The sequence below is a fragment of the Myotis yumanensis genome, unplaced genomic scaffold, assembly GCF_028538775.1.
Source record: "Myotis yumanensis isolate MYYU_CA2020_CCGP unplaced genomic scaffold, mMyoYum1.0.hap1 SCAF_13, whole genome shotgun sequence".
In the NCBI taxonomy this organism is placed as follows: domain Eukaryota; kingdom Metazoa; phylum Chordata; class Mammalia; order Chiroptera; family Vespertilionidae; genus Myotis; species Myotis yumanensis.
The window spans coordinates 26,520,158-26,642,985 of record NW_027223764.1 but is presented as its reverse complement, the minus strand read 5'-3'; the positions used below and the strand labels follow the sequence as shown (position 1 = coordinate 26,642,985).

At 42.3% G+C, this 122,828-nt stretch overlaps 2 protein-coding genes across 4 annotated transcripts; one reads left to right on the top strand and one right to left on the bottom strand.

The window, feature by feature from the left end:
- The first annotated feature begins 23,651 nt into the window (after positions 1 to 23,651).
- STAMBPL1 (STAM binding protein like 1) lies at positions 23,652 to 69,008 on the top strand. 3 transcript variants are annotated; one of them, XM_070432746.1, is made up of 11 exons: positions 23,652 to 24,021; positions 43,837 to 43,919; positions 46,649 to 46,866; positions 49,284 to 49,359; positions 52,772 to 52,867; positions 55,136 to 55,493; positions 56,556 to 56,680; positions 59,088 to 59,225; positions 63,334 to 63,446; positions 64,377 to 64,476; positions 67,199 to 69,008. In XM_070432746.1, the coding sequence occupies exons 2-11, from the start codon at positions 43,890 to 43,892 to the stop codon at positions 67,253 to 67,255; spliced, it is 1,311 nt and encodes a 436-aa protein (XP_070288847.1). In that variant the 5' UTR covers positions 23,652 to 24,021; positions 43,837 to 43,889; the 3' UTR covers positions 67,256 to 69,008. The 3 variants fall into 3 exon arrangements, with proteins under 3 accessions (XP_070288847.1, XP_070288846.1, XP_070288848.1); XM_070432745.1 differs by having other exon boundaries at positions 43,833 to 43,919; XM_070432747.1 differs by lacking the exon at positions 23,652 to 24,021 and adding an exon at positions 26,092 to 26,180.
- Positions 69,009 to 74,004: 4,996 nt separating this feature from the next.
- ACTA2 (actin alpha 2, smooth muscle) lies at positions 74,005 to 89,842 on the bottom strand. The gene is made up of 9 exons (XM_070432744.1): positions 89,741 to 89,842; positions 86,258 to 86,411; positions 84,572 to 84,700; positions 81,955 to 82,065; positions 80,404 to 80,488; positions 79,884 to 80,045; positions 78,291 to 78,482; positions 76,851 to 77,032; positions 74,005 to 74,296 (listed from the first exon to the last, which is right to left on the bottom strand). The coding sequence occupies exons 2-9, from the start codon at positions 86,384 to 86,386 to the stop codon at positions 74,153 to 74,155; spliced, it is 1,134 nt and encodes a 377-aa protein (XP_070288845.1). The 5' UTR covers positions 86,387 to 86,411; positions 89,741 to 89,842; the 3' UTR covers positions 74,005 to 74,152.
- Between the last annotated feature and the right edge of the window lie 32,986 nt (positions 89,843 to 122,828).

Sequence of the window (122,828 nt, the reverse complement as noted above, 5' to 3'; positions counted from 1 at the left end):
TTGCTCTTTATTGGTGAATTTAAAACATAACAGTGGGAATTTTAAGTGCAGGAAGAGGAAAAAAAAACAAGTTGCCCAAATCGTCAGTTATTGAACTCGGACAAGATCCTTAAACATCGGAGCCTCAGTGAGGTGAGGCAGGCTGGCTCTTTATCTGGTTATGTGGCTGGCGATGTGATTATTCCAGATGGCCACCTCTGAAGTAAATGTCCCTTTGAAGTGAAGCCTCGGCAATCAAAGCTTAAGTCAGGTACTTGCATTCTGAAAAAGAAAAAGAAAGAGAAAGAGAAAAAGAAAAAGAAGAACTTTCAGGGCTTACACTGCCCACACCTGCTTCCTTGGTTCCTCTTTTAACACACTACAAATCTCCCTCTTGCCCAAACTTACCCCTCGGGAAGAGCTCTTCGCTGCTTGTGAAATATTGTACTCCCCAACTCATGGATTGCTTTCCCTTAAATAAAGGACATCAAATTCATTACTAAGTAGTTTTATTTTTATCACTTGACAGCTAGTATCTTTCCGGTTTAAACACACACTTCTACATTTTGTTCTGTGATGCTACACCAGTCGTCTGTAAGCTAGATCTCCCCTCACCCCCCCAACTGGCCTCTTGTTAGGGTCTCCCATTAGGAAGCACTCAAGGGAGACCTCAAGGCTGAGGCCTGAGAAAGAAACCTACTCATTTCCACATGTGTGCTGATCCTATCAGCATAAGCTTAGACTCCAGAAGCAGCAATTGGTTTGCTTTTGTTTTTGTTTTCCCACACTACGGGAACCAGCCTAATCATATCCTTCAGAGGCACTGTCAGCAGCTGTCTCCTTCCCACAATGCAACTTGATGCAAACCCTCCGTTGACCTCCTGAAGTAGCAGCAAGCAGACAGCGGCCCCCTTCAAGGCCTGGGTCCCAAGAATTTCAGGGTCCTTCCTCAAGCGCTTAGATTCTGATAACCCCAACGTCTGCTCTGTGTTCCCCAGTCCCAGAGGTGGCAGCTGCTCCAGCAATTCTCCCTATTCCCTTGGTTTTCCCTCTTTGTCTATTCAGCCCTTCAGTAGCCACTTAACCAATTCCTTAAATTAAATTCTTTGTGAAAGTAACTAGTACAAAAAAAAATACCTAGTATGGTTTTTGTTACTGGACCCTGACTGAGATAATACTCCAGAGATGTTTAGAAGCTACAAATAGCAGGAATTCTCAATCGGATATAAGATATGTGGGAAATGGCAAATGAGGGATAACACACATGTGGGATATTTGGTGGATTTTTGATAGCTTTGTCAACCAAAATTAATTTTAAGCTGTAATAAAGAATAAAAGTATATATTTGAGCAAAAAGAGCTACAGCCAGGGAGACACAAATTCAGGCAACAGCATAAATTGTGTCCCACCGACAAAAGAGAAGTCAACTTTTATAGAGAATTTTTCCATCTACAGTTCCCATTTTAGTCCATTTTATATTAATGAGATTTTTAAATTGTACAGTTTTGGTAGGTCTGAATAGTACCATTCTGGTGGTCAGCATAGTTGCAAACGATGGTATAATATGCATAATTCTGAGTGGATAGGGTAGATCTTGGTCCATTGGTTGAAAGATGAAACCAGGGCTTCACCGCAGTGGTTGACTGCAGGGTAAATAAGTGGGCATAGTTGGGGAAGCCGAGAGTTCAGCCCGAGGTTCATCCCTGTATACAGAGCATGTGAGGAATCATTGTCAGCAAATGGCTGCTAGCCTCTTATTATTCATACAGTTTGGGCCTTTGGTTTACCATGAGAGTCCATTTCAGCAGGTAAACTCCTTGTCAGGGTTCACATCGAATGACTCTTTTTTCCTGGGGTCCACACCGTGCACCGAAATGCAGAACACTGGAAGAGAAGTGGGACTAGGAGAGGGCTGATGAGAGATTATCTGTTCCGGTCTGCATCAGTTATGTTAGGGACACATCTGTAACACAACTAAGTGGAGATATCCAACAGGAAGTTTGTTATATGGTTCTGGAATTTTAAAGTAAAAGTTGTTCTAGAAATAAAGATTTTGAGAGTCGTTAGCATATAGACCAGTAGTCTTTAATGTAAAAAACATGAGGCAGTTTAGATCCCTTATTAAAGTTTTCTATTTTCTTCTACAACCTGTATCAATTTCTTTTGTTTTTACTGATTAAAGAGAAGAAAGGAGAGGGGGAGAGATAGAAACATCAATGTGAGAGAGAATCATTGATCCACTGCCTCCTGCACAACCCACACTGGGGATCAAGCCTACAAACCAGACATATGCCCTGACCGGGAATCAAACAGTGACCTCCTGGTTCATAGGTCAGTGCTCAACCACTGAGCCACACTGGCTGGGCTTGTATCAACTTCTTTTTTTAATATATATTTTTAAATATATTTTAATTGATTTCAGAGAGGAAGGGAGGAGGAGTGGGAGAGGGAAACATCAATGATGAGAGAGAAACATTGATCGGCTGCCACCTGCATGCCCCTTACTGGGAATGGAGCCCACAATCCAGCCATGTGCCCTTGACTGGAATTGAACCCAGGACGCTTCAGTCCGCAGGCCTATGCTCTATCCATTGAGCCAAACCAGCCAGGGCTGTATCAACTTCTTGATTGCATAAGGTTATTACTTCTTTAAATAACACAAGGACTTCTCTTTTCATTTTATATCTTTAATTGCTATCTCATCCAATAAGTACTTTGGCTAATCAGAATATTTGTGTTTCTGAGTTTTATACATTGGAGTCCTATTGTCTCTCTTTCTGTAACTCTCTGGTATGTGAATTCTTATATCATTTGTTCACTTAAAATTAAGCTCATCATTCAGAGGTTAAATTGCAATCATAATTATTATATCTTGTATTAATATAGAATGTTTATTCTCAAGACATAAAATATCTTGTCAAATTTAAATGAATTTTGAATTTCTAGTAAATAAGACATTTATGGTAATGGAGGGGGAAATGGGGTCAGCCAACCCTTAAAATTAATATATATATATATATATATTGGTGGCACTGTAAGTTTAAATTTAAAATAGGTCATTTAATTGTTTAGCACTTATGCAACACTTAATTCCATAGTGTGTTCTATTTCTGTGTCATCCTTTATGTACTTGCAGAATTAGTTATCATGCTGCTTTAATGAAAACACAGGGGACACTAAATATCATGCTCACAGTCTCATAGTCATTGAAATGCTATGAGTTATGTTTTCTAATTTTTGAGATACTTTATCGTATCTGAAGCAAGGGAGTTTATTTATATTTCTTAGTAAAAACAGAAACGATAACTAGGAAGTAGCTATATTTACTGACAAGTCCTGTTACATTGGGTGACTGTTTCGAATAGAGCCACCTACTTCTGCAAATTGCCCACTGTCTCTTCTCTCCAGTGACTCAGGGATCTGCTGGGTGACTTACCTTGTGAGCCTCTTTCGATTTTGCAATAAAACCAGTTTCACAGTGTGAGACAAGCTACATCTTCAGAGTATGTTTACTACTCTGACCTAGGACACAGGATGCCATCAATTTTACACCTTGAACTACAATTTTCTTTTACTCCTGGTGCCTTTAAAGGTTAAAGAGAGATGATTTATGTCTCCTTTCTTGTGGGGCTTAAATGTTTATTGCATTACATTTCACTCCAAACCTATGAAATACAGTCTCGAGTTCGTATATAGTCTCAAGGTTTTGTTTGTTTGCTTTGTTCTATTTTATAATGAAGATTTTTTTGGTGGTGTTTGTTTATTTTTTATTTAAGGTGTTGTTAAGTTCACAGCTGTTAGTCTTTGGATGGCCAGATTCCAATACTTCCTCTTTAGAAATTGATTAACTTTTCCAGTTTTTGGTAATGCCTAGACCTTTTCAGCCAACCAATCATCATAGAATAAGGCAGGGTCCAAGGTCATAGTACCATATACCACTCTAGCAAATCAAAACATTCCTTCTTTTTTTGTATCAATCTCCACTCCACCAAAACAAATGAACAGAACTATTTACTGACCTGAAATAAAACATTCCATCATGTTGATGTTTTAAAATCGCTTTGAGAGCAGTAAGAGTGGCAGCATCTAAAAGTCTTAAAAACCATAAACCATAAGCTACATTCATAACCAACCATTTTAAAAGGCACTTAGCACTCTAACTTATGGAGTTTTCTTCCATGTTCTTGGCTTCCTTTCCCCATCCCCATTTGATATTTCTTCCTCTCACAATTATGTGATGAGTCAGCTGTGTGATGCAGTATTTTAAAAGACTAATGAAACTGTGACACATAGGAATTCTACATGATTTTTAGAGTCTAAGAAACATCACACAGTCAAAGTATAAGTGGTTTGAGCCTATTTTAAAAGGTTTTGAACAAACCCAACATTGATCAAATTCCCCGGGTTTTCACCTTCCTTGGGATATACCACAACCCCTGAGGTCTGGCTTACAGTAATCACTCAATGCATTGTAGCTATTCTTGTCATTAGCATCATCTTTGTCATCAATATATAATGTGCCTACTAAAGACTTGGGAGCTGGCTAAAATGTAAATTCCCCTCAAGCACATCAGAGGTAACAAATCAGAACCTCTAGGTGAGTACCTGGGAATATGAATTTTAATCAGCATTCCAGATGAGTCTGAAGCTGGGGTTCAGGGGTCAATTTGAGAGAAGGTGATTTTCTATCTGATTCAGAAGCTTGAAGAGGAAATAGTAGAGTGATGCCTATAGCATTCTCTCCAGATTTAAATGCACATTTGCACTTATGTTTAAATGTGTTTGATTTGAGGCTTTAAAATTTCTTCACATAAAATTAATGAATGTCCTGCTGGTAGGGTTTCATGGTTGAGCATCAACCCATGCACCCAAGAGGTCGCCAGTTTGATTCCTGGCCAGACCACATGCCTGGTATTCAGGCTCCATCCTCAGCAGGGAGTGTACAAGAAGCAGCCAAAAGATGTCTCTCTCATCAATCTTTCTCTCTCTATCCCTTTCCCTTCCTCTTTCTCTAAAACCAATTAAAAACACATATTTAAGCCCTAACCGGTTTGGCTCAGTGGATAGAGCGTTGGCCTGTGAACTGAAAGGTCCCAGGTTCGATTCCGGTCAAGGGCATGTACCTTGGTTGTGGGCACATCCCCAGTAGGAGGCGTGCAGGAGGCAGCTGATCGATGTTTCTCTCTCATCGATGTTTCTAACTCTCTATCCCTCTCTGTAAAAATATATTTTTTAAAAAACACATATTTAAAATTATCTGAAGCAGTATAGTGAATCATGCTACTTACCATAGTGCCTCTGCTCTCTCAACAGCTACACCCATTTCTCAATGGGCATTTGGGGGGTTAAGGCTGCTTGCTCATTTCTATTCCAGGCATAAAGCCTAAAAAAAGCCTTTATGGTAAATAACTCATGAAATAAGAATAGGTTCATGCATGTGTCTGCATTTCTGGTACCAGAATTTTAAGCCACTAAATTCCCTGGACACTAGATCTTTCTTCCTTGACCATCAATATTTTGTTGTTTTCCTTATTAATTGTATTCTCAATGAAGATAATATCACTTCCCATCTCTCAGCTCCCCAATCTCCCCACCCACCCCTGCTCCACACCCCTGCCCTCCCAAAGACAAAATTGCTGCTCAGAGGGAGAATAAAACTTTACAATTTTTATGACTATGGTACAGATACAAATACAGAACATATGCAGTATATCTGTGGCATTAAAATTTCATGGAGGAGGGGCAATTGGGGGGGAAAAAGTCTACAAAGTTTCCTTAAGGAGAGACAATGAAAAAGTTGTTCAACCTTGATTTTCTATTTTTTTAAAAATTCAGAAAATAGAGAAGAAACAAATTTCCAAAAACTCTTGCCACACACACGTAGCATTATCAAGCCCATAGTGCTTATTGTGTCAAAGCCCTTATCAAACCAACTCAAAAAGAGTAGAAGTTTTTCCTAGAAATAAATGATAGAGATTTATTCAAGGTTTTTGGAGTTTGCAAATTGGGAACACAGCTAGGCAAAAAAACCCAGCAGTGCTTCAAAAAAAGAAAGAAAAACTAAAAGTTCTTACAGTAAAAAGTACATTTTTAAGAAGTGTCAGTCCTGCACTCAGTCCTAGGATTGGTCCAGGAGGGTTATCAGTCAGCTGTCAGGTGGACAGGATGATGGATGCCAGGTGGTCCAGAAGATGGGTGCTAGAGGGTCAGGCCAGGTCCTGGCGGTCTGAATTATGGCTATCAGGTAGATGTCTACATGAGTCTTTCAGGAAGTAATCAGGTGAGTGTTTGGGGGATAATTAGAGGGTAACCCGGAGGACTGGAATGTTCAAAAAAGGCTTAAGTTCCCAGGCTAGTTAGAATAAGAATGGAGTTTTTCCGTATGCCCCAACTTTCATAATGTTAATATTAGCAGCTTGGTTAAAATGACTCCATTTTACATATCCCATATCTTCACTCTTTCCTCACCCTTTACATGTATTAATTTTAATGTGATATGGCTAACAATCCTATGACTTAATAGATTTAACAGATGAGGAAGCTGAGGCACGTGACAGTAAATAACTTGCTTAGGGTAGCGCAGCTTTGGGTAGAGGAACACACTGACCCTGAATGTTCCTTCCAGCTTCCGATTCTCTGATTCCTTAGGCCAAGAGCTGGGTTATTTATGGGGTGTAGTCAGGACATTAAATGTGGGGTCAAATATGCTTGTTTGAGTGGCTGGGGATAACACATTTGCATCAAGGCCCTGGTGATCAAGAGATCCAGGAAGACATGTGGACTGCCCTTTTGATGAATCTCATCTCCTTCCAACTCTATTCATCTCTGCTTTCAACAGCTCTTATTGCATCCTAGTGTTGGTGGAGCCTCATCAATGACATGCAGTTAGTGTGAGGATGGAATGAGCCATCTCTTGTCAGTGGTACAGCATAGAGAGTAAGAGCACATGCTCTGGACTCAGAGTTGGATCTACTTGCTATAAAAACTTGGACAAGTTACTTTCATTTACTAATTCAGTCAATATAAATTGAGTGCCTACTATGTGCAAGGCACTATTTTAAATGCTAAGAATACACCAGCAAATAAGACTGACAATGTTTCTGGCCTCATGGCATTTATATACTATGCCTCCATTTTCCTTACCTAATAAAATGGAGATTTTAACAGTTCATAGCTCAGAGGACTGTTCTAGGATTAAATATAGTATCACATCCTATCTGATAAAAGACAAAAAGGGTAATTGATTGTACCTTCGCTACGCTTCCCATTGGCTAATCAGCGTGATATGCAAATTAACCACCAACAAAGATGGTGGCTAATTTGCATATGGAGGCGCCAAGCGATGGAGCGAAGCTGGCTGGCCCTGGGCAGGAGCAGCGAGCGAAGGCCGGCATGGTGAGCGAAGAGCAAAGAGGGAAGCCCGCCGCGCCGGCCCCTCCCTGTGAAGAGCGAAGGCCTGGGTTCCGGGCGCCGGAGGAAAACTGGTGCCAGCATCCAGGGGAAGGGGCCCCGAGGGGCCCCAGACTGCGAGAGGGCACAGGCCGGGTTGAGGGACCCACCTGAGTGCACAAATTTTTGTGCACTGGGCCTCTAGTCCTATATAATAAAAGCCCAATATGCAAATCAACTGAATGGCGGAACAACCAGTCACTATGACGCGCACTAACCACCGGGGGGCAGACGCTCAATGCAGGAGCTTCCCCCTGGTGGTCAGTGCACTCACTAAGGAGCAGCAAGCCGAGCGGTAAGGAGCAGCGAGCAGGTGGGCCTAAGACTCGAGGGGTCCTGAACTGTGAGAGGGCGCAGGCCGGGCTGAGGGACTCTCTCCCCCCAGTGCATAAAATTTCATGCACCAGACCTCTAGTATATAAATAACAGCCCAGTATAAAAACTCAATAAATATTACCTATCATTGATAATACTATTCAACCTAGTCTTCTTAGAAATATGCCAAAGGAACTTGTAATTGTCTTGCTTGACTTACCTTATTTGAATATATTTTATAGTAGCCATTTCAATAGAAAAATATTAAAAATGAAATTCAATATTTTCCAATATTATGTTTAAACTATTAAATAGAAAACAGAAACAATAGCAAAATTTTCCATATTTATCTGTGACTATTTTATATCTCCAAGAAGAAGATAAGAAAAAAGTGCTATTTTTTCAACTGTCATCACCCATACTTTAATATCTCAGAAACTGTAAAATAGAGAAAATGCAGAACCATTCCTTAAGGAAATTTATCATGTGGCCAACTTAGTGAGTTGCATCCCCCATGCATGACCTTTTAAAGTTGGTTTGAAACTAACCTTGACTTTTAGTTTATAATTCTGACCATTAGTGGACCATATTCAGGAATTTTGGAGGTGACTCAGGAAGAGATCAAGTGTGGGAGAAAGAAAGAGCTATCAGATAAAGAAGGTGGTGACTTAGCTGGTGCTAAGAAATATGACACTTTCCAATACATACATTCAGCCCATAAACTCAGTTAACCACACAAAAAGATTGATGATTTAAAAAGGAAGATTACACATCATTAAAAGCTTGAAGTTTAACCTCAATGTAGGGGAGTATAAACTGGCATGCCCACTCTGGAAAACTGAAAGTTTTCTACCAAAATTTTACATATGATTATCCTATGACCAAGAAATACTACTCTTAGGTATAAGCTGAATCAAAATGTAAATACTAAAGACATACAAAAATGTTCAAGCAGTATTATCTGTCAATAGACAAGAGTTGGACCCGACCCAAATTCCATCAACTGTAGAATGGATAAATTTAATGTATTAACATAATGCAATACTGCACAACAATAAAAATGAGCAACTATTATTATCTTCAAAAATATGAATAAATTGTACAAACTATGTTGAGCAAAGAAGTCTTTAAAATTCCATTTTTATAAAGTTCCAAAGAGAAAACTAATATACTTTATGATGTTAGAATCAGAGTAGTGGTAACCATTGGGTAAGAGAAGGAGATAGTAATTGGGAGTGCACTTGAGAGAGTTCCTGGTTATTGGCAATGTTGTATTTCTTGACCTGGGTTACAATTTCACAGTCATATTCACTTTAGGATAATTACCTGAGTTATGATTGAACATATGCCTACATGTATGCTACTCTTAAAAGTAACACACACACACACACACACACACACACACACACACAGGTCAAGGCTCCTACAAGATGAATGGACTTAAGCCTCTAACAAATATAATTTTTTAGGATCCCCTCTCCCACAGTTGCTTCTTCGGTCCCACCATCTCACCATTTTAGAGAATCTTCTCATTGTTAGTTTTGCTCTTTTCATGGTTACCCCGGGTGGTGGTAACTGAGTCCTACCTATGCCTATTGCAGGCCTTGGACACCTAGCATAGGCCTCATCCCAGCCCTAAATCATCTGTGGCCCTATAGGAAACCATCTTGCTTGAGAAATATGATTTTTAAAAATCTGGAATCTGGCAATATCTTTTTTTCCTGGAAGAATTCTGGTGTACTCTGACTTGCCCTCCTATCATCAGGCCATAGACACACACAACAACAACAACAACACACAGCAAAATAAAATAAAACCCCAGCTCATCCAATGTAGTTAGAAGAAAGCGGAAGTGTAATTACACTTAGAGTGCCATCTGCTGTATTTTTTTGCCAAGTGCCTTGAACACCTCTGCTAAGAGCCATATAATTTAAAACCTTTCTCTGAGGCATATTATAGACCTCTTTCTTTGGATTTAACCTTTAACAGAGTCCTAAGAATTCCTCATAGGTATCAATTTGAGAAATATAGACTAACTACTGTTGTAGTGGGCATTTGTCTATGTTTTTGCCTGTGGTCCTGAACAAGCTATGTTTGGTGACTTCCCCACTATAGAAACTGTGGAAAAACAAATATTGGATTGCCCAGATTCCTTTTCACTTCAGACATGGGCACATGAAAGAGGGTCTACCAGTTAGGAGCATCTGTCACCTGAGCTTACAATTGGAGACTCAGAAGAGAAAAAACTGAGACTGCCAGTTCCATTCTAATGACTTGTGTCCTGTTTCTACGGACAACAATGGGAACTGTTCTAGAAGCAAGGTATAAAAACTGAGGGTCTGAGATTTCACCCTACTTGCAAGCTAACAAGTTCACCTCCCACAGTTTCATGGATGCAGGTAGAAGACACTAGACCCTTGGGTGAAAGACAAAAAACTCTGCTACTCATGGCACATCAAGCTGCATGACATCAGTGTGTGCACCAGTTCCCTTTGTCCCTAATTCTCATAGGACAGTGCAGATGGGCCCAGGTAGCAGCCTAAACAAACAATGGTTGTGTTACAGGAGAGGAACTTTTCATGGCCTGCTGGTAGAAGGGCAAGTCAGGGCACACCAGAATTCTTCCAGGAAGAGAGGAAGGGTGTTGCCAGATTCCAGTTTTTTCTATCGTATTTGTCTGGATTCTTTATAATGGCAATAAGCATATCTGCCCTTAACTCTAGAGGGAAATGCTATCTCTATCTCCCAAGGCTTCTGCTCTGAAAATATTCTTGAAAGATAGTCTGGAGCAAAGCCTGTCAATGCTTCTGCTTGCAAGGCATGCAGAAATGCAAGATGTCAGTGGAGAACTGTCTCCTAACACAGCATTCAATGACCAGCATTGATTGGAATTGGAGCCATTACTTGCAGTGACTTAAAGGCTCCATGGTGCCAGTAGTGTCTTCACCAGCCCAGTTCTGCAGTGTTATTTCCAGCATTGGCCCTGGCTGCATTGTCTCTAAACCGAATTCTTTGACCCATCTGGAGTTACTGAGCTCTGGTCCATATTTTCTGTGTGGTTCTTCTCACTGACACCTATCAACCCTGACTGACACACTAAAGATAAGTGAGGATTCACCTCCCACAATTTCATGGATGTGGGAAGAGTTTCATTTTCCAGTGAAGAGTAGAATGAAATGCCTATAGGTACCCACTCCTTGTCCTTTATTTTGGTTGGTTCATTTAGTCTCTTAGATGTTGGGTACATCATCTGCCTTCTCAACCACCTAAGCCAGGTGCAAGATCACTTCTGGGTTCAGTCATAAAGAAAAAGAATCTGTGTCACCCAAGGTCCTATGCTGGAGGTAAAAGTGTTGGATCCCTGACCTGCAAGTTGCTAGAGCCCTGAAGATTTTGTCTTAATCTGATATTCAAACAAACAAACAAACAAACAAAAATACCCACAAAACAAACCAAATAAACAAGAACAATTGTTTCATGAGGACCATTGATTAATTTAACCATTTGTTGGTCGCTTACTCCAGAACCACGCTTCCTAGGGTGGGGTTTCACAGTTCTGGCAAGATAGAATTTTTGTTCACTGATTGCTGGATAATGACATGACTTTTAATGCTTCTTGGTTAGCATACACTTTCATTGCTGAGAATCATTTTAAAAAATGTTATTTTTGAAGAATTGCTCGCAAACAGGTCACAATTTACCATTACTATTTTAGACGTCTGGACATTGAGGCTTAGAAAGGTTTAGTAACTTATCTAAAGACAAAGAGCTTGCAAGTGATGGAAACAGGATTCTTGTAGCACCTACGTCAGTGGAAGGCATTTAAATGTCATCTAAATCTGTTAAGATGACATAGTTGGAAAAAAATTATATTGTAGGAATATATTTAAAGATATGGGAAAATGTTCACCATACAATAGAAAAAGAGGATGATTATTAAGAGCATGTGTACTCTAACACTAATTTGGTAAAATAAACATTAGAGTGACATATAAAGAGTGTGTGTGGTTGTGTTTGAATATGTAGATGAATCTAAGAGCAAATATTTCAGAGCATTGGTTCTTTCCATGTCTAAGATCATAAATGATTTTTATTTTCCTTTTGAAATCTCTATTTTAGAAATATTCTGGTTTTATACTAATAAGGAAATAGTTGGCTGTTTTCCCAAAAAAGTTGGTTGGGTAATTGGTTAAAGGGTATATATTAGGGTTCTCCTGAAAAACAGAGCAAGTAGGGTAAATACAGATATATATATATAGATAGATATAGATATAGATAATGAGAGAGTTTAGCTCACATGAATATGGAGGCTGAGAAGTCCCATGATCTGCCATCTGCAAGCTGGAGGCCCTGGAAACCTGAAGTGTAGATGCAGTCTAAGCCTAAAGGCCAAAGGGCCAGGAGGGCTTATGTTTGAAGGCAGGATAAGATGGGTGTCCTAGTTTAAGCAGAGAGCAAATTCTTCCTTCTTCCACCATTTTGTTCTATTCAACCCTCAACAACTTGGATGATGCCCACTTACAGTTGTGAGGGTGATCTTTACTTAGTCTACCAATGCAAATGCTAATCTCTTCCAGAAATGTCTTCATGGACATGTGGACATAATGTTTCACCAATTACCCGGGCACCCCTTAGCCCAGTCAACCTGACACATAAAATTAAGCATCACAAATGATAACTTACAAAGCCTGCAGTGAGAGGGCAAGACTGTTTGTATCATTATGAAGAGGGTGGTGTACAAAGCAGATGTGGATACCAACTGTTTCTAAGCCAAGCCTCAGGGTCTCATCCAAAATTTATCTCAGATTTTCTCATCGGAAGTCTCACCTGAGGGCCTATAGCTTTTATAAAACGTTCAGATCTGTCTCCTAAAACAAAGGCTTTAACCTGCATCCCCCACCCTCACCCTGCAGCATCAGATATTATGTCTACCCTTTCATGACAGATTTTTTTGCAGTGAACAGGTAGACCAAAAACAAACAAACAAAAACCCCAAAACAACAACATATTGGGCAAAAACCTATTTTAACACCTTATGCCCAGATGATTGCTTCGGGTCCCCTCCTCTCTAAATTGTCTTGAATGCAGTGGTATGATTTTCCTTTCAAATAATGTGTTAGTAAGAGGTGAGGTGTATCAATTTTATAACTTTAAAAAAATTATTATATAAATTATAGACATTTTTTCAGAAAAATTGAGAAAAATACTACAATTAGAAAAAATACCAAATTTGAAGAAACTAAAAAAAATCATGCATAAATCCATCCCCCTCATCCAAGCACTACCAGAATTCAGATCATTCTCTAGGCACTGATAGAATGTCAGAGTAAGTTATTCCTATTGCAACAGCTTCCTTAGGCCAAGTCAATCTAGATTTTAATCAAGCTAAATCAGATCTTAATGAGACACCTGCTGTCACATGAATTTTGTCTCCTTAGCCTAGCCTGCATTGCAAATGTCTCTTTTTGGCTCTGGTGTCAGGGCTGGAAGAGTAACCAAATGCTTACAAATGCACACCATTTCCTAGGTTAGTTAGCTTGGATATTTACATGCTAAGTGGCCTGTAAGTACATAGACAGACCCTGCTGCCTCCCTCCCCCTACTTCAACCCCACCTCCCGACACATAGAGCTTCTTTATTACTATGTGGCTAATGAACTCTCAGGATAGCTCAGGAATCTCTCTCCATCGTACTGGGCCCTTCTGATTGACCTGCTAATGGGGAATTCACTTTCACCACGAATGGTAATGATGACTATTGACTACCCCCATCATGCTAAGCACTTTAGTATACCAACTCAATAAATATTTATGAACTCACTTTGAAGTGTTATTATCCCTGTTTTATAGATGAGAAAACTAAAATTCTGAGAAGTTAATTTATTGCCTCAAAGGTCACACAGCTGCAAAGTGGCAGAACTAAGATTCAAACCCAGGTCTTGCTGATTCCAAAGCCCATTCTCTTAACTGTTGTAGTAAACAGCCTCACTTTCTGCAGACATGGCTCATGCTCATGGTTCTAATGATAGAAGGAGAGAAGAAAACACTGGACCAAAATAGTGTACACGGTCATCCGCTGAAATCTTACCTCCCTAAAGATCCACCTTGTAACCTAAACATCAATACTCTGGGGTCACAATTGCTGCTTGGTTGAGTATAGATGTCTGTTAAATTATTATAGTTGGAACATAGCTCTTGTCTCCCAGAAGTCCCTCTACCTGATGTGATTTCAAATAAAAGAACTTCATTTTGGGATGCATACCATACATTTTTGACTCTGTACTTTTCTTTTCACCATTTTCCTCTTCCTCAGATGACTGGTGGTGACAAGAACACATGTTCATATATTTCTCGGTCTTCCACTCTGTTCTTGGACTTGAGGAGATAGTAGTAAGAGACAGGGAGAGGCTTCTTGCTAATTCCTAGTCTCTCTTTCTTTGTAGGGAATCTGACAATGTGAGAATAGGTCATTGGGAAGACTCTAGGAGGCTGTGTAGATATACATAATAAAGAGAAAAGGCTTGGAGTAGAAGAGGAACACAAAAACCTTGGCGTAGCTGCAACTTATAAAATACTAAAAATAAGGGAGAAAAAATGAACATTGCGAAACAATTCCTTTGGCATCTTTGTGACACACGGCCATGTTTTAAATCGCTATCTAAAGTCTGGATACCTAATGACTATTTCTTTGAAAGCAAAAGTGTGCTAAGAAAGAGTTACAGGATAGCAGAACATGATTCAAGTTTGGTCCTCTTCCTTCTGAAAATGAATCTTCACACTTGCGTTATTGAGCCCATCCTGTCCTGTGTCCTTCAGGATTTTACTCTCTTCATGATCTCTTCCCATATTCCACAGTCCTCCATCTCATTCTTTCTACCAGGTCCTTCCCTCTGCTTCCCTTCATAGAGGAAGAAACTCTTAGACCTTATGACACCCTGATTGCCAATCTAGTACTTGCTTTCCTATGGGATAACTGTCCCATTCCTTTCCCAACACCCACTCCATTCCCTGTCACCTGGGTATGTGCCCACTCCATGACCAGTGATTATAAATGGTAAAATCAACCTATCTTATTTTAAACTTTTTCTTGCCATCTCTGTAGCATGTGGCCCTGTTCATCATCCTTCCTTCTGGAGATCTACTCTTCCCCAAGGTTCAGGCCTGTGGTACCTTCTCACCGTGCTGTATCACCCCATTTTCTCCCAGGACCTATCTCATTGGATTGTGTGGACTAAGTGCGAAGATGCAGGCAAACTACTCAGCACAGGTCCTGGCATAGGTAGGAGTCAATAAAGCTTAGCAGTTTTATAATTAATATTACCCACACTCAGTCACACCTGGCTCACCTAACCTCTGAGATCGTTCTTTCCTGGTTTCTCTTTCTTCTGCTATCCCAGTACATGAGGACATTTGTTGAGGTACAAACTTTGGTGCTCAGGCCTTCCCCATTCACTGTCCTTGAAACTTTCATCCATTCTCTAGGTTTTACTTATAACAGCTCAATAGATGATTCCCAAATCTATACCACAAGGTTAATTTCTTGAGATTACTAGTCATTCCCACTTGGCTATTCTACATTCATATGAAATACATCACCATCTTATTATAGCCCATATTATATATTTGCACTTTTTTCATTTCTAGTAATAATAACACCACTTTTTTTGTAGCCCAGGCTAAAAAACCTCCATGCACCCCTTCCTGTCCTAGACATAGTGCTAGATGCTTTATAGATATGATCTCATTTAATCTTCATAAGAGTTCTATTGTATTTACTCATAAGGAACTGAGGCTTAGAGAAATTTATCAACTTGCTTTTGAAGTCCAATCTGTCCAACTAAAAGTACCCACTTTTTGTTCCCTGCTATTTACTACCCAACTTTCACAAATTCACTTATGCCTTTATAATATGTACCAGAGGCCCATGTGTTTCTATGTGGCATTAGAGTTTCACTTTAATTATGACCCTTATTGTCAAGTGTGTTGCAGATTTGCAGTATTCTCCCCTCCATTCCTTTCTGTGCCCAACTTCTAGAAACACAATCCTTCATCCTTTGGCCTCAATATGGCCTTCCTGTTTTATCAGGTTGTTAAGAGAACCAACAGACATTATGCCCAGGAAAGTATTACCTACTCAGTAAAGGCAGATCAATAAAGAACAGCTGGTGGCAAGCTAGCAAGTTTCCTGACTGTATTGGAACAGATTCAGTGACTTTCACTACGACTTCCCAGATCTCAATTTCTTCTTCTCTGAAGTAAAGAGGTTGGACTAAATGATATCTGTGGTACCTTCTGATTCTAAAACTTGAAGACTCTGATTGTTCAAAATGTACCCCATTTTCCACCTCAAGTAATGGTAAAGATTCTTCTAATTAAACACACACACACACGCACGCACGCGCTGTTAAGTCAGAGTTCAGAGAAAGGCAATGTCAACAACCGCTTAAAATATCCCCCTTCTCTGTTTGTAGGGGAGGGGGACTCTTTGTGTTTATTTGAGTCTCTGAAAACATTAGTAATGTATTAATGCAGAGTGATCTATAATGGCAAAATTCGTTATTTAATTGGAGAAACTGAATAAATCAATATGTACAATGACAGATTCATGGTTATTTTGTTCCTTGGAATACAAAGAATCTGTTGTTTCCAAGAGACTTGTATGAAACTATGGTTTCCTTCAAGGTCTATTTTGTACCTATTTTTGAATTGCAAATAACTAGCTATGGATTGAATTGGGTCCCCTCCCATACCATAAATTCAAATGTTGACCTCTAATACTCATTGTGACTCTTTGTGAAGACAGGACTTTGAGGAGTAATTGAGGTTAAATTATAACCTCTTCCTTATAAGAAGAGGAAGCGAGAGGTATCTTTTTCCTTCCCTCTACCTCATAGGAGTACGCAGTGAGAAGGTGGGCGTCTGCAAGTCAGGAAGAAAGCTCTCACCAGGCACGGAATCAGCCATCACCTTGATTGTGGACTTCCAGTCTCCAGAATTATGAGTAAAAATTCTGCTGTTTAAGCCACCAGTCCATGGTGTTCTTTCATGGCAGCCTGAGCAGACTAAGATATAAGTGTTATCACATTATGAGCCTCCAGCAGCACATGCTTAAATATATAGAGAGAGACCTGCTATTTTTACTATTTGTCCTTGAAAAAGGTCATGTCTTTGCTTATACAGCCATAGATAAATGTAAGAGTTGTATTTTAAGAGAGTATAATTCACTCCAGGAAAAACCTCAGTGTGCACATTTTTTTCTATAAACAGACAACAGATTCTTTTTCTGCTGACCAAAGAAATTTTAAATTGTAATAACCAATATAATGCCATCTTGTGTGTTTTGTGCTTTGTCTTTTACAAGAAAGCTGCCCAAACCTCCTGAATAGCTGTTAAAGAATATCTAAAGCCTACAGAAGAAGGATTTCTATTGCTTGAAGCAGCCTCAGGGGAAACTTGACTGACACAGGATCTGTTTTGACAATGAAGGTCAGACCCTGTTCTACCACCTCCCTCCCACTGGCCCTTCACTTTTCTGTCCTTCCAAACACATCCTTTGTATCTGTAAATAAGCTACAAAAAAAGTCTTTAGAGAAAAATCTGACACCCCAAACACTACAGGCATACCTTGGAGATAGTGCAGTTCAGTTCTAGACCACCGCAATAAATTGCATATCACAATAAAGCCAGTCACACAGATTGTGTGGTTTCTCAGCCCATGCAAAAGTTATGTTTGCACTATATATAGTCTATTAAGTGTGCACTGGCATTATGTCTATAAAAACCATGTACATACCTTAATTAAAAAGACTTTCTTGATTAAGAATGCTAACCATCATCTGAGCCTTCAGTGAGTCATGATCTTTTGCAGGTAGAGGGTCTTGCCTTGATGTTGATGAAAATGCAATGCCTGCAAAGCACAAGAAAATGAGAAATACCAGTATTTATATGTGTTCCACACTTACCAGCTAAGGTCTTATGTACTTAAGTCCAAGGGGTCAAATAATATCCGCTGAAGAGAGAATTTACGTTTGCATCAAATGTCTGCCTGGATATTGAAATGTTCCATAGTAGTAAATTTTATATCTGCAAAGCACATAATAGTTTTCAAAATGCTTGCACTCTCATTAGCTCCATAACTACCGTAAGAATGATCTAGTAGAACCATGGTCGGCAAACTGCGGCTCAAGAGCCACAAGCAGCTCTTTGGCCCCTTGAGTTTGGCTCTTCCTAAGCCTTAGGAGTACCCTAATTAGGTTAATAACAATGTACCTACCTATATAGTTTAAGTTTAAAAAATTTGGCTCTCAAAAGAAATTTCAATCGTTGTACTGTTGATATTTGGCTCTGTTGACTAATGAGTTTGCCGACCACTGATCTAGAGCCATTATTCACATTTTCAGTGGAAAAACTAGGCTCAAGGGAAAGAGGCCCAGGCCAGATTCTAAATGGTAGGAGAGGACAAGTTTCAAGGAATTCTGAAACCTCAAGTGTACTGCCTATGGGGACATAATGGACATAAAATTCCCAAGCCCAAAGTCACTACCAGGAAGAGAGCACCAAAACATCTTGGGCTCCTCCACCTTCTCAGAGAGTCAAACATGCCTGCAGTTTCCATTTTAGAAGCAGTTGCTTCCTGCACTTAGTGACCTGAGCAAGTTGCTATAGTTACGATGAATTTCCTCCCATGAAAAATAGGTTATTCAGAGCGCGTTAGCTCCTTAATAGCATAGACCAGTGGTTTTCAAATATTTTGGCCTCAGGATTTCTTTACATTCTTAATAATGATCATAAACACTATAGAGGACTCTAGGGTGCTTTTGTTTATATAGGGTACATCTATTCGTTTTTACTATATCTGTTAAATAAGATAGAAGTTTAAAAATATTTTGTTAATTTATTTAAAATAACAAGCCAATTATATTGTATTATATTTTATTACAATGAAACTATATTTTCCAAAACCAAACAAAAATTGGCATTGTTTTTTTATTTTTACAAATATCTACCACATCTGCCTTAAAAGATGTCTGGATTCTCACGTCTGTGTCTGCATTCCAGCTGTGGCGCAATCACATACGGAGCTCTGGAAAACTCCCTGAGAGAATGAGGGTAAAAAAGTCAAATAAGGGACTTGCGTTTTTATGAAAATAGTTTTGATCTTGCAGTCTGTTTGAAAACCTTTGGTATAAACAATAACAAAACCCAGAATTTTAAGAATACATGTTTTTGAGAATTTGACTTCTGAGATAGATGATTTTAAGTACATAATAATTAGTCAATAGAATCAATTGGGTATCAATTCTTGTCTTTCTCTTGACTTTCAAGATAATCCAGAGCCAGAAAATTCTAACTCTGTGAAACAGAGAACAAGACCTCCAGCACATCTGGTCTCAGAAGGGACCCCCAGCGAGGGCGGCTATTACTCCACGGAACACCATTCTATGTGCAAATGCCAACCAACTATAGGAGCACATGGATGTAATTTTGGTTTCCTGATTAATATAAAACCACTCTGCATATTTGCTCTTTGTGCTGTCAGTTCCAACAAATACGATTCAACTAGGATGTGGACAGATTGACATATTAGAGACTATTTCAAATACTTGGACTTTTGGGTGACTCAGAGAGAGTGGTAATCCTCCATTTGATGGCTAATCAGGATCAAAAAGGAACCTCTTTGTCTTGAACACCAACACCCTTGGGCTCCTCCACCTTCTCAGAACAGATCTATTTCTGATGTTGTGAGGCAGGAAACAACCTGAGTGCTGGTTCCACGTTACTCATCCAGTGAGAAGAGTATTAATGCTTTGCCACTTGACACAGTTGGGAAATACTCAAATGCAGCATTACTTAATAAAGCAATTCAGAATGTGAATTGCTGACCTTATCTATGCCATAAACTAAGCAAATGACAGGGAAGTCACAGTCCCTTAACTCACCAGTCAACTTTGTGAAATAGTGTGACCTCCCTTCCTTCCTTTATTCTTTCCTCCAATATTTATTATGCACCTGTTATGAATGAGGCACTGCGATACACACAACTTCAAATTATTTGGCTAACAATTCTGTTTATTTTAAATTATTACATATTATTGTTTCTAAATAAGAGGAAAGCATGCCCATTAAGGAAAATTATAATAAAATATAAAGAAGGCAGATATAATTCCCCATAACTAATTTCTTTGGGGTAATTTTATTTTTTTATTTTTTAAATATATTTTATTGACTTTTTACAGAGAAGAAGGGAGAGAGACAGAGAGCCAGAAACATCGATGAGAGAGAAACATCAATCAGCTGCCTCCTGCACATCTCCCACTGGGGATGTGCCCGCAACCCAGGCACATGCCCCTGACCGGAATCGAACCCGGGACCCTCCAGTCCACAGGCCGACGCTCTATCCAACTGAGCCAAACCGGTTTCGGCACTTTGGGGTAATTTTAATAAACTCGCTTATGTTTGTTTCACATTGTATAATAAGCAGCTTTAATTTTATTTAAAACTAATCATAAACATAATTATAATGTCCAAAGTTGCTGATAAGTATCTCAATGAAGTAATCTTGTGTCTCATTACAGATTTCTATAGGAGAAATTGCTTCCTGGGAGTGGAATTACTTGGGGAAAAGAATTGTGTACATTTTACAGCTTCTGTTAACATACTGACAGATACATGCCCTGCAGTGTATCAAAATTACACCACCAGATGAGGGGACTCATTTCATTGTGAGGGCCAGCAGAGCTTGCCACCGCAAAATATGCCTTTTGGAATGTTGATTATTTTAAGTTGGTTATTCTTAAGAAACAAAAGATTTAAAAAAAATGTTTGACATCCCCCCGACCCCCACTAAAATAATTCAGATAGAAAACCTGCTTCGGGAAGGGAACGTTAGCATACTCACCTTAGCATCTACAAAGTAAGTGTGGTGGATGGTGAGAAGCTAAGCAAAGTCTGTCTACTAGATTCCCGTCTGTACCCCATTGTTTTTGGGTGGCCTGGCAAGAATGGTTTAACACATGTTGGCTCTTTCTCATCCACCTGTGAGTTGCCTACTTTCCCTTTGAAGTCCCAGATCCCTGTCTCCCTCTTCTTAATCCAGAATGGCATCCAAGCCTCAGCTGGCCAATGTGTCCTCAGATGCCATATCCTTAGGGAACCTCTGAATGTACATCAAAACAAATGTGGTCATTTTCTCCTGCTTATCTGTTTTATGTTAATTGGATTACTAATCCAGCCAGAAGGATTTAGAAAAAAAATATATTTTTCCTACTCCTCAGCTTCATCCTCACCAGCATTGAGCGAAATGCTTATTTATATGCAATCTTTGCTAATAAGCTTGGTAAGAACAAAAATCCTATCTTTAAAAATATTGTATTTGGGGTAAGTATTGAAATAGAATTTATCTTTTCTTTAGAGAGAGAGGAAAGAGAAAGAGAGAGAGAAACATTGATGTGAGAGAGACTTAGGTCCTTTGCCCATTTTTTCCCTATACTTATTGGGGTTTAATTTCTTTTCTTTTTAAATTTAATTTATTGGGGTGACATTGGTTTGCAAAAATAGAGGTTTCAAGTGTACAGCTCAATAAAACATCTTCTGCAGCCGGCATTGTGTGCCCATCACCCTAAGCAAAGTCTCTTTCTGTGCCATTTTCCCCTCCTTGACCCACCTCAGCCCCCTTTCCCTCTGACTATCACCACACTTTTGTTTGTGTCTATGTGTTGTGTATCTATGCAGGCATGTGTTATGTATATATGTTCTTTCATCCAGTCCCCTAACCCCCTCCTCTCTGACGGGTGTCAGTGTCTTCCACGTATCCATGTCTCTGTTTCTATTTTGTTCATTAAGTTCTATTTTGTTCACTAAGTTCCACATATAAGTGAGATCATATGGTGTTTGTCTTTCTCTGACTGGCTTATTTTGATTATTGTTTTTGTGTTGAGTTGTATGAGTTCTTTATAAATTTTGGATATTAACCCCTTATCAGATGTATCATTGGTGAATATCTTTTCCATTCTGTAGGTTGTCCTTTTGTATGTTAATAGTTTCCTTTGCTGTGCAAACACTTTTTAGTTTGATGTAGTCCCATCTGTCTATTTTTATTTTGTTTCCCTTGCCCACGTTTCCCTTCCTTCTATATAGCGAAGAGAAATGTCAGAGATTTTACTGCCTATGTTTTCTTCTAGGAGTTTTATGGTTTTGAGTCTTAGATTTTATCCATTTTGAGTTTATTCTTGTATATGATGTAAGAAGGTGGTCTAGTTTCATTTCTTGCATGTATATTTCCAATTTTTTCAACACCATTTGTTGAATAGACTTTTTTTTAGCCCATTATATGTTCTTGCTCCTGTCAAATATTGATTGCCCATAAAGATATGGGTTTATTTCTGGGCTCTTTATTCTGAACCATTGATCTATATGTCTGTTTCCATGCCAATACCATAAAAAAGCAGCTTGACTACAGTGACTCCATCTTCTTTCTTCACTCTGGTCTTCAGATTCTAGGCAGCAAGACCATGATCAGTTACCACTACAAATATTTATGTGGAATTCTTTTGTTTCATAATACTTTTTAGGAATCTGGGCAATTGTGACTGTAGGTTATGAGATTTTATAGTTCAGATCTGCAAACACAAATGTCTACCATAGCCTCAAATGCCAGTGGAGGTGGGGCATATAGCAGTGGTAGGGGCTGTGGAAAACGGAAATGCATCTTTCCAGTGTGAAGAGGGCACCTATTACTTGGCTCTGGCTGATGGTTGCTAGAACCTTCCATGGACCACAGGTTGCCAGTTCTTCCAACTTTTTAGAACATACCAATAGTCTGAATTTTTGTGAAATTTTCTGATTTAAAAATTTGGAACCAAAATCAAAATTAGAAAAACAACGACACCATTGCTTCTTAAAAACCAAGACTGCAGGCTGCCTCCAAGAGTCAAACCTCTTTATTTTAAAAACCAATGCAGGAAGGTAAGGCCTAAAAAGTTGAAATGCCTGAGGCTAAACAGGTCAGTCAGTGATGGAGCCAGAGCTAGATGTTTGGTCTCCAAGGGAAAATTAGATGAGGAAAAACGCATCCCACTTCCCCCCTCTCTGCCTCTGCCTTTGCTTTTCTCACTTGCAAGTTACCTCCCAACCAAACTCAGGAAAGGCAGAAAAGTGCCTGCTTCATCCAGCAGCAGCAGCGTTTGTAAAACATTTATAAATTAATAGAATCTTTCTAGCCAATAAAAGTAGCTTTTGGTGTCAGATCAGATTTTAAATCTTAACTTCTGTGTCTCCGTCATGGAAAAAATAAGTACCACTTATATGGGCTATGGAGAGGATGAAGTAAGATTTCAATGTTTGCAGTGTCGGGCACAATACCAGGACCATACTAAAGACCCTGCACTTGATAATTGTAATAATATCCGGATGATGTCATAATAGTTTGCATTACCCATGGGGACAAAGTGGGGGTGGGGTGGGGAAGAGGATAAAGTATTTCATGGTGGGGGCAGGTTATGGATAAATCTCAAGATGGAATTCCTAATAGGAGGTATAGGTGGGATTTTCTTATAAAACCCCATTTTTGCCTGACTCCAGTGGAGTTCATGATCAAATCCATCTGCATCACGGTGTGTACACTGCAGTCTTAAAAGGCACCCATTCCTGTCCACTTTGGCTAAATGAATGGTGGAAAAAGTGAGAGTCCAGGTGGTTCTGGGCCAAGAAGGGGACTTGCTGGGTTTCAGATGAGAAAGTCGCACCCTTTCGTTTTACTCTCACTTTAGGGCAACCGCAGCGACCTGCCTCCACCTGCGAGCTTTTTCTGCAGAATGCGGGAGGCCGCAGTCGCGGAAGAGGGGGCGGGGCAGAGGCGGAGGCGGCACCCAGGGGCCGGGGCAGGGGAGGCCGGGACCATCGCAGCGACAATTTCTTTTCCTGTTGCAGGGGCGGCTGCAGCAGGCTCGGATCGGCCCTGCCTGCCCGTGGCTTTGCTAGGTCTCTGATCGCCCCCGGCAGCGAAGGGGAGGAGGAAGAGGGGAACAACGCACGCAGCCAGAGCGAGGGAAACTAACAAAGCTCCATCGAGAGGTCCACAGAGAGGGGTGGACGCACGGCCGAGGCCATGGGGCTGGCGCCTCCACGCCGGGGGCCATAGCGCCGGGCTGCAGTGCCTTCTAGCAAAAGCCAGCGCGGCCGGGGCTGCGGCGGCCAGACGGATGCCAAGGCCACACGACAGGCGCGGGGGCAGCCGCTGCAGTCGCCGCCCCACGCGGGCTCCGGACATCCAGGGCTGCTGGTGAGTAGGCGCGCGCGCTGTCAGCGTGAGTGTGAGTGCGCCCCGGCACGAGCGAGGGTACCCGTCGGGTCCGTGTGCACCGTGGCCTGGCGCGCCCCTGTCCCTCTTCCGATGGCGGCGTCGGGTCTGGGGTTTGTTCCGCGGGAAGAAAATGCTTTTTTGCTGGTTCCTCACTTCCTTCCAAGTGCCCCGATCGTCCGCCTGCGTCTGCGCTGCTTCTGTGCGCCCTCAGCCAGCTCCTGGGGGTTCCTTTCACCTTGATGGGGAAGGCAGGAAGCTGTGGCTCTGGGTGGCAGGGCGGGACTCTGCCAGTGACCTACAAGCGTGTTTCTGGTTCCGACTTGGAGACGGTGTCGGCACTGAAAGAGATCGCCGCACTGTCTCTGGGGGTGCGTGGTGTGGAGAGGGGAGGGCGAGGGCTGGAAGCGCAGACCTTTGCCCCAGCAGGACATGTGACATGCCTCTAGATGGCGTTTACTTTTATGGTGTTTATTAGCATAAACTGTCTTAAGACATTAAGTAATTCATGAGTAATTTACGTCTTAACTGAATATCTTTAATGAAATGCACAAAGAAGTATAATGTCATTGGAACATAATTTTCCAGAACTCTCTAAAACAACCCACACTGCTGATAGCCAAGAGCCTACGGTGAAATTAACAATACTACAAAACCTATATAATTTTATTAACCAATGCCACCCTAATAAATTTAATTTTAAAAAATTAAAAATTGCATACGTCATAAGTAATTGCAGAAACAGAAGTTGATCTAGACTAGAGGATGGGAGGGGGAGGATCTTAAGTGTTTGAGTGCCTTGGGGATAGGGTGGCTTTCTGGAAATCAGGTAGTTAGGAAAACAGACATCTTTCAAACTAAGCTCCACTGAGCACAGTGATTTACAAGCATCCTGTTAGTCACTAAGAAGAAAATGAAGCCCTAGGTTTTAGGGAGTTTCTGAAATTATAATGAATATGAGTAAGATGCTGATTTATGATTTCATGCTCAAGGCCCTGTCAATGGTAATAAATACAGCAGATTTGTTCCAGCAGATAAATTACACCAGAATTTTTTTTTAAAAGATATATTTATTGATTTTTGGAGAGGAAGAAAGCGTGAGGGAGAGAGAGAAACACGCATGTGAGAGCAGAACATTGATGGGCCGCCTCCTGCGTGCCCTCTCCTGGGTTTCTAGCCTGAAACCCCGACTTGTGCCCTGACCAGGAATCAAATGGCCAACCTTTGATGCAACAGACAACACCCAACCAACCAAGCCACACTGGCCAGGGCTACACTTGAAGTTTTGACTTCTGTGTGAAGTTTTTATTCAATGTTTTCTATGATGGCTTTATAGAGATTAAGCCACTGGGTTTTATTTTTTCCCAGACCCTGTTTCAGTGGACAGTCTTATTTATGTTTGTGGAATGGATGCTCAATTAAATTTCAAAAATGTACTCTATAACTGTATGTATAATAGTAGCATTTTGTAGCTATATATGTCAGTTTTTTTAAAATTCAAGTTAATGCCTTTGAGGAATAGACTCCTCCTGTTTACTACTGGCTCCATTACAGCTTCTTTATTCGAAGCCATGAAATGTTACTGGAATCTACCTGGAAAATGAACTGGCTGCCTCTTTTCAGTTCAAGCATATATCCAGCACATTCATTGTTGGCCACTTGGGAATCTAGGTGGAATTTATGTATCAGTTGATTCTTGGGAATTTTAAAAAGAAACTTGGTTGTTTTTTGTTTGTTTGTTTTAAATAAAACAAGCACCATCTAAATGATCATGCAGATAATCCTAGTCTTTTACCCATATTGTGGTCTTGAGGGCCAGTTTCTTGCCTACTTTTGCCTAGTTTCATAGGACTGATTGCCAATGCGAGGCTTAGAGAGAGACATTGAGGGGAGCAGTATTCCCCAGGAGATTTGCTCCTGAAGAGGAGAATGTCTCTGGGTTGGCTTCTGAGAAGGACTGATAAAAATAGTTAAAGAAATGTTAGTAATAGTTACCTTTTTTTTTTTTTTTTTTTTTTTTTTAGCACCTAGGCCTTAACTAAACCGGTTTGATCATATTCCTCCTTCAAGGACTCTTCCCAGTCCTACTTACAGCATCAATCCAGGGAGTGAGGTTGCTTTTCACAGAGAAGAAAAGTAAGGTAATTCTTGCTCAACATATGAGGGGTAGAAGACATGTAGATGCTGCCCAGGAAATGCCAGGTGCCTTCCCGGAGGATACATTTACAAATTAGAGACATTCTAATCCGCTGGATTTGGGATTCTGTCTAAAGTTAGCATTTTTTCTCAACCCTGTGAAAGATTTATAAGTAACTTCAAATGATACCACAAAAAATGACTCATAGTCATCCCTGAAAATATTGGAGTCAGCTTTCTGTCCCTTCCGGCTAACGGATTACAGATGCTCAATAAATGTTTGTTAAATGAAAAACAAGTCTGAAATGTCTTTACTTCCCAATTTAACTAGTTCACATCTAGTATGATTGTTTTTAGCCATAACTTTATAGGAACCTTTCATCAAATTGAAGCTCATGCATATATTCAACTAAGATCAACTTCCTCCATCAAGGAACAATAACAATCTCTTCGAGATAAAAACAAACAGACAAAAAGCACTGTCCTGGCACCTGTTGACTTGCTCACTCCATGAACATGTGAATTGTTCAGCGGGATGTGTGAGTTTACATTAAAAAAAATCCTGAGTTGACATCAGGGTGTTCAGCCCAGGAATAATCTGGATGTGCCTTTTGTCACAAATTATTTGCATTTCTAAGCAAATCACATGAGTTTCTAGTACAATCCAGCATCTCCTCATGCTAAATGGAAAAGCCAATGAAACCTTTGGCAAATGGCTAAATGTTCACAGCACATGGCATTTGATTTTCCTTTCTAAATTTTAAATTCATCCGTGTTGTGTTTGTCCATTGATTTGGCTGACTTAGAAACTAATTCAGACTGGTGGTTACTTAGTCACTTGCGTTTATTAAAAGCAGCTCCTTTATATAAGCACAGTAATTCATGTTTTAATTGCTCTAGTTAGCCTTTTAAAGTCCTCTTGGAAATGGTTGCATTGTATGATCTTGAATATTAAGAGTGCTATGCTTTTTTTTTTTTTATAGTTCTAACTTTCCATTCCAAGTCATTAGAAATTTAGCCTATGATTCATGTTTTAATTTCAGGACTAAAGATTATTAGAAAGCTGTCTGAAGTTTGCCTGGATATTAACATGATCATGCATATTAATAATGCACATTTTCTGTCTGGCATTCTTCTGTCCATGTCCTCCAATCAAGCTTGTTTTATTCTGAATAAAAATTAAATGAGACCCTTAAACATTTAATTTTTTTTTCTAATAAGCTATGTCCAAAATAAGTACAATAAAAAATTGCTATCACTTTGTTGAAGTAATACAAATACTGATATCCTCTGCATAATGAAACATAGCCATTCTTATCAGGTATTTACTTGATTAGTAGGAACTTGAATAAGGGTTAAAGGCCTGTTCCTTTCATGCCTTACTAAGGCCTGTGAAAGTCAGGGAGTGGAATTTTGATTAGATAAGGTGGCCAATTCAAGGGAGGTTCCTGGAAAGGATTCAGTGATGAAAGCATCTTTTCGAAGAATATTTTGGCCATTGGGTGGGGAGTGGATTAGTGGAAAGAGGGAGTGAAGGTGTTAATCTGGTGTCAGATAATGATAGCTGCACTTTTCATCCAAAGGCTGCAATGGAGAAACGAAAACTTAAGACAGTCAGACATCAGAAGTCTTTGTTTTATGTGCAAGAGGGATAGTAAACCTGTGGCACAAGGGTCATCATTCACATATTCCACATTGATGGAACATCACCCACATTCTTTTCGGCTGAGCCCTTGTGTAACCTCAGAATCTTGCAAACATTTGACAGATATTTAGTAATAAATATTAGTTCCTGAGCATGTGCTATATGCCAGGCACTGTGTAAAGGCTTAACACATTATCTTAAGGGTGATGGCATAGTTAGGAACATGAATTCTTTTTGCCATTTACTAGTTGTGTGTCCTTGGGCAAGTTACTAACTTCTCTGAGCCTCAGTTTCCTCATCTTTTAACAGGGATATTAATTTCCCTCTCATAAGGCTTGAGGGAGGGATAAATGAATAAATAGGTATAAATGAAAAGTGATTAGAAGTGTCTGGCAAAAAAGTTGTGCTATATGTGTTTGTTGTTGTTATTTATTAATTCATAAAACAACTTTAGGCAATAGGTATCATTGTGCAAATTTAAAAATTGAGGTACAGAGAGATTCTTGTATAAAGTGTTTGCTTTAGTTGTATTTAGTATTTTTAGTATTTTGTAAGTGGTATTTTTCATTAAGTGCTTTATTAAGAAGTGTTTCAATTTATATTTTTACATTTGCTTTAAAAATTGTTTATTTTTTGTTTTTGCCTAAGAGTTGACATATGCAATACATATTAATTTGTAACATCTCTCCTTATACCCAGTGATTCTGAGCTGGAAGAAAGGAGGTATGTCTTCCTAATATAGTGTATAGCATATAGCTCATCCTATATAATAAAAACGTAATATGCTAAGTGTCTGACCATTTGACCTTTCAACCACTGACCACCAGGGGGTAGATGCTCTGACCGGTAGGTTGGCTTGCTGCTGGGGTCCGGCCATATGTGGAATCTAATGAACATTGGGACTGGGTGAGATGGGCAGGACATGCCCTGGAGCCCTCCCGCGGTCCCTCCTAGGCCCCGATTGTGCACTGGTTTGGTCCCTCAGCCTGGCCTGTGTCCTCTCACAGTTCGGGACCCCTCAGGGGATGTCAGAGAGCCAGTTTCGCCCTGATCCCTGCAGGTCAGGCTAAGGTTCCCCACTGGTGCATGAATCTGTGCACTGGGCCTCTAGTATTATATATTATATAAATAATGTGCAATGTAATATTCTGTAATTATATAATATATATTATATATGTCATATGAAGATGTTATATGCATTATACTTGGTATGTATTATAATAGTGTACTTATATATGCATTCTCTATGTATACATGGTATAATGTATACATTATAAGTTATATATAATATGTAGTGCATTATATTAGGGAGACATTTATGTTATATATAATGAACAACTGGGTATAAGGAGAAATGTTACCAATGAGTATGTGTACATTAAATTATTGGGCAGGTATCAGTATTCTGAAAAACTTCTGTGCCATCCACCTCTCTCCAGTTCCTAGAATCTTATATATCTCCCATTCATGACTGACAGTGGAGTTATGATGACATTTTATAACTGTTTTTATTCAGAATGTTTTATAGATTAACCACAGAGTAAATTTCAGCTGTTCTTTGACTTGTTGAAGTAATTACGTCTTAGTTATAAGAGGCCAGATTTTAATTATAGGTGGGAAGGCTGCTATAGCAACCAATAATACAAAATTCTTAATTCCCTTAATGCTGCTTTAGGATGCAATATGCCATCACCAGTTTTAATATTTTAACATTATATTAGTCCTTATATAATTTCTTGTTCTTATAACTAACTTTCAGAAATGTGTAACTAGTATTGTTTTTTTCTAAGGAAGCAAAACATTTTCTTGGTCTTATGTAAAGTTTGTGAGGTAAAACATGACTATTTAGTTGAAGAAAAATGTTCAAATCTCTTTAAAAATATGGTGTGCATCCTTTGTTCCTTTGTTTTACCTTTTTTTGTAAATTACATGTCATTATTTAACTAAAGTTCAATTCCTTGTCAAGGAACTGTTTTTAAATTTAGTGAGTTTATCCACTCCTCTATTGATGGGCACTTGGGCTGTTCCTAGATCTTAGCATAGTGTTGCTATGAACATAGAGGTGCATATATTCTTTCTGATAGATGAGTGGATAAAAAGTTGTGGCACGTTTACACAATGGAATACCATGCTGCCATAAAAAAGAAGGATCTCTTACTTTATTTTTTCATGGTTTTTTTTTTTGCTTTTTTTAAAATTTAATTTTGTTTTATTTCTTAAAGTATTACAAAGAGTATTACACATGACTCATTTCCCCCCCCCCCTTGACATTCCCCCAGCCTCCCCTACCCCCCAGTTTCTTGTGTCCATTGGTTATTCTTATATGCATGCATTCAAGTCCTTTGGTTGATCTCTTACCCCTCCCCCCCACTAACCCTCCCCAGGCTTCCCACTGTAGTTTGACAGTCTGTTCAATACTGCTCTGCCTTTGTATCTATTTTTGTTCATCAGTTTATAATGGTCTTTATTATCCATAAATGAGTTAGATCATGTAGTATTTTTCTCGGCTTCCCAGGGGCCATCGCAGCCTCTCAGGGGCCGTCTCAGCCTCACAGGGGCTGTCTCAACCTCACCGGGGTTGTCTCAGCCTCACGGGGGCCATCTCAGCAACACGAAGTTTGGCATTCTATCTTTTGCTGGGCAACTCCTTGCTGGACAAAATCTCCAGGTGTTCTTGCTGGCTGAATTTCTGGTATGCTTTCTTGGATTTTGTTTTCTACTAAGTGCACAAACTGCTTGTCTGCCGTCTCCCGGTATCCCATGTGAGAATGGTTCTGGTGGACCTGTTTGTGCATTTGCTGGTACTGCAGTTCCATGTTGCTGGCCCAGCCGGGTTCAGTTCTGGCTTCCTCCGAACCTGATTCTGCTTCTTGAGTGTGTCCCTTATGGGTGCAGGAGTTGAAATCTGTAGTTTGTTGGGTTAAGCTGCAAAATTGCATGTGGTTTCTTTTGTGCCACTGGCACAGCTTGGGCAGTGATGTAAATTGAGTAGGGCGGGGTCTCAGGGAATCACTAGGGCAGAGCAAACAGCAATGGCGTCTCCATGACTCCTCACCTCTCCGCAATTCCGAGTCTCTGCGTCCCCGAGTGCGAGCGAGTAGCTTCGTGAGAAAGCCGGCCTCACTTTCTGACCCGCTGCAAGGCCGTCCCGCCTCTCCCTGTAGGGGTCTGGGACCTCAGAATCCCACCCCAAACAAGCTCAGTGGATTTGAGAGTTTGTAACCCCTTTTGATTGAAAAAAACCACGCATCCAGTTTCAGCCCGCCTGGCGCGCGACTCCATACCTCTGTTCTTGGCGCCTCTGCATATTCTACTCAGTCTCAATGCTCTTCTTTCTTTCCTTCCAGTTGTAGAATTTCCACTGGGCCAGCTTTCCCATGGTTCTGAATGATAGCTGTTTTGTCTTATAGTTGGTATTTTCAATGTTGTTGTGGGAGGCTGCACGCATAGGTCTGTACCTTACGCCGCCATCTTGGTTCTCCAATCTCTTACCTTTTGAAACAGCATGGAGGGACCTGGAGAGTATTATGCTAAGCAAAATAAGCCAGTCAGAGAAAGACAAGTGTCAGATGATCTCACTCATATGTGGAATCTAATGAACAAAATAAACTGATGACAAAATAGAAACCGAGACATAGAAGCATGGAACAGAGTGACCAATCTCAGAGGGAAGACGGGGAGGGGTTGGGTGGAGTGGGAAGAGATTAACCAAAGAACTTATATGCATATATGCATAACCCATGGACACAGACAATAGTGTAGTGAAGGCCTGGAAGGGGGGTGGGTGGGGACAGGGTGGATGGTCAGTGGAGAGGAAAAAGGGGACATATGTAATACTTTCACCAACAAAGATAAACTTTAAAAAATTTCGTGAGTTTAAACTTGATTAAGGATGATAGAATTTGAGTTTTGGTGAATTTGGTGTTTTGTTCTTTAAAATTCTGCTATACTTATGTTTCATTGGCATCATAGTGACTGAACCACAAATTCAGTAAGAGTTCATCTAAGATCTAACTGTCCAGGGACCCATCACAACTTACTAGTATTCATTCTGATTGTTTGATTTGATGACTGTCTGGGAGAATTTGGAAACAGGAAGCCAGTGATGACTCATGTCGAACCCTCCTTGGCTCGGGGTGAACACTGCCTGCCTGTTTTGCCTTTTTCTGGGTTCAGAGAGAAACTCCAGTGTGGATCCCTTTTGAGAGTGTTTACATTTCAAACTCAAATGGCTGGGCAATTGTGCACCTTTTAATTAAAGGTGGAAGGAAGACTACAATCAGTAATTCTGATCTTGGTTAAATTGAGCTCAGCTAAGGACCAGGTGAGTGTGTTTTTCCTGTTGCTGGAGCCATAGTTTTTAATCCTGGAAATAAGCATTTCAACCATCGAGAAGAGTCCTTTCTGCTTCAGTCTTCTGGTGGATGGACTCTAGCTCTTTTCCAGTCTGTTTTGTCCTTGCAACGTTGGTTTGTAAACTGTCCCACAAGATAAGTTTTCTTTAAAAGGAGAAACGAATGAAAAGAGAGGCCTGGAGTAAGTCCTGCACATGTTTCTGATTTTGTTCCGTGGGGCAGAGAAACTGGAAACTGAATCAATATAGTACGTTAAGAAAAATAAATAAGAAGATGCAAGTCAGTTGGAATTGTTAATGGGTATGGAACTTTATTTTCTCAATTAAGAAATAATTCAATAGATTAAAATGTAGGATTTGAAAGAAATGTAAATGACCATCACCCTGTTATGACATAAAGGTTATTTTTCTTTGGCAAATATAATGTTATTGAAAACCTTAGAAAGGTAACTAGGGAAGTGCTTCTCAGACGGAAATAAAACAAAATGTCTTCCATCCCACCCCCATAGATTAGTCAGTAAATTTGGGTGGGGCCTGGGAGCCTTCATTTTGACCACCTTCTTGAGGGATTTTGATACAGGTGGTCACTTAAACCACACTGAAAAAAACCTACATAAGAGTTAAATCTAATTTTATATTCAGATTTGTGCTTCTTTTGTTACCCTTTCTGCATTTTACCTCCTGATTTCCATAGACATTTTCATGTCATAACATACACATCAAGGCTGCCTTGGAGTTTTCATAATGGCACTCTATACTTGTTTCATTTTCTTATTAACACCTGTTTTTTGATGGACAGATTCAGAAAACCACAGGGCTGGTGGGAGTTTTTAGACAGAATGGCAGATGTCAGGATAGGGCATAAAGTGTTTGATCAAAAAAGGAAGTAGGGGAAGACATATTTTGGGGGACAGTGGAAAATGAAATCTAGTAATGCGCAAGAAAAGGGGTCAGATCTCTGGCCCCGAAGGGCTGGTGAGGGTGTTTAGACCTCTTTCTGTAGGCACTTGGTTACCAGAGTGCATTTTGGGACAGAGAGCTAACCTGATGAAGTAAGCATTACATCGGAGCTAGGGACATACAGTACCTGGTCCAGATCAGAGGATTAAGAAACATGTAGGCAAAGCCAACTGGTTTGTCATCATAAAGGCCAGAGGGAATAAGGGTGAGCAATTAGAGCCTTGAATTTGGCAGGACTGACTGTGAAGGGTTTATGCAGCAAGGTTCTCTGGCTGTGTGTCCCAGATCTGTAGCCAGTATATTTCTATTTCCAGCAACTGCGTGTGCGGCTGTGACACTAAGACCACCCAGCTCAGCCAACAGGCCAGACCAGCCCTTCTGGATTTAGCCCTTGAATAGCTGCTACAACTACAACTGCCTTAACAATATTGCAGAGCAAGGGGGACACAATGATTCTCAATTTAGATCAGAGGAAACAGACTCAATAATTTATCAAAAGTCACACATTTGGAAACAGATGTGGCAGGGCTCGAGTTCAAATCTGGAGCTACCGACTCAAAACTTATAGGCTGAAAAAAGTGTAATTTGTCTGATTATGAAGTGAAACACAATTGTAACAAATTGTACAGAAATGAACTGAATGTGAAATCCTTCATGATTCCATCTTTAAGAGAATAGGGGAGAAAATTCAGTATACATTGTTTGGACTATTTTCTTGCAAATGTTAATATGCATTAAATACATGTATATTAGAGTATTACAGGATGGAGTCGTACTTTATATTATTCTACAACTTGCTTTTTTTCACTTAATGCTATAAGTTGAACAACTTTCTGATTCCATGAGTATGGATGTAAGCCCTTTCTCATGGCTTCACCCTCTATAGAGATTCTTGTTTGTTTGTTTTTTAATTTTTATTGTTGAAAGTATTACATAGTTCCTCCCCCCCATCCCCACTCCTCCCCATTAACCTCTTCTAGCCCGCTCCTGCCCTCTGCCCCTCCTCCCCAGGCCCTCACCATCCCACTGTCTGTGTCCACGGGTTATGCATATATACATACAAGTAGAGATTCTTTATTTTAAATAACCCCCTTCTGATGGCTATTTAATTTTATTTCCAAAATGTTAATATTTTTAAACCATGCTGTAATGAGAGAGAGAGAGGGAGAGAGAGAAAATGAGAATTACTTGGGTAGGATAGTCAATGAAGAAAACTTAGAATTGGAAATTGCTTGTTCAACAGGAATGCATATTTAAAAAATCCTTTTTCCCCAGCCAGTGTACTCAGTGGTTGAGCATCAACCTGTGCACCAAGAGATCACAGGTTTGATTCCCAGTCAGGGCACATGCCCGGGCTGCAGACTTGATCCCCAGTGGGGGCCATGCAGGAAGCAGCCAAATGATGTTTCTCTCTCTCTCTTTCCCTTTCTATCTCTCTAAATATCAATAAAAACATGTTTAAAAAGTTGCCCATATTTTGTCTTTGTAGCAGTTACCACCATTTTAATGTTATAATGGTGCAGATAATTGTTTAGTATATTTATACCTATCTGCCCCATCCCATACCTCTAGCAGAATGTACGTTTCATAAGATCAGATACTGTCTCTTTGCTCACCATTGTATCATTAGCTGCTAGCACAAAGTAGGTGCTTAATAAGTTATTTTGGATAAACACACGAATGAATGAATTTAGTTGGTAGCAATATTTGTGGGAAAGACATAGCAGCCTTGAAACTTAGTGAGTGAGAAATCAGTTGGATGTCCTGGTGGAAATGGATGGAGGACATTTGAAGACACAGTGCTGAAGTGCAGGGCAAGCTTTACTTGAAACATGAAAAAAAGGTGTCTTACAGAATAAAGGTATGTTAAGTGGAAAGACAAAAGATTAATAGTTGAGATGCAGGGTGAGGTAAGTAGGAGGAAAAAGGAAATATGTCTACTTTTTGAAGCCAAGGCAAGTGTCTGTTCTAAAGTAGGGAATATTCAGCTGACTAAGGCCAGGTATTTGGGAGTCATCTGTAACTGTCTTAGAGAAATGTTTTCTGATAGAGTGAGTCTCAAGTTTTAATGTGCATAAAAGGTCTCCAGGGCTGCTTTATCTCATTTCATCAATCTAGAGATTCATGGTTCACCCTTCCCAGAATGTCTGACTTGCTGGGGCCTAGAAATCTGTTTCTTGTAATAACCACTCTCCTCTTCCACCAAGTAATTATGGGGTAGACCGCCAAGGAATCACTTGGAGGAAACTTAACATTAAAGTAGAGGGATGTCGGCTACGGGGAAGGAACACAGGAAAGGGGTGAGTAGTGAGCAAAGAGGAACAGCAGACTGCCACCTGCTGTTTCAGCATTTAGAAATGGATGACTGGGAAGGCCATGGATGGACAGAGACTGTTTTGCTTTTGTCCTTTGCATTGAAGAGATTGTCAGGGGCACCATTGAGAATGTGAATGCAGCTGGCTTCTGGAGCGTGAGGGACAGTTAGGATGCCTGTGGTTGGGGAACAGGGGAGGGGCACTAAATGAGAAGTGTTCCAGGAGAGCTTGTGCTTTTCAATAGTAGTGCTGTACTCAATTCACCTTGCTGAAGTACTGTCCTTAGAAAATGTATGAAAATTAAATAAAGTTCATTAATAATGCCTAAGGACTGACCTCATCTTGGAGCTTCAGGCAACTGGCAGGCAAGAAGATGATGCTATTTTAAAAATTTATTTCTGACTCATGCTTCGTTGAATTAGATAACTTCTGGATAGCATTGTCTTAAAAGCAAATTGCAATAAAAAGGAAAGTATGTACATTAGAATTTTAGTGGCTTATGGGTGGCTTTTCTTTAGAATACATAATTTCCAGGAAATTTTCGTATTTCAACAACAGGATAACAAAGTGAACATGCTCCAATGGATTTATGATGGCAAAATAAGTGTGTACAAATCTGAATTCCTCCCTTACACCTAAAATTTATTTTCCAGTGTTTTCTTATGCATATTAATTAAATCATCTCAGTAAGAAAACAGAATGGCATTGAGTATAAAAACATCAAAGAGACTGTTGATGTACTAACTGAATGTTTTAAATCTTTCACGATGAACAGCCCAGGTCATTTTTTTTTCCCTAAAGCAGGTCCCCATCTGTCAGAGCATGACTTGGGAGATCCTCCTTTCTGCCTGTGTCATTTAAAGTGGGAGAATGACAGTTTACCTCCCTTTATCCAAATCAGGTTAGACCACTGCAGACCACAGTCTACGTTATGACAACTTCCTTTGTTTATTTCCAGCTCAGTACATGGCAACAGGTAAGCACGAACTCTGACCTAGTGGGGTAAAGGAAGGCCGCTGGTTGGCCAATTAGAAATGAGACTCCAGGGGGTGGCATGAGGTGTTTGGCCTCTCTCACCTGCTGATCCAGTTCACCACAGCCTTCAGGTTGACAGAGTGCCAGGGAGAAGGTGAGGCGCTTGGGCGAAGTCTCTCTGGCTCTCCTCTGGTGCCCAGTCTCTAGGGAGGTTGTTCCCTGCCTGCAAGTGTCTTCTCTGTATTTGGGAAATGTGGCTTTGGGTGTGAAAGTGGGTCAGGATTCTGAGTTTAACCACCCAAAAGGTCTTTAAAAAGAAAGGAAGAAAAAGAAAGTTAACGGAATCGAAGCTTAAAAGGTCACACCATACACACTGGGCGAGGCCAGATATTTTTCTCGCTGTTCTGTCCTGGCATGATTTGCTGCTGGTTTTTAGAGGCTGGACTGCCAAGCTGCTTCCACATTTCCTGCGGGGAAGTTGGGACATGGAGACATCAAATTGGGGCCCCGCATCAAGGGTGCTGCTGCTGGGCTGTGCCACTGTGAGGGCGCAGCAAGAGTAAACTGCCATCAGCTCAGAGCTGTGACATGGCACATTGGAGGGAGCTCCTGCCCCTCGCAGGCCACTCACGGACCACACTCATTTTTGCCACATGCCCTCTGGGCCCCTTGGGGAACTGCTTAGTTGGTTCCAGGAGCTACTTGTTAGCTGAATCCATGGATCATAGAGGGGTTGTCCTTTGTGTGCTCATTGTGAATATATGGTGTGGATATCTCCTCTGGGCCTGGTTCCTCAAGGCCTTGTATGTGAGGATTAACAGGAAGCAGACACTCCCCTACTCTTCTTTTTAATTTAAAATATATATATATATATATATATATATATATATATATATATATTGATTTCAGACAGGAAGGAAGAGAGAGAGAGAGACAGAATCATCAATGATGAAAGAGAATCATTGATTGGCTGCATCCTGCATGCCCCCAACTGGGGTTTGATCCCGAAATCGGGACACGTGCCCTTGACCAGGAATCAAACCTGGGACCCTTCAGTCCACTGAGCCAAACCAGCTAGGGCTTCCCTACTCCTCTTTAGAAGGATATTTAAAAAGGAAAATGGTTGTGTCTTCAGAGGCTATACAGTGAGGCAAAGAGGCTAGAGAAGATAGGAAGTTCTAAAGCAAAGGAACTTAACTCTCAAGGGGTACATGACAGGTTAAATGTGTCCCAGGCTGTAGTTGAGATGTTATCACATCAGGAATGTGGGCTGTACTGGGGGTGGGGAGTGGGGAGCAGGTTGACATTCAATCGACATTCCTGATGAATGTTTTCTATAAGCCACGCTGGAGTGATGAGGCAGGTGTGATGAGCCGCCTGGGAATGAGGAAAGTGAGCTGGGAGGGTCTAGGAAGGATGACTAGCAAGTAGATACAGGGCCCACGTTCACACCCAGGCTGACTGGCTACGCTGCCTTTGTGCTCTGTGCCCCAGCGCACGTCAATCCTCCACTGAGAAAAGAGAATTCATGTTTTATTCCTGCCTGATGTTGAACGTTTTCCTCCTGCCTTTGGTATTCTCTGGGTGTCTTGTTTCTCCCTTACACCTGAAGTTTATTACACCATAGCTGCTGAAGTGTGAGGAGCTAGAGAAGTCAGCTCTGCCAGCATCCGGCTTGATCCACTGCTGTCCACCTCCTCGTCCCACCCAAGACACTGTCACCTCTACCCACTGACATCCTGCTTCCTCCCTTGTCCCCATAGTCTATTCTCACCAGCAAACCCACAGGTCTCTTTGAAAACAATAATGTCATTTACATCACACTTTTGCTCAATACCCTATAGCTCCCCATTTCACTCAAGGTACAGTGAAAGTCCAAATGTTGATCTGTAAGGCCTCCTTACTTTCCTTGCCTCTCTGATTTCTTTTCCCACTGTTCTCGTCTCCACTCTTTTTTCAAGAGGACAGATTACCTTCTAACTTACTATGTAATTTATTTATTCAAAATTTTTATTGTTATCCTGTCTCTCCTGACCAGAATGTAGACTCCACAAGGGCAGAAATCTTTGCAAACTTTATCCATGCTCCACATACCTAGAGCAATGCTTGGCACATCCTAGGTGGACAATGGACGTTTGTTGAATGAATATATGATTGAAAACAACGAATCAACCTGTATTGAGAGAATTAAGTGAGCTATCTATAAGTTTTTAAAGGCTGGTGCATTTGTCGGGGGAGGGCATATTTTAGCATGGATCTAGGGCAAAATATTTACTAAGCTTCTATTACATGCCTGGGAATGTGATGGGAAGTATATTGTGGACTTTAAGGAAATTGCTTCTTCACTCATTAATTTAACAAATATATATTGAGCCCTTATTAAGTAGCAGGCATTGTTCTAAATGCAGGATAGAAGATAAATAATAACAATGAAATGTTCCCGGTACTGGGCACAGTGGTGCCAGATCCTCTGATATATATATATATATATATATATATATATATATATATATATAACTTTTTTTAAAGAGAAGCTGAAATCTGAATTTTTGTAGGAATTTCCCAATTTTTAAATTTTAATAACTAACTAAAAATCTAAGTTTACTGTAACAGCTAAATTAAACATTTATGATGACCAAATATTGCCTTTGGGACTGTAGCTTATATCTGTTATGTTTGAGGGATTTTGTGATACTGATTCTAAAGAAGTACAACTTCTGGATGGATAAGTGGGATCTCCCAGGCTGGGCAGGTCTCGGGTGCGCTGTGGGAGGAAAGGAGGAAGTGAGGATATTTCTGCTTCTCCCTGTACCTGGGCCAAAGGTGTGGAGGGAGGCGGGACAGGCATAGTGCCGAGGTGGGAGGGATGAGGGAAGAGGTGTATTTCATTATCTGTATTGGCAATAGTCTCCCTGGGCTACACTGAATCATCCTTTCTAGGTTAAACTTATTGCCTGTGTCAGGATACAGCTGCCTAAACAAAGACGAAGTACTAGACAGGATGGAAATTGATCTCTGTCATAATGGTCTGCGTGCAAGGAAACTAGACCACTCCTCTTCTCTTCTTGCTTTGCCGTGGCTCCTCCTGGTGACTGAGGTTGGCTCACCTGTGTGGCAGTATTCCAGCCGGCAGGCAGGAAGGCCAAGGGCGATGGAGAGGCCATGTCCCTTCCTTTAAAGGGTAGGATCCAAACTTCTATTCATACCCCATTGGCCCGAACGAGGCTGACCTAACTCCAAGAAAGGCTGGAAAATGTAGGTTTTACCTGGGTGGCTTTGTAGCAGCTAAAAATTGTATTTTCATATTAGAAAAAGAGAATGGGTATTGCAGAACAAGCAGCAGTGTGCTGCATTTGCTCCCCTGGGCCTCAGGTTGTATGAGGTAAGGTATCTCTTACTGTATGCTCAGTTTTCTAATTATTTTAACAGATCTCAGTAGCACAAATGGAAGGTGACACTTGACATTCATTTTTCCCTCTTTTAGATTCTCCTATGTGTCTGGTTAGATTGGAGTAGCATGCTCTGTTTTGTTTTGCTTTGTGTGTTTGTGTGCACAGTTGATGTAGAGCAGCAGTTTTGGTATTGGGACCCCTTTGCACTCTTAAAAATTACTAAGGACACTAAAAAGCTGAGTGTGGGTTACATCTATTTCTATTTGCCATATTAAAACAGACATTTATAGGCATATTCAAGTAAGCATTGCATGAACTTGAACCTCTAGAAATACCACTATACAATTGTTAGAGATTGATGGTAAAAAGCCAGTAATGTTTCAGTAATATTATGAAAATAACTAGAGGGCTGGTGCATGAAATTCGTGCATGAGTAGGGTCCCTAGGCCTGGTTGGCGATCAGGGCCAATCTGTGGGGTGACCAGCAGGGTGATCGGGGGCCCCCCGCTCGTGCCCACCTTGGCTGGCCTGGTGCCGCCTGCTCGCCAGCCCCCACGGCTACCACCAGTCGCCTTCCTTTGTGGGGCAATTGGGACAGAGGGGGTCCGCTGACACCCACCTTGGCTGGCCTTGGGCCTGTGGGCTGGGGGCAGCTCCTATTTTGAACATCTGCCCCCTGGTGGTCAGTGCACATCATAGTGACCGGCCGTTCTGCTGTTTTGGTCGATTTTTATATTAGACTTTTATTATATAGGATATTGACCACACACACACCCTTGAATAGGATCTTGGGGACCTTTTCTACATTTTGACAGCCACTGATCAAGAGAACCTGTTTATGTTGATTTTAGTAACTATAACATATCACAACTAATAAGTGCTAGGAATGGAGTTAAAAAAAATAAAGAAATTAAGACAGGATCAGTGCCATGGAGCAGTTAATGGTAAATAATAGTAAGTTGACCAACCAATCTACAAACTTGTTTCATCTTAGATTTGAGAGGAGTTGGGTCTCTTTCTATTTCTGAGTTGTACATAAGTTTATGTGTGGGAGTTAATGGTGTTTAAGATATATTGAATTAAACATTTCATACATTTAAAAGGTCATTACAGAGAAGTTTGTTTGATTTTTGTGCATACTTACCATTGTTGTGGGTCACTTAGCCCTGAAACTGTCTTTTCTCCCTTGCACATCCCACTGCCTACAGTGGAAGTGTGAAGAGCTGTGTGTTTGCATTTTCAGCCACCCTTGCAGCCAGGCTGCAGGCATGTGACCTAGGCTCTGCTAATCAGATACCTCCTCTCAAACTTTGGAACAGAAACTAGTGACTTGAAGAACTGGAGGCAGCTCCCCATGTTTTCCAGGGCAGCAGCGGGTGTTGCTGGTGGAAGCTGCAGGCTCCCCAACCCATCAGACAGGTGCTGCTGTGTGAAGTGGGATGATCTTCCTGGATATGTAGCCTCCAAGCCTGGTTTCTCTGGTCTTCCTGGAATTTTTTTTTTATAAATAATTTTTTATTTTCCAATTACAGTAACCCACAATATTCTTCCTGGAAATTTGTGATCTTTCCATTGTCCTCTGAATTCAGGAATCAGTGCTTTTACTTACAAGAATCCTGCTTGATACATTCTCAAATGCAGTGTCTCTGGAAGTATTGTTTGGAAACCTCCTGTGTCAAAATCACCTGGGCCACATCCTAACATGTAGTGCCTATTGGTGGGCTTAAAACTGATGGGTTCAGAACCATGTGGGGGAGTTCTAGGAGACTGCATTTATAAAAAGTCCTAGGTTTACAATGGGGGAAAGGGAGGATATATATAATATTTTCCACAATAAAGATTTAAAAAGGAAAAAGCAAAATAAAGACAAGTCCCAGGTTTCTGTAATTTTTAGATAAAGTAAAATTTAAAAATCACTGGTTCTTATGTTTCCAACTTCTTAAATGATTTTTTCTGTTTAAAGTTCTGAGTAACCCCAGAAGGTTTTGCAAGACCCTAATCAATGACTACTATTTCCTGGTTCCATTCTCTTCCCACCCAGCTCCAAAGTCCCCAAAATCCTCTTTGTTCTGTTCTCTTTAATACTTGTAATGTCTTTTTTTTTTTTTCATGGTTTAGTTCTCACTGAGAGGTGGTAATTCCCCAAATGGGATTACCTACATTCAATGGTGACTGAATTAATTTGGGTTTTAAACTACACTCTGACCATGACTCTCTCTCCAGGTTATCTCTTTCTGGTGCATTTCTGCAACCTGCAAGCTTGGATCTCCAGGGATCACTAGAGAGAAGGAAGAGGAAAGTCTAGAATATGCTGTGTGACTTTCCTTGAAAGGTTTTTCAGCCATGGATGTAGGCCAAAAAATAACAGATGTGTTGAATGATCTACTTCTGAGATATCTAGAATCACAGAACGTTATAACTTGAAAGAATGTGGCTTAACCCTCTCATTTCATTAATGAGGAACTGACAAGGAGGTCTGTGTCCATCATCACATCAGTGACTAGTGGCATATACAGGCCCAAATACTTCTAGAAGAAATAGGAAGTGGTGATGCAAAGCTTGATCTAACTACCATAAAGAAGGAGGAGGCTCACATTTGAGTGATTCTTTGAACTTGGGTATATTCACTTAACATCTCTGAGCCTCAGTTGCCTCAACTACAAAATAAAGATTCTATTAATAGTTAAGATTTATAGGATATTGGCTGTGTGCTAAGGACTATTCCAAACACTTTATATGTTAATTCATTTAATCCTCATCACAACTGCATGACAGAGGTACTATTGTTTACCCCATTTTTCAGATGAACAGAGAGGGCGTTTAACTTACCTGCAGTCACACAATTAGTATGTTTGTTTTCTATTGCTGCTTTACAAATCACCACCAGCTTCATCACTTTATTATCTCAGAGTTTTGTGGGTCAGGAGTCTGGGGATAGCTACGACTTCAGCTTGGGGTCTCACAAGGCAGCGATGGAGATGTCCAGCAGAGTAAGGGTCTCATCTGAGTCTTTTTTAAACCCACGAGGTTATAGGCAGAATTCATTTCCCTGAAGCTGTGGGACTCATGGTGGCTGAGTCTTCAAGGCCAGCAGGAGAGCGTTTCCCTCTTTGAAAGGTCTCTCCTGATCACGTCTGGCCCACCCTGGAGAATATCCCCTTTGGTTACCGTAACATCAAATGTTGAGGGGCCTTAATGTATTTGCAAAATCTCTTCATCTTTGCCCTACAACGTATATAAACATGAGAGGACTATCCCATCACCTTTGCTATGTTCTATTGATTAGATGCCAGTTACAGGTCTTGTCCACACTCAAGGGGATGGGAGTTGACCCGTGGATACCAAGGGGCAGGAATCACAGAGTCATCTTAGAATTCTACCTCCATAGCTGGTAGGGCTTAGTTTAAGCCCAGACTGACTTAAACTACGAGTCCATGGCCCCTGAGTTCATGCTCTTAACCACTATGATCGTTCTCACTTTGAAGAAAGTAAACCCACTTAATAACCTTGCATAGGATTCAGAGTAAGATAATGCCCAGCAGATTCATTCTGGGTGGTAGGCAATAATTAATTTTCTTCACACCTCCACTTTCAAGAAACCATAACCACCTGCAGTTTTGTATTTTCAGGAAGTTATTTTCAACGGTCGGTCGCTCTAAAAAACTGAGATTATTAAAGTAACTTCAATTTGTTCATATTCTTCTGAGGCAGACATAACCCTCAAGTTTTAGATTTGAGGCAGGAGTCCTTAAAAAAAATAACCCAAGCCTGGCCAGGATGGCTCAGTGGTTGAGCTCGACCTATGAACCAGGAGATCATGGTTCGATCCCCTGTCAGGGCATATGCCAGGGTTGCAGGCTCGATCCCCAATGATGATTCTCTCTCATCATTGATGTTTCTATCTCTCTCTCCCTCTCCTTTCCTCTCTGAAATCAATAAAAATATAAAATTAAAAATAAATAATAAAATAAAATTATTTTAAAAAATAATCTAAGCTCTGCTTTTTTGTTTTTGAGACAGATGAAGTGATCGAGAAGAAACACTGAACACCCTCATTTTGGAGACAGGGCACCATGGACTGTGAATTTACTGTGAATTCTCTGGTAGGTAGCACCACCTGATATTTTAGATATGGTTGGAAAACCCAAAAGGGGGAACGGAAACAAACCAAATGTGAAATGAATCACAGTTACTTCAAGTAGTTTAGCACTTGTCACTTATCATCCATCTGTGTGGCCCCCTCCTTTGAGGAAGTGACTAATAAAGCCATCTTTGCTAGAATTAAAAATAATTTTTTCCACATGATTGTAAAGTGTTGCTTTGTCCGGTTAGATTCTAGAAGTGTAGTCCTTTAGCAGAACACACTATTTGCGAAGAATTTCAAAGCTTACTTTGCAGCAGGTCCATCTACCACTTCATTTGGGCCTCAGTTTTGTAGATAAAAGGTGGAGGCTTACCTTGTGTGGTAATGACCGAGGAAAACATTTTATGGTTAACACCTACGTGTTGCTTTGGGATCTTGTGTAAATGTCTGCATTCTTGGAACTCTTGTTTTTCTCACTTTCCACTTTCAGCCCAACACCGTGCACATTTTCTCTAGTTACATCTTAGAGGAAGCGTGTGCAGGAGAGGAAATAACAGGGGCTTTGGGGTCACATGGGTTTATTCTGTGTCCCAGATCAGTCTTCGAGCGTGAATATAGGCATATTATATAATCCCCATGGCCCTGTTTTTGTACTCTGTGCCTTATGACAATTGGAAACAATATTTTTAATGTTCCCAGCCTGTCGCAGGGGCTTGATAAGTGGAAGTTATCATTATTATCATTACCTACCCTCCTCCTGATGACCCTCCCCAGCCCACTCACTGCAGCCCTGTGGGTAAACCCTGAGAGCAGCAGTATATTGCATACCCTCTACACACAACGGGTCCAACTTATGAGGAGTGAAGGAACATTAAAAATATTGTTTCCAATTGTCATAAGGCACAGAGTACAAAAAAGGGCCATGGAGGTTATATAATGTGCCTATATTCACACTCAAGACTGATCTGGGAGATTGATATGTCTCCTTTTCCCTTCTGCTCTAAATTGAATTGGCTTCCCCACCCAGTCACAGGAGGGATAGCTAGAGGCCTCCAGGGTGGGAAGCCCAGGCCCTGAGAGCATCCTTGGGAAGAAAGAAACAGGGAGGAGGAAATGCACCCACTGTAGGCCGAGTCAAAAGAGTGATAGAAGGTGCAAGAGGCATAGCCCGCTTTGGACTTCATGTGGCCCTGGGAAACCCAGTTATGTATGGCTCTCTGGTTATATATTAAACCTCTAGAAGCAAGAGTCATTCCAGGTCTCTAGGATTCTATCTGCTATAAAATTACCACCCAGGTAGACCAGATGGCTTTGGAAAAATTCAAGGGATCTAATTCACTGCACCTGGCCCCTAAAGACTGGATCAGTAATTCATGGCCAGACTAAAACTATGTCTACCTTGATTTCTTTTTAAATTTTCTACAGATCTTAATCAAATGCTCTGCCCACACCTTAGTGAGACTTGTAACCTACCCTCTGACAAGCTGAGAGAGACTTGGGAAGCTAAATTTGTTCTGGTCTAACTCCATTCTTGGGGCATCAAAAGATGGTAGAGTGGTCTAAGGTAGTGCTTCTCAAACTGTAACATGCATCAGGGCCTCTGGGAAACTGGTTACAACTTCAAGCCAGTCTCCAGAGACTTTGAGTCTATGGAAATGAGGTGGGGCCGGTTAGGAATTTGCATTTTTTAGAAGCCTGTGGAGGCCGATGCTGCTGGTACAGGGAAGAACTGGCCTAAAGCAAGGGTCAGAAAACTGTGGTCTGAAGGCCCAATTCATCTGCTTGTTTTTGTCAATAAAAATTTAGAACAGAGCCAGGATCGTTTTGTTAAATACTATGGCGTGTGGCTGCTTTCACACCAGCACAGCTGAATGGCTAAGGTGGAGACAGTGTGGCCCGCAGAGCCTAAAATACGTGCTGTATGGCCTTTAACAGAAAACAAACAAAAACTTGCTGACTTTTTTGCCTTTCTGAAGCACTTTCTCCCGAATAATTGAATTATTACCTTGAATGTGTATATGTTGTGTTTTTCCAAATGTGCACAGATGCTGTTTTTATTAATAAAATACAAATATATTCATATCACTGACTTTTTCTTAGTAATTGCAGTCAGGGACGAATTAGTGTAACTACTATTATGTGAAGGTCTGAGAGTATTTTTAATGTTAAAAAAAGGGGGGGCAGGTGTCCATAATGCAAGGAAAGGCTTCTCTGGGACTTACCTGTGGAATTTTATTCACTTGGTGAAGACACAGGGAGGCCCTGGAATCTCCTTATTAAAACTAGATATAGTCTGGGACAGAGCTGAATCCTCATAGCAACCTTGAACCCAAGCTGCATCTTGGAGACCCTTCGGAGTAGAAAGACACAAGCCCTACCCTGGCAGGAACCCTTTTTCCGTGGCCCAGGATGGAAACACCCATGAAGAAAAAGAATCAATATTTTACTTAAAATGACCTTCAACATTTGCATACCAGGAACTGCCACATAATTGTACTCTAAAACCTAAAAGAGATCTTCCCTCAAAAAAAAAAAAAAAAAAAGTATATTCATCCTTGGAGATGTGTGTCTTTTCGTGTGTGTAGATCACATGGTGAAGCAAAAAGACGTTGCTTTCATCATCTTATTAAGTCTTATGAAAAGCTTTCCTTAGATGTTGGCGTCAGGTATTTAGTACAGAAAATACACCCATCATTTCAGTCAGATCCATTTCTTCTTATAATCAGAGGTTCAAACTTTGCTTTGCAGAAAAAATTAGCTGCTATGCCCGACCACACGGACGTGTCCCTGAGCCCGGAGGAGCGGGTCCGAGCCCTCAGCAAGCTTGGCTGTAACATCACCATCAGCGAGGATATCACCCCGCGCCGCTACTTCCGATCCGGAGTAGAGATGGAGAGGATGGCATCGGTGTACCTGGAAGAAGGAAACTTGGAAAATGCCTTCGTCCTGTATAATAAGTTTATAACGTAAGTCTTTGAAGTGAGAGAATTGGAAATACATCGACGTGATATTTTGGTGAGACGGTTTGGATGCCGGGAATGTTTTCGTGTTCAGACCAATTTTACAATCTCCAAAAACATTAAACGTGTAGGTTTTAAAATGACCAAGTAAGTGTCCTCAGAGGCATCCCATATCATGTCCGAGGCGTGGGGATGGGGAGAAGGTCGGGGATGTGATGAGGACTGTGAGAATCCCACTCACTAGGCCAGCATGGTAATCTGCATGTCCCTGCCTTTAACACTCTTCTCAAGTAAAATTTCTTTTTGTTTCATGTCATTTTACCCCTGCAGGACTGCAAGCTTTATGAGAGCAGGAACCATAGTGCGGCTCTCGCTACAGCTTCTAACAGTGATGGCGAACGTTTTGAGCTCGGCGTGTCAGCGTTTTGAAAAGCCCTAACTTAACTCTGGTGCCGTGTCACGTGTAGAAATTTTTTGATATTTGCAACCATATAAAACAAAGATTTATATTTTTGATATTTATTTTATATATTTAAATGCCATTTAACAAAGAAAGATCAACCAAAAAAATGAGTTCGCGTGTCACCTCTGACACGCGTGTCATAGGTTCGCCATCACTGATCTAGAACATGCCATTCACATTTTAAAAATTTGATTTGATGGGTTGAGTCCGGAGGATGCGTTAGCACTGGTAGAAGGAGATGATTCCAGGATAGACTGTAACAGTCTGTTTGACATTGTAGTTATTTAAAAACACACACACACACAACAACCAGCACATACAATTTATTTAGCTGTGTAATAAGCTAAGTATAAAGGAATTTCCAAAATGTTGAGGGAAAGTGGCTATCTCAAAACAGCCAGGTGAAAATATCATACTTCTCAGTAGAGAGATATTGTTAGTAACATATCCTAGTTTAAGACTTAACAGAAATGGGATTTGGATTTTCTTTACCAATTTGCCAGTTTACAGGTTGGGAAGATCTGCTAGCAATAATTATTTAAGCTGAAACCCTTATTTTTGTTTTAATTAGATGTCACTTGTTGATTAATTTCACTAGTTCAGTTGGGGACTTAACCTGAGAACATTTGAGAAGTCGATGACTGGCAACCTTTGTTCCACCTGGCACAATTGTTTCTAGAAAGTTAAACAATAAACATTAAATTGGAGGTTATCAATTGTCATCAATAGCACATTTTCCCCCAAAATTTTAATTTCCTAAGTAGTACAGGTTACTAATTGGCAATATTTCTTTTTCACTTTCTGTTCAAATTTTGCACACATTTCTATGGAATTGAAAGTGTGGGAAAGGGAAAGGCCACTATACTCTCAGTTACTGACTAATCAGAATATATTAATCCTCCTCGATCATTACCCATGTGGTAATTTGTAGTTCACTTACCTTCCCTGGGCTTTAATTCCTTATCTACTAATGACTTGAGGATGAATGTCTCTGAGGTCTCTTCAACTCGAAATGTTTGTGACTTTATTCTATTTAAAAAGACCTAGGCAACTAACAATTTATGTCGCCTCTTAAAGGCTTAATTCTCATTTGAGAAATGAGAGTTATAATACCATTCTAGGTTACCTATAGGTGAAATGACGAATGCATGTGTGCTTTGTAAACAACAGAATATGAGTAATCATATTAGCTGATCAAAAATAGTATCTATAGCCCACCACAATCCATGAAGGGTTATTCATTCATTTAACAAATATTTACTGAGCACTTATTATGAGCTGTACACTATTGTCCAGGCTGGGGATACATCAGTAAGAAAATCCAATGGAAACAATATCTGGTGGAAGCATTACTTGTAGTTTACTGTATCTGGAAGTGATGTACCTGGTTGGCTTTAAGGATTTGCCTTTACTTCTGCTGTCCCTGGTTCCTCAAAAAGGAACAAGAAAAATAATTACCTCCTAATTAGCACCTAATCCACTAGGGATTCTAGCTGTTATTTCTCTTGGCTACAAATTTTCAGTTAAGAGTTTTTGATATATCCACCATGACACTCCTGAATCACCAGTGGTCTTTTGAGTCTTTTTCAATCATGAGAAGGGATTATATTGATCTTTCCAAACTCTTACATTTTACATGATACTCTGTGTTGCCAGCTTCACACGTAAGTATGATGGTGCTGTGGTGGGATTAAGTAGCCAGAACCCTGAGAAAGACCAAGTGACCTGGTCTATTTAGGGATCATCCTGACCCTCTTGACCTCAGGTCTTAGTTTACTGAGCTTAACACTCCCGTGAAGCCAAAATCATACTCAATGCCATTAGGCAGATGAAATGAATATAGGTTAAATAATACTTTATTTAGCATGTCCTTTTTGAAAGGGAGGCTCATTCTCATAGTAAAATGATCATTGATCTTTTTCTGTCAGATAATGCTGAGATGTGCTTTCTCCTTCTCTAGCTTGTTTGTAGAGAAGCTTCCCAACCATCGAGATTACCAGCAATGTGCAGTCCCCGAAAAGCAGGACATTATGAAGGTATGGTGGGGTCGATTCTCCCCTGCGGCATCAAATGTCCCACAAGTATCCATTACTGGTTCACACCCCCTTCCTTTCCTCCTCTGACTCATCCTCTTGAGAGTTTAAGCACCAAGATTCATTCCATTAGCCATGACGTTTCGATTTCTTCTTCGACCTTTAATCATTTCTGAGCCAGTGTGGGATGTCTAATTGAAACTGAAGTGGAGGGAAGGGGAAGAAAAGAAACAGATCAAGAATGTGCTCAGTAACTTTATGGCGTGAAGAATAAATTATTTCACTGTTTCTCCCAGAGATTGACAGAATGGCTATCTATTTCTCCATACTTGAGACTGTCTGGCTGGGTGTAATTATTCCATGCAGTCCTGAATCTCCAAACTTTGAAAAGCATTGAGTATTAAGGTGCTAGTCTAGTCTACACTAATAAAAGAGAAACATGGTAATTAGCTTACGACCGCTACCCTTCCCATTGGCTAATCAGCATATCCTTATGCAAATTAACTGTCAGCCAAGGTGGCGGCCGGCAGCCATGCACTGAAGCGAACAGGGAGGCTTGCTTGCTCCAGTGACCTCGGACTCCAACGTTCCCCACCTCACTTGCCGGCCTCTCAGCTGCAACTCTAAGCAACTATGTTGCAAATATAGAAGCTAAGCAAAACCCCAGAAACCTGTGTTAGTCAGCCAGGTTCAGCCAGCTGGACCGCAACATTGTATCAAATACAGAAGGAAAAACAAAGGCCAGAAACCAGCTTTCAGCAGCCGAGGCCTCAGAGCTAAAGCTGGCCCAGAATAAAAAAAAAGAAAAAAAGCGGTTGGGAGCTTCAGTCAACCCACCAGCTTGAAAACAGCCCTCAGCCCCTCAGCCAGGCTGGCCAGGAACCCCAGTGGGGACCCCCACCCTGATCCAGGACACTCTTCAGGGCAAACCAGCTGGCCCCCACCCGTGCACCAGGCCTCTATTCTATATAGTAAAAGGGTAATATGCCTACCGGCACCGGGATCAGCGGAGCAACGAGGCCTCCCAACACCGGGATCAGTGTGACAGGGGGCAGCGCCCAAACCCCCTGATCACCCTGCGGCTCTGTGTGTAACAGGGGGCGGGGCCACAACCTCCCTATCCGCCCTGCTCTGTTCGTGACTGGGGAAGGCGCCCCAACCCCCTGATCAGCCCTGCTCTGTGCCTGATGGGGGGAGCTCCCCAACCCCCTGATTGCCCTGCGGCTCTGTGTGTGACAAGGTGCGGCACCCCAACCCCTGCCCCCCTCACGGGCCCTGCTCTGTGTGTGACAGGGTATAGCCATAACCTCTCCATCGGCCCTGCCCTGAGTGTGACAGTGGCGGCACCCAACCCCCTGATCGGCCCTGCTCTGTGGGTGATAGAGGGTGGCGCCCCAACCCCCCTCCACGGACCTTGCTCTGTGTGTAATGGGGTAGAGCCATAACCTCCCCATTGGCCCTGCCCTGAGTGTGACAGGGGGCGGCGCCCCAACCCCCTGATCCACCCTGCTCTGTGTGTGACAGGGGGCAGTGCCCCAACTCCCCTATCGGCCCTACTCTGTGAGTGACAGCAGGGAGCTCCTCAACCCCCTGATCGGCCCTGCTCTGTGAGTGACAGGGGGAAGCGCCCCAACCCCCTGATCGGCCCTGCTCTGTGCATGACAGGGGGTGGTGCTGCAACCTCCCCATCGACCCTGCCTTGACTGTGACAGGGGGCAGTGCCCCAACCCCCCAATCGGCCCTACCCTGAGCGTGACTGAGGGTGGCATCGCAACCTCCCGATCCACCCTGCTCTGTGCATGACAGGGGGCGGCGACCCAACTCCCCAATCGGCCCTGCTCTGAGCCTGACCAGGGGCTGCACCTAGGGATTGGGCCTGCCCTCTGCCACCCGGGAGCAGGCCTAAGCCAGCAGGTCGTTATCTCCCGAGGGGTCCCAAACTGCGAGAGGGCACAGACTGGGCTGGGAGACTCCCCTGCCCCCCCCCAGTGCACAAATTTTTGTGCACCGGGCCTCTAGTCCTATCTAATAAAAGAGAAACATGATAATTAGCCGTACGGCCGCTACCTTCCCATTGGCTAATCACTGAGATATGCAAATTAACTGCCAACCAAGATGGCGGCCGGCAGCCAGGCAGCTGACTCGAACAGGGAGGCTTGGTTGTAGGTAATAAAGGGTTTAGGGGGTAGCCTGAAATATTCTCAAGGAAAAGGCAGATTGTTGAAATGTATTTATTTCTCGTCAACATTTATAACATACATAGTTTCAAATATCTTTTCCTGAGAATGAATCCTTTTAAAGTAACATTTAAAATATCTTTTTCATGTATTAGTCTTAAACAGTTTGGGTTGCTTTTATATGAAGGAAGATAAACAATGTAGACAAAGCCAAGCACAGCATGAAATGTGAAATAACTCTCCAAAGGTATTTTACCAGATAGTGGAATAAAGGCTCTCTTACCAGTTACATAGAGCCTGAGGCTGCCTGTAAGCAGAACCCAAATTTTGTCAAATGGTCATCACTATTTTAAAATTTTTCTTTGCATACTTATCTGAAGGGTCATTCATTTCCATGCTATTGTGTAACATTTCCCCTCAATTCTGTTGTTCATTCAACCTCAGAGGGTTCTGTGTAGAAACCAAGTTCCCAGGCTGCCAATGTGACTCATTTACTCTAATTTGGGGTTATTCTTGTTTTTGCTTGTAGGCAAAATTCTTCAAAAGCATGTCTTTATGCTGGATGGATGGATGGATGGATGGATGGATGGATGGATGACGAAAGATTATGAGAACAGAAGTTTAGTGGGAGAGCCTGGAGATTCAAATTCTAGTCATAGGGGGCAAGCCTTTTAATTTCTCTAGACCTTTGTTTCCTCATCTCTAAAGAGAGGGTTGGGGGATTGTGCTTGGACTATGTCAGGTTTCTCAGCCATGAAGAGTCACTGGGAAGTTGTTTGAGATCCAGATTCCCCAACCCTTTCCCTTCCAATAAAGATGTGGCTTCGGTAAATCTGGGTTTTATGCCTGGAAATCTATTTTTATGGAGAGTTCCTCAGTGCATTTTATAGTCTGTCAAACCTAGGAGCACTTATCTACCATGTTCTTCAGTGTCCCTTCGGAGCATGGTGACATATCTTTACATACTGTGGAATGTGAAGTTGAAAACCCACTGCCTCAAAATGGGGTCTCTATCCAAACAAAATGCAGATAAGCATTGCAGAGGGGTCCATTTCTCCCCTCCCCTACTGAGGAGTTACATTTTGGAACCTAGAAAAGAGATTTATTTTCCACCACCATCTTTGGTTACTTGTGTTTTGATTTCTAATTCACATTCCAGCTGTTTTTCTTTCTCAGCTGATGATCTGAAAGACTATATGAAAACCCCACTAATCCATATGTATATATATTTTTAAAAGAAACTGAAGGAGATTGCATTTCCAAGGACAGATGAATTGAAAAAGGACCTTTTAAAGAAATATAACGTAGAATACCAAGACCATATGCAAAGCAAAGTAAGTCCAATAAATTGGTACATTTATTTCATGCATTTTCTGTGCAAATATACTTTTGAATTTCATTTTTATATGAGTTTTTAAATGTCTATGCATTTGATTAAAAATTAAAGATGCAGTGATGTAACGCCAATAAAAAATTCATGTTGATTTCCGGGTTAAGCACTTGCACCAGAGATGTGGTATTTCCATTTCCCTCCAACATCTAATAAAGTGGTGCATTAGAAAATAGATTTCCTACAGAGATTTTAAAAGAGCTTTTTGATCAACTCTTGCCAATGTAACCTTGAGCCAGCTGACTGCTCTTTGATGATGAATGGAGGTAATAGGTGCTAGGAAGAGCAAGTATATGGTTTCTGATGTATCTAATTTGTAGACCTTGGAGATGTGAATTAGATTCTTATATATTGCAGTCAGTACTTCACTGAGGTAGAATTATAATTGTATGAGTGAAATATAATCATATCACCAAGGGATGATGGCATCTGGGTTCTTATTAAATAAAGACTGAAAATGATAATGAGACTGAAAGGCTTTGAAAGAAGACATTGGCCAGTTTATAGGAGACCCAAGTTGAAAACATGAATTCTTAATGTTTTTCGCTTTCTTATAAAGATTGTTTTGCCTTTTCTGTTCATGTATTTATATGCTCTGGGAGTCATCACCTTTGCTGACTCTCACTTCAGTTAGTCTGGACACGGTCACAGAACTTCCCTACGTTCTTTGAGCATAGCCAGAGGTGAGGTTTGAGTAATGTATGTGGTTTTTTTTAATATATTTTATTGATTTTTTACAGAGAGGAAGGGAGAGGGATAGAGAGTTAGAAACATCAATGAGAGAGAAACATTGATCAGCTGCCTCCTGCACACCTCCTCCTGGGGATTTGCCCGCAACCCAGGTACATGCCCTTGACCGGAATCGAACCTGGGACCCTTCAGTCTGCAGGCCAACACTCTATCCACTGAGCCAAACCGGTTAGGGCTTGAGTGATGTTTTTGACTAAGTGACAGAGGAAATGTTGAAATCAGAAGATTCCTGCAGGTGTGGATATTGATGACTTGATTGGATTTGAACTATGAAAGATAAAATGGATTCTGGAGGCTCAGACAAGGCAACAGCAAGGGGAAAAAAGCCCAGTTCAGTCTCCCTTCCATAGCCAGCAATGCGTCTGGTTGTCCCCTCCAGATTTCCTTGGGAGAAACAGCCTCAGCAGCTGTTGCACGGTCTGACTTCACAGTTCACAGTAGTAGCATCCCATGTGTATGACATGTAGAAATCTCCTTTATGCCTAGGAGAGATGAACAGACACACCGGTGAGTCCTGGCTACAGGCAGCACCAGTATTACCTGGGAGCAGTCAGAAATGCAGAATCTTAGGCCCCACCCAAGCCTGCTGAATCAGAATCTGCCCCATGACAAGTATATGGTTTCTATGTGGGGCTGTAAGCTGTGCCCTCCCCCGCCCCACCCAACTACCTTACAGTAGCTCCCACAGTCTATTTTCACAATTATTTGGGGGAACTTCTTTTTAAAAATTATATTCTTACCTAATAGTACCTGGATATTTCTGATAAGACGGGAACTTGGGAATCTTCATTTTAAACAAAAGTGCAGGTTTGTTGTACTAGAGATGATTGGACCGCATTTTGAGAATTGTTTTTTATTGATCCCCCTTCTCTGTAAAGTTCCTGGAGTCACGTGCAAAGGGTACTAGGGCAGCCTGTCCCACACCACGGCCTGCGATGATGGGAGTGCTCTGTGGAACTCGCTGGCGGGGGAGACACTAGCCACATGGTACTCAATTCCTAGCAGGACTGAGAAATTGCATTTCTAATTTCATTTCATTTTAATATATTTAAATTGAAATAGCCACCTATGGCTAGTGGCTCCTGTATTAGCCACTGCAGTCTGGGGTGTTATAACCACTTCTGAGATACTTTGTCCCTCAGGGTTTGGTGAGGCAGGCTGAGCAAAGCATCGTGACCTTGACTCTCTAATATTTAAAAGCGCAGGGGAATGGAGGGAAGTTGACTGTCATGGCCTGTCTCTGGTAAAATATGAGTGGATTTAGAACTGCTGCCCGAATCAGGTTAAGGGGCTTTGGCTAGGACGTTATATATTTTCCTCACTGTCACACGAGTGTCCCCTACGGGCAGATGGCAGTATCTCGCTGCGTCTCTGTCTGCTGGAAGATTGAATGTCTATTCCCAGGGTGATGTTCTTGCCTTGGAAACTAACTTTTTGCTCTGGCAACCACATTTCTTTTAAGAACAAATATAGAGCCGAATTTCTCAAAAAACTGGAGCATCAGCGATTGATAGAGGCCGAAAGGAAGCGGATCGCTCAGATGCGCCAGCAGCAACTGGAAACGGAGCAGTTTCTGTTTTTCGAAGATCAACTCAAGAAGCAAGAATTAGCCCGAGGTCAGATGCGAAGCCAGGAAACCCCAGCGCTGTCGGAGCAGATTGATGGCAGCGCCTTGTCCTGCTTTCCCAAACACCAGAACAATTCCCTGCTGAACGTATTTGCCGACCAACCCAATAAAAGTGATGCCACCAATTATGCCAGCTACTCTCCTCCGGTCAACAGGGCCTTAAAGCCAGCTGCTACCCTCAGTGCTGTTCAGAGTAAGTGTGAAATGGGCCCCTGAAAGACATTGAATCTCTTCTAACGGGACCGTATTTCTGGAACATCTGGGAGGGTGCTCATTTCGTTATCAATCGTGGTAGGACCCCCTCCATCATATGTATGCATAGACAGAGCTAATCCTTCTGTGGCTTGTACTACATGGAACTTGAAAATTCAGGATTTGCCCTTGAAAGAGCAGAGACTCAAATACACGGGACTGTATTCAGTCACGGTACAGAGAGTCTAAAAGAGAAGAATTCCAAGCATTATTTTTTTTCTTTCATGTATTTTATCAAAGAAACACGTGAATCTTAAACACTGTATACTGGGGGTGAAAGATGTTGAGAAACTTGTTTGTCCAGAACTTTGCTTGGCAGTTTGAATGTAAATGGTTAGCCTTGCCCTAGGCCAGGAAGATCTCGTGCGCATGGGGCGTTAGCCTCCAGATGGGTTATGGGTTTCTGCCAACAGTTAGTGCTGCTGGGCGCTGCCATGTCTGTACTGGCAAGTTTTCAGAAGCAAATGAGGAGTTCTTCCCAGCAGACACTGTCAGATTGAGTTTGTGTTTCTATTTATTTTTGAAAAGTCATGGTAGACAACCAGTGTATAAATTGAGCTGCTGCTCATTATTTCTGAAAACACCATCTTTTTACTTACCACCAACTTTCATAAAGATATAAGAAACATATGAGAAACACAGTAAAGAGTATCCATCCTGTGTCTTACAGGATGCAAGGTGTCGTCTGTGTAGCCTGTGACTTAACAGTACACTGGTTTTGAGCCAGAACAAAACTCATGCTTCCGTGCAAATAGTTGATCTGGGGCATGAAATGTAAAAGTGCTTGCACTTTGCCACCTATTTATAAGTTTAGGGAATCTTACCTTCCTTCTAGTCACTGTTTACTTGTAAGAGTTTTAAACTAACACATGGAAAGTGGAGGATCCGATCATTTAATTTTTGATATTTATACTTATTTGCAGTCACTCGCCAAAAACTGTTTTGAAGGATGGGCTGTAAGATTTGTGTTTTTTTAGCTTCTTCTCCCTTTTCTGTTTCTCAGATTTAGTGGTTGAAGGACTGCGATGTGTAGTTTTATCAAGAGATCTTTGCCACAAATTTCTGCTGCTGGCAGAATCTAATACAGTGAGAGGAATAGAAACCTGTGGAATACTCTGTGGAAAACTGGTATGGCCTTTGTTTCATGTCTCTGCACAGGAAACTTTCCAAAGTGCTGATGTTCTTGTGATAAGCAGAGCAGACTATAGCATCCTATGAGTTGCAAATATTATTAACTTTTCAGAAATTAATTTCATAAAACTACTGTCCTTATTCATGAACTATCCTTCTAGAACAGTGGTTCTCAACCTTCCTAATGCCGCGCGACCCTTTAATACAGTTCCTCATGTTGTGGTGACCCCCCAATTACATTATTACAAATTGAACATAATTAAAGCATAGTGATTAATCACAAAAACAATATGTAATTATATATGTGTTTTCCGATGGTCTTAGGCGACCCCTGGGAAAGGGTCGTTCGACCCCCAAAGGGGTCTCGACCCACAGGTTGAGAACCGCTGTTCTAGAACATGAATGGTAACATTTCAGGTCTTCGGATTTTCAAAACCATCTAATTTTCTAAGACAGATTTTTGTTGCAATTGTTAGTTTCACAAACATTTATATAATTAACTCTGCCTGCTTTTATCCGTGGGAGGTATTGCCTTGCCACCGCTTTTTCAGATATGCGTGCAGTACAACTAGAGTTTTGTGGTTTCCTTTAAGGTAATAGTTTCAACAAATGAAATCTTATGGCACAGGCCCTATTTAAGTATGGAAGATTTTATCTGAAATATGTGATGAAAGACAATGTCAACATAGAAGGAAATAAAAGAGAGGAGATGAAATTAATTTCTTACTTTCAAGAAAGATGAATAATATATTTTTGGAAGTGGCCTTTCATAGTCTCCTTGGGTATAAGTTTCCATGTCTGGGTACAGGAACATTTTCAGCCCTAAACATTTAGCGTAAGAACTGTTGTGTAATTGAATACATGCTCTGTTTTATTCTCCAGTACACATTCTCCTACAGTATTCCCGTGTTTCACCCTCCCCTTTCCTAGGAGGAAGGAAGCACAGGTGGCAAGCACAGCAGAACGACCTGCCATCTTGGTCACCTTATTTGCCCTTCAGGGGGCAGTGTGCTGTGGATGCCTCCTCCCAGGACCATGTGTTATACTAAGTTTCCTTCTTTCCTCCCTTCCTTCCTTCCTTCCTTCCTTCCTTCCTTCCTTCCTTCCTTCCCTCATCAGACAAATATGTGCCAAACACTGTGCTAGGTGTTGGCATTCGGTAGCCTACAACAGCCACAGTCCTTGCTACATGACGCTTGCAAAGACTGAGACAGATGATTAATTAGAAATGGGGCTGGGTGCTCTCAGCAGAAGTGCAGGATCAAGAGGATGTGTAACTAGGAAACTGACATTGTCTGAGAGGGTCTAAGAAGTGATGCTTACCCCAAGCCTGCAGGATACATAAAGTGAGCCGTGGACGAGGGACTGGGATGGAGGGAAGAGCTGTAATGAAGGCTGGAGGAAGAGTGGCCAGTTTTCAGGGAAACCCTAAGACTAGAGAGAAGTCTACGGCTTCTGAGCTCAAAGAAGGAGTGCTGTGGAGGGATGGACAGCTAAACACAGCATAATAGCTCTTATTGAGGTTCCTGCCACCTTTTTATAACCCTCTTCCTTGCAACTCTTATCTTTTACTGGAGGCGGGTAATTTATTTTAACTTTCTCTTGATCTAATTGCAAATCCAAAAGATAACCTAATTATGGAAAATCTCAGTGAGTCTCCCAATAGTAGAAGAAAATTGTAAGTCAGGGAGTGAAATCCAATATAATTAAAATAAAAACAAGACCATCAACCTCGGAAAGCCTTAGAAATGCCCTCTAGTAACACCACCAAGGTATGGAACTAGTATTTCCCCCTCCAAATAAACCCACTATTATTTTGTTCTGATATTCCCATTATAGATGTAATATATCCAACATTATTTATTAACTAAACTGCCATAGATCAGTCTAGGACAGTGATGGCGAACCTATGACACGTGTATCAGAGATGACACGCGAACTCATTTTTTTTGGTTGTTTTTTCTTTGTTAAATAGCATTTAAATATATAAAATAAATATCAAAAATATGTCTTTGTTTTACTATGGTTGCAAATATCAAAAAATTTCTATATGTGACACGGCACCAGAGTTAAGTTAGGGTTTTTCAAAATGCTGACACACCAAGGTCAAAAGGTGCGCCATCACTGGTCTAGGATGCTAATACCTATTTATGGTACATTTTCTATTGTGAAAATGGCTTTCAAGCTCCAAACTGCTGACTCACATTTTGGGCAAATAATTCATTTCCTAGTTCAGTACCTGTGCTTTGTCTTTGAATTGTGATTGGGGGAGGGGTGGGAGGTGGGGAAGATGATGCAAGTTGTGGGGCAGAAAATTCAGGACTATATGAATTTTTTTTCTGCCAGTTCTTTTCTTTTTATGCCTCTGTCAGTAGATGATACCTTTTTGCTAATTGTTTTTCAGACGCACAACGAATTTACCATTACCCACATCATCGTGCCAAAGCAGTCTGCAGGCCCAGACTACTGCGATGTGGAGAACGTGGAGGAATTATTCAGTGTTCAGGATCAGCACGGCCTCCTCACTCTGGGATGGATCCATGTACGTTTGCCCTTTGGGTCTCAGTTGTGTGTGTGTGTGTGTGTGTGTGTGTGTGTGTGTTGTTATTTTCCTCCTTGAGGAAATTCAGCTTAATTTAAATAGTCCCAACCTTTCAATATTTTTCAAGTTCAATAAATGTCATCACATAAAAGCATTTTCTTTAATGTTAAGTCTAAATCTGTCAAATCTGAATCTGGCGAGGGTTATATTGTGCTTTTTTCTACAAGGTTAAAAGAGGGAGAGACGTCTGAAAATTAGTGACTTGTTTCGATGATTTTTAGAGTAGAATGGAGGCCTAGTGAGATTTTTAACTAATTTGTCTAGACAATTATTAATGTTCCCTTTCCCTTTAAGAAAATGTTGGAAAATGTTGGAAAATGTTTCTTTTAAACAGGTTTTTGTACATACATTGGGGCCTTGACTTACGAGTTTAATTCATTCCGTGACGGAGCTCGTAACTCAAATTACTTGTATGTCAAATCAAAAGTGAACGAGTGAGACACGTGATGCTGGGCTGATGTTGTGGCGTTCACTGTGACGTTCGCTGTGCCAACTAGCAGTGGGGTATCTGAAGCTGGCTCGTAACCCGAATTTTAGCTCACAACTCAAAGCAAAAAAACGGCCAAGAGACGGCTCATATCTCGAAAAACTCGTTAGTCTGGACACTCGTAAGTCAAGGCCCCACTGTATTAAGTAGGGACCATATATTCCATTGTACCTCCCCTGCAGGCCAACGATGTATAAACTGTATACACAAGCCACAGATTAGAGCCAAAAGGAGGGGGCTGAAAATATTAGGTCCTACCATCCCCCAGGCCATCGCAGGAACAAGAATGGGCTTAGGAATGAAAAGATGTGAGTTTAAATTTCAGCTCTGCTAAGAGTTCCTTGGCAAGTTACTAACGCAATCTGAGTATCAGCTTTCCCACCCATGAAACAAGGATCAGAATAACTGACGTAAGGTGATGGTGAGTGTTAGATGAGATGATGTCAGGGAATTCCTTAGCACGTTTTTCTAGGGACTCAGAAAATTGCAGTTGTTGGTTTTGGTGCTCATGCTCTACTTTTCTATCCTTAGTGTAATCTCTCGGGGGATATTCTTCCATTCAGTCTCACACATCTGGGCCTGGGGTAGGGACAAGTCATCTCACCGTTATGGGGTCCCAGCCAAGATTTCCAGGGCACATCCTGGGGACCTTCAAGAGCCCCTGACGAATGATGTGACCATTTTTTTTACTTGCTTTATAGAGAAGTACTGAACAGGGGCAGGACACACACACACACACACACACACACACACACACACCCCTACACCCACAATGTCACGGAACATTTGGTGTTCTGTAATTCAGGAGCGGAGAGGAGAATTCACCTGTAAATTTCCATGTGCCCTTGGTCAGGACTCCTAACCTCCTTGCTTCCAGGTTCCCTCGCGGGCCAGGTGGGGCTGATATAAACCCTCTCTCCCTCACCAGATTTGTGTGAGCTGTAAGCAAGATGCCAGGTTGAAAGCCTTATGAAAGTATAAACTGCCTCTCAAATACAAGAGATTATTTATAATGAAGAGTTTGCAAAACATTCCCTATGTCTATTTGTTTTACTTAACAGTAAGTAATGTGCCTTACTGTTTGCTTAGAAATTGCTGAATTTTAAAGGGATTATTTACTTTAATGTGATTTTCTGTAACAAGAAAGTATTTTAAAGCAAAAATAAAAAATTGTAGCGAATAAATTGTAACATAAACTTAGGAAGAATGACAGCCCATTAAATTTGCTTACGTCGAAAAGTCAATGCTAGTTTATCTTACAAAACATTTCCCTAATTAGAAATCAGAGTTTTTCCCTTATGTCCTAGGTATCTAATGTATGCAATAATGAAATTGGGTCATTTGCATAATGGATTTGGCATAATTCTAGAATTCTAGGATTTTGCTTTTTGTTTAGTTCACTATACCAAATTTTACGGTTCAGTGGAAACACTAAAATGCTATATGTCTAAACTTCAGTGATTGTAATGACTTTTTGTGAAGATTTTTATTGGCACAATGATAGGAACAAATTCTCCAGCTAACGTTTTTTTCAGATATAAATTAGTCACAGGAAAGAAGGGCTGAATTGGAATCAGACAGATCTGGAGTTGAGTTTAGACTTTTCAGCTTAATGAGCTGTATGACCTTCAGAGTGTTACTAACTCTTCTGCTTAGCTCGGTTTCCTCATTTGTAAAATGGGGATAATGATAGCACTTCTCTCATCTTGTTGCTGTAAGAATTAAATGAGATAATTCATGAAAAGTCATTTGTTCAATTGCAATAATTGACATCTGCTGCTATTGTTATCATCATCGTCATCATTTTTTTTTCCCATAAAAAAGGTGGGGAAGGGAAGCACCATTTTCCCATGGGTCAGTTGTCCTCATGGAGTAGAAGTGATTCCTCCTGGCAGCAACAAAGGGCTCAGAATGTCTTGTGTGCATTCAGTCTGGAACGAAAGGGACAGGTGGAGTGACTGGTCTACTTGACAGCCTGCTCGCTGCCTCCAGAGCCCTAGAGTTCCTCTGAACACGTCTCACTTTCTCACCGAGGCCTACATGGCTCTCTGTGTCAAGGGAAGATTTTCACTGAGACAGGTAACAGGCAGTCAGGCCCTCCCACCCATGCCTTTACTGAAGATTTGGGTTTTAAAAAATGAGGTAATTTCCATTCCTCTGTTGATCTCGGTCTTTGCAGACCAAGAGTTACTTTTTTCTTTGCAGAACATGTATCGTTCTGTAAATAGATATGAATGGATCTTTTTATCTTCATTCTAGTAAATAAAGTAGAAAGGAATTTTTAAATCTTACATCTCTTGAACAAGCTATTGTTCTACATAATGGCATGAAGCTGTTTCTTTGAGCCCATGCCCATTAGTGGTGAGAACATTAAATTAACGCCAGCGAATGGTTTTGATTTCTTTCTATGTGCTAGGCATTCCACATGGATTGTCTCATTTAATTTTCATAATCCCGTGAAGAAAAGATTACCCTTATGTTAGAGTTGAGGAAATGGGCGTGGGGAAGTTAAGGAATCGCCACAGTGTTGTACAGCTAGTGGAGGAGGCCAGACCCAGGCAGTGCACGCCAAGGACCTGGGTTTCATGATGTAAATGGTCACATTCCTTTTTTGAGGGTAATTGGGTTGACTGTGAGTTTTAAAATCATTGTGGCGGCATGGGTTTTTCATATCCAAGTATGAACCTCTGATTTGCCTCTCATAAATACGTGTGTATATAAGCCCCAAATCTGGAAGATAATTCCTTTACTTTTTTTTTTTAATATATTTTATTGATTTCTCACAGAGAGGAAGGGAGAGGGACAGAGAGTCAGAAACATCGATGAGAGAGAAACATCGATCAGCTGCCTCCTGCACATCTCTCACTGGGGATGTGTCCGCAACCCAGGTACATGCCCTTGACCGGAATCGAACCCGGGACCTTCCAGTCCGCAGGCCGACGCTCTATCCACTGAGCCAAACCGGTTTCGGCAATTCCTTTACTTTTTTATCTCTTCCTTCTTGCATTGTGCATATTTATTGGCTGTGCAAGATGAGTCCCAAACACCTTGAACAACCTGAAGAGTTCCGTTCTCCCATTGGTAGGGAATGGCGATCCACATAGGGGTAACAGCACCATGTGGGGAATTTATTGAAAACTTTCCTTTCGTGTCCAGGGTTTTGTGTAAAGTACCTCTGGGTTTCCAGTCACAGCTCTCTCCTCCTGACCAGCTGTGTGACCACAGGCAAATTACTTAAAGGAACCTCGGGATCCCTGGGTGGAAAATTGAGATAATAATAGAGGTGCCTCCTTAGATGAGTTGTGATGATTAATTTCCAGTTCTGTCTTTTCCAATAAGCAGAACAGACATGAACACTCCCAAGAAACGCTTCTCAAAGTCATAGTTTTTTCAAAGATGCAAACAGGGAAAGTATAAGTCAGCAGACACCTTAAGAAGTTTATATCTGGTTAATGATGGTAAGAAGGAAATAGCAAATAACTAGAGTTTTCTCTTCGCATGGTCTGTGGCCTTGGCTAAGACTCAGCTACCCCATAAGATTGTCCTCTTCTCTTTCCATAGACACATCCGACCCAAACTGCATTCTTATCCAGTGTCGATCTTCACACTCACTGTTCCTATCAGCTCATGTTGCCAGAGGCGATTGCCATTGTGTGTTCACCAAAGCATAACGAGTAAGTGAATGAGTACCTGTATGTGGAGGGGCTCCAGTGAGGCTGGGACTGGGGCTGCTGGGTTCAAGTGTGTCCCCTCCACAAGGCAGGCACACCATGCCCTTGAGGGAAAAGATTGGTGGCAGTCAGTTCCCATGTCTCTTTAGCTTTAAGGTCTTTCTTTTCAAGGTCCTTTTCAGTGGGAGAATTGCTGGTTCTTTTTCTCCAGTTAGCATGACCTTGAAGTGGCTAAATTGAATGTTATTATTCCAGTTTATCATTTGAGATGTTAGTTCTCCTGTATTATTTCCTGTTGTAGGAAAATGTCCAGCCTTCATTTAATTACCTCCAAAACCTTTCTAGGTTTGGGAGATGATTATTATTGTAGAGTGATTATAAGCACAGGACTCATGTCAAGTTATATAGGAATCCAGTCTCCACCCTCAACTGGTGTGTTTGGCAGGATGCCTGACCACCGTGAGGCTGGGCCTCTTCATCCCTGACACCTGCCCGTCACAGGTTGATGTGAGCATGAAACTCAAGGTGACCGTCTATGTAAAGGGCTTAGCATCGTGCCTGGCCCCCAGCCAGCACTCTGTAAATATTTGCTGTTGCGATCACCACTATTGCCATTGTTAAAATAATTAGAAAGATCTGCCACCCGCAGTCTCCTCCAGGGGGCCTCGGCTTTTCCGCTGTGGTCTCCCCAGTGGGTCAGCTGCCTCTTGCCCTGACAATCTTGCAGGTGTTTGGAGTTAGCACTGGCCCCTCAGTGTGTCTCACCTCTAGGCCAGTCATCCTAAGATTGGTTCAAAAAGTCATGTGGAATTCCTAGTTTGTGGTGCCTTCCTCCTTCCCATTTGAGGAAAATGCTTGTGCCATTCAAATAAAGGATCAGGAAAGCCCAGACAATCCTTAATTTTTGTACCTTTCCTTCACCTTGAAACTCAGCACTGGCATCTTCCGGCTCACCAGTGCTGGCATGCTCGAGGTCTCCACCTGTAAGAAGAAGGGCTTTCATCCGCACACCAAGGAACCAAGGCTGTTCAGCGTGAGTAGATACTGTTGGATATTTAATTTTAAACAATATATTTTTATTGATTTCAGAGAGGAAGAGAGAGGGAGAGAGAGAAACATCGATGATGAGAGAGAATCATTGATCGGCTGCCTCCTGCACACCCCACACTGGGGATCGAGCCTGCAACCCAGGCATCTGCCCTGACCAGGAAACAATCCATGATTTCCTGGTTCATAGGTCAAAGCTCAACCACTGAACCATGTGGACCAGGCACAGATATTTACATTTTTATCTTCTCGCTTTTTTTAGCAGTATAATATGGGATAAAACATTGTAGTGCTTAGTTTGGAGTTTTCTTATCTAGAACATTAATTATTCTTTGTAATTTGTCCTATATTTTATTTACCGGCCCATGTCACCTTTCCATTTATGTATCTTTGTGATATTTAAATACAGTTTTCTTCAGATTCCAAGTAAGCAAACAATCTACACTAATAAAAGAGAAACATGGTAATTAGCGTATGACCGCTACCCTTCCCATTGGCTAATCAGCATATCCTTATGCAAATTAACTGTCAGCCAAGATGGTGGCTGGCAGCCATGCACTGAAGCAAGCAGGGAGGTTTGCTTGCTCCAGTGACGGCGGACTCCTACATTCCCCGGCTGACTTGCCGGCCTCTCAGCTGCAACTCTAAGCAACTATGTACTATGTTGCAAATAAGAAGCTAAACAAAACCCAGAAACGGGCTTTCAGTCAGCCGGGCTTCAGCCAGCCGGACCGCAACATTGTATCGATGTTTTCAGCAGCGAGGCCTCAGAGCTAAAGCTGGCCCAGAATAAAAAAAAAAAAAAAGAAAAAAAGGAGCAGTTGGGAGCTTCAGTCAACCCACCAGCCAGAAAACAGCCCTCAGCCCCTCACCCAGACTGGCCAGGCACCCCAGTGGGGACCCCCACCCTGATCCAGGACACCCTTCAGGGCAAACCAGCCAGCCCCTACCCATGCACCAGGCCTCTATTCTATATAGTAAAAGGGTAATATGCCTCCCGGCACTGGGATCAGCGGAGCAGCGAGGCTTCTGGCACCGGGATCAGCGTGACAGGGGGCAGCGCCCAAACCCCCTGATTGCCCTGCGGCTCTGTGTGTGACAGGGGGCGGGGCCACAACCTCCCTATCTGCCCTGCTCTGTTTGTGACAGAGGAAGGCGCCCCAACCCCCTGATCAGCCCTGCTCTGTGCCTGATAGGGGGCAGCTCCCCAATCCCCTGATTGCCCTGCTGCTCTGTGTGTGACAGGGGGGAGCTCCCCAACCCCCTGATCGCCCTGCGGCTCTGTGTATGACAGGGGGCGGGGCCACAACCTCCCTATCTGCCCTGCTCTGTTCGTGACAGGGGAAGGCGCCCCAACCCCCTGATCAGCCCTGCTCTGTGCTTGATAGGGGGGAGCTCCCCAATCCCCTGATTGCCCTGTGGCTCTGTGTTTGATAGGGTGCGGCGCACCAACCCCCTGATCAGCCCTGCTCTATGTATGACAGGGTAGAGCCATAACCTCTCCATTGGCCCTGCCCCGAGTGTGACAGTGGTGGTGCCCCAACCCCCTGATCGGCCCTGCTCTGTGGGTGATAGAGGGTGGCGCCCCAATCCCCCTCCACAGGCCTTGCTCTGTGTGTGACAGGGTAGAGCCATAACCTCCCCATTGGCCCTGCCCTGAGTGTGACAGGGTGCAGCGCCCCAACCCCCTGATCTGCCCTGCTCTGTGTGTGACAGGGGGCGGTGCCCCAACTCCCCTATCGGCCCTACTCTGTGAGTGACAGGGGGCAGCTCCTCAACCCCCTGATGGGCCCTGCTCTGTGCGTGACAGGGGGGAGCTCCCCAACCCCCTGATTGACCCTGCTCTGTGTGTGACAGGGTACAGAGCCCCAACCCCCCTAATGGACCCTGCTCTGTGAGTGACAGGGGGCAGCGCCCCAACCCCCTGATTGGCCCTGCTCTGTGAGTGACAGGGGGTGGCACCGCAACCTCCCCATCGACCCTGCCTTGAGTGTGACAGGGGGCGGTGCCCCAACCCCCCAATCAGCCCTACCCTGAGCGTGACTGAGGGTGGCATCGCAACCTCCCGATCCGCCCTGCTCTGTGCATGACAGGGGGCGGCGCCCCAACTCCCCAGTCGGCCCTGCTCTGAGCCTGACCAGGAGCTGCACCTAGGGATTGGGCCTGCTTTCTGCCACCCGGGAGCAGGCCTAAGCCAGCAGGTTGTTATCTCCTGAGGGGTCCCAGACTGCGAGAGGGCACAGGCTGGGCTGGGGGACCCCCCTCCCCACCCCGAGTGCACAAATTTTTGTGCACCGGGCCTCTAGTTCTTAAGTAAAATGATATCGAATGTCTCATGAATTATTTCCACACAATGTGGCTACATTACTTTTTTTCATAGCAGTAACTTCTTAATCAGCATTGTGTAGCCCAAAAGAAACATTATCTGGCTACAACGTTTCTTTCTAACTGATTCCTTGGTGGTTCTCTGGCTGTAACATCTGAGAAACATTAGTTTGAAGTTAGTATTTATTTAAAATAAAAATTACTTGGCAGCCTCTGTAAATATTTTTTTTGTTGTTGAAAATGGCTACACTTGATTATATTTGTTCTTATTGGAAATATTTTTTTTAATTAGGAACATTTTAAAATTAGGAAATTCATATTCCCTCCCTAAAGAGAATTTTGTTAAACATTATGATCTAAAGACATTTTTTTTTCTTTCCTAGGTATGCAAACATGTGTTGGTAAAAGACATAAAAATAATCGTGCTGGATCTGAGGTGATATGTTCTGAAGATTAGCACGGTCACCACCGGATACCTGCCCATGGACATGTGGTCCCTGGATTTTCTTAAGATGTTTCCAGAAGTGACTGATATTTTATATTTATACATTTTAGACCAGAAAGTTTGATATTTATTGCTCTTGTGCATTTTGAAGTTTTCTTTTTGGGTTGCTCTGTCTCAAGAGTGGTCGCAATGATGTTAAGTCAATACCCATTAATGGACCCAACTACTATGACCAGATAATAAATTATGCTGCAAACAATAATATGACCAGTACTTAAAGAGGTCTCTGCATACGTTTTCAGAGCATTAGATGTTTTGCTGTATTTTTTCTCATTCCTATGAAATATAATCCCAAACAAGGAATTCTGAGTAGCAGGTGGTCTCCAAGCCAGGCCATCTGCTTCCACAACCTTTCCCTGTACTAGGAGATGGGCTGATCCCACATGTGAGAAGAAATGAGGCTGTATATGGGCTTCATAAGCTAAGAAATTGAGGATAACATCATTCAGGAAAGAGTGGGTTGTCTATGGAGCTGGACATGCAAAGTTAATTTGCCCTTAGCTGGTGGTGTCCGTAGACTCAAAGCCCCATGCATAGACCAAGCCACACTCTAGTTCTATAGTCTAGGATCTGAAGCTTCCAAGTCCACAAGTTGTCATAAGGAAGAAACAAGCCACTGAGCTACCCATAGCAGGCTCTTTATGCGTGTGAACCGGACCAGAATCTGGGTGGCACAGTACTAGTACTAGGGAGTAGACCAGTGCGGGAGGAATGCTACCTTGTCCACACACAGAGTGCAGGGAATACCCCTCTTTATAAAACAGAAATCATTGAACTTCCTGGTGGGCGTTAGTACATGCAAACAAGGTCATGTAGGCAACTCAGATATAAAGCCAGGAGGAGAGCGAAGGCTAGGAAAGCTGTGGTTGGCATACAAGACATTGACTGTGAAACCTTAAAATTGTTTACTCAAATTAGTCACTGTCTGGCTGGGTCCTGGATGTAACAGCGGAATGATGGTGAATCTGCAATCTTGAGTCTGAAGAGGATGCTGAAAATTCCTCCACAGCTTTTGCAGAGGGAAAAGCATTTATAGATTACTCAAGAAATAAGCTCCATTATGTTTCCTTCTCATATAAAAGCTTATGAATAAGAAAAAGAAAACAAGCAACTAGCTGACATTTGTTCTATTCCGGACTTTAGGCAAGGTTTCCTTACCAACAGAAATGAAGTGTGTGTGTGATTGATTTAGCAGTTTCCTGTCAGCAATAAAATGTGTTACCTATCCAAGTTTTGCCTAGGGAAATACATAATTTTTAATTTGTTCCATTTATAAAAATAACTTATTGAGGTGAAATTCACAGAAGATAAAATTCAGTGACATTTAAGATATTCACATTGTTGTGTAACCGCCACTTTTCTCAGTCATTGGTAACCAATCCACATTCTGTCTCTATGGATTTATCTATTCTGGATATTTCCTATAATTGGAACCATACAATATGTGAATTTTTGTGTCTAACTTCTTTCAGTTAAACATAACGTTTTTGAAGTTTCATCCACGCTGTACCATGTATCATCAGCACTTTGTTTTGTTTTTTTAGGGCTCAGTAATACTCCATTGTATGTATATACACAATTTGTTATACACAATTTGTTATACACAATTCACCCAGGGATGGAGGTGTGGGCTGATTTCACCTTTTGGCTGTTGTGAATAGTGCTGCTATGAACATGTGTGTAATGTACTTGTTTCAGTATCTGTTTTCAATCCTTTGGGGTATATATTTAGGAATAGAATTGCAGGGTCATGTGTAACCGTATGTTAACTTTTTTATGCCAACGTTGTTTCCCACAGAAGCTGAACCATTTTACACAACAATATATAAGGGTTTCCATTTCTCCACATCTACAACAGCACTATTTTTTAAAAAAATTATAGTGATCTTAGGTGTGAAGTGGTATCTCATTGTGATTTAGAGCGATACGTTATGAAGTTCTTTTAAGTCAAATTTTTGACAGTCAAATCAGAGTTGGTGAAGATGCCGAAGAGTGCTAGAACCCACTCTCATGACACTCTGATTGTTGTGGAACTCCCGTCCTAGGCCTTCTGCACATTGGAACCATGTGCAGAAGCAGAACTTTATTTTATCAAGGATGGTCAACTCTTTTGACTGGGTAGGATCAGAAAAACAAAAGAGAGAATTACTAACAAGAGCCCCCAGTAACAGCACTCTAAAATACTACTCTGCTTTCCACTGAACTCAAGGCTTACACATTTGGAAGGGAGAAGACTGACTACTTTGGAACATACATCTGAAATCACAAACCTTTTTTAAGAACAAGGGCTCGTTCTAAATGTGTAGGATAGGATTCACCTGCGTAATATATTTTTTGCTGAGTAGATGAAGCCATTTTTGTAAAAAAAGAATGAAGTTAAATGATTTTAGGCCATTTCTTAAGGAGTTTCAGGCTGTAGAATATGCAGAGAGATCTAAGGAGGGGAGAAAATAATTGATACAACGAAAGGACAGAGGAATGAGGCTCAAACTAGATACAGAGGGGAAGAAATAGAAAGCATGATCTAAGAATATGAAAAGAACATCTTTTGATTTGGTGTGTCTACAGTACCACACATTTTTCTCCGAGACCAGGAAATCCGCTTAAGAACAGTGAACTTGAGGTCTCTGAAAAACTGTGTTAACTACACTGTGTAGGAGCTTGTTCTACCATTGACTGTCCTTGAAGGTAGCATATGTTTACAAACCTAATCAGGAGAATCGTAATCATTTATATTCCCTTTAGTCTTTAAGGAGCATAAAGTTACTACACAAAGAACATTCTAGAATAGCTGTAGCTATCAGAAACAAATTAGAATGAGAGGTAGTGTTTGAATGTTCATTTCCCAGATGCATTTCTGAAAATGAGATAAAGAATTTAACCTGCAAGATGAAATGCTTGAGAATGTCAAATGAATCAGAGATACCAAATTTCTCACTGGAAATTTCGCTAATTGATTGTAATTGGTGTCTGATTTCAAGACAGAGATTTCACAGAGGAAATGTTATGAATTCTACTTTGGAAAATTATAGTCAAGTCATAGTTGCATTTTTAAAGTCTATGTGTGATCCAGTTTTGGGGGTTCTCTTTCCAGTTCCACCTCTGTAGTACACTCTCCCACTTCTGGGCCTCTGTCCTGAACACAATCCATCCTCTACCTGAACCTCAACCCCTTTGCTTCCCCCCTTGTTTTCCTAGCTAAGTCAGTCTTGTCTATCTATCTATCATCTATCTATCTATCTATCTATCTATCTATCTATCTATTATATTCAATATTATTTTGTATTAATTTCAGGTATACCACATAGTTTAGACCAGGGCTCCTCAAACTTTTTAAACAGGGGGCCAGTTCACTGTCCCTCAGACCATTGGAGGGCCGGACTATAGTTTAAAAGAAAACTATGAACAAATTCCTATGCACACTGCACATATCTTATTTTGAAGTAAAAAACCCAAACGGGAACAAATACAATATTTGTATTTGCATGTGGCCCACGGGCCGTAGTTTGAGGACCCCTGGGTTAGACAATGATGTCCTTTACAGAGTGGTCCCCCAATATTTCAAGTACCCACCTGCCCCCATACATAGTTATTACAATACTATTGACTATATTCCCTACGCTATAATCTACATCCCTGTGTTGGCCCTGAGCGACACCTCCTTCACTACAATGGGAAGTTCCTCAGACTGCTCTGTGTCATAAATCCTATTACAGAGACTCACACTCAGCTGACTGCACAAACGATGCTGCACTGACAACCGAGAATTATTCACTTTTTAAAAAAAAAAAAAAAATAGTAACACTTCCTCCCACCTATCTGCTCACAACAAAGGCTGTGTGATGTGAATCAATCTTACTACAAAACCACGTCATCCTCGGAGGTTGCAGATGCCTATTGTGGGAAAATTGATGGTCATACAAGAAGGCTGTTTTGCTATTGTTAGGGGAGAGAAGAGATTCAGGAAGCAGCCAGGTCTACACGCTGCTGGTTTTATCTCTTCTGGAAATTCACGTGAGGCTCATCAATGAGACTGCCCTTCAAGTTCAGCCCTTCAAATCACTGGGCATCTTATATCATCAAGGGGAGGAGTCACTGGTTTATGATGGAAGAAGGTGCGTAGGCACTGCAGCTGGGTGCTCACAAGGAAAGGACATTTCACTAAGGCAGTGGGTATTTCTGATTTTCCTGATTTCTGCCTCTGGCCATGCCTGCTTCGGATTCTTTGAGACTCTGCCAAGCACCCATTCCTTTACCAGAGAATTCGCGCCCTCTAGTGGTAAACGTCAAGTACAGCAGTACACGGACTTTCTTACTTTAGTAAAACCTGAAGTGATGATGGGAATGGTTGGTGCTTTTGCTTAAATTATGAAAATGGTCTGTTGCAAGTACCTATACTCAAATCCTTCACTTTAAGTCTAGTGGGTTTGAAGTTTCCTTGCCCGATAAGCATACATTTGCAACTGGAAAATTTCCCTCAATCATAGCATGTTACAGTGGTTCTTGAATTTTGATGTGCTAAAGATTCATCAGAGAAATATGATTAAAAGTCAGGTCCTTAGCCTCAGCTCCAGAGGTTCTAGTTCAACTTTGGGTGTAGCCCCAGAATCTGACCACTTAAAATGAGCCCCTCCTAAGCTTGACCTGTGTGGCCTGTTCTTTAAGAAATGCTGACATAATGGCTGAGTATGGGTTGGGAAGCAAGTTCAAGTATGATATTAGGTATATTCCTTAACCACTCCTAGCTTCTGTTGCTCCATCTGTATAAAGGCAGAATACCTAGCCCATTGGGCAACTGTAGGATAAAATGAGGTCCTAATATAAAGGGCTTGAGACTTTGCTAAAATCTCTCAAACAAGTTACAGCTGGTGACAGCATGCCCCAAACCTATCAATGCAAGGCCCAAGACCCGGTACTAGCACCAACCTGCCTTGCTTCACAGCTAGGTCTTGCCTGGGCACCTCCAAGCCCAATAAAAAAGGGGGGGTGTGGTACAGGATCTGGTCATGACAGGTAGCCAGCTCTTATTATTTGTAGTATCAATCCTAATTTACTCAAACCATTGGGCCAGAGCAGACCCAGGGAAGCTTGGATGTCTAGACCAAATGAGCATTAAATTTTAGGACCCAAGATCTCTACAGTGAGATGTTGCCATAGACAGAGACCCCTCCCTCCCAAGGACAAGCAGTGGCTACACACAAAAGGACAAGTAGCTCCCTGCTAGGAAGCCTCTTATGATGCTAAGCTGCCTGAGTGGAAAAGCTCTTTGAGACAAAGACCATTAAGGACAGGGAAAGTGTTTTTATACATCTTTGTGCCTCCCAGGTCAGATGGGTAAAATAGAAGTTGAAGCTGGCAGCTCTATTCCTTCATCTATAAAATGAGCATGACAATAATATTTTCACCATACAGTTATGAAGAACAAATAAATGAGTTTATGTGTAAAATCCTTTGTATGATCATTTCCTGTGGTCCTTGGAAAGTATTGTCATCTGTCACATCCCTTCTGGTGTAACTGTGTCTTTAGTATCTTCCAGAGACAGATACTGATCTGGAGAAGGGAAACAGATGCTCCGGATGTGTGATGAGATTTTAGAACAGTGTTTCTTAATGTCTTTTTAAATCCGTTTCCTCTAATAAACTTAAAGTCATATCTTCTTTAAATATATATTTATTAAGTTTAATATGTTGTATATTAAAAGTCATATTTGTGTGTATGTATAAATATATAGGGTGTCCCCACAAAATGTATAACACTTTAAAAACTGATAACTCACTTAATTTTCACTTCTTTTCAGGTTTAACTGATTTGAAATAATGGGTGATGCCAGACTAAGCTTTGAACAAAGTAAATTTATCCTAAAGTGCCACTAGACTATTTTTTTATGGGGATACATAAAAGAAAGATAAAGTTTATGGTATAAAAACAGCAACAGTTGATGAATTGAGAGCCCACAATTACCAAACGAAATGAGTCTTGGATGTTTGCAATTCCATTGCTTTGCATTATCAGCAGTGCCTGGACCAGAACGGTCATAGATTTGAAAACAGGCATTGACAAAAAAAAAAAAAGACTCATTTCTGTAGATTATTTTAAATTTTGAAAATGAACTGTATATTAATAACCATTGACTTTATAATCATTCAAAGTGTGTATACATTTTTCGGGGACACCCTGTTTATACGAATGTATGTATACACACACACATCGTTTAGGCTAACTGAGGTTTTTGTTAGGTTTTTGAAAAATATATTCTTTTTTATTTCAGAGAGGAAGAGAGAGAAACATCAATGATGAGAGAGAATCATCGATCAGCTGCCTCACGGGAATCTAACCGTGACTTCCTGGTTCATAGGCCACACCAGCGGGGTTAGGCTAACTGAGGTTTAAACAGAGCAAAATAATAACATTACTCAGCAAGTTGTAAAATCAGGATTATCCTATTGATACACTTTAATCTACGTTTATATTTATCTTCTATATGTTTTCAAGTTCTTTCCACTAACTCATTTAGTCGGAACTTCTCATATTAATGCGATTCTACCTTTTTCTGGGTAGCACACGCATCCTAGTCGTGTCATGTCCTCGGCTGCCCCACTAGAGGGAGCCATTCTGCAAACGGTGAGATCAGCCTAACAGAACCATGGGACATCTGGGTGCTGCAGAGAGGCCAAGGCTACAGGTGACAGGTAACATAGTTCAGGTTTATTAAAAAACACATAGGCGACAAGTCAGAGCTTTGGCAAGGAATGATATGGAGAAGAATTGAAGGCATTATTCCACAAAACATTCACAGTTGTGTGCTAGAGACAAAGAGAGCAGGGAAGGATTTTAGAAGCATTTGCGGTGGACAATGGATGGCCCGGCTTCATCGTACTCCTGTTTGCTGATCCACATCTGCTGGAAGGTGGACAGAGAAGCCAGGATGGAGCCGCCAATCCAGACCGAGTATTTGCGCTCCGGAGGGGCAATGATCTGTTTGGTCAGGAGGAGAAAGAAGGGCCATTAGTGTGCGAGGGCGGGGCCTGGGCTGCTACCAGGGTCCGGATTTGGTGGATCTGGCTGAGGTCTCATGGACATCAGAGACAGTCTGGGCTGTCAGATGTCTAACCTGAACCCTAACCCAGGGGACTGTGGAATAGCTTCTGGGTTTAGAGAGTCTTCGTTGAGCACATTTGTTTTTCTGGCTTCCTTTACACCGTCTACTCCAAAGCACCCATAGCACCCCACCACGTTCAGTCTTCTGATGGGCAAGCTGAAAGTTGGCCCCAAACCCTGCAAGGCCCCCACTTAAGAGCCCTGATGAAGTCTTTGATGTCCATGAGCTGAGCCTCAGAACTCAGCACGACATACTTTCTGTAGAAACAACCACCGGAGTCTTCAATGAAAAGTTTGGATTGTGCCAGAACTTACTGAACAAGTTTGTTTTCCCACCGGATTAATCCCACGGAGATGCACTGTGTAAAAGTGAGGGGTGAGGGGTTCCCAGCTGGGGTGATCTTTTTCCCGGGACAGGTCCAGGTCAGGACAGAAGCCTGACATGGTAATATTTAATATGCTAATATTTCTTAAATAATTGAATGAGATGCAGAGAGTGGTGAATCAGGCCAGGGGTCTTGTCTACCTGCAACAACCCCCAACATGGCTGAGGCAAATTCCACTCCAGACTTGGATATTTGGGTAGAAATGAATACGGACACTTTGGCCAAACAGAGAAGGCATTTCTGAAGCCACGGTAAAAAGGTCTAATTTCTGTTTATCCCCCAAGCTCTGGTTGAACATTTATTTTTAATACAAATAGTTAATATTTACTGAGTATTTATTATGTGCCAGGCATTATGCTAAGCATTTGTCCTGATATGTATTATCTGATTTAGATTTATTTATTTATTTATTTATTTATTTTAAAATGTGATTTTAGAGAGAGAGAAAGAAATATTGATCGGTTGCCTATGGCACAAAGTCTCAACCAGGGATCAAATCCGCAACCTGGGCATGTGCCCCGACAGAGAATCAAACTCACCATGCTTTGGTGTATGAGATGACGTTCCAACCAATTGAGCCTCACTGGCCAGGGCTCATTTAATTTTTCTAACTACTTCTAACCCTAAGTATTCAATGACTCCCACACTACAGATGAGGAAACAGAGACTGGGAAAGGCTTACGTAACTGGGCTAGCTCACACTGGTTGTGTACATGTCAGACCCAACAGTCAAACTTGGACCTCTCCCAAGTGTTTTTGTGGTTTGGTTTGGTTGCTTTTTGGGGGGATAATTTTAGATTTACAGGAAAGTTGTAAAGCTAGTGCACAGAGTTCCTGTAGACCGGTCCTCCAGTTTCTGTTTCCCCCTAATGTCATGATCTATGGCCTAGGATTTAGTGGGTTTCTCTTACCACACTGGAGCCCAAAGTTCCACAATCATTTCTATTCAAGAAGCCAAGTTTGGAGAACTAGGAACTATGCAACTCGAGCTACAGCCTCTCTCTGTAACAGACCCCCAGCCTAGGCTCCCTTTGTCCGTGAGCTCAGCAGCTGGGTTCGCCTGGTTCTCCACAGGGTGGGAAGAGGAGGGGGTGAGAGCAGATCAGAGTCCTCAGAAAATGGTCTCATCTCTCACCTACAGTCTCTTAGAGCCGACACTACAAAGTACTTCAGTCCAGCACTCTTTTATGTGACCTGCATACCTTTTCCAAAAAGACAGACAGAGAGAGAGAGAGAGAGAGAGAGAGAGAGAGAAGGGAGTGCAAATCACAGAACTTATTCGAGTGCTTTTCATGTGTGTGAACTGCACCTGCACTGCTCCTTCTACCGCCCCGTGTGACTGGGACAAGAGGGTCCCAGCATGGCCCCTGATTTTACAGAGCGATAACAGCTTTTGAGAAGTCGCCAACCCTCTGTGAGATTGCCTCCAAAGAATGATCTCTGTTTAACCTCTGAGCTCCCTTGACTGGGACTCAAACCTGACATACTACAGAGGTCCTGGGTGACTCCAGGACTGAGCTTGGTCATTCTGTGCTTTTGAGTCCCTATATCAAAAGGTGTGCCAGACAGACAGGTAAAGGTCAAATCCTCATTCCTGGCCACTGAGAGGTGATCACGTTTAGTAGTGGAAGAAGGGTGTATGCTATTGAATATACAGGGCTTAAACCTCTTCAGAAATATATCTGACTCCTCTGTCACTTTTTTAATGTTCTACACATGAGATGCACTATTTTGTGATGAGGAAACACAACTAAATTTGTACTTTAAAGAGAAATGGGCACACGGCAGATTTGTTGATCTCTATCGCCAGCTGCTAAATGAAGCTGATAGACAAGAATAATTACAGATTAAGTGTTGTACAAGACAATTCAACTTCTCTTATGAGCTGGATTGACTTATGTCCTAGAAGGTGTGGAACTTGTGCACTCGGACCCTCTGCCTAGTCCTAAACCATGTGACCATGTGTGGCCTCTGCAGAGTCCTTCACTCCTGGTGGCAGGGTTGGCACCAGCAGCAGAGCCGTGAGGTCTGTCACCAAACTGTACCTTGATCTTCATGGTGCTGGGTGCCAGGGCCGTGATCTCTTTCTGCATGCGGTCAGCAATGCCGGGGTACATGGTGGTGCCCCCTGAGAGGACGTTGTTCGCATAGAGGTCCTTCCTGATGTCAATATCACACTTCATGATGCTGTTGTAGGTGGTTTCGTGGATGCCAGCGGACTCCATCCCTGGAAAAGAGACGCAGGCCATGGTCCTTGGTTGGTGGGTCGACCCAGGTCAGACAAGGAAGAGCTACGTGGAAGATCTTACGCTGACTGAAGCTAAGCAGACATGATAATCGAGGAACCTCCCATCTCAGAGACCAACAGGTCCTTGTAATGCTCCATGTCCTCCTACCTCTTGTCTAGTGAGGAGGCCCTGCTGGGAGGAGGGGGGCTGCAATGTAATGTCGCCGATTTTTAATACTCACTACTAAGTCTGGTTTGAATCAGGGGCAAAGTCTTGAGTCTCCCTGGAGAAGGCTCCGCACTGAGCCCATGTAGCAGCCATTGCTCACAACTCTCCCAAGTCTCTCCTTGGCTGCTGTCTCGTTCTCACCCCTGAAGCTGAACCATCAGAAAAGTGCTCATCCCATTTGCACAAAACTCATCTTTCTTCCATCTTGATAATGTTTTTTTTATCTGAACGTTTTGTTAATTTCTGATCTGGATCTTTTAAACAGAACCTCTAAATAGCCCTTATCTTTTGCAGTGCTGTGATGATGAATAATAACAATAGTAATAGTAATAGTAGTAGTAGTAGTAATAACAATAATAATAATAATACCTAACTATTAATTTCTGACAATATCTAATGATTATTGCTAGCTTGTTTTGGCCAGCCCCTGGGCTAAGTGCTCCACACATATCATGTAATTCTCACAGCCACCCTATGACATAGACATTGGTACAATCCTCATTTTACAGATGAAGACACAGAGGCTTGGGGAAGTTAAGTGATTTTCCCAAGAACATGAAAGTAGAACTAACACTCAAACCCAGGCTCACCCCTCCCAGAGCCTGCCCTCTGTAAACAACTCTGCAAACCTTTCTCTCAAGGTCAGTGCTAATGTAGGCACAGGCTCTTCCATTTTTCTCTCCCCCTCCCATTCCCAAACTCTCAGCATTCAGTATGCCCTTCCCATCCATCCAGTGGCTCCACTGTGTCCTACGCATGAATAATATTTGACTTTCACCCTAAACCACACACCAAGAATGCTTCTGGATTAACTACTACATAGTGTTGCCTGGAATGAAAAGTCCTTTCCTGGCCTTCTTAAGTCTTCTCACTTGATAAACATGACCTTCTTTGCCCTGATTTAGAAATGTGTTTGGCCTCGTGGCCCTGTCACATGCCCCCACATGCAGAAGAGCACTGGTGGCCAAAGGCTGGCTGAGTAGGGGGGGATGGGGTGACCCTGTCCCAGGATGTGACGCTGTTGCCTACCGATGAAGGAAGGCTGGAACAGGGTCTCCGGGCAGCGGAAGCGCTCATTCCCAATGGTGATCACTTGCCCATCTGGCAGCTCATAGCTCTTCTCAAGGGAGGAGGAGGTTGCGGCAGTGGCCATCTCATTCTCAAAGTCCAGAGCTACATAGCACAGTTTCTCCTTGATGTCTCGGACAATCTCACGCTCAGCTGTTGAGATACAAACATTAGGGTAGTAAAAACCTCAGTCCCTCCCACAGTACTGGTTCCTTCAAAACAGTATGTAAGTTTAATATTCTGCAACCCCAAATCCATGATGGTAATTAAATTATAGGTCCACCAGGGAACCACTTCTCTTCCTAGCAGAGTGCCTCACACATAGACCCTTAGTAAATATTACCTAGCAAATGGTGACAGTAATAAAAGGAACTGGCTAGAGAAAGGCACAGAGCAGGAAATGCTTTTGTACATTGTGTTTTTGCAGGATTAACTGATGACTCTCTGTTTTACAACCGTTAGTTATATTGGATTTTCGGTTGACCTGGAAGTCTTATGCTGAAAAAGTCTTTTTGGGGCCCTCACTTTTTCAAAAAGCTCTGGAGATCCATGTCTCCTAGACCAGGTAGATTCCAATTCAAACCATTGGCATATTCATCACCTTCTAGAGAGGGGCAGGCCCTGGCTCAGGACCAGTCCTGTCCAGGAGTCTCCAGGTGCATGTGGAAGGAGGTATGGAAGAGTGGGCAGGCAGACACCTTTCAGACTCCTGCATTCCGAAGTCCTAAGCTATTGGTTCCATCTGGATCCTGGGAACCTTTTGGAAGTATCTTGGGGGTACTTGTGGGAAGTAGAGTCAGGAACAAAATTAATTTAACTCTCTACTCCTAGAGGAGACTTTAACATCTTCGGGGCTCAAACTTGGAGCCTAGAATAAGCCACAGGCATGTTCAGAAACCTACACATTTAGACAATACCAAACTGGTGAGGGGAGGGCAGGTAGCCAGGGCCAAGGCCTCTGAGGATGTCCCAATGTCTCTATAACATCCGACTCTGCTTCTTGTGGGTGGAGACCAGGTGGCACCAGCTCAGAGTCAGAAGATACACATATCACTGCCTGCTGGGTTGTTCTTAATACTCGCTAATAACTATTGCATGCTTACTCTGTGCTGGGCTTCCATGTGCATTATCTCATTTACTACTCACAATCACCTGAGCGACTATGGCCTAGTGAGGTTGGGGAACTTGTTCAAGGTCACACAGCAAGTGAGTGGTAGAAGTGATCCCCAAGCCCTGTCCAGATGTCTCCAAAGATTGCCAATCACCATGCATACTATCCTCAGTGTCTGCACTCTCTCTTTTCTGTTTGTGAGTGGAGGGGACTAACAAGTGTTCAGAAAACCCAACTCTGACTAGCTCATCATACAAGATGGCTATTACTGTTCTTCCAAGGAAACAGCATAATCATTTTGCAATTTTATCCAATTAAAAAAAAAGCCATGCTTGGCTCTGCAGTCCATCTGCAGCCTCCCTCCCATCATTTCCTTAGATAGTCCCTGTGGTCTGTAAGTTACTAGGAAGGACATATCCTCCATTCCTTCCCACGGGCCTCACCCGTAGTCACGAAGGAGTAGCCACGCTCCGTCAGGATCTTCATGAGGTAGTCGGTGAGGTCTCGGCCAGCCAGGTCCAGACGCATGATGGCGTGGGGCAGGGCATAGCCCTCGTAGATGGGCACGTTGTGGGTGACACCATCTCCAGAGTCCAGCACGATGCCTGGTGGACAATTGAGCACAATAAAAGTCACAACAGCAGCCTGCATGTGACTTGCTGGTCTAGGAGAGAGGAAATTTCTAAGCTTCTTATTTGAAAGAAATAAAAGAAAGCATTTGGTTGGCTAGGAGAAAAGGGGCTTGGGGAAATGAAAGAGTAGGAAGAGAGCAACAATAGAAGTCCTGTTCAAATACGAGCTCAAGGGCTCATTTTTAAACATTGACAATAGACCTATTAGGCCTAGGATGGCCCTGCCAATCCTCAGTAACCCTCAGTCATCCCAACCCACCTATTGACAACCTTCAAATCCCATGACTGATGGTGTATCCCGTGGAGGCTCCCATTCCTCTCAGGCACCTACCAGTTGTACGTCCAGAGGCGTAGAGGGACAGCACCGCCTGAATAGCCACATACATGGCTGGGACATTGAACGTCTCGAACATAATCTGCAAAGCAACCCAAAGAACTCTGTTAGTGACGCTGTTCATCTCCTTGTTGGTGAATGCAGAGCTTGGCTTTTCTGGCGTAAGGAAAAAGACCTCTAAACCTGAGGCTCAGATGGGCTGTGATTGGCCTCGTTCTGTGGTTTGTCTGCGGTTCTACGTAATTGGTTCCACTTTTTATGTAGTTGCTGGGTCAATGCCAGCCCTAGATTCTGAGGTCGCTCTGGCTGCGGTGGAAGGAGCCCTGTTTCCTGGCAGAGGACCACATATGAGGGCCAAACACTCCGCCCAGCTCATGCAGTCCTGGGAACAGATTAGAACAAGAGCTCCTCTGAGTCACGCACGGCCAGTTCGTGCACACTGAGATGCCCTCAGGCCTGCCTTTCTCCATCTGCCAAACCTTCCCAGCTCTGACCGCTCACTAGAATGTCTGACATCATTTGCTAGAGAGCAATCATCCTCAACTATTTTCCTGCCTTCATGCCACTCACAGGAACAACCATGCCCATTGGAAATGTGTCTTGCTATCTGGAGCGACTCCCCGGCACACGTTTCCCTGTAGAGAATAGCTGCTCGTGTGTTGCTGTCAGCGCTGGGAGCTCCTCCCAAGAAAAGGCCTTGCAGTCTTTACATGTGTTATTCTCCAAGCCCAAAAGATTGTGGGTCAATTCCAGGCTCAGGCCACTTCTACTGTGTGACCTTGGGACATTCACCTAATGTATTAGAGCCTCAATTTCTTCATTTACATAATTAGGATAATGATACGTTCTGCTTCACACATTGTTAAGATTTAAAGAGACAATGCATATAAAATGCTTGGCCCAGTGCTTAACCACAGTGAGCATGAAATTGACATTAGGTGTTTTAATTGCATAGCTCGCCCAGACCGGAATCCTGTGTCTGGCTGGTGGAATGGATGGTTTCCTGCTGTCGGTCACAATAACAACAGTAATAACTATTACTTATTGAATGTGTAGTGTGCCAAACACCAAGGTACACATTTAACATTGTGACTCACAAATCTTTATGAGCTTTTTGAAAGATAATAGTGCTAATATTCCCAACTTTTAAACAAGGAAGCTGAAGCTCTGAGAAATTAGGTGGACACTTCAAGTTACATGGCTAATAAGTAACAGGTCCAGTTTTCAAACTAGATCTGTCTGACTCCAGATCCAAAACTCCCCACTGTATGTTGTCCTGCATTTTGAAATGACTTCTCCTTAGAAGTTTTGAACCTAAATGAAATCTCTTAAATGTCTTATTGCTCGTGGAGGTCAGAGGGGAATAGCTCCTGCAGTGAGAATGTGAGTACATTAGGATGCTCCTGTCCTTTCGCATCCCCAAGTTCCTGGAACACTGTGGATCTGTGAGGGGCCTGCTGGGCTGGGCCAGCTCTCTGCTGTCCTGTACAGCCCCTTCCAGATGGACTTTCCCAACCTGAAGTGCTGGGCCCCAGAGTGGGTATTTACCTGGGTCATTTTCTCCCGGTTGGCCTTGGGGTTCAGGGGTGCCTCGGTGAGCAGGGTTGGATGCTCTTCAGGGGCAACACGAAGTTCATTGTAGAAAGAGTGGTGCCAGATCTAGGGGGGCGATGGAGGAGAAGCACAATGACGTGATGTTGGGGCACGGCAGACCCCAAAAAGGGACCAGCATGAGCTCCATGAAACCGGGGCCAAATAAAATGTGACAAGTACTCATTATGTGTCTGCCCTTTAACCAATGAGACTGAAGCTCCAAGACTCCGAGTATCTTACCCAGGGATTTACAGCCAGCAGATAAATGAACAAAAACCCAAACCCAGGTCTGTGAGGCAGGATGGTGTAGTGGTCAAGGCACAGGCTTTGGAGTCAGGTCTGAGTTCAAATCCCAGCTCAGCCACTTCTTGGTTGTGTGCCCGTAGGCAAACTTTAACCCCATTCAGCTCCAGTCTCACCATGGCTAACATGAAAATCATTAGCATTTCTTGGCGAGAATTAAGTAAGGAAAGCCTAGAGTTACTGTTTAGCCCAGTGCCTGGCCCAGAGTAAACGTTATCTTTTGTCTTCTTGAAGCCCTCATCCTATTTTAGTTCAGGCTCTCGGGGAAATAACTTAGTTAAGTAACAGGACAAATGCATGAAAACATGAATGGAAGGATGAAGCTGGCCTGAAGATCTAGTTGCCTTTTTAATACTTTAGGGAAGTTTCCCTCTGTGGTATATGCTTAACGAAGGCAGGTCACCCTGCTTCCAGCCTCCCCCCGCCACCCCCATTGGCTCTCCAGGCCTGGGAGAAGCCGCCTCCCCTGCGCACTCTAGCCGTTCCGTTCACTGGCACAGGTTTGGCCTTCAGGTATTTCCAAAGTCAGTGCCCACGTACAGCGCGTTTGTGTGACTGTACTTTGGACATACGTGTGCTGTGCTTCCTCTTTAATCCCTGGATGCCACAAAAAGCAACACCATGGTACAAAGGGCTAAATGGATTATTTCTAAAAGTATGACAATTCTCACTGGCATCATGAATATTAGATATTTCCAGAATTAAAACAAAGCAAGAACTGCTGGCGGAAGATTATAAATTCACAAAAGCAAGATCAACTTTATACACTCTTTATCTCGTTCCGGTTTCTTTGGCTTTGAATTCGTAGTTTCTGGAAATGAAATGAGATTTCTGAAAGCTCTTTCATGGACTAAAAGCATCAGAGTACTCAAGAAATCCTGCCAGTCATATTACGTGCTGCGGTTACCATGAAACATCATTTAAAAAGCAACCAGTTCTCTCCCTTTCTCTCTCTCTCCCCCACCCCCACCCCATCCATTAGAAACAATGAAATGCTTTATTTGTTCTCCAGGGGCTTATGTTCTGAGATGCTGGCAGCTCCACAGAGACCACCTGAAAGAATATTTTCTCCGCTATTAACATCCTCTCTTCTGAGCAAAGTGCAGTATTACCCAAATCCAGAATCTTAGACCAAACAAATCTAATGCAATGCAATTTTTGTCCAGAAGCCGAGGTTCCAGCATTATTACTGATCAATTCTAGCAGCACTATTTTTTTAAAACTGCTAAGTGTGTGCATGTGTGCACGGAGCTGATGAATAAAACTCCAGATGTTGTGGTTCTAATATATTTTGCTGCTCTTAACAAATTTTATGCCACTTTCTCATTGTTCCTTCTGCCTTTTCTCTGACCACCTGTGTTTCTAGGGTGCCTCATAAAACACCAAAACCCTAGGATTTAACTTAGCTCCTCATTAGCACTTTTACATGGTCCTGGGAGATAACAACTCCACTTAAAAGACACTTTTAAAAATATTTATTTCGCCCGGCCAGTGCGGCTCAGTGGTTAAGCATCACCCATGAACTTGGAGGTCCCCATTTGATTCCCAGTGCGGGGCGTGCAGGAGGCAGCCAATCAATGAACCTCCCTCATCATTGGTGTTTCTATCTCTCTCTCTCTTCCTTCCTCTCTGAAATCAATAAAAATATATCTTTAAAAATATTTTTTAAATACTTATTTAAAAACGTTGTTGGTTGTTGTGCTTCAACATGTTGAGGGCCATTCAGGAATGTGCCAAATCCACAATGTCACAGCCCTCTTTTCTGCAGTGAAACTATCCCCCCCCACCCCCCCCACCCCCACTCCCTCCACCCCGCCTGCCTTTTTTTTTTTTTTTTTAATGCTCAGGGCAAGTTGATGAAACGCTTTCAAGAATGGGTGGGGTGAGGCTACTCCCAGCTCCTGAACTGCTCTTTAGCTGTGTTGCCCTGAGAGGCAGAGCCGTGCAGCCTCTGATGAGAGAAGGATCATCCCCGGCTGATGCTCAGACCATGCAGGTCTGGGACGTAATCCGCTTGACTGAGCAATAGACTGCGATCCCCACTGCTGGCAATGGACGACTGTTCTCACCTACAGAACTTTAATTAGTTTATAAACCCTGATAGGCAAGGAATTCTTTTTTAAATAAATACTTCAGGATTTTTTTTCTCAGTTTGTGATCATCTAGAATAAACATGAACAAGTCAAAACACAATTGGGCCATTGCAGCCTGACCTTTAGGATCAGGGCCCTGCAGCCTGAGGGCTCAGCCTGCAACGAAGCGCCAATACCTTTTCCATGTCGTCCCAGTTGGTGATGATGCCATGTTCTATCGGGTACTTCAGGGTCAGGATGCCTCTTTTGCTCTGTGCTTCATCACCCACGTAGCTGTCTTTTTGTCCCATTCCTACCATCACTCCCTAAAAAGATTCAACGCATTTCGAGTCAGCCTCTCCCCAAACTTATGTATTGATGACAATCCAGTCACGATGGGTTAAATTACTGGGAGACCAAGGTCCTCTTTTGGTACCAAGAGCAATATATTGAGTCCTATGATCACTATGTTCTTAAGCAACATCCCTGAGTTGATTGGAAATAGGCCCGAATCGGCCTCCAGATGGCAGAGGACCCTCTGGGTAACGCAACTTGACCTGTGTGTTGTACCTTCTGTGTTCCTCAATGGGCAGAGAGATTGTGTTTGTCTGCTTTGCCGCTATAACAAATTGCCTGGCACATATTTGTCATGCAATAATTATTTGTTGAATGAATGCATGAAATTTTACATATAAATTAAATGACATTTTTCTCTTATAGACTGTTCTTTTAAAGCTGAATATTATTTTCTAATCATTATGAACTGAAGCATTATGTCTACATACAAATGACCACCAGTGCTTGATTTCTGACCAATACTAATCACCATTAAAACATTTGTCAGATATTTTTTAATCATTAAGGTGACACTTAAAACAAGAAAAGAAAGAATTCTCACTAATGGAATTTTAAATTGCACTACAGTGACTGATTGCTCTAGAATTGCAAAAACAGTCATGGCTACTATAGATTCGTAGAGTGGTTTGTGCAAAATATCTCCACTGCACACAGTTCAACAAAGAGACTGTGTATTCATTGGGGGAGGCTTCTGTTATTTATTCTTGAGAATATACACCAAATTGAGAGCCATAGATATCAATGCACAAAATACATTTCTGATGTGAAGGAGAATTTCTGGGGTGAAATTCTCAATTTTTACCATGTGGCTGCCTCCAACATTTTGTTTGTACATAATATTATGTAAAAAATTACCATGTGGCCAAAACCGGTGTGGCTCAGTGGATAGAGCGTCAGCCTGCAAACTGAAAGGTCCCGGGTTCGATTCCGGTCAAGGGCATGTACCTGGGTTGCGGGCACATCCCCCGTGGGAGATGTGCAGGAGGCAGCTGGTCGATGTTTCTCTCCCATCGATGTTTCTAACTATCTATCTCTCTCCCTTCCTCTCTGTAAAAAATCAATAAAATATATTTTTAAAAAATTACCATGTGGCTGTTCAGATATATTTTATTGACAGCTAACGGTGTGTAAAATTACAGTTTGTAACAAAGCTTACTTTTATCTAACATCAAGCTCTTTGAGAGTGAATGACCTGGGTTTTAGTATAGTTTCTCTCCAAAGAGCAGGTATATATTAGAGGATGATAATGATGATGATGATAATGACAATGATTATATTTACACAAAAAAGAACTTATGAAAAAGGGGCAAACTTATATCTGATAGACACCCACCAGATAATCTGTGTTATATATGACATTGGCACTTATTTCTTGACATTGATCACCAGAGGTATGTTCTTAGCAAGGTTACATAGTTTTGAGGAAGCAAACAATAGACAATCTATGGATACCCATTGACACTCAGACATAGAGGGGCCTAATCTATAGCTCTGTTTCTCTCTGTTCCAAACAGACTCTTGCTCACCTGATGTCTGGGACGTCCCACAATGGATGGGAAAACAGCTCTGGGAGCATCATCCCCAGCAAAGCCCGCCTTGCAGAGCCCAGAGCCATTGTCACACACCAGGGCGGTGCTGTCCTCTTCTTCACACATCTTGGCTGGAGTGCGTCACAAGATCCTGCAGGGAACAGGGAGGAAACGGCCCCAGCTGTCATCCAACAGTTATGACACTTACCTGACCACTCCCACCTTCCAGGCTGGGTTTGGGGCCCCTCCTCTGGGCTCCTGGGGCACTCTCGCCTGTCCCTTATCTGACACATTTATCTCAAAGCACTTCCATTAGACTGCTGGCTTTTTATAAGTCAAAACTCTGACTTCCATGGTTATACACCTGGCCTCTAGCACAGTGGCTAGCATGTCTCATGTGTTCATAAGCACTTTAAACACTGACTAACTGAGCAAATGAATGAACAGCTGTAGAGACCAGGTGGGAATATCAGACTGTGAGACCAGATCCTCACAGGGACAAGTCACTCGTCACATGTTAAAGAAGTAAATGAAATTTGCTGTCACGATCCACTCAAATTCACATTTCTTTACCTATAGCTTAAAAGAATTTTTTCAAAAATGTAGATTTTGAAGGGTGGGCAGTATGAAAAATTTGGAAATGTTGAACGGCTGAAATGTTTAATGTTAAATGTTTAAAAGAAAAATACCTTGAATCTTGAGGACTTTTATTTTACCCTTGGTAAAACAGTAGGCCCATGAAAACATTCTAATAAGCAGGTGCTTTAAATTTTAGGGGCCAAAGTTATTCTCCATTAAGAAAAATCATGGCTAACACAAAGTCCAACAAGTGAGGGAGAATCTAATAAATTACTCACCATGCAGTCGATTACTTTGCTGCCATTAAGAAAGATAAATAAAAGGCTAAGCTACAGGTATATTTTTATGTAAGAGAAATAGGTTAGAAGAAATAACATTGGTGATCCCATTGAAATGTATTTTTATACATTACAAAATGATTAGTCATATATAGCAAGATACTGATGGGGGGTTATTTTGAAGTGGTGGATCTTGTATATGTTTTTATCTTCCCCGGTCTGTGCATGTACTCTGAGGCAATCAATCACAACTGATCGATGTTTCTCTCTCACATTAATGTTTCTCTCTCCCCCTTCCTCTCTCTAAAGTCAATAAAAAACATATTCTCCAGTTAAGGTTAAAAAAAACATTTAAAATTATTTATGGGCCTGGCTCGTGTGGCTCAGTGGTTGAGAATTGACCTATGAACCAGGAGGTTTGATTCCTGGTCAGAGCACATGCCTGGGTTTCAGGCTTGATCCCAGTAGGGGGCGTGCAGGAGGCAGCCAATCAATGATTCTTTCTCATCATTGATGTTTCTATCTCTCTTTCCCTCTCATTTCCTCTCTGATATCAATAAAAATATTTTTCTTAAAAATAAAATAATTTATGGTGCTACATGCATTGAGTTCTCAATAAGTATTTGTTCTTTAATGATTATTATTAATAGCATCATATGATTATTATCATTATCAGATCTTTTTATTGCTAGACCAGTGATGGCGAACCTTTTGAGCTCGGCGTGTCAGCATTTTGAAAAACCCTAACTTAACTCTGGTGCAGTGTCACATATAGAAATTTTTTGATATTTGCAACCATAGTAAAACAAAGACTTATATTTTTGATATTTATTTTATATATTTAAATGCCATTTAACAAAGAAAAATCAACCAAAAAAATGAGTTCGCGTGTCCATAGGTTCGCCATCACTGTGCTAGTCTTTGCTTTCTTTCCATAGTGCCTCCAAGCTTAGGAAGGACACCCTCAACTTGTGGATTCCACTTGTAAGAATGGAAATGGAAATGGCTTGCCCTTTCTTTTCTCACCTTTCCCTGTGGGAGTTGGCTTCTTTCCTAGCAGATAAAGAGGCTAGGAGGGAAGTGAGACAGGAGTGCGAGGGAGACAGAGCAGAGAAGCAGTCAAGAGTCCAAGTAATTTGCTAGAGCGCCAGCACAGGATCACAGCCACTCTTCAGATGTGCTAAGCAGACTTTCCAAACCAAAAGTAAGAGCTGAAAACAGGATAAGATGTTTGGAAAAGGACACAATACAAGTGTGATGAGATGCTCAGCATGAATACATGTCTTTAACAGCCCTTGTGTTGGGCAGGGAGGGTTGGGGGGGAGTGTTTGAATTTACTGAAGAAAACGTAGGCTGACCCTCTGCATCAGCTAGCATGCAGACCAAAAGAGCTCAAAATTCAGTAGATATACTTTCATTTAGAAGAAAAAAAAAGTTGCAGAGGGATTTTATCATCTCTAAAAGGAGCACGGTCCTTACAGAAGAAGCCTGTGTCCCCGGAAAGGAGTGGCTCAGTGATTTCCAGCTCTTATCTAACCTGCCTGGGCAAGACGGTTTGCAGTACGCACAGCATTTCCTAATTAGGTAAAACACACTCCAAAGTCTGCTTTTGGAACTGCACCCGGGTCAGGGGGTTTGCTCCAACCGGGTGCATCTTGTGCCAGAAATGAGTAGCTAGTGGGAGGGGGGGCGGGGGGAATGTTACAGTTCCCAGCTCATCTGTCTTGAAAAGCAAACCATATTTAGTCATGAGTCACGAAATGGAAGGGGAAAATCTCAGCGTGAAAACTCCCAATTTCAGGCCCAACCTGCCAAGCCCTGATTTATGGCAAAGTTCAGCCCGGGGTGGCAGGGCTGGGTCCAGGGTCCTGCCTGCCTGAGCAGGCTGAGAGAAATGCAAACCACACAGGCAGAAGGCTTCGGCACAGGCAGCTGTCAGATGCTCGCTCTGCGCCCTCCCTCTTTACTTGTAGAAAAAGATTCAGCTGGTTTCCTGCTGCGCTCTGCTGCAAACCACCCAGAGACCAGACCAACTGCTGGCGTGGAAGCTCACAGACACATTCAAGAGTCATGCCTTTCCCACAGAAGACACTGCCGGCTAGAGGCAGAGGAACCCAGAAACACACACACAAACAGCCAACACCAAAGACCAGGCAACTACAATCCAGTTGCAGACACCTCCACTGCACCAAAAATCCAGTCCAAAGAAGACTCGCCACAACACATCTGAATCCCAAATATTAGAGTTCCCAGTGCCTAAATATAAATAAATGTGTGATTGATACAAATTATGAAAATGCGAACAGCTAGACGGCATCCCTGACATGTGTTACAAGATCTGGGCTGTTGGTTTAGCATAAACAGACTGTACAGGTGACGCACATTTCATTTCAACTTCCTCTCCCTCTCCTCCCCCACACCAAGCTGCTCCTTAGCCTTCCTTTTAACGTTAGGTGATTAGAGCTAAAATTTAGTAGTACAATCATATGAGTAGTGCAGTCTTCATTCAAAAATTTCCGAGTGCCTGAGCCCAGCCAAATCCCTTTGGACAGCGTCTGAGGATACTGGGTAGCATCAGAGCCGCTGGCATCGCTAAGTTGGGTCCCTGGGCAGTGCCACTTACCCTGACAGTGCTGGCTGGGCTTCTCGGCTCTGGGTGATGTTCAGGGAAGCTGAACGCTGCAGGGTTATATAGCCCCTTGGCCTGCTCCCCTCCCACTGGCTTCCCAAACAAGGAACAAAGACAGACTTGAGCCAGTCGTTCAGTCTAACACAACCATATAGGGACCTCAGCACAAAACTCTCTAATCTGGGTGGCCAGCGGCCTGGGTCTCTTCCACTGCATTCCACGGCACTGCTCATGAAATGGGAGGCAGCTCAGCTGCCTGTGGAAGATAAACACTCCAAGCCTTCAGAACAACTGCTGAACCTTCCAGAGGCACTGAGCCGGTGCAAGGGGGTAGATGCAGGCGCCGGTGGCACATTCCTCGGAAGATGCCAGCCTGCTGTCCTGCTGGCATATTCTAATGAGCTGAGAACCGAAAAGAGCGGCCTTTTAAGAACTCCCCAACAGAGGTGGCCAGCATTAAAGAAAGATATTGCTTCCACTGTCCATAAATAGATTCAGGGAGTGACGGTTTTATGGTAGTCAAGGCTGTTTACAAATGGAGTCCGTGAGCGGTGTTAATGGAATAGGAATTGAAGTGGAGACAGGGCTGCTGGGCTGTATTTCACGGGGAACTTGGCAGTCTGCATTACCATAATCACTTTAAATCTTTGGTACATGAGATATGTCTGCTAATTTGAGCAATTTAGCAGCACAGCTAGGGGACATTCTTTGAGTAGAGTGTCCACTCAGTGTCCTGTCACAGAAGCAGTTTGAGAGAGAAAAGAGCATGCTTAAGGGAAGTCTCCCTGACCCTCCTCTCTCCCTACTGACCCACCTGACAGGTGATAAAGCAGGTGGCCCAGGGATTTCTCAAATTCAGGTATTGAATGACCACCAATCGGGCCTTAAGCTCTCATTCTCAAGTGTCAATGTCAACCTCAATGTTTTATATTGGTCTTCCCTCCACCTCCAAGCTAAGGTTCTAACTCAATTTATGATAAAAATACTTTTGATGGATACCTTGAATATTTCTGGGCTGCTGACATCCAACATGTGGCAGGGGGCGGAGGGGGGAATCCCAGAATGAATGGCTTTATTTTACAGCTGTGGCCATCTATTCACTCATGTTACTGTGCCAGATCTGTTTGATTTATGCTATCGATGTATTTCTCTTTGGAAAATTGCACTGTTGATTATTTTAAATTTTCAAATAGACTAAGACTAAATGATAATAAATTTCTCTGTGTTGTTCAGAAAACTGTGTGTAGTTTTTATCAATTGGAAAACACAACTGTCCAAATGTTCAAATATGGAGATGACATAATCTACACTAATAAAAGAGAAACATGGTAATTGGCGTACGACCGCTACCCTTCCCATTGGCTAATCAGCGTATCCTTATGCAAATTAACTGTCAGCCAAGATGGCGGCCGGCAGCCATGCACTGAAGCTAGCAGGGAGACTTGCTTCCTCCAGGAACTGCAGACTCCAACATTCCCCGCCTCACTTTCCGGCCTCTCAACTGCAACTCTAAGCAACTATTACTATGTTGCAAATAAGAAGCTAAACAAAACCGGCTTTCAGTCAGCCCCAGACCGCAACATTGTATCCATGTTTTCAGCAGCGAGGCCTCAGAGCTAAAGCTGGCCCAGAATAAAACAAGGAGCAGTTGGGAGCTTTTAGTCAACTGCCAGCGGGAAAACAGTCCTCAGCCCCTCAGCCAGCCTGGCCAGGCACCCCAGTGGGGACCCCCACCCTGATCCAGGACACCCTTCAGGGCAAACCAGCCGGCCCCCACCCATGCACCAGGCCTCTATCCTATATAGTAAAAGGGTAATATGCCTCCCGGCACCAGGATCAGCGGAGCAGCGAGGCTCCCGGCACCAGGATCAGCGTGACAGGGGGCAGCGCCCAAACCTCCTGATCAGCCCTGCTCTGTGCCTGATGGGGGGGAGCTCCCCAATCCCCCAGTTGCCCTGCGGCTCTGTGTGTGACAGGGTGCAGCACACCAACCCCCTGATCGGCCCTGCTCTGTGTGTGACAGGGTGCAGCGCCCCAACCCCCCACCCCCACGGGCCCTGCTCTGTGTGTGACAGGGTAGAACCATAACCTCTCCATCGGCCCTGCCCCGGGTGTGACAGTGGTGGCACCCCAACCCCCTGATCGGCCCTGCTCTGTGGGTAATAGAGGGTGGCGCCCCAACCCCCCTCCACGGGCCTTGCTCTGTGTGTGACGGGATAGAGCCATAACCTCTCCATTGGCCCTGCCCTGAGTGTGACAGGGTGCAGCGCCCCAACCCCCTGATCCGCCCTGCTCTGTGTGTGACAGGGGGCGGTGCCCCAACCCCCCTGATGGGCCCTGCTCTGTGAGTGACAGGGGGCAGCGCCCCAACCCCCTGATGGGCCCTGCTCTGTCAGTGACAGGGGGCAGCGCCTTAACCCCCTGATTGGCCCTGCTCTGTGAGTGACAGGGGGCAGCGCCCCAACCCCCTGATGGGCCCTGCTCTGTCAGTGACAGGGGGCAGCGCCTTAACCCCCTGATTGGCCCTGCTCTGTGCGTGACAGGGGGTGGCGCCACAACCTCCCCATCGACCCTGCCTTGAGTGTAACAGGGGGCGGTGCCCCAACCCCCCAATCAGTCTATCCTGAGCATGACTGAGGGTGGCATTGCAACCTCCCGATCTGCCCTGCTCTGTGCATGATGGGGCGGCGACCCAACTCCCCAATTGGCCCTGCTCTGAGCCTGACCAGGGGCTGCACTTAGGGATTGGGCCTGCCCTCTGCCACCCGGGAGCAGGCCTAAGCCAGCAGGTCGTTATCTCCCGAGGGGTCCCAGACTGTGAGAGGGCACAGGCTGGGCTGGGCCTGCCCCCCCCCGCCCCCCACCGCCCCCCCCCCCCCCACCGCCGAGTGCACAAATTTTTGTACACCGGGCCTCTAGTATAACATAAAGTTGAACATTTGGAATTAAGCCAATAGTTTTTCTGACAGGGATGATGTGAAGTAAAAAAAGACTATATTTCCCTGATTCAGAGGCAATTTGAGTAGAGGTGGGGTTTCCCCCTCCCCCCACTTCTGTCTCAAGCAGTGTCTGTGTAGCCCTTGGTAACTTTACTAAGTGAATGTTCCTTGAAACACCAAAGAAGAGAGTTTTGGTATTTACCTTTATGGTTCTTATGTCATTTTCTCCCTTGACTAGAGTGTACATCCACAGGCCTGACAGTAATTATACTATGATAAATAAACAGACATACAAGGAGACGCTTCAAGGTTTCGTTTTTCTTACAAGCTTTCCACCCCCTTTTTTCTTCCCTTCCTCTTTCCCTCCTCCCTTCTTTTTTTTTTTTTTCTCTTTCCTTCCTTCTCTTCTTTCTCTCTTGCTCTGAAAATAAATTTCTGAGCAGTTGATTAAATGGTCTCATTGTCTGGGCTTGAGATTTATACTTTCATACCCCATCCAAGTGTCTTCCGTGAAAGAAAGCAGCTCTGGATGAGAATGTGTGTGTAAAAGAAATCTCCAGTCGAGTGGCCAGATAGTCTCTGGGGCTCTCAGCCATGTATCCAAGGAGCTATGGAGCAGTTAGGAAAACAGTAGTGTCTGATGACTTGGTTGCAGTTCAGAAAAGCTATAAAATAAATTCTAAACTATAAGCACAAAGTCAAGAGTCATCTCCAGATGTGTTGTTCTACAAACCTCATATACCATCTTAGTAACATTATTTAGTGATGATTTATTATAAATTCCCTGAGATCTGGGACAATTTTTAACTCTTTTTGGGCCCAGTCCAGAGCTGAGTAAGCAGTGTGTGCTCAATAATTACCTAACAATTTCTTAATTATTCTTTATTCCCAGAATTTGTTGATTTAAATTAGGCCATGTCAATACTGGCAAACATCCCCATAATATGGATGTCTGGTAAGGGAAATTATTTTCTGGTGCTGTTGAAAAATTGGGCTGTAGGAGTTGTTTTCTCTAGACTGGTCACACTCATTAGCTATTAGTTCAGCTTATAAAATTTGTTTTGTCTGACAAGACACAGTGAGAGCAAGGTATCTTTTCCATCTCCCATTCTTGAAATTCTCCAGGTTCTGGAATCCTCAGAACCAAAGGCTGAGTTCTTCTAAGAGACCCCAAGCAGACAAACTCATCAAACCCATGTTGGTACAATTACCACTCTAACCACATCTGCAGGGATGTGGTACAAGAAGTACCTAGAACACTGCCTAGCCAGCCGTGGGCAAACTACGGCCCGCGGGCCGGATCCGGCCCATTTGAAATGAATAAAACTAAAAAAAAAAAAAAAAAAAAAAAGACCATACCCTTTTATGTAACGATGTTTACTTTGAATTTATATTAGTTCACACAAACACTCCATCCATGCTTTTGTTCCGGCCCTCCGGTCCAGTTTATGAACCCATTGTGGCCCTCGAGTCAAAAAGTTTGCCCACCCTTGGTAGCCCATGGGAAGCTTTATGTAACTATTACCTGTTATTATCATGGAGTTCTGTGAGAGGAAGTTAGATCTAGACCTGAGAAAGACACTTTCTCAGACAACAAAAGTGCAGAGGAAACTAGACACCTTGGGCTAGTTTCCTGTCGCTGCTATGACACATCACAACAAATCTACCGGCTTCGAACAACAAACGTTTATTGTAGGACAGTTCTTGTGGTCAGAATCCACAACAGGTTTCACTGGACTATAGTCAAGGTGGTGACCTTTCCTCTAAGCTCTGGTCAGTCCCTTTCTCCACCTTCAATGCCAGCAGCGTAGCATTCAAACTGCTCTTCTGACTCTGACCATCCAGCCTCCCTCTTAGAAAGACCCTTGTGATTGCATTGGTCCCTGCTGGAGAAGCTAGAATAATCTTTCCATTTTAAGACCATTAACTTAATCACATCTGCAAGTTCACTTTATTTTATTTTTTTTTTAATATATTTTATTGATTTTTCACAGAGAGGAAGGGAGAGAGATAGAGAGTCAGAAACATCGATGAGAGAGAAACATCGATCAGCTGCCTCCTGCACATCCCTCACTGGAGATGTGTCCGCAACCCAGGTACATGCCCTTGACCGGAATCGAACCTGGGACCTTTCAGTCCGCAGGCCGATGCTCTATCCACTGAGCCAAACCGGTTCCGGCTGCAAGTTCACTTTAAAAAACAATGTTTTTATTGATTTTAGAGAGAGGAAGGGAGAGAGGGATAGAAACATTGATCAACTGCCTCCTGCTGCACACACCCTACTTGGGATCGAGCCTGCAACCTGGACATGTGCCCTTGAACTGGTGACCTCTTGGTGCATGGGAGGACGTCCAACAAACTTAGCCACACTGGCTGAGCTCCCTTTAAAAAAAAAATCTGTGTCAGATAACACATTCACAAGCTTTGAGGATTAGGATGTGAACAAGCTGGGAAGGCCATAAGCCTATCCCTTCATACACAGATGTATTTCCTATTGCATGTCAAGGCATTTATAAGAGTTTCTCAGCTTAAATTTTTTTTTCACCTGTGGCACTGACATTGGATATATTACTAACATTTAATAGACACTTAAGAAATAGCATACAAGTCCTATGTTAGGAAAGGGATCAGAAAACTAAAACTGTCTGTCTACCATCTCATAGAGGACAAATAGGAAAGTAGAGTGAGCTTGTTCATTTCTTTAGTCTTTCAGAGTGTCCAGAATATGCCATGAATTTCAAGATTAAAAGTGCACCTTCAAGTACTATTTTATTTTATTTTATTTTATTTATTCACTTGTACAAGAACAAAATGTGTGTTGGATTGCAGAATAGCACCTTGTTAGATTTTGGAGCCAAAACAACTTCTAGCATTCTTGTTGTCACCAAAAGATAACTTGGGAAATAAGGTTTAAACGTGAAGCACAGAGAGCTTTACAAGCCCAGTTAAATTCCTGGAGGACAAGGGCACTATTTATTGTCCCTTTGTTAACAGCGTTTACATTTTGCCTGCTTTTCACCTTATGTACCCTCACTCAGAAGTAGTGTGCTCCAACACTTCCTCAATAATCCTGAACAATGGACTTTTCCGCTAACAAATCAGACTCACAGCTTAAGACCTTTGCCCATGTCATCCCTCTGCCTGGAACAGCTTTCTGCAATCACCTCTCTAACTCCACCCCTCACTCAAGTTCTTCTGGCTCTACTCATCCTCGACTCAATTAGGTGTCACCACCCCCCAGTAAGACTTCCCTGCTCACCGCCACCACCACCCCAGTTTACGCGGCCCTCCTCTGTTTGCCTAGACCACACTATGTTCACCTCTCTCGTAGGACTTACTACATTGTTCTGTAATAATACCTCTAACTTCCAGGCTAGACTGTATGTGTTTGAGGGGAAGGACTAGTTGATTTCACCTTTGCTGTAAAATTTTTGTTGATTTCACTAGAGCCTATAGCATGCAGTAATTGTTTATTTTTTTAAAGCTTATCTTTATTGTTGAAAGTAATACAGATGTACGCAGTAAATGTTTCTTGAACGGAACTTCATCAAACACAGGAAATGTTTAACAAGAGGTTTTTAAACAATAAAGGTCAAAGGTATTCTAAGGAGAGGGCAAATAATAATAATTTCAATGACTACTTATCAGATAACACTATGAGCTATTTTTCTCCTTCTATAAACTCATTTGATCTTCACAGCAACCATAAGGGAACATATTATTCTTGTTTTACAGGTGAGAAAACGAAGGTTCTGATAAGTTAATGTCTTACAAAAGGCTTCTTAGCTAGCAAGGGGTGGAGCAGGGATTCTGATCCAGATATGTGTGAGTTTGACCAGAGACTGAATTCAAGGACATACACAGAGGTGTGGGTAGTGGCCTGGCTGTCAGCATCCACCGAGCTAGCAGGGAGCAAGAGGCTAAAACCATCATGCGAAGGCAGATGACTTCACTATTCAACATCCCTGCCTCATGAAATTCTGGGCACACAGGACAAAGCTCTCACCAGCTGGCTCAAGTTAGAGAAAACATTCCCAGCATCAGATCCTCCCTTCTACCCCAACTAGACTCAAAGCTCCCAGCTTCCAACTGGCTGAAGCTCTCCTTTGCAGAGGCCCTGGATCTCTAGCGTGACTGTCATGGTCTACCCATACCTGAGGGACGTGAGACTTTCAGTGATTGAGCAAGTCCCAGGCAAACCAGGGTAAGCTGGTTATTCTTCACCAGTGATAAGAGTGGCCTGCCCTGTGTATTACTCACAAGGAATGTGTAGGGGCTCTTCCTTTCAGAGGCTCTTGGAGAAGACCACAAATATCCCTCCACACCAATGATATACTAGTAGACTAGCTTTGTCCAACAGAACTTTCTACAAAGATGAAAATATTCAGTATCGCCGAAACCGGTTTGGCTCAGTGGACAGAGCGTCGGCCTGCGGACTGAGGGGTCCCAGGTTCGATTCCGGTCAAGGGCATGTACCTGGGTTGCGGGCACATCCCCAGTAGATGTGCAAGAGGCAGCTGATCGATGTTTCTCTCTCATCGATGTTTCTAACTCTCTATCTCTCTCCCTTCCTCTCTGTAAAAAATCAATAAAATATAAAAACAAAAACAAAAACAAAAACAACAACAAAAAAAGAAAATATTCAGTATCTGCACTGTCCAATACAGTAGCCACTAGCCACCTGCCAATACACATCACTGCAATGTGGGTAGGAATTGATTTATTTTATTTTAATTAGATTTATATAGCCACATGTAGCTAGTGGCTACCATATTGGACAGCACGAGGATAGAAAAATAATTTTTAAACTTGATTGCAACTCAAATCATTTAAGAGAATTTTAAAAATATCAATGTCCAGGCCACATTCCAGATCAATTAAATTAGACCACCTGGGATGGGACACAGGCATCAAAAGTACACCCAACTATGAGAACTTTCAGAGCAGACCAGGGTTCTCAAAGCATGGTCTGTGAATTGATTGCATTGGAATCAACAAGCGAGTGTGTCCATAATCAGAAACCTGAACCCCTTCCCACCTAACACACCTTCTAAATTGAAATCCCCGGGGAAGATCCCACATTAAATTTATTACAATAAACTTTTCATTTTAGAATATATTTAGGTTTATAGAAAAGTTATAAAAATAGTACAGCTTCCGTATACCTCATATCCAGTTTCTCCTATTATTAACATCTTACATTAGTATGGTACATTTGCCACAATGAATGAACCAATAGTGATACCATATTATTAACTGAAATCCATACTTTGTTCAGATTTTCTTAGTTTTTTTATTCCAGGATCCCACCCAGGACACCACATTGCATTTAGTTGTCATGTCTCCTTAGGCTCATCGTGACTGTGACAGTTTCTTAGGCGTTCCTCATTTTTAATGACCTTTACAGTTCTGAGAAGTTCTGGTCAGGTATTTGTGAAACGTCCCTCAATTGGGAATTGCCAGATGTTTTTCACGTGATTAGACTGAGGTTATATGGTTTGGGAGGAAGACACCAGAGGTAAAGTGCCATTCGCATCACTACAGGCTATCTAGATAATTATCACTACACACCTGGCTAAGGTTTGTCAGGTTTCTCTACCATAAAGTTACTCTTCACTCAACCCCTTCCATACTGAGAGTTGGGAATCACTGGGCGAAGGGGCAGAATCACATGACATTCTGGGGCTCTTTCCAACTCGATGACACTGTGATGCTGAGTGTGGATGACATGGTGGAAGGGTGGATTCGCTGGGTTTCTGTGGAGACTGATAGTCACTTATTTAGTCTAGAAACCAAGCTGTGGATCTTCTAGACACAAATCAGTGAATAAATATAGAATTGTTGATATTACCGCCATGGAGTGTTTGGGAATTGGAACCCAGCACATCAGAGGAGAAAAAAAAGCCATACCGAGGAGGATATACGTAATGCTTTAGACCAGAATCATGGTCTCACAGTTGAGGAGTCAGGTAAAGAAGAGAAAGTATCAGCTGTTATTAACTAGAGACATAATGATGGTGTGGTGGAGCAAAGGATCCTGGGATAAAGAAAGCCGTGTGTAGAGGGTCACATGGCTGTGGGCAGTAGCAGGCACTTCAGAGCTGCAATAGCATTACTAACAACAACAAACATCTATTCATCTGTAAGCATTATTAGGCATCAATTGTACTATTAACATAGCCATTCTTTAAATTAGGAAACTGAAGGTGAATTCAAGTAACTTATCCAAGGTCACAGCATCACTGAGTAATGGGTTTGGGATTCAAACTTAAGTCTCCATGACTTTGAACCTGACGTTAAAACAAAGGATTAGCCAGCTGTATTCTGAGAGGGTCAGGGCATTCCCAAAGGTAGCCAAAGGATGTACAGCACATACTAGTACAATAGCTGAGACGCAACCATGTTCCCACTCAGGAAGGTGGAACAATGAAGTGTCTTTATTAAAGTCATTGCTTCAGAGAAACAACATAGGAAAGGCAAGCGGAAGAAGAAACCATCAGCAAGAGGTTTGGCACATGAACTGTGGAGAGAGTTTATGGTGTACAAGGTAATTCAGAAACTCATTTATCACTAATGGAAGCCTTGAACTAGTAACGAAGCTCCAAGAGGAGAATGTTTTTTGATTTCCTTTTACACTGAGTGGCCAGATTATTATGACCACCCCATCAGTACAATGAAGTGAATTAGTTATGCAAATAATAGTAATAATAATAATAAACCTTGAGAGTATTTGCTTAGGAAGTTTTCAATATTCAGTATTTTTGGAAGTGTCAATGAAGTACTGATGGGGTGGTCATAATAATCTGGCCACTCAGTGTATAAAACACAACAAATTTCTGCAGCCTGGACGCCCGCTTGGCTTTAGCAAAGCTGCAGTTCAAGACTTGACCTCTTGGTTTCTCAGCAGTGTTACATTTTAATAATCAAGGAAACGGCCAGTGATGTGTGGGGAGGGTTGTGAGAGGCCCAGAAGCCTGGCCACACAGGAGCAGCTCTGAGTAACTGAGAAGGTTCATTCAGAAGTGAGGACCCTGGGGGAGACACAAGGGCTGCCTGGCGCACTGAGATGATATGAGGCAGAAAAGTGGGTGTCTTTCACGTTCCTTGTGAAAGTATAGCTAGCACCAGGGCTTACATCTGCAGGAAAACAGATTTCATTCACCTTCACCTAGAAACCTAGGTTAAAATTTCTAACAATCCAATAACAGAGGATGAATTGCTTTTTGGAATAGAGAGTGCCTTGTACACTCAGTTAATTAATTAAAAGCAAGATGGTTCCAGGACTATTATAGAATGGCTTCCTGTACTCTGGGAAATTTGAATAGACCTTTAAGTACCCCTTCACTGTTTACTCTCCAACCTTTTGATACTGTATGAGTGACACTGTACTGTGTCTTGAATGAGTATTACTGCCCATCTCTGTTCCTTAAAAAAATAGAGATCAGCCAGCCTCCCTTTTTTGTACGCCATACCTTTTGACAATACTATAGACTAATTACCTTCTAGCTAGACTTAAAGTTTCTTTCTCATTCTGCCATCTCACCTCTGACTGATATCTGTTTGTTCCAACAGGCCCTAAGTCTAGACTACACATCCATCTATTTTGCATAGAATATCTACATATTTTGTTGGCCTCCTGCCCTCTGTGTAGCTACAAGAATTCAACTATTATCAGAGCAAGAACACTCCAAGGAGGCTCCCTCCCACGCCTCTCATTTGCTGCCCCCTTGCAATTTTCACTCCAACTTTTACAAATGTTTTAACGTCGTAAAGTTTCCTTTTCCCACAGCACACAGGTCCTCATGCGTCCCATTTCCAGAGCCTGAGATACTTATCTGCTTCTTATTCTGCTAAGTCATGCTCCTGTCTTATTTCAAAAGCCTGCTCTAATAAATATTGTTAGGTTAATTTTTCCACACTGAGAATGCGCTATCGTTCCAGTGGTTTTCTTATCCCATTTCCTGGTTGTAAGCTCTTGTATTTCTTCACATCCTCCCTACACTCTCCATTAGGTTGCAAACTTTGTCAGACAGCTGCTGTGATGGAATTTTCTTAGGACACACTGTCCTTCCACACAGAGAGGGAACTCAGGAATGCAGTTAGTTACGCAATTTTTTATTTCCCCCGAACCTTAATAGAGCTGCAGTGACCATCTCAGACATTGTTATTTTCAGGAAGTTTTCCTAGCTTATTTTAAGAAAAGAATAGAAAAAAATGCTCAAGATAAGGAAGTTCTCTGGCTCTAGGTTTTCTTTCGCACATTTTTAAGATTAAAATTATACTATGACAGCTTTGTCTTCTTTGCCTTCAACAGAGTGTGGCTGTCTAGCACCCTGGCTGCAGGAGGTCAGTGGGTCTATCCATAGACATCTACTGGCCCTGGCCGGGTAGGTCAGTTGGTTAGAGCGCTGTCCCGATAGGCCAAGGCTGTGAGTTTGATCCCCGGTCAGGGCACAGACAAGAATCAACCATGAATGCATAAATACGTGGAGCAACAAATCAATGTTTCTCTCCTCCTTCCTCTCTCTCTTTAAGGAAAAACAAAGCATATCCTGCCAAAACCCAATGCCCAGACAGAGCCTCAGCCAGTAGGCTAGAACAGGTTGGGAAATCAGATGAGTGGGCAGTGCAGCCAAGGGTGGCCATCACACTTCTTTTTGCACTTCCACAAAGAGCAGATTTTGCTAACGATGACTTTTCATGTTTTTTTGAGTCTACATGTTTTTTATTTTTTTATTTTTATTGAATGTATTAGGGTGATATAGATTCACAAAACCATACAGGTTTCTAGTGTACAACTCCATAAAACACCATCTGCCCACTGCATTGTGAGCCCATCACTCAAAGCAAAGTCTCTTTCCAAACCTATTTTCCCCCTCCCCTTGCCCACCACTGCTCTACTTATCTCCTTTCCCTCTGGCTATCACCACACTGTGGCCTGTGTCTACATGTTATGTAAATATGTTTTTGGCTAATCCCTTTACCCTCTTTCATCTTCCTCCCCTCTGACAGGTGTCAGTCTGTTCTATGTATCCATGCCTCTGGATCTATTTCATTCCTCCGTTTATTTTGTTCATTAGATTCCACATGTAAGTGAGAGCAGATAGTACTTGTCTTTGTCTGACTGGCTTATTTCACTTTCTGAGTGAAGGAGCAGCAGACTCCCTGGACGCATCTCTGTCTATGATATGCCGCCTTCTGCCTGATTTTCTGCTCCAGCGGTTCTCAACCTGTGGGTCGAGACCCCTTTGACGGTCGAACGACCCTTTCACAGGGGTCGCCTAAGACCATCCTGCATTTACATGACAATTCATAACAGTCGCAACATTACAGTTATGAAGTAGCAACGAAAATAATTTTATGGTTGGGTCACAACATGAGGAACTGTATTTAAAGGGCCAGAAGGTTGAGAACCACTGTGCTAACCTATTGTCGATCACCATTACGGCTGGTCTCTGGGATAGCCTGACAAAAAGTAAACTTTCCTTAAATGCAGCTAACCAATGTTTTCCCCACCCCAGTCCTTGGAAATAGTGAGAGCAGAGTTTCTTAAAACGTGGCCTAAGCTTATAGGATCATAGTCACTGGATCAGGAGAGTAGTTTGTTAAATGTGCTTTCCTGGGGCTCACCTGAGCCACATTCTCTGGTCTGGGGCCCGGGAATGTGCATGTAAACAAAAGCCACCCAGAAGCCCCGGGAAAGAGGGCAGGAGGAGAATCTGACATCAGGCTCCGAAGTGTAGAAAAAGAGTGAGGCCTTTGTTCTATTTTAGGCTCTTCCACTAATTGTCTTTGTGACTTTCAGCAGCCTCCTGGCTCCTCCGGCTTTGGTTTTGTCATCGTAATTACTGTAACTGTCAGTGTGTGGGCCTATATATTCTAAACCCTTTTTTTTTTTTACCTCTACCCATTTCTGATTAAAATAAAAACTCTCCTTGTGACATCTATAAGGTACGAGGCCAAAGGGGTTGATAGTTTTCACAAAAAGAACCTGAGATTTAGATACAGTGTTGAAATTCTGCCCCGGGAGTCAGTCCTTATCATAGACTGGCTGTGTCAGTTTCCTCCTTTGCAAAATGACAATGACACCTGCTCAACCCCTTCACAGGGTCCCTGAGCTCGTGGGATTTATAGAAAGACATAAACTTCTCAAGTGTCTTGAAAACTATAAAATGCACATTATCAGTTGTCGCCTGAATTAATCAGGTGTCTGGGAGATGCTTAAATGCTGTTGTCCAGAGTGATGTGGAGGCTCTGGCGACGTAGGTTTCCATTAGAAGATCCTGAGGCTTGGTCAAGAAGATGCTGTAAAGAGGCCTGAATGGCACTGAGGGGGGTCAGGCTGTGTGCCAAGGTTGGCCTGGGAGTTTACACAACACTCTGTTTTAGCCTCAGACATATTTTAGCCCCTAGAAAAGAAAGGGCCCCGCGAGATATCTTTGGTCGCTTCAAGAATCCTAAAAGCTGCAACTTGGAATTCGAGGCATTCACTTCCTTTTCCACTAAAATTGAGACTCTATAGGGTAATTTCCTACTGAGGCGCTCCCCCTTCTTTAAAAGCTGATTGGAATTTGAGGTCCTTGGGACAGGCCAAGACTCTGATTCTCTATCACGAAAGGCAGCATAGAGCAGGAGCAAGAGTGTCGGCTTTGGAATCAGGCTGGATTCAGCTGCCAGTTTTTCAGCCACTTATTCTGCGTCTTTGGGCAAATCATCCAGCATCTCAGCTACCTGGTGTTCTCTGTGTGATCAGGTGGTTGTGAGAACTGATGAGAAAACACAATGGAATACTGAATTCTGGTGACTTGCAATATTAACGTTCCTCAGCATGGCTCCATTCTTATGTGCATCTTATCATAATACATATTGCCTAAACCCAAATTGCTAAACCCAGCACATCCTGGTAACCTCCAAACAAACAAAAATAAGCTTAAGAACCCTTGTTTCTTAAAGTGTTGAAGAAGAAAAGTAAACATATAAAGTAGCCTATATAATAAAAGGCTAATATGCAAATCAACCTAACAGCAGAATGACCAGTTGCTATGATGTGCACTGACCACCAGGGAGCAGACGCTCAATGCAGGAGCTACCTTCTGGTGGTCAGTGTGCTCCCACAGGGAAGCCGGGCTCACAGCTGGCGAGTGCAGTGGTGGTGGCGGGGAGCGGGCCTAAGCCGTTAGTCGGACATCCACTGAGGGCTCCTGAATTGTGAGAGGGTGCAGGCCAGGCTGAGGGACGCCCCCCCGCCCCCCCCCCCCCGCAAGTGCACAAATCTCATGCACCAGGCCTCTAGTTATTTCATGATTTTCTTACTATAAGCCATGTCATAAGGCCAACTGAAAAACAAAAACAGGCTGAATCTCTGTGAATTACTTCAGCCAGTCCAGAAGCAATGAAGGTTAACACCCCTGAACCTATTTTATTTATTTTTAAAGATGTTTTATTGATTTTTTTTTGAGAGAGTAAGGGACAGGGAGAGAGAAACATTGATGTGACAGCGAAACATCAATCAGCTACCTCCTGCATGCCTCCTACAGGAGATCAAGCCCAAAACCCAGGCATGTGCCCTGCCCAGGAATGGAACCTGTAACCCTTCAGTGCAAGGGAAAATGGCCAACCGAGTCACATCGGCCAGGGCACCTGAACACATTTTGATCATCACTAAATTAAAAATAGGGAGATGGCTAACGAAGTTGTCCTTCCCCCCACCCTTACCTCCATCTCCACCTTGGGACACTACTTGGAATAAATATAAATTTTAATTTTTTTTAATGAACGTATGACAAGATTTTGATGGTATGATCATCACACTACAAGCTTATATTTTATCCAGAATTCAAACAACTACAGGGCCCAGAAAACAATTGCTTTTCTGCTATAACATATAATAACAATTGAGATTGTCCAGTTGTGACCTGAAGGTGTGTCATGTCTGACATTTTCTCAGAACTAAAATATTCAATTCAATAATATATATATATATATATATATATATATATATATATAATCTCCTAGAGGCCTGATGCACGAAATTCATGCAAGCGTAGGCCTTCCTTCCCCTGGCTGCCAGCTCCGGCTTCCCTCTGGCACCCGGGACCCAGGCTTCCCTTGCAGCCCCGGCTTCGTCCGGAAGGTTGTCCCTAAGGATGTCCAGTCTAATTAACATATTATGCTTTTATTATTATAGATATAGATATTTGTATTTAACATGTATGTTGTATATTACATTTGTAAACATACAACTCAGATATGTTAGATTTAATAACTCTCATTTATCCAGAACATCTGACTAACCATGGAATGTATGTTTTTGTATTGGCACATCTATGCATTTAATGAACTTCCTTATTTTGCAGCAATGTTCTTTTATGTACTATAGGTAATTTCTCTTAGGTACAGAAACTCAGCAAACTACATGTAGGGTCTCTGGTCACCTAGGGCTTAAAATTCATAACAGAATTAAAAACATGTTTGTTATCCTGAATCCATGACAACAAGAACTCTAATCAAAAACCAGCTGTGGATGCTGGTAACTGGGCACGCCACTGGCCTGAAAGAATGCGGGCAAGGTCTGTACTGCACACACATATTTGTCCATGGAGGACTTTTTTTGGTAGAGAGGAACAGAAAATCCTGGCTTCTTCAGAGAACTGGTGTGGGCAATCCCTCCTCCAAAAGTAGTCAAAATACCACTCCAGAGAACCTTGACTTTATAAGGGAAGGCAGCTTCTGAGTCACAGAAAGCCTGTTCCTGCCTAATCCTCACTGGCTAGCCTGGAAGGAGGCTCTGCTAAAAATGTTTCAGGCGACTGTTGACTTAGGAATTTCTGTCCTCTTTTCTAGTAACAGACTGTGGACATGCTGTGGAGATTCTGCAGGTCCCTGGACCTCACTCACCCCTTTTAGAGTCTCCTTCTTGGAAAATGCATGTGGATGCAAGAGTTCCCGGACTTTGAGAAGGCAACGTTTCAGTCTGTCAGAATTTTGTGTAGGTTTAGTATTTGGGGTACAACATTACATTATTTTGTTTGTCCCCAGACTACATACAGATGGATTCTGAGTAGATTTTTCTCAATCAAGAGAAACATCCCAGAAAATATCAAGTGTTCAGAGTTTGGAAAGCTGTTATCCGTCTTGTAATAGGACTTTATTTTTTTTCTCCTCCCACATTGAATAGTACTATAGACAATGTTAGAGGTCGGATCTTGATTGTTGAGCCAGGACGTACAATCCCAATTGGTGGGAGTTGGGGAAATTGGAACACATTGTTGTTTTCATCAGATTGAAATAGATGTTTCTAATGCTCCATTCGACTTGCCACTTCTTTCATTCTCCCACCCATAAATTCGTTGATTCAGTGTCAATATTCCATCCTTAAGACAACTGCTTTGGAAGAAATGAGTATTCCACATTCTCAGGCTGTGCCTGAGCCCATGCTGTGATCTGAGAGGTCTCTGATGTCTCCACTAGAAAGGAGAACACATGCCCAGAATGGCATATTGTCTGTCCTGTAAAGGACTCTCAGATTTTGCCTTCATCTGTTGTGCTCATTTATTAGCTGTTTTACTCCTGCTCAGACTTTTCAGACCTCTAAATAATTTCTGAAGGAAGCCTTCCCTGAGCACCACACACCCTCTGAGCTGGATCTTGTTATACATTTTAATAGCACTCCACTTTCCCCTCGTAGTACTCATCAGTGTTTGTAATCGTATGTTTACATATGATTATTTCATTACCATCTGCCTTTCTCACTAGGCGAGGGCAGGGATCTGATTGCTCACCACTGCATAGGGCAAAACAGGAGCTCAGTAACTATCCCATATGTGGATGCTGATAAATGATAAACTCTTCTTGAACCATAATTTATGATGAATAAAGGCCTCTAGTTTTTCAGGAAATAGGCATTGTTTGAAAAATACACTACCAGCTTCTTCTCAGTCACAGGCAAAGTCATCACTCCATCTAAGTATTTCTCCAATAAGCATCTCTCCAGTCTCGGCCTCCTATTCTACTTTCAGGAAACACCTCGAAACCCCAGTAGTCCTGTTGGCCTGCTTTCTCTCACCTTTGAGTTCCCTTGGACTTCCATCACTACTTTTACCCCAAGGTTTCCTGGGAGCTCAGACCCCTGTTCATCGGAGAAGGCATTCAGTTAGCAATGCTGGGACCATCTGAACAGATCTAGTTCTAGCTCAGACCAGCAGTGAGTACGAGGGGGCAGGAAGGACATAATAGCAGCACATTAAAATTTCATTTGGATAATTCAGAAATTAGACAGTCTAAACAGTTCTAGAATTCCTCCTTTGATATTGATGAATCCAAAATCTGACAAAGAGGTGTATGAGTTTGTGTCTGTCATTAGGATTTCAACACCAAGAGATAGAATATAAAGACAAACTTTGTCTTCCTTCATCCGCATCCTTCAAAGGATATGGAGTAATGGAGTAATGGAGTCTGATTTTCAAGTACCTCCCAGATAATTGTGCATTTGGGCAGGAAAGGGTTTTCTAGAACACCTAAGCTGGAGAAGGTAGACATTTTTCTTACCCTCACTTTTCCTAAAGTTTAAAACTTCAACTGCTTGAAAGGGTATCTCATTTCCAAGTAGGTATATTTATTTTGTACCCTGAAATTATTAATTCAGTAAAATAAGTCCAGCTAAGGAAAAATACAAACATAGAATGAACCAACCCCATGCAAGATACTCAGTCAAGGTTCAATGGGATGGAACCATAAAATTCTGTCTGAGTCTTTGTCCACATGTCCCTTTTAAATTCAAGTTAGAGTCTGAGTGTTTGGGTAAACAGTATAAGCCTAAGAGTGAGTGGGAGACATATGTCCTTAAAGCTCATCTGCTAAAGGTTTAGGTCCAAATCTTGTTATTTGACTAATTCTTTCCTCTCTAGATGATTTGGGTTTGAACTTTTTCAGATGAGCTTTCCAGAAGCAGAAGGGACAATGCTAACCACTTGAAGAGTTGTCTGATGGTTTGTTTTCACTAGTAAGACATTTGTAAAAGCAGAACTATAACACAGACAGCGCCACAGCATGTAGCATCTTCAGCAATTTGTGCAATCTCTCTCTTCCTGCCCTGCCCTGGCTGCACCATTTTCCCCCTAGAAAATAGCCAAGAATGGGTGTTCAGAGGGGGCCATTCATATGGTTAGCTGATCTGTAGCTTCTCAATAGTTTATTTTAGCCAGAACTCTCGTTTCTGGAGAACAAAAAAGGTCCTGCCAATGGAACACTTGTTAATTATCCATTTTTAATTAAATGAAGCAATCTTGTCCATTGCTAACAATTAAGAGGAGAGGATTTTTTAAATTCAGCTATTGACTGGCCTTCAAGCATCGGGAAAATATAGGATTGGCTACTGTTAATCTATATTTAAAAAAAGCTAATATGCAAATAGACTGAACTGCGGAACAACCAGTCGCTATGACACGAACTGACCACCAGGGGGAAGACTCTCAATGCAGGAGCTGCCCCCTGGTGGTCAGTGCGCTCCCACAGGGGAAGCACTGCTCAGCCAGAAGCCTGACTCCACGGCAGCGCTGTGGGGAGTGGGCCTAAGTCGTCAGTCAGACATCCCCCTAGGGCTCCCAAACTGCAAGAGGGCGCAGGCCAGGCTGAGGGGAACCCCCCCTCAGTGCACAAATTTCATGCACTGGGCCCCTAGTTTTTAACAATGACTATATCACTATTATTGCTCCGGGATTATAATATACATCCTTAAATTTTCAGTCAACTTAGACTTACTATTGTACCATTTCATGGACAATGTTGAAACCTGACAAGTGTATATTTACTCCTCTCTTTTTTGCAATGTACATTGTAAATTCCATACAATGGTATAATTTTTGCTCTAATATTCTCTACATTATTTATATTTTAGTATATGCGCTCTCAGAATGAGCATTCCATTATCTTTTGATCTGTTTGCCCAATCATTATTTGCACTGAGAATCCTAAAGGTAATTTCATATAGCATTCTAGGTATTTTACATGGCAGATATGATGCCTGTGTGTGTGTGTGCGCCTGAGTGTGCTGAGCTATTGAAAAGAGACATTATAGAATACTAAAGCAGATTGAACCCATATGGAGTTTGTGGTTGTTTTATTTTAATAGCTAACTTTGTACGTCTCTAGTCTTTCCAAAAATAAATTATAACTTCTAAGTTTCATTTTTCTATTTTTATTTTGCCTGGACCTTCCCTTCCATCCCCCTCATCCTTTCCTCTGTGTGACCCATAGAGTCAGGAGTTCCTCTGTATTGGGCTAATTCCTGGCACTGTTTTTGGAGACAGAGCCCATGAAGATTGACTATGGAGATCCCTGCCTAGACCTAATGGATTGCCACCCTTGGGGACCTCCAGGCTATTGTCACCATCAAACAGAACAGCATTCATGGACTCAGGAAGTGGGATATGCTAATACAGAGAGTGATAGGGTAGTCCCACAGATTGGAGGACGGGGGAGAATTAAGAACTCTTTTCATAAAGTTCACAATAAAAAGAACACTTTATTAGAAATTATCTTGCCGAAACTGGTTTGGATCAGTGGATAGAGCATCGGCCTGCGGACTGAAAGGTCCCAGGTTCGATTCCAGTCAAGGGCATGTACCTGGGTTGTGGGCACATCCCCAGTAGGAGATGTGCAGGAGGCAGCTGATCGATGTTTCTCTCTCTCATCGATGTTTCTAACTCTCTATCTCTCTCCCTTCCTCTCTGTAAAAAATCAATAAAATATATTTTAAAAAAAAAAGAAATTATCTTACTCTCCCTTATTAGAAATGCTGTCTCTCTCCCCCTTTCTCATCATCCTGGTTCATCAATTTATCAAGAACTCATGGATGTAAGGCAATGAGCCCTGTAGGTCATATTTAGGATGCAATGCTGTGCTTATTCCTCATTCCCTTACCTCAAAGTCCTCTTTAAAATGGACCGTTCTTTCTTCAGATACAAGGTGCTTAACTGAATGAATCCCAGCTGGTCCTCATTCTTTTATAGACATTTGAACAAAATCGATATTCATTTCTGCAGCTGAACCAAACTCACCTGGCAAACTAGTTTTTGTCAGGCCAAATATAAAGAAGTATACATACACTTGCATACATAATTACTTGTTTGTTTTTCAAAGCTCTATAAACATACTATCAGAGCTATAAGTTTTTGTTAAATTTTAAAACTAGGACTAAACCAGGCCTTGAGATGAACTGTAAATATAGCCTGACTACAGTGATATTTCATTTGGCTTGAATCTTTACTAAAGAAACTGGCTCCCAAACCCCTATTTAGGAAACCAACAGCAAATAGAAAAATGTTCCTGGTATTTTTCCCAAAATAGATGTCCAAAGAATTTGCCCTTTAAATGGGATGCTTTATGTATTAAATGTGAGATTGAAGCTAAAGCCCTACCCAATTAATTTTTTAAAATGTGAGAAAAGCAATTGTCATAGCATGTAATTTATTAAATGTTGGTGATCTTTTCCAAAATGAATTTCTCTGGTAGTCAGATAGATCCATTTCTGGTTATTAAGTTAATAAAACTGTTTTCGTGAATTCCACCTGACCATTGACCTTGGCATAGTTTTACTGAAGACTCTGGTAAAATAAATCTTTCTTTTAATTAGGAAGCATTTTAGCGAACCTGACTAATGGTGTATATGTGGAATGTGGCCCCTCTTTTAAATAATATTCTCAGTGATGGGCAGGAGCAAGGCAACGTTCCGGGACAAACAGCAGAGGTTATAAATGGTCTAGAGCTCAGTCTCTAGAGTTAGCTGAGCCAGTTTCAAACCCCAGAGCAGCGACCTGCTGGCTTTGTGGCCCTGGACAATTTACTTCACCTCTCGAACTGCATCTTTAAAGTGGGGAAGATAAGGTTATTTGGGCAATTAAATGAGATAATGCAATTTGTTTGGGGCAATGTCCAGCATGTAATTAATGCTCATGCACTTACTAGTAACTATTACTACAGATTGTATTAGTATCACGTTAAGTTACCAACTGACGTCAAAGGGAAACAGTGTTGTAAGTCACCCATTATAAAAGACAACCCTCAAGCAAGAGCAAGCAATGACATTGCCTCTGTATTTTCTAAACCTTTGAACATTTGGGGATTTTAAGGTTTGTGAAGAAGACTTTTTATAAAAAAGGGTGGTGATAAGTCAGAGGCAGAAGAAGACTCACGCTGCAGTGAGGTACTGGCCCTGAGAAGAGGAATCAGTTAAGGACACAAGTTCTGTGATTTTTATTAAGGAAATTGATAATACACAAGGGTTTGGTTTCTTGTTTGTTACGGATTATAGATAACAAAACCTTTTCTGTCATTCTTCGTTTCCCAGAACTCTGACACGTCGAGCATCTCAGACGGAAAGGCAGGGAGAACATGGACGTACAGAGAATGGAGTCACTAGGAAACCAATCCGTGGGTTCTGGACCCTGTGAAACTGGGGCCTGGCCTGCTTTTCCCCTGGATTGAAAGCTGCATAAAGGTAGGGAATTTATTTTCATTTCTGCATCTCCATGACATAAAACCGTGCCTGGCACACAGTGGGCTCTCGATAAATATTCTAGGATAAAAGCAAGGACATAAGCTGGCAGATACTGAACTGCCCCAGTACTCGGAGCCTGCCTTAGGTTTGGAGAATGGTTGGTGTGGTATTAGTGTAGAGATGAGTACTGTAGTCCTAACACTACAGTGTAACACCACAGTACATAGAGCTATAATTCAATGAGTTTAATTTAGAATCAATATTTGTGACAGAGGCCTCCTCTAGCTCCTTTTCATTAGATTCTCGAATTAATTGTTTCCAAGATCTGTGGTCCCTCTCAAGCATAAGGCCAGAGCCAAATGACCCAGCTGTGAATCTAATGTCCTTTTCAGATTAGGACTCTTTCATAGATTATGGTTAGGAATTTTTATTAATAAATAATTAAAGTAATAATATAGTGTGCAATAATATGCAATGAATATATTAATAGATAATATTATTAATATCATATAAATGCCAGAGCAAAGATGAGAGGAGAGTATTTAGTCTCAAAGTGGTTGAATAAGTTTGGGGTCAAGATATTGGTTCATTTTGAGAGTCATGCAAAATGGGGAGCAAATTAATCATATTTAAATATTCCTTCCATTGTACTGATCTAATTCAAATTTTTTTGACTCTCAGATTTTTTGTAATTGTAAAGCTAAAATCCACTTTCTCTTCATATGTGTAAAGAATCCTAAGTATATTGAGCAGCAATTCAGTGATATGATATTGTATGATGTAAAAATACTTGCTAAGTATTGAGACTGATTGTAATTTCAAATTAACACAATTGTGTTCCATTGACATTTCAAACTGTGTATTTGTAATCTAAAAGGCTATGATAGTAAGAAAATGTTGACCAGAATTTCTTTAAAATATTTTATTAAATAAAGCAAAATGCAAATGTCCAGGCACTTGGATACAGTTGAGGTTTGAAAATGGAGTAATTCTTTCTTTTATTAAACATGATTAGACCTTACTGTACCTGTCTTTGTGCAGGGTGTTTACATTGTCTCGGGTGCTTAACTCTGGTTTAGGGCGTGTTGCCTAGGTCCCCAGATTCCTTTGGATAAACAGCAAAATGTATTCCTATGGATCCCAAAAGAGAAACTTAATCCCTGCATGTCTGTCATCTAATGAGTTAATACTTGTGTGGACTGGATTATTTTTAAAGTTTTTTTAAGAAGTTCCTACACTTCCTTTCACATAAATGGTGAAGCTGAGAAAACATAGCTGTCAATGCACTTGTCGTAACTCTACAGATCCTGTTTTCTTGGACCCTGGGAGAGCTTCTGTCAAGCCTGCTCTGACCTGTCTGCAAGTGTCAGGAGAAACAAGATACTGTTCTATTAGAAACTAACCGCAAAACAAAGAAGAAATGACAGCCAGCCAGGCTCATGCTGAGAGCTGGGCCCCCGTCATTAGCCATGCTCAGTCTGGAGTGTCAGCTCACCTAACTGCCAGGGAACCCAGGGGACCACCCTGAGGGCGGAGTTTATTAAAGTGAGTCTTCTCTCCCAACTCTGCATGTTAAATTGTCCCAACCCCAGGGACAGCTTCTCCATAAAGCCTTCTGTGATATCTAAAGCTTGACGCAACCCTTCATCCTCGTGTCCTTCATAGCAATTTTGCCTCTCCTACATTAGTAATAACACTAATAGGAACTCATATTCATCAAGAAATTCCTATGTGTCAAATACTGTGCAATACCCTTGCCATGAACTACTGATACCCTCGTAACAAGCATATAAAATACATTCTGTTATCATCTTTTTTTATTGATTTTAGAGAGAAGGAGGGAGAGGGAGGGAGAGAAACATCAATGATGAGAGAGAATCATTGATTGGCTGCCTCCTGCACACTCTTACTGGAGATCGAGCCCGTAACCCCGGCATGTTCCCTGACCGGGAATCAAACCATGACCTCCTGGTTCATGGGTCAACACTCAGTCACCGAGCCACACCAGCCGGGCTGCTATTATCTTCTTTATACAGATCAGAACACTAGAATATCAGAAAAACTAAGAAACTTCTCCATGCCCACGTAACTAATGTGTGTGGAGCCAGAATTTGATTTCCAGAGTCCATGCTGTTAGCCCATAGATTATTCGGGCCTGCCTGAGCTCTTCCAGGGGACAGGGCCCATATCCTGTTCACCTCTGTATCCTAAACCTTCCTTTTCTTCCATCAATGCAAAGAAAGTGACTTGTCAAAAATTCCATAAATATTTTTGGAAGGAAAGCCTAGAAGCAAATTGCTCTTCAGGCCCATGTCTGGGCCAAGATAGGCTGGTCTGTTATTGCTTCCTCACTGAGGGATATGAAAAGGGTATACAGCAATATGAGCTATGTGGGTATAGAACAGAAGATGAAAAACCATCTTCATATACCACATACCTTCAGAGTTACCACCAAGTGGAAGCCAAACTGTGGTAACCTAGAATGTTCCTCTTCTCCCTTATCCTGTTTAAGAAGCCCAGTCTGTTTTCCATGGCCACTCCACTGTATACAACTAGAATCCTACCATCTTCCATAAGATGACAGTAGAGAAAGATGCTTCCATTCAAGTGAGCCTTTAAAAGCAGAGGGGAAGTGTGGCTCCTCCAGACGGAAGGCTCGGTCTTCAGAGGATGCTGAACCCTGACAATTTCCCTGTGGAGACATCTGCACAATTTCCCCCCCTGTCCTGATCTACACCCACACTAAACAAGTCCTTGTGTCTCCTCTGCTTATTGGAGGAAATAATAGGATGGCCAGAGGCAGGAGAAAAAGATAAAGAATAAATGTGCATAAAAAATAGGCATGGGGGGGGCGGGGAGGAAGCAATGTCATGTTGTTTTATGTTTAAGAACATGGTCCACTGCTGTTAAGCTGCTTCTAATGGGTTACATTGGTGTGTGTATGTGTGTTTGTGTGTGAGAGAGAGAGAGAGAGAGAGGAAGGGAGGTGAGAGCTGAGATACAGAAAAGAAAAAACGAGGTCAGCAAGTTTCCGAGCTCTGCAGAAGGGTGCTGCTCCGGCAGCCCTGGCTCCCACGGAAGCCAGGTCTTGTGATTCATCACAGCCCAGACTTCAAAGAGAGATGCTCACCAGGAGAAGTTGCCAACAGTCAGGAGGGATGAGAGTCTGGTAAAATAACTGTCAAGAGCCCTTGAAATATATGCCACTCGACTTGGGGTGATATTAAACTCTGGTGCAGCAGCAATAACCCTAAAAAGAAGGGGGAAATGAACGTGAAGGTCACAATGTGTTCATCACTGTGAGGAGAATGGCTCTTTTTGAAGGAACTGCCCACGGCTTTATCCTTCTTCATTATGGCTTATGGACTTTTGCACAACATGGGGAAAAGGTCGAAAATTCTATTTGGGGTGAGGGCCACATTAGTGTCCAAGAAAAGAAAAACAGAACGAAGAGATGCGATCTTTGGGCATGAGGAGGTGCCCAGGGAAGGCGAGGGGGGCATTTTCCAATTCTACCCCATGTCTACTGTGTTACTAGAGCCACACAGAGGTCCTTGGGCAGGGGTGGGAGACATGGTGTCATAGGAAGCAGGAACTGTGAAAGAGGTGGGAAAATCGAGATGGGGAAAAGGGTGGGAAAAGGTTAGACAAAGTGTTTTAGACCCTTCCAGAAAGCGTCTCAGCCCTTGATAATAAGTATTCTATGCTCCGATGTATGCGAAGTTTCAGATGAAGCCTCTGTTTAAAAACCAACAAACACCAGGAAAACTGTCTCATTCACCTAAAAAGGCAGGAGATATCAGGATACTTTGCAAAAAACCCAGGCTTTAGAGTCAGACAGACCTGGTTCCCTTGCTTGCCTGTTTATTTGAATAAGAAAAGTTATTCTTTAGTTCAAATCCCAGCTCTGGAACTTACTTGCTGTATGAAAAAGACAAGAACCATAACTGCTCAAAGCCTCAGTCATTGCACCTATATAATGGGTATAAGAAGATCTACCTCACAGGATTTTTATGAGCATTAAATGAAACCCTATTTATAAAGCCCCTAGAATAATACCCAGCTCATATTAAGTATTCTAAACGTGTTTGGTATTATTATTAAAAGTTAATCTAAAGCTGCATGTATACTAATAGCTTTTAACATGAAAAAAAAAACCACAATAGATTTTTTAGATGAGAGATCCCACCGAGCTTAATTTTTTTTTTTTTTTTAAGGAGAGGAAAGTTAGACATAAAAGGCAGAGTATGTGGCACAGGACTGGAAGCTACATGGTCCCACGACAGGAATAAAGAAGGCAGAGATTCACTGAGGGGGGAATTCATGGACATTTATGGTCACATTATTCTGATTGGCTGAGGGAATCAGTAGGCTTCTGGCCAGTTTTCCTTCTGTTCACAGAAATAAAATCTCAGTGTGTTTGAAAATGAACTAAGTTTTATTTTTCTCTTTTTTTCTTGACAGGAAGAATTTATTTCTGTAGTCAAGGCAGACTTGTTTCCGCTAAGTGAAAATTAGGCCTAAGTAGTATAATCATAAGCTAAATGTGCACTGGATAAAAATGTGTTTATTATGAGCTGATTTAGTTTGTTGATTTTCCTACATGTCGTACCTACTACCACAGAAGAGATCTGTGAATAAGAATACAACTGGCCACGATGTTAAAAGTAGAGACCGCTAGTGAATCTGTATGCGATCAAACTACACTGGGGGGGTGGTTTCCCTGAGCATGTTAAACCTTTGCCAACAGAGTGATCTTTCCAGATGTTGCCGTTGGGGACTTGTGGGAAATACAGAATTGCATGCTCTTCTTCAGACCTACTGAAGCAGAATATACATGTTCATAATATCACCCAGTGATTTATCTGCATATTAAGGTTTGGAAAGCACCGAGTTAGCGTTATGGTCACACAATCTTAATGATTGGATCTTTACCTCAATCCAATTCGCATGGGCAAGATTGTTAGAAGGGAGACTGAATATAAACAACAAAGTTTCTTGCTCAGTGCAATACAGAATTTCTTTAGCTCACAAAACTGCCATCTTGGTAAATAAATAGGATATTTATCCATCCTAGTAAAGCATGTGTTCAACAGAACAACAAAACAATGAGGTTTTGTACTTCCTTAGGGCGTTGACGATTTGATCATAAGGTCACTGATGCAACTGTTTTGAAGGGGAAGCGGATTCAGCCCAGACTTCAGAAATGCACTTCCGCCACCTAACACCTATGTGACTTTGGGTAAGTCGCTCCACTATTTTCCTCTGTCCAATGAGGTGGGAACAGGACTTACTTCATGAGGCAGTGAAGAGGCTTAGATGAGCTAACAGGTATGAAAGAATTCACGAAGTTCCCCAGCACTATGTAGCATTAGTTATTATTATAAATGGTACTATATTTTTGTTTGATCTGACCATTCTATCTCCTTAAATGATTCCTCCCGACATATTTTCATAGTTTAAGTAAAAATAAATTTGAAGAAAATTTTATGAAAGAATTTTGATAAACTCCATGGATACCTTGGAAATTCCAAGGGGATTTCAAAGCCAGAGTGGGAGAGGGGATTCCTGCTTCATGCCTTTCCTGGGTGTGAAGGTTGCTTAAAAAGTTTCAATTCCCCCCAGTTTACTATGATTAGTCAGGCTGACTCACTATTCTTGTTGCCTGGCTTAAAAATAACTCGGGGCAGGGGGGGCGGGGGGAGGGGGTAAGAGATCAACCGAAGGACTTGTATGCATACATATAAGCATAACCAATGGACACAAGACACTGGGGGGTGGGGTAGGGGAGGCCGGGGGAAGGTCAAGGGGGGGGGGGGGGAGGGGGAAGGAGACATATGTAATACTCTTCGTAATACTTTAAGCAATAAAAAAATTTTTAAAAAATAACTCTTAAGACACATGCTTGTGAAGGGCTATGGGGAGGTTTCTGATGGCAAAAATGCCTTTTCCAACCTTGGGTTGAGGGGACATTGACTACTCTCATGTTTCCCACGGGGCTCTTCAGGTCTGTTTATAAGTAGTGTGCTTTGCCTAGTGGATGTTGAACAAACACTTGTCAAACTACAGGAAGTTGTGATATCTGGGAGAACATCTAACCACTGGAAAGTGTTCTGAGATGGAATGAGCCTCCTTGAGAGGCAGTGGGAGCCATTGCTGGAAGGATTCAAGCTAAGGCTGGTGTCTGGCTGGTGGGGCTGTTAGAACAGAGTCTGGTTTAAAGAGGGAGGTGTTGAGCTGGTGGCCCCAAAGGTGTCTCACACCCCAGGATTCTGCAGCTGTAGGTCAGAGGCTATCAGAAGTGGGTCAGAATGGCTCAGATCTCATACCCCTGAAGGGCCTTAAATATAGATCCTTGCCCTGGCTGGTTTGGCTCAGTGTAGAGAGTGTTGGCCTGCGGACTGAAGGGTCCCAGGTTCGATTCCAGTTGAGGGCACATGCCTGGGTTGAGGGCTTGATCCCCAGTGTGGGGTGTGCAGGATGTAGCCGATCAATGATTCTCTCTCATCCTTGATGTTTCTATCTCTATCTCTCCCTCTCCTTTCCTCTCTGAAACCAATATATATATATATATATATATATATATATATATATATATATATATCCTTGACACTAGCCTCATGTGAGATTTTGCATTGAAGTTTTAAGCATTAAAAGCATCAATTTGCTAAATGGAAACACTTAAGGCATCCCACAGTTTTCATCAACCCATTTTAATATTTTTGTTGATTTTTGTTTGGCTTTATTTAATTTACCAGAAGAACTTCAAAACCCAGATCTTCCCAGGTGGTGTGGCTCAGTGGTTGAGCATCGAAGTATGAATGAGGAGGTCATGGTTTAATTCCTGGTCAGGGCACATGCTCAGGTTGCAGGCTCTATCCCCAGTGGAGGGTGTGCAGGAGGCAGCCAATCAATGATTCTCTCTAATCATTGATGTTTCTATCTCTCTCTCCCTTCCTCTCTGAAATTAATTAGAGATAGAGATAGAGATAGAGATAGAGATAGAGATAGAGATAGAGATAGAGATAGAGATAGAGAGATATGCCAGATCTGGCCCAAGTTCTCTGAACCAGGCCTCTCTCAAGTTCTGGCAGGTCTTGCTCTAAATGTATATTAATTTCCTGTTTCAGCTGTCTCCTCACTCCCTACTTCTGTTGGGCCCCTTCACCCTTCCACAAGAAATGCAGCCCAACCAAGCATATGGTGATTGTCCACAAAGAGAAGACCCTTCGAACAGGGCATAACAAAGAGCATTTCTTTGGGAAAACATTTTTATCACACAGGTCTTTCCCCCAAGTCATTCCTCCTGACCCCACATGGACATCACCTCCCTGGCTCCTGCCTCACCCCATCACCCTTACCCCACCCATATGATCTGCACCCCCAATCTAAGTCTCTGAACCCCTTCTCGTGCGAGGTCATTCTGTTCAGTCGCAGCTGCTCCATGCCCACAGTGATGTTCAGGAGAATCTTCTAGAGAACCATCCTTCCTAGAAGGCAGTATGTATATGGAAGGAGGGGTGCTTAGAAACTTAAAGCAATTTTAAGGTGTCTATCCAGTTGAGACAATTGAGTCTGAGGGAGGTTAAGTATTTCTCATTGTGGTATTGAACAATGCAGTTTGCATTTAGTTATTCATGAAATCATTGGGCCTATCTGAATGACGGAGTCTTTTATGGAGAGAGAGAGAGAGAGATGGGGGGGGGGGAGAAAGAGAGAGGGAGAGAATCTCCTCCTCACCTTCAGACTAAGAGAGAGAGAGAGAGAGAAAGAGAGAGAGAACCTCCTTCTCACCTTCAGACCACACATGATCAGAGGCAACAAAAGGTAATCATGAGAATGAAAAGCCTAATCTAATGATTCCTTTTTAGTTCTTTTCCAGAAAAAATTTTAAAATCCTATTTTCTTTGTGGAGAAGCGAAGATGATGGAGTGCAGGCAATGCTTACACCCTCTAATCTGGTGAAGGAGGAAAACAGTACAGGAAAGTAAAAGGCACTGATGTTGGTAGGTATGGGCAGGGCCCACCTAAATTGTCACTTATAAGAGCTGTTGGTGGTCCACGTGGCCTTGAGAGGACCATTTGCAAATTGCAAAAATAAGATAAAATAAACTTCTGAGGGGGATCATGCCTAAGCTGGCAATCAAATATCCCTCTTGCAGTCTGGGAGCCCTCAGGAGATATCCGACTAAGGGCTTAGCTGTTAGTTGGACATCCTTAGTGCTTCCACGGAGGTGGGAGAGGCTCCTACCATCGCTGCACTGGCCAGCCATGAGCCGGCTGCTGGCTGAGTGGTGCTCCCCCTGTGGAAGTGCACTGACCACCGGGGATAGCTCCTGCATTGAGTGTCTGCCCCCAGGAGTCAGTGCGTATCATAGCAACGGGTCCTTCCTGGCCATTCCACTGTTAGGGTCAATTTGCATATTACCCTTTTATTATATAGGATTAATTGATAGACCTGAAATTATTTAGTTTCCTCCTTACTTGGCTGAGATGGTATCTGGCACCCTCTAGTGATAGAAAAATTCTTTAGTAGAAGGAATGTTCCTAGTTATTTTGCTATTTCCTCAGGCTTGGGTAGACAATTATCTTTACTTAAGGCTGAAATTGTAATAGTTAACTTGGTAACAGGATTTCTTATGCTGATCATAAGCTCTGGTGATATATAAATTAGGACTCTATTAGTTGTAAGAATCAGGGTTAAGCAAAAATTGAAACTGTATGGAGTTGGGTAACTGTGGGAGTCCAGGGTTTGATTTCAAGATGACAGCAGGACTCAGGTGGCACGATCAGGCTTTGCCTCTCAGCACAGTTTCTTCTCAGCCTGGGCTGACTCTGTCCTCAGCGCTGGCAGGCCCACAAGCTTTCTTCACAACCGCATCAGTCTCACACTTCACATTGTCCCACTTCAAATCCAGTGGAGAAGGGATCAGGTCCTCCTGTTCCCAGCAAAAGTCATGTTTACTCCCATTGAATATGATGTGCTAGTTGTCTTAACCAAATGGAGTTTTCTGTCCTCCTCATGGTCCTCCCACCTTCATACACACAAAAGCCCTGGGTTGGTGTCCATGCTCCTGTGGTGGTTGATCTGACTAGGCCACAGGACCCAAATACGTGGTACTACTTTGGATGTTTCTGTGAAGGTACATATTTTCTTTTGGGATGGGATTAATAATTAAATAAGAGCTCCCCTGAGAGAGAGGGAATTCAGCCAGCAGACTGACTTTGGACTCAAACTGCAACTCTTTCCTGAGTGAGTCTCCAGCCTGCCAGCCTACCTTGCAGTTTGGGACTTGCCAGGTTCCACACTCACATAAGCCAGTTTTTTAAAATCCATCTGTCAATTTAAGCATAATAGATACTTCTATATCTATATCTCTTCTAATGGTCCTGTTTTTCTGAAACTGACTTCTACAAAGAGTTAAAAAGAGGGAAGAGGGTCAATTTTCCCAAAGGCAACTTGGAAGTGCTGTTACCAGGAAGAAGGAGGAAAGATGTAGGAAAAACAGTCATAGATGCTCATTACAGTTGTGAATGAACAAAGTCAACTTATCGGGGTAGCAATTTGGTTGACAAAAATTTTTTGAACATTAGGTCCATGGAGAAAAGGAATACACTTGGTGGTGAAAAGATATTGAAGGTTTCTTCCCTCAGCTTCTTACATATTTAGATACGTGTTTAAATGTTATTCAGGCCGAAATCGGTTTAGCTCAGTGGATAGAGCATCGGCCTGCGGACTGAAAGGTCCCGGGTTCGATTTCGGTCAAGGGCATGTACCTTGGTTGCGGGCACATCCCCAGTGGGAGATGTGCAGGAGGCAGCTGATCGATGTTTCTCTCTCATCGATGTTTCTAACTCTCTATCTCTCTCCCTTCCTCTCTGTAAAAAATCAATAAAATATATTTTTAAAAAAATAAATGTTATTCAGAATGATGTGTTCAATGGCCAGGGTATCTTTAGAATAGAAGCAGGCTTTAACTTATGTGGCACGTTTTTTTTTTTTGGGTACAATCAGGATGGTTGGGTCCAAAATATCTCCCACATCTGGTAGAATGCCTGAAATTCTACGATTAAAAAATGATTTGTTTATTTGCTCTTGAAGGATTGCAGGTCTTAGGAATGTATAATTAAAGTAAAAATGACCTTGGCCCTGGCTAGGTGGCTCCGTTGGTTGGAATGTCATCCTGTACACTAAAAAAAAAAAAAAAAAGGTTGTGGGTTTGATTCCCAGCCAGGGCACATACCTAGGTTGTGAGTTTGATCCTTGGTACATACATTGATATTTCTCTCTCTCTTCCTCTCCCCTCCTCTCTGAAATAAAAAATACAAAAATAAATGAATAATAAATAAATAAAGTAAAAATGGCCTTTAAAAATGTCCAAACTGTTTTCCCCAGAACACCAGCATCCATGAAGTGATCATTCAATAGGTCCTCTTCAAAGGACTCCACAAAGAAGACAAGGAAGTTTGGGGGGAAATTCATATCATAGCCCCCTCTTAGACAGTCAAGATGCATGTTAACATATTAAAACCTCTTAGAATTTTTGGATTAAGAGGCCCCTTTAAATTAAATTAACCCCATATTTTCTAAAATCATTTGACCATGAAACATCCCCCCCACAAAGCACTTGTTGAACTTGGGGGAACTAGGTGTGGAAAAGGGGGGTGGTTAGGAAGGTGAGGACCTTGGGAGCAAGAATATCAAAGTTTAATTCCTGGCTCTGCTGTTTACCAACTATCCAACTTTGCCAATGTTGCTTCAACTCTTTTGGCTACAATTCTTTATTTGTAAAGTAAGTTTACTAGTCACTTACCTCACTGGGCTAAAATGATAAATATTAAGTATGAAAGAACCATTTTTTAAAGTTGCCGGCTCATAATTCACTCTAAAGAGATGTTGATTTTGTCAACTGTCTTCTCTCTGTTCTCTCTTCCCTTCCTTCTTATAATTTTTTTTATTTCAATGAACTTTTTGTTTTATAAAAGCTTTAGATTTACAGGAAAGTTGCAGAGATAACACACCATCAGCCCTAGCCCCATTCCCTTCCTTTTATGTTATTCTGTGCAGGGAACTGTAGGAACAGGACTGGCACACCATGGTCTTCCTCGCAGCTCTCACTAACCTCCCCGGAAGGCGAGGCAGAGACAAGCACACCAACACCTACAAGACTGGTCACAAGTGCAGCTCAAAACACAAGTCATGTCCTGGCTGGTGTGCCTCAGTGGATAGAGCATCCGCCTGGGAACTGAAGGGTCCTGGGTTCCATTTCAGTCAAGGGCACATGCCTGGGTTGTGGGCTTGATTCCCCAGTAGGGGGCGTACAGGAGGCAACCAATCAATGGTTCTCTCTCATCATTGATGTTTCCATCTCTCTCCCTCTCCCTTCCTCTCCGAAATCAATAAAAACATATTTTAAACAACCACAAAAAAACCCCACAAGTATCATACAAACTTCCCCTCGTGCAAATTCTTGCCAACTACCTAAACAGACAGATCTGCTTTTCCAAAATAACTTTGAGAGGTGTTAACCCGAGCACCAAAGAACTACCCCTACCCCACCTCTTTTTTTTTATTTAAGAAAATCGACCAGGAAATGAGTAATAAAGGAGGTGAGGGGAAGTCATTGTAAACCTTAAATACAGCCAG

What these genes read in the sequence shown, in the direction of transcription:
- STAMBPL1 (XM_070432746.1), top strand. Translation starts at nt 43,890, where the DNA reads ATGGACTGTGAATTTACTGTGAATTCTCTG. An exon ending in AATTTACTGTGAATTCTCTG is followed by an intron (nt 43,920 to 46,648) that starts GTAGGTAGCACC and finishes TTTGCTTTGCAG; the next exon opens with AAAAAATTAGCTGCTATGCC. An exon ending in TACCCTCAGTGCTGTTCAGA is followed by an intron (nt 55,494 to 56,555) that starts GTAAGTGTGAAA and finishes TCTGTTTCTCAG; the next exon opens with ATTTAGTGGTTGAAGGACTG.
- ACTA2 (XM_070432744.1), bottom strand. Translation starts at nt 86,386, where the DNA reads ATGTGTGAAGAAGAGGACAGCACCGCCCTGGTGTGTGACAATGGCTCT. An exon ending in ACCGGGAGAAAATGACCCAG is followed by an intron (nt 80,489 to 81,954) that starts GTAAATACCCAC and finishes GTTGCTTTGCAG; the next exon opens with ATTATGTTCGAGACGTTCAA. An exon ending in CCAGCACCATGAAGATCAAG is followed by an intron (nt 74,297 to 76,850) that starts GTACAGTTTGGT and finishes CTGACCAAACAG; the next exon opens with ATCATTGCCCCTCCGGAGCG.